Source organism: Rhinopithecus roxellana, chromosome 12, assembly GCF_007565055.1.
Source record: "Rhinopithecus roxellana isolate Shanxi Qingling chromosome 12, ASM756505v1, whole genome shotgun sequence".
Classification (NCBI taxonomy): domain Eukaryota; kingdom Metazoa; phylum Chordata; class Mammalia; order Primates; family Cercopithecidae; genus Rhinopithecus; species Rhinopithecus roxellana.
Window position 1 is genome coordinate 71,807,995 of NC_044560.1, and position 144,179 is coordinate 71,952,173.

A 144,179-nucleotide genomic window follows, 5' to 3' on the forward strand; every position below is an offset into this window, starting at 1 on the left:
ACTTTGTAGTGTAATTCAACCCCCCCCCCCCAACCCCAGCGCCAAGTCTTAATAGCAGAGTTTTAGTCGACGGGACCGACTCCTTCGCCCAGGACGGGTGAAGGTTCCTGAGCTTGCCTCGCAGTTGATTGGCAGCCGCGCCTGCCCGGCACCGAACCCTGCCCAGGTGGGCGCTTGACAAAGCATTACGGCGATGGTGATGTAGGCTGCCGTTCTTCCCCTCCCAAGCACCTGCTTGGCATCGGGCAGTCGCTCGCTGCCAGTCTCCAACCCCGGGCCACCTCCCTCACCACACAGACCCGGTCCGGTCAGGCGCTGCAGGGCGACCGGAGAAAGTGCTCGCAATCACATGGAGGCCCGGGCCCGCCCCATTGGCTGCGGCCGGGCCAGTCGCGGCGCTCGCTGGCTGCGGTTGGTCCCAGAGCTGCAGCGCCTGCACTGGCCCGGAGTCCATGTTACGCTTTGTCTAATTCCCTTCGTTACAGAGTCATGTGCTGCTGCTCCCGTCGCCGCTGCTGCCGCTGCTGCCGCTGCCGCCGCCCGTGGTGCCCCGGCTCCTCCGCCGCGCTTCGAGGTGGCAACCGCGGGCGGGGTCGCGGGAGCAGGGTACAGGGCGCAGCGCGCCTTCGCCGCCCCGGCGCGTCCCGGTGCAGCCGCCGCCCGCCGCGGGTGATGCCGCCACCTCCGGCCTCAGCATAAGCCGTGGCTCGGCGGCCGAGCTGCCCCCCTAAGGTTGGTGCGCACCTCTCCCGGGAGGGGCCGGGGGCTGCGAGGGAAGGCGACGCGCAGGTGGAGCCGCGCCGAGCCGAAGCGCGCAACCCTGGCGCAGGCGCCGCGGCCCGAGCTGAGGTTGCGGCCGGGAACTCATTCGGGGACGTCCGAGGGTCGCGAGGAGGTGGTAGCGAGCGGAGTGGGCTCCCGTTTGCTGCCCCCAGGGCCTGGGAGATTGTTCCGCTTTCTGCAGTCTGAGCGTGGTCGCTTCGGCCCCGGGCTGCTAGCCCTGCGGGAGGGGAGTGCGACTGCCTGGCTTCTGGACCCCTCGCGCGTGTTCCCTTCTCTTGCCTCCCTCCGCCCAATCCGAAAGGCGGGGAGAGGTGGTTTCGGCTCCGCTGGTTCCTCCCGGAGGTGGGTGTTTGGTGTCTGGCCTTGCTGCCCCGGTGTCTATAAGGTGAGTCTTTTAACTTCTCCAGAATCGCCTCCCCTTCGCTTCCTTCCTGTGCCGGGTGGGCTGCGCTTGGAGCCCAGCGGGCGGGGGCAGGGAGGTGAAGGCCGGCGCCCCGCCCCCCGCGCCTGTGGGAGGGAGCTGGGGGCCCGCAGGTGCACCCAGCCGGCCGCGGGCCATCTCCGGGTTGGGTACCGGTATAATCCGCTTCTAGCTTGTTTGGAGGCGTGGGCTCTTGGGAGCGGGACTTCTGCTCGAATCCTGTCCAGGGGCTTGGAAAGGAGGAGAATTGGGGGTGGTTGCCAGGAGGACTAGCACCTCCGGTTACTAGAGGGTTTATAGGGGCCTTCTCCTTTCCGTCCCCCTTTACTAGGGAGTATCCTTTGCAGATAAATGAGATTTTTTGATTTCTTAAAAAGCCAGCTGCAGTGAAGAAGAACTGCTGCAGGTCGAGGGGAAGAGAGGTAGGTCCTTGCTGGAGAGGGAGACGTGGGCTCTGAGGTCCCAGGAGCACGCAGTTGGGGTGAGTGTGGCCGAAAGTGTAGAGGTAGGGTTGTGGGAAAGAAACAGCCGAGGTGAGAGGGAGGGCGCACTCAGGATGTAGTCGGAGAGATGGGGAATAGGTACCGGGGAGTCCTAGCGGAATGTGGGGCCCAGCTGGAGCCACTTGGGCTTATATTTGGCTCCTCTTTGCCTCGCAGATTTCCTGCTCTTGGATCTTGAAAAATACTTTTTGTTGGACAAAGAAAACTATGAGGACATATTTTGGAAGAGAGATAGGACTGAAGAGCTGACTTCTGGAAACTTTCCTTGGCAGCTTTGGTAGTAAAACTCCGTTCAGGCAGCGTTTATTGAGCACCTATTACGTGGTTTGTACTGGACTTTGGAAGAGTCTGGACAGGCAGGGAATTCCCGTTTGCAGTAATGGTGAGGGCTGTCTACCTTATAAACAACCAAGGGGCCCCTCCCAGTGCCAAGAATGAGAGTGATTCAGACCTTCCTCGCCAAAGCATCTGGGACCTCTGCTTCTTACCTGTGGGAAGAACCCTGCACCACATCCCGTAAATGGGGTGTTCAGGCAGCATTTATTTTTACAGTCCAAAAATAGTGACCAAACACCTACTGTCAGCTAGGTCAGAGTTGGGGTTCTTGCTTCACCTGTCTTGACACCAACTAACTAAATCCCTGTTAAGATCCAAGTGCAAGATGGGGAAGAATCTGAGATGAAAATTAGGTGGTTAAAACAGGGGTCACGAAAGTTAATTTGGGGTGTTTGATCTCTGTAGGTTACTTATGGAGCCCCCCATAAAATGATTAGGTAATCTATGGAGCCAGGGAAAAATTCCACAATCTTGAATTGGCACAGTTTATTTACATATTTGAACACTTTGTATTAGATTTGTCTCGTTTTTATTTAGGGTGTATGTGTGCGTGTTGATTAAAACCTAACAGATTAGAAGGTTGGAGAGGAAACTGTCCTTAGATGACCCAGCCTTCCATTACCATGTGGAGTAGCATATGATGCAACAGTTAAGGTATTGAGCCATATTCATATTGTTTTCTCCCTGCTGTGTTTTCCAGCATTTAAAAAACGTGGTAAAAACTTGGCCCCTTTTTTTCTCAAAATCGCTAAAGTTTAATGGAAAAAAAAGAGAAAAGAAAAAAACTAGGCCCCCTTTTCCCTTAATTTTTATATTATGCAGAGTTTTTAAAAAATAATTTTAGAAAATTCTGATGTGTTTGTCATGTCCAAATAGTTAAATTGTTTTGGTAGCTATAGTTTGGAAATTAGACTTGATTCCTTTCTCAGTACTGCAGACAAAATAGCTATTAAAGTCAAAAGTTTGTCAAAACTTTGTAATCATGATTATTATGTTGTTGAAGTGGTAGCTTGTAAAGGATTTCAGTTATTTTTAATTGCAGCTGGTGTTTGACATTCTAAGAAACACCAGTTAATATTTGTTGAGTGCCAGCAGGAAGCAGAGAACTGGAGTGGGTGCTGTGGGATCTTAACAAGGCAGGAGAGGATTCTCGTAGTAATCACAGAGAGCAGATAAGACAGGCACACATGAGGATGCCAGCAGAAGCAGATAGTTATAGTTGTCTAAGAATCCAGGGTGTGTGGAACCAGATGAAAGTGTATGAAGTATGTTGAGGGAGGAGTGGAAATCTGAATTGACTTTTGACAGTGGTCAGGGAGGTGGAACAGAATATATGACTAATAAAGGAGGGTAGAGGGAACCTAGTTAGTGAAAAACTTAACCACAAGTCAGTGGTGTTAATCATTTGCCTCAAGACCAGTGGCTCTCAGAAGTAGGCAGTTTTGCTTCTCAGCAGACCTTGAGGAATGTTGGAGACATTTATGGTTATCATAGCTAGGCGGCAGGTGCTGCTGTCATCTAGTGGCTAGAGGACAGGGATGCTACATAAGCATCCTACTGTGCACAGGACATCAACCCCCTTCCTCCTAAACAAAGAATGATCCTGTCCAAAATGGCGATAGTGCCTGCCCTTAGATCTCAGAATAGGTCTTGAAGGGAGGTGGTTCTTGACATGGGAGGAATAATAACATTGAGCTTAGGGAGCTGATGTGGGAGACTTCTGTGATCAGGTCTGGTGTGAGTAGGGTCTGGGCAATTCCTTATTGAAAGAAAGGGGCAGTTTGGAGGGAGATCATAGCAGATGAACACAGTATGATAGTGGAGTAAGTTGAGAATCATAGAATCAGAATTGGCATTTTAGAGGGGCCCTGTCCAATTTATTGATTTTAATAAATTCTTTCCCTTTCTAGGTAACCTTTGTTTAAATAACCCCAGGAACTGTGGACTTCTTCTCCTGAAGACAGGTTATTACACCTTTGGACTGTTTGTTGTATTATTACTTGAGCTGAAGGCTGTCTCCTTGAATTTTTTTTTCCAATGATTTTATTCTTTTGGAGCTGCCTACTCTCTTTGAATGCACCAAGAGAATATGATGTCCCCTTACCCCCAGTTGGTTTTCCTAATGCAAGCTAGTCCCAATTCTTTTTACAGTCATTTATTGGAATGTGGTTTCTCGGTATCTGCTCAGTTTATCAGCATCTCACATGGAGAATCAGGAATTGAATATGTAATTGAGATGTGATCTGGCCAACAGAGAGTACAGTACGACGGCTGTCTGCTGAGACCTAGGCGTAAATGTCTACTTACTGCACCTTAAGCTTACAACTGCCTTTGATTTTCTTAGGCAGTGCTGAGCACCAACTTCTTTATTAGATAATCATGTTTTGGATAGTCAAAACCCCCAGATATTTGCTCTGTGAGCTGTTGCATCCTGTATTTCTTCAGCAGATTTTTTTTGGAGAAGTTTTTGTTGTTGTTCCTTCTCAATGTTATCCTATTTATTTTGATCCAATCTTCTAGCCTTTGACATTTTTGAATTTATGTCTTCTAATTATATCAGAAAGGAATGGAGGATGACTTTGTTGAAAATGGTAGTCAGTTAGTACTATGTAAAACTCAGTAGTTTGGGGGCACTGTTGGTCTTGTGTGAGAGCTGGGATCACTGAGTGATGGAGGTGAGTTCTAGGGCTAATTAGCCCTTATTTTGGGGGCTTTTGAGAAATAAATGCCAGGCCACATGGCATTTAGCTCTTGAAATGTTTGCACCTGTGGTACCATTTTGAAATTGTTCGAGTCTGTTGCAAGCTTCTGAAATCTGAATTCCTTCCTCTGGGTCTTTGTAGTTCTGTTTATGTATCTGGAAGAGAGTTTCTAATGTTTTGTGCAAATCTGAAGCTTGCGGGGTTAGAGTTGCTTTTGAAAATTGTGAGAAGGTAGGATAACTGGCAAAAATCAACTATGGACTTGGTTCCCACTCAGGCTAAGCTTTGTTTTCTTTTTTGCTAATACGCCTCAAATGTTTAGTGATAGACTTATATTTAGGGAAGGAGAGAGGATTGAGGTTTAGAAACAAACCTTTTTCTCAGAGCTTGGCTTTAACTTGTCATTGATGTAAGTTCATACTTGATCTTACAGTCTTCACTGCAAAGACATTAGGAAATTACCATTCCCAGATGTCTTCTGAAGCTGGCAGGTAAGAAATCCCGGGTAACTTAGTGCCAAGTTCTCCAAATACTCTAGCTCTATCCAATGAACTAGATTTAATAAATTACTTGATTTGGGTGGTAGCTATTTCACAGTGTTGAAGGAGAGCTAGAGGAAGATTTCAAATCTCATGGTCAATGTGTGTGACCTCTTTGTGATGAACATCCATTGTGCCCCAATCCTCTGTTAGTGTGTTGGCTGTCCAGATGGTGCAGTCTACTTGGTTTCCCTTCTCTACCAGTCCAAATGGGAAACCTCTTTATCTCCTCTGGAGATGAAGGATAATCCAATGAAAAGAAGAGATGGCTTCTGAATATTTGAGGTTTTTTTGAGGGGAAAAGTATTGCTGTCCTTTTATATTTTCGAAGGCTGTGTCGAAGTTGAAGTCTTAGAATTAAGGATGCAGTTGTGTCATTTTGAATAGAAAGACTATTATAGCTGGAAGGGATTAACCCTTAAATTTTATAGTTGAGCATATCCAGGCACAGGGAGGTTATGTGATTAGCTTAAGTTTACACATATAGTGACAGAGTAGGCATTAGAATCTGTCTGCCTTAAAGACCAACAATAAAGGCTAAGGATCAGGATTTCTTCTCTGCTTAGAGGTGTGTAAACAGTGGGGTCCCTTGGGTGTTATTTATATAATTGATCTAAAAGAAGGAGCACACAGTGGACTTTCTAAGTTTGCAGATGACAGCTTTTCTGGATTATGAAATGTCTAACCACTGGGGATTTGCTCCAGGGAAATCACACTAGGATGTATTAGTCATCAGAAGATTTGCAGGTGAGTTTCTTGTTGGCTAATAGGTGGTTGGGTATTAAGGGGAAATTATAGAATTTTCATAGAATGGTGTTTTGTTGGATAAACTCAGGGAAGGGCTTTGAAAATACCTTCATGTTGTTGTCCTGACTTGCTGTTGCAGAAAAACAAAAACCATGAAATGCTAGGCTTCATCAAAAAGATTTTGGGGCTGGGCATGGTGGCTCACTCCTGTAATCCCAGCAGTTTGGGAGGCTGAGGTGGGCAGATCACCTAAGGTCAGGAATTTGTGACCAGCCTGGCCAACATGGTGAAACCCCGTCTCTACTAAAAATTAAAAAATTAACCAGATGTGGTGGTGGTGCCTGTAGTCCCAGCTACTCTGGAGGTTGAGGCAGGAGAATCACTTGAACTCAGTGGGCGGAGTTTGCAGTGAGCTGAAATCATGCCATTGCACTCCAGCCTGGGCGACAGAGTGAGACTCTGTCTCAAAAAATAAAAAAAAAAGGTTTTGGAAAAAAAAAACCCAAATCGGAAAATACAGTCTTAATTGAGTTTTCACACTGTGTTTTTTCCCCCAAAGTCTTGGGCACATAACCTTCAGAAAGACACTCGAGCTGGAATGACCATTGTAATGATACCTGGAATATTTGGACATTGCTGTTAGAATGTAAGCTTCATGAGGATGGGGTCCTTGCTCATCTGTTTCTCTGATAGAAATATTAGGATTTCTAGCACCTGGAAAGAGTCATCTGAGAGGAGATGGCACGGAGACCTGTGAAGCCACAAGGATAGGGCCATAGGCAGCCTTGGTAGGTCACTTTATTCTAATAAGTCCGAGTGTGCTATTTTAGTTGCCTCCTTGTCTTCATGCTCCAGCACTCTGTCAGTGTGGTGAGGGTAGGGATTTATCTCTCTTGTTCTCTAGTGATTTTCTAGTGCCTTGCACATGGCAGACCCTCTATTAGTATTTGTCACCCAGAGGAATGAATGAAGAGTTATACCTTAAAGCTTTACAAGATATAAATTCAGGATGAATGCCAAGAAATATGGTTTTTCTCAACCCTGGCTGGCATCAGAATCAGTCTGGGGAGTATTTTTTAAATACATATGTTCAGACCCTTCCCCATGCCTATTGAATCAGAATCTCTGGATATGGAGTTTAGTTTTGAAAAGAGCCCACCCTGCCTCCAAGTAATTCTCATGTGCAGCTCGGCTCAGAACCACCGTCTTAGTAGTTGTGCACGAAGGCTGGGTGCTGACTGAAGACACCTTCAAATGGGTTTGAAACATTTGTGGCCAGCGAGCCCATCATTGGTTATTAAGACAAAAGAGAAGCTTTAAGGATATGTCAGTCTTCTTGGAAGGTGTAGTGACCCCAACAGCACATAGTCCGCCATGGCCCCTTGGTTCCTCTATGAGATAGTGCACCCTGGGCTGGATGGGTGATGGGACCAACTCCCAGTTCATCCTTGAGCAGTCATTTCCAGAGTGGGTCCCTGATGACAGTTTCACCAGCCCATGAAAAAATGAGAAAAGACAATGCAACAAGCTTTTCTGTTTCAACTTTAGTGCTAAGTTTATTCAATTACAAGAGTCTATTTTTTTGTTTTGTTTTGTTTAATCTTGGGTTGTCCTTCCTACTGGAGGGCTGGCTTGTTTTTTCATGTTATGAAAGACTGGTGATGGTTTTTTGGTGTCATTTCTAGGTCCAGTTTTAAGTTGGCAATTTTATGATAGTCTTTCTTTTGACATTTTACTGGGCCATGAAATCAAAAGTCTGGGAACTACCACTCCTCTGAGGTTTTCAAGAGGTCTGTATCTACCCCTTGACACCTGCTATTGGGGAACGCTCATAAATACGGTGTTAGGTTCCATTACAAGCATTTTTTTTTTGAACATTTTTTTCTTTCCTGTTATGCTTGCCGGTAATAGTTAGGAATAATGCCAGAGAAAGCTTCACTTCCCCAGCAACGCATAAATCCCATTGCTACATCTTAGCATCAACAGATAGCCAGCACTGCAACGAGTTCTACAGAACAAGGAGAAGAAAGGATGTACAAGAAGACACCTTTTTCTTTGATGGTCATTGGCCGCCAGAAAGGTGTGTCTCAAAATCTCTTGCGCTGTAGAGACAGGACAGAACTCTTCAGACCGGGTATAAAATGCCATCAGTCAAAATTCTCTTCACTGATTGCTTACAATCAAATTTTAAGAAATATTAGAAAATTAAAATTTTTGGAAAAATGGTCCCCCTGATGCTTGCAGTGGCACTCTATTGAACAGGCTTTTAAAATCAGTGTATTCTCAGATATGGCTACTTTTTTGTTTTAATATTTAACTTATCTGGTTAAGATGTACTTGGACAATGTATAGAACACTTAAAGTTATTAATAATAACAGGCACTTATTGGTTGTCCAAACCTATGCCCTGGAATTTACATGCATTCTCATATATCCTCAAAACAATTCTGAGTGAAAGGTAGACTTATTCCCACTGTACAAATGAGGTCATAAGGCTGGAGAGGTTATGTAATTTACAACAACGTCACATAGAAGTGGCAGAGATGGAATTTGAAACCAGACTCATTTTATACTAGACTTTTATATTTTAAACCAGACCTTTAAATATTTTGTAATATATACCTATTCTCTTTTTTTTTTTTTGAGATGGAGTCTCACTCTGTTGCCCAGGCTAGAGTGCAGTGGCGCAATCTCAGCTCACTGCGAGCTCCGCCTGCCAGGTTCACGCCATTCTCCTGCCTCAACCTCCCAAGTAACTGGGACTACAGGCGCCCGCCACCACACCCAGCTAATTGGTTTTTTTTTTGTATTTTTAGTAGAGATGGGGTTCCACCGTTAGGCAGGATGGTCTCGATCTCCTGACCTCATGATCCATCCGCCTCGGCCTTCCAAAGTGCTGGGATTACAGGCGTGAGCCACTGCACCTGGCCTCAGTATATACCTATTCTCTTATCTACTGTTCCCTTTCTCATTTCTGCACATTTCTTTGTATTTATTTTATAACATCTATGATACCTAGTAATATTTCTGTTACAAGAAAAAGAGAATCAGGTTTTGAGGTGTAAAGGTACCAGATAACTCCCTCTGGTTCGTGCTGCATGTTTGAAGAGTGGAGCTGTAGTGGCATTCCCAGCATTTAGGCTTCCAGGCCAATGCTTTTGTCATCCCAAGTTGGTCTTAGAAGTATCAGCCTATTGATAAAACTACTTGACTGAAATTTTATCCTGGAATTGAGAGGGTAACTTTAAATCACTTAATTGTTCTGGTGTTTTCTCTAGCCCTGTTCTCTTTTGTCACCCATATTGATGATAGAATGCCGCTTGTAAAGTACATCTTAAGCACCCTCTTCCTAGTTAAATCTCACCCACAATAACTACTGTGCATAAACATATCATGTAAAGATATACCTAATATTTGCTAAGGTGTTATGTCTTAGCTGAAAAAACTGCTATAACAAATGTTTGCTGAATAAATGCCGTAAATATATTCAATAAAAAAACTATATCCTCAAAGTAAATGAATGAATAAATAAATATCCATATATCTACATCATATTCATAGGCTGTTTCATTCGTACCTTTATTTTTTAAATACAATAAAATTATGCTTCATTATACTCAAGTATAATCTCTTTACTGGAGCGAATTTATTCTGTTCAAGTTTTACTTTAACAATTGTATTATTTATCTTAACATTTAGCCAGTAATAAAGTACAAAGTGGGAAGTGGGCTGCAGTTTTATATATCTTGCACAAAACACCCCCTTTCTACGAACACGCACTCAGAGAGAGGAGAGATGCACTTGTTCTTCAACTTAGCTCTCTTAAGATATTTTTCTATTCCAAAATAGTTTATCTTTCACCTGTTCTAAATTATTTTCATTATAACTTATTTATACCTGCTAAGTTCTGTACCAAGCAGAAGTTAGATCTGTAATTTCTGTGCTAATCAGAGTTGGATACTAGCAGTAGCCTGGGGGTCTTGAGCAAATAGTATGCCTCAGAGATGATTTATGGCAGCAGGCACTCGCCCTCCAGGTGGGGTCATCAGGAGTGGGAGGCCCATCAGAAGTGCATTGTTGCCGCGTGTGGGCTGGTGTTGCCAGATTTTTTGATTTTTCACTGTAAGCCAGAAATCTGGATTATTGTGTGAAATCTGATTTTAAAGGTTGGCTAATTCAACATTTTAGAACTTCCTATAAACCAAACAAAATAGCTTTGTGAGCTGGAAACAGCCTCTTTAGGCCCTTAGAGATAGCCCTTTCGTGGCCAGATAAATGGAAGCATAGGGTTTGAATAAAAAGCACAATACAGGTTTTTTTTTTGTTTGTTTGTTTGTTTTTTTTTTTTTTTTTTTGTTTTTTGAGATGGAGTCTCACTCTGTAGCCCAGGCTGGAGTGCAGTGCTGTGATCTTGGCTCACTACAACCTCTGCCTCTCGGGTTCAAGTGATTCTCCTACCTCGACCTCCTGAGTAGCTGGGATTACAGGTGTGCACCACCACACCCAGCTAATTTTTGTATTTTTAGGAGAGAGGGGGTTTCGCCGTGTTGGCCAGGCTGGTCTTGAACTCCTGACCTCGTGTGATCTGCCTGCCTCAGCCTCCCAAAGTGCTGGGATTACAGGCATGAGTCACCACACCTGGCCCACAATACACTTTTAAACATTAATTTAAATGGACATAAAGCGAAACTTGATTTCATCCTTTTCTCCCCCAACCCCAAACACAAAGCAGAGCAAAGCAAACCCCAAGCCTCGTACTTTTAGTAAAAATTTCTGACCTTTAAATGTGGCGTATTACATCTGGGGTGATTGCATTTGAACAGTTTTTCTGGCCTGAGGAAGAGTAGGTTTAGGGAGAAATAGGTAGATTATGCATATAAAGGGGGAGAGGACAGGTGGGAACATACAGAGAGAGAAGGAAGGGTAGAGTAAAGAGATCATCTACCCCAGGAGATACGGGAAGATTTGTTCATATATTAAAATTGATTTGGGGTAAATGGGGAAGAAAGAGAAAGAAAGAAACAATGTCAATATTTAGAAATAGTGCAGAATCTATATTGGCAAGGGGCAAAGATTGCTATTATTTTGCAATTCCTAGTGTATCATGTTGATGTATACTGTGGCTTCTCCAAAAGGGGAATTAGAATGAAAAGGAAGGGAAAGAGTTTATGTCAGAAAGAAGACTAGGGAGTGAGATAAAGAAGAGGGGTCCAGAGAACAGCTGATAGCAAAAAGTAAACCAAGAAAGCTGGAAAATGTTTGCATTGTGGAAAGATGGCTATGTTAGAGTACAAAGCATCACTTTTTTCCCCCACCCCAACTATGACTTTGAGGGGGTATGCACAGCAGTCCCTAGGAAAAAGATGGTTTGGAACACCAGCTTGTTTTGCTTTTGAAGGGCCAGCCTCCAGGGTCCCTTTGTGTGAAGCAGTGTCAGCGGGGCTGCGTCTGCCCTGTCAGGGCACACTGCTGGGAGGACATTGTCCACTGGGTTTTAGCCCCTCTCTACCATCTGGGTATCCTGGTGCAGGACAGGACCTCAGACCTTTACTGTGACCCCAATAGTGCTCCTGTCTTTAGTTTTATTTGCTTTTCTGGGGGAAAATCCAACATCGTTTGTGTAATTTGTTGTACATACAGCCTCTTGGAAAGAGAAGAGAGTAATATTTGAATAGATTTCTGCTACTAGCAGAATCCTAGTCTGAGAGGATTTTTAAAAGCATTTTGCTCTTAATCATCCCAAGTATATAGTACTTTGTTCCTGGAATTTCAGCATTTTCTGGTGGTTGGTGGTGGGGGGACATCTTTTGATCCATCTGCAGGTTTTATTCCAGTCCTAGGACTGTCATCCCTGTATGATCTGAGCTGTGTCTTTCTAGACTGGTATAACTTTAAATTTCTGATAGTTTGGTTGCTTTTTAGAATAAATGCATTTTAAAATGTCCTCTTCTATTTGTTACTTTAATGCAGTAAGGATCTTTATGGATTTTTTCCCCCTTATGGAAACCATTTGTAATACTGAGAGAATGGGTTTAGGTTTTCTTGCACTGTTGTTGGGAAAAAGAAAAATTCTTCAGATTCCACTGCTCGGCCTTCTAGGGACTCTACTCTATAGATGGAAATCCTGGAAGATCCTATCAGGAAGTGAAACTTGTAAATAATCTTTGTGCTTGTTTGGGGCATTATGCATTAACAAGTTGTATAAGAAGTCTTCTTTAACCTTTTTATAAAATACACTTAAAAAAGAATCCAGTCCTAGTGACTAATCTGGAAATAAGACTGGGAAACACTTCACCATGTGCCAGGCACTGTTTGCAGCACTTTACATATATTAGCTCATTTGCTTCTGACAACAGCCCCGTTTTGTAGCAGAGGAAACCAAGGCTGGGTTCTCTAGTCTGGCTACTACTCCCAATCACCGTGAGCAGCCAAGGTCATTACAGGAAGTAGCAGAACTGTGATATGAACCCAAGCTGCCGTGGCTTCAGGATCTGTGCTTTTTAGGACTGCTTCGTTGCCCCTTGAACTCCCTTACAACAATGACGAACACAAATTTGCTTTAGAAACGTCTTTTGCCTTCCACATTACCTCAGTCTTAAAGTCAGCATCAGAGTTTGGTTGAAAAAAGAAAGAAAATTATATTCCTTCCCTGATCCTGCCTCCCCAAACCAAATGAACAAATGAAATCATGGAGACAGTCTCCATCTAGGAACAGAAACCTGACTAAAGGATCTTCCTGGAACACCATACTAAAATGCTGGACTGATCATTACAAAGGCTGTAGTTGGAGCCTTGTTGCTGTGACAACCCGCATCCTTGGCACCAGAATTGTTTTTAACAGCACAAAACCCATCTTGTTTTACCTTTACCTTTACAACTGGTGGATTTGGTGAGCCTCTAAGAGCACTTTTTAAATTGCTTTTTCCAACCTATATAGAGGCAGTGGGAAGGACCTAGGATTTGGAGCTTAAAAGACTTGAGTTCTAGTCCCAGCACTCTCTTCTGTGGACTTGTGTGACCTTGGGTTTCATCTCCTGTAAATGGGGGAGGGGACAATCCAATAGGATTGGTTTGGTGAGGATAAGAGGCTATTATATATGACAGTATTTTATTCACAACAATAGCCATGTGTGTCTCGCAGTGAGCTGACCAGCAAGTCCTTTGTGAGTCTTGGAATGCATTTTCCACGGGTGGGTGGTGAGGTAGGTGGTTGGGGAAGGTTTGTGTTGATCTGAACCCCTTTTCTTTCCTGTTCTCTCCTTACCTGTATTCTAGTGTGAATGATATGTGGGTGTCAACTCAGTTTTTGGCCCAAATTCCTTTTCCTTGGTTTTCCCCCCTCCTACTTTGGGCTCTCTTCCAGTTTGCCTACAAAGTGCTATTTGTTGTAAGGGTGAAACAGGCAATTCTCTGGGCAGCGACACTGTGGCTGCAGGCAGTTACTGTAGTTCAAAGCAAGCAGCCAAGCTAGAGTAGGAGGGACACTGACAGGGCTTGTTCATTAGAATTTTGAACATTAATTTTTGAAGGAAAGAAAAGAGAGTACAAATAGAATAGGAATAGAAATATGAAATTTTCTTTATAACAGAACAAAATTGGGTCAGGAGAAAGGACTTTAAGAAATCACTTAACATTTATCATTGCTTTGAAAGCAAATGCTTTTTCTGAGTAAAAGCAAATGCTTTTTGAGCATTTACGTTGTCTGCAATGCACTCTAGTGGGATGGGAAACAAAAGTTAACACTAAATATTAACAACAGCTATCATGTTAGTGCATTTCAGGTGGTCCACAGTGGGCCACTTTTCATGTTTTATATCAGCCATGAAGGTTGGTGTCATTGGTGTTCCATTTCAAAGATTACAAAACTGAGGCTCAGTGTGTTTAAATAACCCACTCAAGATTACAGTGCTAGTAACTAGCAGGGAGAGCTAAACTTTGACCTAGGTCTCTTTCTCATCCACAGTATGAAAGATGAGTAAGATATGCCCCTGCTTTGAAGAGAAGACCTGCATGTAAACAGTTTAGTGTAATTCAGCACAGTTTACAGTATATGTTGTAATTCTTGTGAGAGCTAAATTTTTTGGACATTTGCTCAGAAGAAGAGACTGAAAGATCAGGGTGGTCTCACAAGGAAAAAATACCTTGAGTAGGGCCTTGAAGGATGACAAAGATGGTGACAGGTAGAGAATTGATGGGAGAACTGAGGGAACATTGGAGCAGCAAAGCATGGAGATGTAGAAGTACAGAATGTGTTTGGGGAATGCTGCTGGGATGGACTGAGGGATGGAGGAGGAAAGCAGCTGGATACGTAGTTTGGGACAGATTACAGAGGGGCCTAGAGTGTCCTGCTGAGGAATTTAGACTTCACTTGGTTGCCTTTGAATAAAGGTTATTCCATTGAAGGTTCTTGAGAAGGGAAATAATTTTGCCTTGATCTCTGCCTTCAGCAATTCTGGTGGTAGCATGGAGGAAGAAGTAGAGTGTCTGCAGCGGGCTTTCGCCAACTAGACTGCATCTAAGAATCACTTGGGAGTTTCTTAAATGTGCAGATTCCAGGAGCACCCCTCCACCTCTGTGATTTCAATGGTTCACATCTGGGGAGGGGCCTGGGAAAGTGTGTTTTGAAGGCCCTGCAGGTGGTTCTGTGGGCAGCCTGGTGAGGGAAGGGTTCTAGAGGGCATTGGGGCATTCTAGAGAAAGGTCTAAGCTGAAGCTAATTTTGAGTTTGTCATTGTATGGATGATTTTTTAAACCATGGGAGGGGGCCAGTCATCAAACTTTGTGGAAGATCTGTCTGTGTAGGTTCTACGGTTTGCTTTTTGTCCTGTGTAAGTATTAATCAGTGATCTCTCAGAGCATTGTCATTTGACTGAAGTTTTTCACATATATTTCCTATTCAAATCTACAGTGTGGGATGACTCTAATCCTTATGCCTCTGTGCTAGATTTCTCTGTTTTTGTTGCTGTTTCTTTTAGAAGGCAGAGGAATATATGGGATTTTATTGTGGGCTTTACCTGTCTTCAATGACAATTTCTTGAAGAGCATGAGCTCTGGAGTCTACTGCCTAGGTTTTTACTCTGCCTTTCCAGCCATAGGAACATGGGAAAGTTATTTAACTTTCTATAAAATGAAGATATAGCAATATTTTCCTCCTAGGGTTAGTTGTAAGGATAGTTTATATAAAATGCTTAGAACAGTTCCTGGCACATAGTTAACACTCAGGTGTTAGCTGCTGTTGCTGTTACTATTGTCATTAATTCTGCAGATACCCAAAGGTATTCCTTGCCTGCATTGCTCATATATTGAGGGCTTCACCTTAAAAAATAACTGTACAAATTATGATTGAGAGTAGTAAGGGTGATATATTAGAAAGTTTTAATTATTTAGTGACCCTCTTTCCTTTCAGAGCCTTTTATTTTCTAGAAACATATGCTTTCTTCCCATAAACAAGCCTGCTAGGATATACTTAGAACCCATATCTGGGCAAGAACCTCTTCCTGCACGTTGGCTACAGAGCTAATAGTGCTCAGTTCTTCAGTCTCAGGAGCTGCATGCATGCAATGATGTTCACTTTTACATTTCCTAGGGCCCAGCCTGAATATAGGTCATTTTGTTTTTTTCAAATGTTTCAGATCTCTCTTACTCTCATTTGTTTGTTCTAAATCAACCGCTAACATTTAAAATACATTTTTGCTGGGAGGACAGATAGTTCTACCAAGGGATAAGCTATTTCTCAACATTAAAGAAATTAGAAATTATAATTTATGCTTAAAAAAATAATGTTAGTTCAAGTTTTAGCTTGCTTCTCTCTCCCTTCTGTGCTGTTCTTTGTCTTGCCATGTGTTTGCAAACCATTCTCATGACCTTCTGCCTGTGCAGCATATTTGTAGTGGGGCCAGATTATACATACGCCACTGACTTTTTCATCTGACCTCCTAAACTCAGCCTTTGAGCCCCTGCTTTTCTTTGGGTTTTCCTAGCGAAGTCTTGTTGAAAGGAATATTATTTCCCATGGAACTTTACTGATAGTGTATGGAATAATAGGATCATGCTCTGTGAAGTTCAGACCTGAAGTCTTAACATTTTAAACATGTATCTATTTGCTATTGCTTACTTAGTTCAGTCTTGGCATTTTAGGTCTAGAGGTGGTTACTACCCGTTGGACATCCATAGCCACTCCCTGCAAATTAAAGGGGACACAAAAATGAAACTGAACTCATGTTTTTCTTTACCTCTCTGCTAATTTAACTAAGTCAATTGGCTTGCCCTCATTTGCCCTCTTCAGACCTCCCAAATTAATGTTATGTGCAAATTTGATTAAAACAGCGTGAGTAATTTCTAAGTTACTTTTGAATACGGATTGAATTCCACTCCTTGTGGCTCTTTTCTTCATCATACTGGTAGATGTAGCCAGTGTTTTTCTTTCTAGCCTGCTTAACTTGTGTGGTTCTTGGAACAACATAAGTTTTAGTTGATTTAGGATCCTGATTTTACAGGACACTGTATCAACTGCTTTACCAAGATCAAAGTACATGGGTTCACTGCATTCCTTACAGTTGCTAATTCAGTTGTGCTGTAGCCAGGCAATCCTGGAGCCTTGAAATCCAGGATTCTGGTCAAGGTGAGGAAGCAGCCCTTCCTCTTGGCTTTTTCATTCTGCAAATATCTTTCCTTTCTTCTTAATATTTATTTATTCAGCAATGTGGCCCAGGTTCTGCATCCCTGAATTCCTAAAGCTTTCAGCCTGGTGCCCCTATGACCAGTGGTTACATTCTTGCTACAAACTGGAAAGTCTCTGAGCCCCTCACCCCACTCCTCCCCACTTCTTTTCTTCTGCTGTATTTATGGCACTGTACCTCATGGACTTTCACACTAGGGAAAGCAAACTCAATCCAATTGGGTCTTCTGGGTAAGAAAATGTGTTGGTTAAAAGTAGATTCTGGTCAGCCAGGCTACTGAAGGTTTAGTATTTACTGGCAGTGTGACTTTGGGCAAATTACTTAACATCTCCATGTCTGTTTTCTCATCTGTAATATGGAGGTAATGATAACTCCTACCTCATAGAGTTGTTGTCAGGAATAATTGAGTTAATACATGTAAAGTGCTTGGCATTTATTAAACTACGATTAGTTAAAAGTTCATGAACAAGCTATTAAAAGTTCATAAGAAAGTGTCTGGAGTTTTCAGGTACTCCGTTTCTCTTTCGTGCTATTTGCCTTGGCTATTCCACTACAGGCAAAGGAAAGGAGATGAAATTTAAAGTGTCTAATTTTGTAACCTTAAATTATTCAGGAATTGTTTTTCTTCGTGTAGACTCCACTATAATGTATAATGGAGAATTGTATTCAAGATATGATGTCTGTGACTTACTCCTTATGAACTCTGAAAGTCATTTTTAAGAGCACTTCTTAATAATGAACATTATGTTTATTTGACTTTCTAGGATGCAACCCTTTTACATTGTTGGGCTTTTTAATATGTTATTTAAAAAACAAGATTGCCCAGACCAGGCGTGGTGGCTCACACCTGTAATCCCAGCACTTTGGGAGACCGAGATGGGTGGATCATTTGAGTCCAGGAGTTTGACACCAGCCTGGGCAACATGGTGAAACCCTGTCCCTTAAAAAAAAAAAAAAAAGAGAGAGAGAGAGAAAGAAAGAAAAAGAAAAATTAGCTGGATATGGCGAGCCCCTGTAGTCCCAGCTACTGGGAGGCTAAGGTGGGAGGATTGGTTGAGCCCTGGAAAACAAGGCTGCAGTGAGCTGAGACTGTGCCACTGCACTCCAGCCCGGGCAACAGAGTGAGACTCTGTCTCAAAAATAAAAATAAGATAAATAAAATTGCCCAAAGAGAATTAAAACAATGTTTCAAATAAGGAAACAGATGCTACCACAGAAGATTAACAGACAAAACATGCTTTCCAAAGAAGAATGAATTATAGGACAGTATTTCGTCTACATAATACACATCAAAATCAACAGTCATTAAATAACCCAAGGCCATTCATTCCTGGCAGTCTGTGCTGGGAACATTTTGAACAGTCTTTTATACAGGTATTTGCATTTAGTCAGAATTTTGGGGTATCTTACCCTTCTTTCACAGTATTATGCTTAGTAAATCCCAGCACATCAACCAACATGTCCTACTTTACATGCATTTTTTGCATACTAATTGAAGAATGAGAGAGGAAGCTTGGAAAAATGTGTTAAGATTTTGTTTATCACAGTTTGATCAGTGGATCTGTCTTACTATTTTGTAGAATAATATCCAGCTGCAGCTCAAGTGCATATTTTACCTAATTTATATCTACTTATATTCCTATGGCTTAAAGTCAGTTGGCCTATTGCAGAATTACACGTTTATCCTTTACACTGTACCAAAATCTGGTGAGGTGATGACGGTGTATGATGCACTTGAGAGAGAACATTGCAAGTTATGTTTTTAAGGTGGGAATTTTTTTCTGAGCAAAAGATATGTAGTACAGAATAATGTATCCACAGCCAAAATGCACCCACTCATTTCTATTCAATTAAAAGAAGGAAGAACAGACCCAGGTGAGTTTTCGCTCCATTACTTAAGGCTTTGAGAATATCGCTTAACATCTGTGAGCCCCGCTGCTGCTTCTGTAAAACATTAATAATAATATCTCCCTGCGAAGGCAGTTCTGAGAATTCATTGAGGCAGGGCCTGTGAGGGTTTGTCCTATGTAATGTTAGTAATTTTGTGCAAGGCATGTGGGTTCATTGCGTGTGTTTGGAAGCTGAGGAAATTGGAGCACTGAGCTTAAGAGAGATACCAGCTCAGGCCTGTAGCCTCCCTGGCCCTATGTTTCTGCCTTGTGACTGCATCTTCTAAGTCATGCTGTGGGGTGCTTTAAGTAGTGCTTTCCTTATTGCTGGCTCAAAGCCAGGAAACTGTCTTACAGGCATATTTTTTTTTTTAAGATGATTTGCAACCCCTTGCTGCATTTTGTCATGTGAAATGACACTTACTCTGGTTTCTTAAAGATGGCTAATAACCCTCTATGGGTAAATGCCAATCAGGCCAGCCAGTTGGCTCTGAGAAAGGCTTCCTTGAAAGCCACAGTTCAGGTTTTGCAGAGGCCAGGAGGTGAATGTGAGTGCCAGAGACCTCCTTCCCAGAGAATCCTGTTGCATGTGCTACCCCAGAGGTGAAGACAAGGTAGGGACACTGCTGTGAAGACTGATAGTGCAAAGAGGGCATCTCTTTAGTCACCAGCTTGTCATTTTTTTATTTTCTTGTTTGCAAAATCTGTGTGTAATAATCACCAAGAATCCTGATCTTCACACAGAGAACTGCTTGTGGCAAACATTTTTAACCACCAAACTAAGATCTTTCTTTTTTAAAATGAAGAAAGATAAGCAGCATTGTTTTTTAGAGATGAGTTTATCATCTCCTCCTCCACACCCATTAGTCCTCAGAAAAGCTGTTTCTTGAAACGGAATTTGGAGCTTCTAAAATGGCTTTCACAGTGTTGCTCTCTTCATCTGGGGATTATGGTACTTAGGGAGTGGAGATTTTCAAAGTGAACCTTCCACATTTTTCCAAAATCTTTTGTGGCATCATTTGTGCCTACCTGAGAGTGCATTTTTTCTTTTTATGAGGTTGTGATTTTAATTTATATATACACACATGCACACACACACACACACACAAGCATAACAGCGGCTATGAGAAAGAAACGCTTCTCCATGAAACACAGAAGGAGCGGGCGAATAGCTGACCTGGGGAAAGTATGAGGTGGTGTTCAGGCCTCATGGTAGTTAGGATTAGGAAATGTCAGGGGCTGTGTTGTATTCTCCAAACTGTAAACTTTGGGAGTCCTACAGAGTGAATGTTAATAAATATTTTTGATAAGGAGAAGGGTTTGGGTTTATAGGGAGCCTAAGAAAGAGAAATGTTGCTGCCCTTCCCCCACAGCTGGCCACTGCTCTGGAGGGGAGAGTATTACACATTTGGGCATGGACATAGCAACATAGGTGAATACCATTGTTAGTCTCCCACCAAATGCTCTTCTGTATTTTGTTACCTATTAAACCATACAAACTTTCCTATATATCATTAAATTATCACTCAGTACAGTACTTGGACAAAATAGGAATAGTCTACTGTTGACTGTTTCTAGATTAATGACTTTGAATTTTTCCTAACTAAGAGAGATTTTAAGAAGTTAGATAATCTAATCTCATGAGTCCCAAATATAAAAAACAAAGGCTCTGCAGGTTTAAGTTTTCCTTTGCCTTTTCTTAAGAATTTAAATATTTTTCTTCAGAGGTTTTCCTTTGGGCTCTTAGATAATGAGTAACAGAAATGAAGGAGGGATACCAAAAGTTATTTCAAAACATGATTGTGTCCTTAAAAACATGGTAATAATTGACAGGGTTTTTTTAAATGAGAGAAGTTTCTAGCTAAATGTCCTGCTTCACACCCCCACTCACCACATTGAATTCTTTGTGGGAAGTATGTGGTGGCTCTTTGGGAAGAAGTATTAAGTTTGTGAAAAGAGATGAAGAGTTGCCAGGACCACGGTAAGCAAAGGACTGAGAGAAGGAAAAAGGTGGACAGAGCTAGACCCTAAAAGGATGCTAAGATCCCTCGAGAAGTCTTTTAGTAAGAAGCCCTCATTAGACTGTGAGTGCCTAATGGACAGGAATGCATCTCGCTGGTCCTTGCAGTCTTCTTCCCAGCCCCTGCCTTTGTACTTGAAGGCCATGGTCATCTGAGTGCGCTACAATTCAAGCCTGTGAGGTGGAGAGAAAAGGGTGGGCGAGGTATAGTTCGTCGTCTTAGAGGCCTCAGTATTGTCAAGACTCCCCCCACCCCTTTTTTTTTTTTTTGAGCGCACAAGACTCTTAATCACCTTTTCATTTGTGTTCTGTTTCTTGGCCTGCATCGGGAGCTGATAGCAGCATGCTACTGACAGGTGATTGTGAACTAAGTGGTAAAGCAGAAGGGAACAGAAAATGAGGGAATGTCAACTTGAAGCCGTGTGTATTTTTGTGAACAGCATTTACCACTTTCTTAAAGAGTCCCAGTTAGAGAAAAAATAATGCAGGGAGCAAATTTTAGTCAGCTCGTTAGGTTCTGAACTGGACAGACTTTGTACCTTGGCATATGAGTAGCCATTCTAGAACCTTTTGAACTTTTGCCACCAAGTAATTCTGAAAAGACTGATAGCCAGCAGTAGATAATGGAAAAAGCCAGTGTCCTCTGCCCAAGAAATTAAGGTATTGTTCAGGTGGTTAAAGAAACTGCCTAGCACAACAGCAATAGCTGGTAAGTAGCAGGATCATTCAGAGAGGAAGGGATGGATCACAGGATGGTTGCTGTGCTGAACCTTCCCCCCAGAACTCATGATCGTTGGCCAGGCATGGTGGTTTACGCCTGTAATCCCAGCACTTTGGGAGGCTGAGGCGGGCAGATCATGAGGTCAGGAGATCGAGACCATCCTGGCCAACATTGTGAAACCTCATCTGTACTAAAAGTACAAAAAAGTTATCTGGGCATGGTAGCATGTGCCTGTAGTTTCAGCTTCTCGGGAGGCTGAGGCAGGAGAATCACTTGAACCCGAGAGGCGGAGGTTGCAGTGAGCTGAGATCATGCCACTGAACTCCAACATGGACGTCAGAGCGAGGCTGTGTCTCAGAAAAAAAAAAAAAAAAATTCATGATCATTGTAGGAATTCACAGTGTAGGGGAAATGGTGCAGATTTTATAATCAGGAAAGACTTGTATTCAGTTCTCCATTTGACCACTCTCTAGCAGAGACATGGGAACAGTTACTTAATTTCTCTGACCGTTTCCTTACTTGGGAATAGGGTTTTTGCAGATCTGTTGGAAAATATTAAGGCCAAGAGGGGTTTAAAATGTGAAGTTGTCTAGCACTGAATAGGAGGAGCTTAATATCTATCAGTTCCTTTCTGCTTCAGTCAAAACTGAGCTTTATATGTAGAATAATTATTATTTGTATTCTGTTCTCCATTTTGAGTATGGAACCATGAATGCCAACAACTTGATGATAAAAGGAGCCATTTGTCAGAGATAGTCCTGTAAGCGCTTTGTAACCTGGTAGACTGTGCATGTAAGGGCAGGCAGGTTACAAATGCGAATCACCATAGCCGGCACACTGCATACAGCAGATTCTTAAGCCATCTGTGTAATCTTTTTAACACTATACTCAAGTCCACTTAAGTCAGAGTTCAACAAAATGAATGAATGTAATCCCAGGACTATGGAACTTCTCGGTGATTACATAGCACAGAGAACTACGGAATCATTTTCTGGAAGAATGCACCATGCGATTATGCTCCATTTGGAAGTGGTATATGTAAATGTTGGTAGACTGTGAGGATGAGGTTGAAAGGTTGATCTGAGTAGAGATCCTAGGAGGAAGGGAGGATACTATGTAGTTTTGTTGTTGTTACTGTTGTTCTGCAGTTCCTGGCTGGTCAGTGTTGGCAGCTGTGTGCACGCTTTCTCTTTTGAGCCAGCGAGGCACAAGACAAGTAATTTCCCATCCTGAATCTCTCACAGCTGCTGAGCTGTAGTGGCTATACTGGGATGTGGCTGTTAACTTTGAAAATTTGCATAAATCCAGCCCCCACCCCCCTGCAAAGGCTCAGTCTTGTCTTTACACCTTCCCCGAGGTGATTATTTTCTGGGGGTAGGGGTGGGGGGTAGGGGGGTGAAGAAAGGAGGAAAAAGAAGGCCAACCACTCTGGGCACCGGCGGAGGAAGCGTGGAGTCCCTTGATCTAGGTCCTTGTGGGGAGGGGAGAACCCAAGCAGCAGCTGCAAACGGAAGGACTGTGAGCGAGCGGGCGGGCGGCTGGCAGCGAGGCCACCGGCAGGGGGGGCCCGGGCCGAGGCCGCGCCACCTCGGCACCACGCGGGCAGCCGGTGCGGCGGGGTCGCCGCGGCCAGGGGAGCGCTGGGTGCCTACCATGGCATTTATGCAAGCGGTGGCCCCCTGGTCCTGGCTCCCCGCCGCCCTGCGCTCCTTCCTCCCCGCTGCCGACACTCGGATCTCTTTCGCTCTTTCTCTCTCCTGTGTTTTCAAACAGGAAGTGCACGGCTGTCTATAACGTGCTGCCGGGTCCCAGGATGGAGGAGTGAAGTCTCTCGTCGCCGCGGTTCCAGCCTCCGGAGCTCGCCCAAGCCGAGTCCCCAGAGAGAGCCCTGAGGGAACAGGGTGGCCGCTTGGTCCAGGTGCGCGGGGCCGGGTCTGGGTCCAGGGCGCGGGTGGGGAAGTCCATGGCACGGAGCGCTGCTACTGTCGGCTCTGCATCTCCAGCTCTGTACGGCAGCTTCACTTGCCCGACCCCCACCACTGGCTTCTCACCCAGGGTGTCTGCCAAACTCTGGCTGCTGCCGGCCCTGGGTTCGGGCCGGGGGAAGGCCCTGGGCATGCACTGCGGACCCGCCCGCCAGGACTCTACTAGAGTTCTTTCCAAACTGGGCTGCCCCGGGCTGCGCTGGGGTTGCCAGTGCCCAGGGAGTCTTCCTGGAGCCCCCAGCTGCCCTCTCCACCCTCTCCTCCGACTGCTGCTGCTTGAAGCAGCAGTTCTTTGTTCCTCCCTTGCTGGTCTGAGGTCATGCACATAAATGTCCTGGGAGGCAGGGTAGTGTGAGGGTAAGGGGTTGGGACGTAGGGAAGAGGAAGAGGAGGATGAGTTGTGGGTCAAGTGTAAGGTGGACAGGAGAAAAGAATCTCAGTGTCCGTGCTCAGAAATCAGCTCTTCAGCTACTGAAACAGAGGACCCCGGTTCCTTGGTTTCTGTTTTGGGAAAGCCAGGCCATGCCGAACGGAGGGAATTAGTGATGCAGACACACACCGGAAAGGTAGGGACCAGGAATGAGGCACAGCAGCGAGTTCTGAGGTGTTTAGTCTGCTGTCTGGCTTGTTAACTCCACTGTGGTTTCTTAGCCAGGCTTCCTCGCCGAGACAGAAGGTACTTTAACATATGAGTCAGGCATCTTTATTAATTCCATTTGTCATCAAAGTAAAATTGAGAGTGACTTTTCTCAAATTCACCAGGTAGATTTTAATTTCACATCCACTTCGTGTTCCATCTCAAATGTTCATAGAAGGAGAATAAAATGCTAGGGGTGGTTTTATGCTACAGACGTTTTCCATCTTTATTTCCCTGGCAGCTCCTCTTTCTCCAGACTAACTCAGATTGACCTCTTCCCTCAGTGAAAGCCTAACCTTCTTTTACCGCCTGTTTATCTACCTGTTGAAACTCCAGTCTTGGGGAGGACACTAAGGGGAGTGGGATGGCTGAGAAGAATCAGTTTAACAGGATCATTATATGGCCTCATATTAAATGTTTGAGTCCTATTAAGGCCAGTGGCATCTTCTTTTTATTTCTGAGGAAGCATATGATGTGAGCATATGACTAAAGGAGAGGAAAGTGAGACTCTGACAAAGAAGGTCTCTCCCTGTAGCACAGAGGAAAAGTGTATCTGTGTAGCACAGTATCACATACACTGCATGCTTTCACTTTATTGGGTAGCCAAGCCATCTAAGGAGTCAGGGTTAGGTGTAGAATTTACATTCATGACGTGGCATGCTGACTGTAGCATTCTGATGCTGAAAATTTTATAAAACATATTTACTACATAATTAAGTTTGCTTTGAAAGGAAAATTTACCAGGGTGGTACAAATTTACCAGCTTGAGTACAAAACATGTACTCATTAAGTACATGGCATTACGTAGCCAAAATGCACTATGAAAACTGAACAATTAAACTTATCCTTCCTAGACAGACATGGACTTCTTAAGTTTGAATTTAATTGTGAAATGGCTGTGTTTATGCCTCTTCTTGCCAAATACGTCACGAAAAGTGAGAAAGTAATCGAGAGAGATTCTTTTTATTTTGAGATGGATTTTCATTCTGTCACCCAGGCTGGAGTGCAGTGACGCAGTCTCGGCTCACTGCAATCTCTGCTGCCTGGGTTCAAGCGATTCTCCTGCCTCAGCCTCCCGAGCAGCTGAGATTACAGGTGCACGCCACCACACCCAGCTAATTTTTGTATTTTTAGTAGAGACAGGGTTTTGCCATGTTGGCCAGGCTGGTCTCGAACTCCTGACCTCAAGTGATCTGCCTACCTTGGCCTCCCAGAATACTGGGATTACAGGTGTGAGCCACCACGCTCAGCCAGTCAAGAGAGATTCTTGAAAGACCTGTACAACCATAGTGTTTTGCATCTACTTTATTTATTTTTTATTTTATTTTATTATTATTATTTTTTTGAGACAGAGGAGTTTCACTCTTGTTGCCCTGGCTGGAGTGCAGTGGTGTGATCTTGGCTCACTGCAACCTCCGTCTCCCAGGTTCAAGCGATTCTCCTGCCACAACCTCCCAAGTAGTTGGGATTACAGGCACACGCCACCACGCCCAGCTAATTTTGTATTTTTAGTATTGATGGCGTTTATCTATGTTGGTCAGCCTGGTCTCAAACTCCTCACGCCGTGATCTACCTGCCTGGGCCTCCCAAAGTGCTGGGATTACAGGCATAAACCACTGCACCCAGTCGCTGCCTCTACTTTTATACCTATGTGTGTTCTTTGCACCCCCCCCCCCCACAGTTTATTAATTTATTTGGGGACTTTCTTTAGCATCTGTCACTCTGCTCTAAGATGCAGTAGAACAGCTTTTGTGAGCCTCAAAATCTCTCTCCCGTTTAGGAACAGAGTCTCCTTCCATTCTAGTGATTTTAAACTCGGAAATCATAACTGGCCTTTAGATTGTCGTTTTTCTATTTACACAGTATATATGATGATTTTTTTTTTTACTCCCTTCAACAGAGGTAAACTCTTCTTGCTCCTTTCAGTCATGTGGTGAAGTAGGATTCATTTTCTCCAGTTTATGGAGAGAGGAAACAGGCTGATGAGATGTAACTTGTCAGTGGTCGTATTAGTAAATGGAGTTGTTGGTACCTGAACAAGGGTCCTTTGATGTAATCCATGGCTCTTTTGTAGTCTGGAAAGCTGCTGCCTAAGGAAGAGGTGGCAGTGCTGATTCAGGTGGTCCTTTGCCATTCCAAAAGAAAGCTGGATTGCCTTACCGAATCTCCAGATTTTTCGTTATTCCTCTTCACTCAGGCTCTGCCCAGAGCTCAAGGTTTGTTTTCATTTTTAAAGCAGTTTTTTTTTCATACTTGAAATTTACACTTCCTGTGTGTCTGTGACTAGATTTAGCCGTGTTTGCACCAATGTGATTTGTATTCTGCTGCCAAAATTCTAGTAGTATATTTTAATTTACAGGTATCTTTTGTCAGGTTTTAGTGAGTAAGTATCTTTCCAAGTGATCAGATTACCATATTTTAATTTTTTAGAATTAAACAACCTCTTTTGGCTTACTCCTAGGGCAGTTTATATCCCAGAAAATTAATTAATTAGTAAATGATATATATGACTCTCCACTCCCCACTACTGCCACGGTGCACATCTCCTATGCTTTCATTCCAGCTCACGGTAATCCACCGAGAGGTTCACATTACAGAACAATGTAAGCAAACCCATGTAACTTTATAGATTAAATATTTTTGTAACATTCCTTAGATGCAAGTAAGTTTATTTCCTTACCTTTGTAGCACTTAAAGTTGAGGCTCTCTTTAGTTATGGTTTTAATGTTGCACCGTTAACTAAACTGTAAAATTATGGTTTAATTTGTCGTATTGCAAATTAAAATTTGGAGTACATTTTTCATAAGTGTTGGATAAAATATTTGTTTTCTCTGCAATAATTGGAATATTCATAGTGGCCTATAACTTACCCTCTGTAAAACTGTGGTCAAAACCCTCAGGGAGAGGAGAAGGTAACAGAAAGGCTAAAAATGAAAGAGTAACTAGCTTTGATGTTAAATGCCAAGGAGAAGTTAATGGCCAAGAGGGGACTAGGAGTGGAGATAAATGCAAGTTAAGATTTCATTTTTTCAAAACTGTTTTTCCCTTCATGTATATTATAAAGTAAAAAATACCTTCTTAGTCAAATTGTAAACTATAATGCAGTGGCTCCTGACACTTACAAAAATCAGGAAGCTTTTATTTAATGTTAAAAGATTTCAACGATCTTAACTGGTTCACTGTTTTACTTCGTGTCTCTTGTAATTGCAAATGTTTCGTGAGAGTTATTTAATATCACTCAGCTGAGTATATATTGCAAGTAATGACTTCATCATCTTCCTGTATCTGTAAAATAGCATTGCATATATGTATGATATAGGGATTTAGCCTGCAGACCTCTTGCTATACCCTGAAGTCTACAGGTGGGGAATCGAGGCCAAAGCAAAACAACTGCTCCAGACTGAAAATGCTGAAATGGTGATGAAAAATGCATAATATGTAAGCCATCAGATTATAAAGATTCCCAGGTGGAATTTTTCCTCTTTGTTATACATTAAATGGATGATGTGTTAAGCCCTGATTTTAGATCTGGTGTTTTTTCTGGGCTGATTGTTTTTCATGGTCAGCTTTGAGATCTTTACAGTTAGTCATGAATAACTGGATTCTCTTTAAGAGCATTTTCCCTACCTTACTTCTGTGAATATCCCTTCCCTGTTTTTGTAGAGTCAGGACTCTGAGGCCAGTTTCAGAATCATGACAGTCATAGCCACCACCACCACCAGCCCTATGTTCATTTCCCAGAAGCTAAAAGAGGCTTCCCAATCTTAACCTTTACAATTTGTGGCAAGTTTAAGGAAAGGGAGATAGGATTTGTCCCTGTTCTGCAGTGGGAAAAACTGATGTGTGAATTCATATTGAATTAGTCTCTGATTTCTGTGTGTGTTGTATGACATGAATATAAGTCATTCTGCTTAAGATAGGTTGAGCAGGGTGTGGAAATCTAATAGGGTTATTTCATGAAGTTCCTTTATTTGGTTAAAAGAAATCACTTCCTATCTATTGAACACCATATTTTTCAGGCACTGACAAATAGACATTGATTATCTCTAATCCTCCTGGTATTATGCAGAGTGGGTAATAGCCCCCTTTTTTTTTTCTGAGACAGAATCTCGCTCTTGTCACCCAGGCTGGAGTTCAGTGGCGCAATCTTGGCTCACTGCGAGCTCTGCCTCCTGGGTTCATGCCATTCTCCTGCCTCAGCCTCCCCAGTAGCTGGGACTACAGGTGCCCGCCACCACACCTGGCTAATTTTTTGTACTTGTAGTAGAGATGGGGTTTCACTGTGTTAGCCAGGATGGTCTCGATCTCCTGACCTCGTAATCTGCCCGCCTCGGCCTCCCAACGTACTGGGGTTACAGGCGTGAGCCACCGTACCCGGCCAATAATCTTGTTTTATGTGAACAAACTGAGGCAGGCAGAGACTCCAAGTCACACAGACAAACTAAGGTCTGGACTCAGATCCAGATTTGTGCAGTCTCCAATGCTGAAACATTTCTCTCACTGTATATCCTGCTTTCCTTGTTCTTAAACTAGCCTATGTAAAGAAATGATCATGGTTTGTTTAGTCTTACCTACCCTTTCAGCAAAGGTTAAATTAAAACTATAGACAATATGGAGACAGTACAAATAGGGACATGAAAGGGTCAACATTTTTATGAATATTTTTGGCTTCCATGTAGTATGTATTCATTTTTTTCTAAGGAACCTAGGCATATGGAATTTATTGGCCTTCATGAGAGTTTCTTGAGGCAGTATTGACCACAAACAATATTGCTGGATCATAGGATATATGCATACTAGGAACTGCATAATTTTACTGAGAACTGCATAGATATAGATAGTTGCCAACTTTATATCTCCACCAATACTGCATAATGCCTTTTTTTTTTTTTTTTAACGAATTTCCTGATTGTTGCCAACCTGATAGATGTTGATTATACCTAATGGTTTAATTTTGCCTTTTTCTGATTGCTAGTGAGGCTGAACATGTCTTCATTTACTTAATTTAATTTTCCTTTTCCATGAATTGTCTTTTTATGTCTTTAGCCTGCCCTTTATTTTCTGTTGAGTCTGTTGCCTTTTTCTTGTAAGAACTTCTTGAGAGAATTTTTGTAGTGTCTCTTGTGTATTCTAGGAATTAATTCCTCTTTGTCTTTAGACATTGTGAGTAACTTTCTTCTAGTGTGTCACTTTCCTAATGACTTTGTCTGTGGTGCGTTTCAGTAATAGCAGCAATAAAATCTTTAGTTTTAATGTTGTTATCTCATCGCTTTATACTATTATTATGGTCTGTGCATTTTGAGTCAGTTAAGAAATCATCTCCTGTTCTGGGCTCACAATATTGTCTCTCCTCATTTTCTTTTATTAATTTCAAAGGTTTACTCTTATCATTTGGGTTTTTAAACCATTTGGAATTTGAGATGTGAAGTATTAATCCAACTTTTATTTAAAAAATCTGGTCATATTGTGAGCCACGTTTCCCAGCACTATTTGCCAACTAATACATTCTTTCCCCACAGAGTTTTGGTGCTACCCCCCAGGATGTAAGTGCATATATAGAGAGGTCTCTTTCAGAGATCTCTGTTTGGTTCCAGTTGACATAATTGTATGTTCTTGGGCCTTTGATACACTGTTTTATTTATTTATTTTTTAACTTTTATTTTAAGTTTCGGGGTACAAGTGCAGGTTTGTTACAAAGGTAAACTTGGGTCATGGGGGTTTGTTGTACAGATTATTTTATGACCCAGGTTTTAAACCTAGTACCCATTAGTTATTTTTCCTGATCCTCTTCCTCCTCCACTCTCCGAAAGGCCCCACTGTGTGTTATTTCCTTCTATGTGTCCATGTGTTCTCATCATTTAGCTCCCACTTATAAGTGAGAACATGTGGTATTCAGTTTTCTATTCCTGTGTTAGTTTGCAAAGGATAATGGCCTCCCACTCTATCCAAGTTCCTGCAGAGGACATGATCTTGTTCTTTTTTATGAATTTTTATGTTCTTTTTTATTAAGGTAGTGTATATGTACCTCATTTCCTTTATCCAGCCTGTCATTGATGGACATTTAGGTTGACTCCATTTCTTTGCTATTGGATACACTATTTTAATTGTTGCATGTATCTTTATATAACATGATCTTACTAGCATGACTTCTTGTTACATGTACATTTATATAACTTGACTTTACTGTTATGATTGATACATTAATACAAATTTAAAAGTTCAAGACTTTAAGATTATTTTGAGGCAGATTCCTTGCCCTTATTTGTATGTGTTAACTTTTTGCAGCTACACATTTTCTAAAAACACATTTCTAAAAGACACATTTTTCTAGAAATGTGGGTTTTTTTTTTTCTCTTTTCTTTTCTTTCCTTCTTTTGTTAGCAGTTATGACTCCCTTTCATACTTGGTCATCTGTGTAGGACAGTGGTGTCTCACTGCAAAGGCTTGTCCTCCTCTATTGCTCTGTATGTGCCTATAGAGCTATGATGTACATTCCTGGTATGGCTTTAGAATGAATGTTTTATGAGTGTGATGCTGTACTGACTGCATGGGTGATTACTCTTGAAAGTCTCTTAATTATAGATGTCTCTTTATTATTGGGACAACTTTGTCAGTTTCAGCTTGATTTTCTCCAAGTTTACTTCGCTCTAATCTTCTCAATTTAGTGGGTCTTATACTTCCCCCTGTCTGCAATTTATGTCACACTGAATGCTAGGTCAGTTTATTTGATAAGTGGGTGTTTGTGTGCCTTTGCAGAGTACAATGTATTTTCCTCTTATTTATTTATTTTTTTTTTTTGAGGCGAGAGTCTTGCTGTGTTGCTCAGGCTGGAGTGCAATGGCACTATCTTGGCTCACTGCAACCTCTGCCTCCTGGGTTCAGGTGAGTCTCTTGTCTCAGCCTCCCGAGTAGCTGGGATTACAGGTGCACACCACCGTGTTCAGCTAATTTTTTGTATTTTAGTAGAGACGGGGTTTCACCATGTTGCCCAGGCTGGTCTCGAACTCCTGAGCTCAGGCAGTCTACCTGTCTTGGCCTCCCAAAGTGCTAGGATTACAGGCATGAGCCACCACGACCGGCATCACCTTGGTTTTTAAAATGTGATGAAACCATGTTGTGTACATAGCATGGCATATTACTATAAATAAATTTGAAATCATGATGGGGGCAAATTTAGGTCTCAAAACAGATATTGTGTGACAAGGTTAGGCTAAGACAAAGATGTTAACCTTGGCCAATAGTTACAGGATTACATAGATAATAGCTGTATTTTTTCTTTTTAGTGTCTGTAGTTCTTCAGGTGCTTTATGGACACAGGAGAGAGTTGCAGTCTTTTTAGTTAACTGCTGAGATTTATCAAGCTTGCACAAAGTCTGATAAAATCATAATATAGAATGTCCTAGGGTCCAAAACCTGCTGAGACGGATAAGACCAATATCTGTGGGCTGTTGGAATTGTTCTCCTATTGTTCTTTAAATGGGATGTATTAGGTATTCTCTTGAGTTTGATTATAACAGCCCTAGCTAGTGACCTTACTAAACTTACATGCTCATTAGAGGACTTTATCAGTATGGAAGTTCTCCGTTTCTCATTCAGATTCCTCTGTGCTCCCCTTAGCAGCTGTCTTACCAGCCTTCCCTCTTATTCAATTATTGTAATGTAATTGGCAGCCAAACTACTTCATCCTTTCAACAGGAGACATTTGCTGAGCTCCAAATTATTAAATCTTAGTCCCCGCCCCTCCCTGTCATCCCCCACCTCCTGTGTACCAGTCATTTTGTTAAGTTCTGAGGATGCAATGTGAGTATCAAATGGTGCCTAACCTCTGAAGATAGACTCATAAATCACTAACTGGAACTTAACTTTTTTTTTTTTTTTTTTTTGGGACAGAATCTCACTCTGTCACCCAGGCTGGAGTGCAATGGCGCAATCTCGGCTCACTGCAAGCTCCACCTCCCGGGTTCACACCATTCTCCTTCCTCAGCCTCCCAAGTAGCTGGGACTACAGGTGCCTACCACCATGTCCACTAAATATTTTTGTTTGTTTGTTTTTTGTATTTTTAGTAGAGACAGGGTTTCACTATGTTAGCCAGGATGGTCTCGATCTCCTGACCTGGTGATCCACCCACCTCGGCCTCCCAAAGTCCTAGGATTACAGGTGTGAGCCACTGCACCCAGCCCTGGAACTTAACTTTTTTATAACTTAAGGCACTTTATAGCAATATATTGTGATGGTGATGATAGAGAGTAGGGCACATAGGAGGGAGTGATTTGTTCTTTCTTGTTTGCGAGGAAGGAATTCCTGAAGGAGGTGATTTTGGTGCTGAATATTGAGAGGCTGAGATCATTTACCAGGCTGAGGTGGAGAAAGGACAAACAGAGTAAACAGCCCAGGTTCAGAGCCCCAAAGGGCTCAGTGAGTGCGGAACATGGACTATGAGTGAATGGAGCCAAGCGATGGTGGTGAAGAGGCCGGAGGTGCCTACTAGCTTGGATTCTTGGTCAAACCCATGTCTAGGGTCATGCGTGTCATTTCTGGAAGTGCGAACTTTATCCTGACAGCATTGTGGAGTCATTAAAGGTAAAATAAATGTTCCAATCACTGTCTTCAGATATGTGAAAAGAAAGCAGGGAGCAGTCTAGTGGCTGCTGTAATAATCCAGGCAGACATCATGAGGCCCCAAACTAAGGTGATGAAGGTGAGAGAGGAAAGGAGAGACTGGATTGGAGAAATGCTTAGGAGAAATAACTCGTTACTGATTAGATGGAAAGTAGGAAGGAGTAAGAGGAAGGAAAAAGATGATTCTTGATTCTTCTGGTTTGAATGACTCACTGTCTGAAGTGTCATTAGTAAGGATGGAAAACATAAGAAGTTGGGGGACAATCATGAGTTCAAGTGGAAGTGGAGTTGGGGTGTCTGTGGGGCATTCTTTTGATCTTCAGAGGCCTGAGCCCCAGTAGAGAAGTGAGGGCTGGAGACAGTTACTGAAGAGTGACTAGGATTGATCGTGGTAGCCATGAATGTCATTGAGACTCCACAGGGATGGCCAAAGGATCAAAGACTGAGCAGACAAAAGAAGAGGAAAATCTGAAAACAAAAGTGACAACATTGAGTCCCAGGTGCTTTTGGTTTGTTTTTATATATTATATAATTCTTACAACAATCTCCTGTGAAATAATTATGTTATTGTCTTTTACAGACAGGGTGTCTAAACCTCAGGTGAGCAACTTGCCACGCTGCCCAGAGAGTAAACAGGGAAAAGCCGTCAGGTCCTGTCAGGGCACAAGAAGGTCCGGTAGAGTGAAGATTGAATATAGGAGATTGGATCAGACAGCTAGGTATTCAGTACCCACTGAATCAGAGGAGCTCTAAAGCCCTAACATTGGATTGTCACCAGTGAGGAAAGAGGAGGAGTTGAGAAGTGGGGGCAGCAGATGGAGAGAGAGTGAGAGAGCACAGGCAGGAGAGCGAGCAGACGCACACAGGTGTGTACACGTTTGTCTGCGAGGAATTGTGTGTATGTGTGTGATAGTGACTAGAGCTTAGAAGAGGAAATCATTAATGGAGTAAAGTTCCAGAAAAGATAGGGGGGCCAAGTTCTAGAGTACAAGCATGCTCAAAGGGGTTGTTACAAACGGAAATTGGAATGTTTATTCCATTGGGACAGGAGAAGACAAGGAAGAGGTATATGTGGCTTAGGTGAATATGCAAGTGAATGGGAAAGAAGTTGAGAAAGTTTGTTCCTGATGGCTTGGATATTTTCAGTAAAGGAGGCGATGAAATCTGCTGTGAGTGTGGGGCCTTGAGGAGACAGCTGGAAGTTAGTAACAGTTACCTTTGTAAAAGGAGCCCAGTGCTTTAGGATGAGTGATAACTGTGCATCATTGAAGGCCCAGTTGGGGTTTTGTCATTGGTGGTTAGGTGCTGATGGAGGATTTTTTTTTTTTTTTTGATAGAGTCCTGTAATATGAACAGCATGAATGACCTTTTAAAATAGATTGCACAGGCCTTGCCTGAAACATTAAGTTTGGATGGTGATTTAAAGATTGGATGGGAGGAGAGAAGGAGCAGCAGACTGAACGAACATTAGGGAACCTTAGTTCTAGTCTTAGTTCTTCCATTTAATGGAATATGGGGAGTTCTTCCTCCTCATCTTTCAATGGAGGAAGTTGCATTTAATGTCCTCTCAAGTCTCCTGTAACTCTCAGAACTTCTGTGAGATTAGCACATCATTAGACAAAAATGAGTGGAGAAGAGAGTAAGAGCAACTAGAGTCCTATCACTTACCATTCATGGGTTCTTCTGATAGCAGCACTAATCCCAGAGCCTTTGGGAAGTTGACAGCATGAAAGCAGGACAACTGTCAGATAACCGTACCCAGGTGTCTGCAGTTGTGTCTGTGCATGGCAATGGGAGAGGGGTAGCAAGTCAGAAAAGGGGAACGACAGGAGCATGAAGCTGTGATGGGATTTGTGCATGAGGTAGACTGTGTGGATTTACCCTGTGCCCCTCCTGCTGAGTACCACGGTTCCCTGAGGAATCACTGGTAGCAGATAATTTAGTCATTTCATAAGAGGAGGTGATGCTCTTTGCATTCATCTCTATGTTGTTTCTCTGGTTGCTTTTTCTTTTTTTCTAGGCTGATTTCTCTCTCTCAGTTAAAAGTGTAGTATTGTAGAAGAGAATCGAACAGTTGGAGAAGGCTAAGTATTCATAGGATCTTATCTTAAGAGTCCTTTCTCCTTTCCGCTTCCGTCACTACACCTTGAATGTCTTTGCCTATAGATTTTGAAGGATTTCATCACTCTTCTGAGTTGGCTATATTCTTCCTCTGGAAGGTGTACTTATTCTTCAAAGCCATTTAACTGTCTGAGCCCCCTTTTAAGAACAGGGATAACAACTTAAAGCCCTCAAGGTGTGGTTAGCATTAAAAGGTGAATCCAGTCAGATGAGTGGCTCCAGAGATTATTGTAATAATTTAACAAGCCTAAGCAGGTGATAGGACACTCCTTTGTAAATTAAGCCTCTAATCTTTCTTTATACTCACGGAGATTTGAGAGAAACCTGGGAATTTCCTTTTCCCCCATTAAGCTATTACACAACTTAATGCTTGGAAAATTCTTCACAGGAAGAAACAGGGTGTAACAGTTTTTGTGAGGCATCTTTTAAAAATTCACCCTTTTAGCTGAAGTCTGAGAATACAATTCCCTCTCCACCCCCTTGCTCTAGTTTCTTTCTGAAAGTCTTAATTTCTCCACATAATTAAATACTCTTCAAAGTGAAAATAGTTAAAAAATTAAAACCACTTAAACTGAACGTTAAAACATTGTTCATAAATATGTTCTTCCATTTCCTGAGAAACAACAGGAAAGATTTGCTTTCTCAAAATAAACTAAGTAGCCTGACTATGAAGTCAGACCAATAGAGATCAAAGATTCACACATCATCACACAATGGGAAATTTTTAGTCATTTTTCTAACCACAAAAATAAGTCTAATGCTAGTTTTGGGGGTTTGTTTTGTTTTGTTGCCTGTGGCATCAAGATATGTATGTGTAATTCAGAGTGTACCTTTGGCATGTTTGAAATTGACTTAGCCTAATGTGACTATCTAGTGTGTCTGAAAGAGCCTATATTCAAGATATATTTGATGAGTGTGAACATGCTGCGTATGCAGCAATGGAAAATAACCTTCTTGGGCATTAAATTTAGGAAGAATATAGAAAACCAGCTGATTTTTTGTATCTGTTTAGCATCTAAAATTAAAATTAAACTTGCTAGATCAGTAAATAATTGCATAGCTATGTTAGTAGCAAAAGTTTAGCAGCTCATGTTGAACACTGAACCATATTGAAAAAGGCATCTGCTACAGTAATCTCACACACACACACACACACACACACACTCTCTCAGGTAAGAATAACAGCATTTATTAATATTTCTCTATTTCCAGAAATAAGATATGAGAGGTTATTTCAAAGAAAAAAAGTAAATGCTCTTATGGTTGGCAGATTTTTATTTGTGGGATACAAGCAAGATGAGGGAGCAGTAGATGCATGCAGTATTCATGTATCATTAATTTGTGTCAAATAATGTGATTCTATATTCCTCAAATGGTGTAAAATAGGCCAACATTTTGTCTTTCACAAAAAGATAGAAAATCAGATCTCCAATTTACTGCTATGATCTCAGCTTCCTTTTCAAATCCCTTAGGTATTTTAAACCTAAGTCTTTATATTTAAAATGGGTCTCTTGTAGATAGCATATATTTGGGTCTTGTTTTCTTTATCTGCTCTGACAATCTGTGTCTTTTAATTGGTATGTTTAGGTAATTTACATGTAAAGTGGTTATTGATATAGTTGGGTTAATATCCACCATGCTCGTAACTGTTTTCTATTCATTGCATGTGCTGTGTTTCTACCCCCACTTTACTGCCGACTGTGGTTTTAAGTTAACATTTTATAGAATTCCATTTTATCTCCTCTTTTAGCATATCAATTATACTTTCTTTTTAAAAAGATTTTACCCTAGAGTTTATAATTGATTTTAGGTTCTTAAAACGAAAAAATACCCCAAAACATATGTGTGTGTATGCATAGAAAAAAATTTGAAGGCTTTACAACAAGACATTAAGAGTAATTATCAGGGCCAGGCGCAGTGGCTCACGCCTGTAATCCCAGCATTTTGGGAGGTGAGGCAGGTGGATCACCTGAGGTCAGGAGTTCAAGACCAGCCTGACCAACATGGAGAAACCCCCATCTCTACTAGAAAAATACAAAATTAGCTGGGTGTGGTTGCGCATGCCTGTAATCCCGGTTACTCGGGAGGCTGAGGCAGGAGAATCGCTTGAACCTGGGAGATGGAGGTTGTGGTGAGCTGAGATCACACCATTGCATTCTAGCCTGGGCAACAAGAGCGAAACGCCATCTCAAAAAAATAATAATAATTATCTCTGGGTGGTAGGATTATAGATGATTTTGACTTTTTATAATTTTCTGTATTATCTGATTTTTTAAAAAAATAACAAGCAGATATTTTATAATCAGAAACAACGAAGTTCTTTCCATTTTGGTGAGAAAGAAAGAGGTAAACCACAGCATAATAAGCTGAAAATCTGTGGTTCTAAAATGTGTACTCTCTCTCTGCTTCCATCTTGAGATAAGCACATTATCCCATAATAACTGCACTCCACTGGTGGGAAAAAGGAAAGGGGTTGACTGCTTTTAAACTAGCATTGGAAAGGTTGTCAGCCCCTGTCCTATACCTTCTGTGCCTACACAATGAAAATTGAATCTTCAGAATGGCTTGGAATCAGTCCACTCTGTGGTTTGACAAAGTTTTCTACATATGTAAAGTTAACCAGGCCCCACTATTTCTGCAATTTTTTTTTTTTTTTTTTTTTTTTTTTGGCCTCTTCACTATATTTCAAGAAAACCACTTTAAAGTATAGCCTTTACCAGGCATGGTGGCACACGCCTGTAATCACAACACTTTGAGAGGCTGAGGTGGGTGGATCACCTGAGGTCAGGAGTTCGAGACCAGCCTGGCCAACATGGTGAAACCCTGTCTTTACTAAAAATACAAAAATTAGCCAGGCGTGGTAGCAGGCGCCTGTAGTCCCAGCTACTCAGGAGGCTGAGGCAGGAGAATTGCTTGAACCTGCGAGACAGAGGTTGCCGTGAGTCGAGATCATGCCACTACACTCCAGCCTGAGCGACAAGAGTGAAGCTCCATCTCACAAAAAAGTATAGGTTTTCATGACAACTTTGTAATACATTTTTTGTTTGCTGTTATGATATCTCTCCTTTTGGGTGAGGTGGAGAGGGGATGTCAGGTAGTATCTGCGGTAATAGGTGAAGAGATTATAGCTAATGGGAGGCTGTTGGTCCATCTGGATTTCAGGAAACTCACCCCCCCAGCTTGTGGAATATTAGAGAAAATTACCATTACTGTTCTCATTATGTTAATTATATCTTCTGAAGTTTTAGAGGTTTACATATAAACCAAACCCAAATTAAGGTTTAAGAAAGTGGCATGGCAGCCGGGCGCAGTGGCTCACGCCTGTAATCCCAGCACTTTGGGAGGCTGAGGCAGGCAGATCATGAGGTCAGGAGATCGAGACCATCCTGGCTAACATGGTGAAACCCCGTCTGTACTAAAAATACAAAAAATTAGCCAGGCATGGTGGTGGGCGCCTGTAGTCTGAGCTGCTCGGGAGGCTGAGGCAGGAGAATGGCGTGAATCTAGGAGGCGGAGCTTGCAGTGAGCCGAGATTGTGCCACTGCACTCCAACCTGGACAACAGAGCGAGACCCCATGGCTTAGTGTAAACAGATGAAATGTTAATTTCTTTAAAAATTGTTTTAGTACTAATGGACCTCGCAGGTATTTTCAAGAAAGTGATAAGCTTTGTAAATATAATTTTAGTAGCCTGTAAAATTTGGACTTTTTTTGTTGTTGTTACTTACCTGCTGCTTTAAAGTGAACAAATGACAAGTGAAATTTTTTTGAGTCTTCTGAGAGAAGGAAGTTTATAAAAGCAAACACCCTTTTCTGTACCTCCAGGTGAAAAACTGTAAGCCTCCATTTTAATATGGCTTATTATTAGAACAAGGAAATTTCATTTAAGACAAGAAATGAAGTCAGAGTTATATTCTGTTTAAAACTAATAGAATTAAGTATTTTGACATAAATAAAACAATTAGAAAACTTACAAAATAAGTGTAAAAAGAATTCATTCACAATACACTGATTATTACAGCTATGTTAAAGTCTACAAATATTGAACACAAAATATAAACAATTGTTATTTAAGGGATTATAAGTAAATTTAATAAATTTTCTTTACAATATTTTTGAGGTGAGGTATAAGAAGTAGAGGGGTCAGAAATCAAATTTCTGGAATGCTTATTAAGATAAGCTCGAAGTGTAATTGAATTTTTAAATTTGCATTACAAGTCATAATAGTAGACTATTCGGTAGATGTGAGGAGTAATGGTAGGTAATAGCAAAGCTAGGTAATTTGACTCTTTTTTTTTTTTAACTCATTTTCGAATGAGAGACTACATACACGGAGATAGCAGTGTCGAACAATGATAAAAATTCTAGGAGTTGTTACTATCTTAACACACTTATCTAAGCATTTACTGTTGGCCTTGGGCCTTTGACTTGCTGACATTGGACCCTTCCCTCTGTTTTTAACTTGTCGAAATTGTCATTATAACATCTGTCCGCCTCTTTGTTCCTCAGGTATAGCTGTGAAAATACTTGAGTGAGAAATGGTTTGGGGTTAAGGATTGTGAATGGGAGGAAGAAATAATCCTCTCATTATTTTCAATACAGGCAAAGAGGATATTTGTAACCCTGAGCTTTTACCCCAAAAGAACATAAAGTATAATAGGTGATCTTTGCTTTTATAAATGTGAACCATAATAACTACTCTTGGGAAAGGATTGGTAGGCCCTATTTTCTACTTACCTTTTCATCCATTTATTTCATGATAATTCCTCTATGTTTCCTAATCATTTGCTCTTTGAAAAAAGTGAGAGCTTGTGATCAGTCCTGCACGGAAGCCAGTACACAATCTAGATATTAGAGCAGTGCATTGACGAAGAGGCTGCCTTCCATTTTGTGCTTCCAAGAGGTGGTTGTAAACAGGAAAGTGAAAATTCTTTTTTTTTTTTTTTTTTTTTTTTTGAGACGGAGTCTCGCTCTGTCGCCCAGGCTGGAGTGCAGTGGCCGGATCTCAGCTCACTGCAAGCTCTGTCTCCCGGGTTCACGCCATTCTCCTGCCTCAGCCTCCCGAGTAGCTGGGACTACAGGCGCCCGCCACCACGCCCGGCTAGTTTTTTGTATTTTTTTTAGTAGAGACGGGGTTTCACCGTGTTAGCCAGGATGGTCTCGATCTCCTGACCTCATGATCCGCCTGTCTTGGCCTCCCAAAGTGCTGGGATTACAGGCTTGAGCCACCGCGCCCGGCCGTGAAAATTCTTAAGTGACAAAAATTACTTTGAAGTAAGTTTCTCTGCCTCTTTTAGAATTTAATTCTAGATGAAGAATTAGTATATTTTGGAGGGTGGTAACAATAAGACCAAAAAGCAACGTTTTTACAGCAGTCTCAGAATATCTATTTGCCAAGTGTTATTTCCACTTTATGGATGGGGCCTGAAAGCCAGAGAGTTTGTTTGACTTGAAGGTCACTAGTTAGATGAGCTTATTACTAAGTAAGTTTTCACCAGTGCTGAGCAAGAAAGCTTACAAATCTCCTACTTAAGGCAGGCTTATATCTGAACATTCCAAGATAAAGAAAATGTACAATGTAAGCTTTTCTGGAAGAAAGGAAAACCGCAACACTTTCTGATCTCTCTCAGATCAATAGCATTTCAAACTAAATCTTTTATGCGAAAAGTTAATTAAGGCAACTCTGATTCCTTTCTTAACAGAAATGGTTTTACATCATCCTCCATGAAGGAACTAACCAAAGACAGGCCCACCTTCTTCCTTCTCCTTAGTAAGTTTATTGATCCCAGGGCTCTTTAGTCTTATAAGTCCAATTTAAAAATATACACGCAGCCAGGCACAGTGGCTCACGCCTGTAATCCTAGCACTTTGTGAGGCCAAGGCAGGTGGATCATGAGGTCAAGAGATTGAGACCATCCTGGTCAACATGGTGAAACCCTGTCTCTACTAAAAATGCAAAAATTAGCTGAGCTTGGTGGTGCACGACTGTAATCAAAGCTACTCAGGAGGCTGAGGCAGGAGAATTACTTGAACCCGGGAGGTGGAGGTTGCAGTGAGCCAAGATCGCGCCACTGCACTCCAGCTTGGTGACAGAGCAAGACTCCATCTGAAGAAAACAAACAAAAAACGCATTTTGTACATATTTTTAAGATTTTCTTTGAAATTCTTTTTAATGTTCTCCATTCCCCCTTTTAAAGTTACTTAGAAGGGCTGTTATAGGAAACCTCATTTGCTGCAGATCTGATAATCTTCTGGGATAAAGATAGGTAGAAGTTGCAGGGAGACATACTTTAGGTTAATACAAGGAACAAATCAACTTCAAAGCCATGCAGAGCTGGACTGAATTGCTGGGTGCTGTCCAGGGCCTTAGTATCAAGGGTACTTTTGAGAGTCTGTCCGTGGTTGGCCAAGGAACTAGAGAGATTTGAAACTTCATGGGAGGGTGGGGCAGAGATGCTCTCTAAGGTTACACAGTGTGTACATACCATTTAGTCACAAGCTTTGTGCTAGAAAAGCCCATGCTTAAATACCACCTCTGCCTCCTACTAACTGTGTGACCCTAGGAAAGTAAGCTAAATTCACTAAGCCTCAGTTTCCCCCTCTTTAAAATGAGGTCAAAATGATAAAAGGATTATCGTGTGACTTTAACATATGTAAGGCACTTGGTTTAGTTATTCCTTCCCACTGACTTTGTGATTCTGTAGTTGTTTGTTCTGTGCTTTTTTTTTTGTTTCTTTCTTTCTTCTTTTCCTGCTCTCCAGTTCATTCACTGTAGAGCCATTAATGGTTTTTTCACCTTGTATTGTCCTCTTCTTTATTACTACCTGTGCCTTAGGGCCTTCTGGTGGTGCCCAGGGATTCCCTGAGCTTCTTTGGTAGCATCACTGTCCATGTCGCATATCTGGACAAGTCAGCGAAGAGGTATTGGTCCTCTGTATCCTTTGGATTTGGCATATGAGCATCCCTGAAGACTTTTACAAAGCCAAGATTCATTGCTACTTTAACTTTCCTGTGATGTGTACTATAACACGTTCTGCTCCATGAAAGCCTCAGATAGCAGTTGGATATAGATGGAGAAAAAGAGTTTGTACAGGGACTTACAGATGTAGAAATCTATGCTGGTGACATTTATTTTTTCTTCATTTAAGTTTCTGTTTTTGGAGCCAGGCTTCTAATTACAAATAATTGTGTTTGACAGAGAAGAAGAATATCAGATGCAGAAGGGCCAGAATGATTCATAGTCTTTAAGGGGAACGTTTAACGTAACTTTGGGGAATAGCTATAGATACTAAAGGGGCAACATAAAACATTTATTCATTACAAAGTGTATGAAGACCCTCTTGCTTGGCAGAGTGATGTCATTTAGAAAAGTGGTAGAATCTCATTCATACACACTTCATGACTAAAAGAGCTGGTTATACCATTAGATCGTTAGAGCTAGAAGGAGCCTTTCAGGTCCCTCTATGCAGTGATTTTCTTCTATTAATAATAAAATGGAGATCAGAAAAGTGAAGTGACTTTTTCCTTGAAACATAACTCTTGATCCTAAAAAAGGCAAGTCAAGGAGATGTGGGCCCTAACTTTGTTGTTATTTTCTTACATCTAGTGTACCACCATGACTCCAGCCTCTGGACCTGGGAGTCATTTTGTTGTAGCTCAAAGAAGGCTATATATATACCCTGTTAGCTCATACTGCTTACTAAGGTGTTAATGAAAAAGTTTTTGTTCTTTTTAAGAGATCCGTCTTTTGTCCCTTTTAAATGATGTTATGAAATTTTTGGTTTATTTGATTGCTCTAGGTTAGGAATAGTTGAAGTAGGCAAATCTTTGGACAGTTTAGTTCTCCTGTGTTTAGCACTCTTTGTATTTCTTCTGTGCTGGATGTATTTATGTTTTTCATTCTTCCTGTGAATTAACTCTGGGAGATGGGTATAACTGTATCCATTTTTGTCAGATGATAAAATGAGGCTTGAAGTGCTAAAACAACTTGTTCCAGGTTATACAGCTTATAAACTGGAACTGGATCCCAGGTGAGTTTTCCAGAGCACATGTTCATAATTGCTGTCCTTTTTTTTATGTTTCCTGCTTCCCTTACTACCTGAGTAATGGGGGAACAGGATGTGGAATTGAAGATTTTACTATAACAAATGATCCAAGGAAGATCATCTGGCTTGATCCCTTGGCTTCTAGCAGATAGGGTGTTTTCTCCCATGATTTCATGGATGAGATATTCAAGGCCTTGTTTTTACTTATTTTTTGGTTTTGCTATTTCAAAATAAAAAGGCTTTTAGTTCTTTGTTATTATAAAAGTAATAAATTCTCATGTAAAGAAAATATAGGAAATAAGGAGAATTAAAAATGACCTTTGCAGTTCCCTAGTCAGATGATGAAGAGTGGATTCAGATAGCTGTATCCCTCACTAACTGTTTGACTGTGGGCAAGTTTTAAAGCCTTTTCATGCTTCAGTTCCCTGTATGTAAAACCAGAATAGTAATAGTGCCTGCCTTTTATAGTTGTTATGAGGATTACATGGGCTCTTATTTGCGAAGCATTTAGAACAATGACTGGCACATAGCAAGTGCAGCACAAGCGTTGGTTGGATAAAATAAAGGGCTGCCCATGTAGATAGTCTTCTGCTCCATGGTCCCTGGAGGAAGAGGCAGAGGCAGACCCAAAATGTAGATCCTGCAGTACACAAGTAGGTAATGGGCTGAGCTGTGTGTTGAAGCAGAGGCAGGGGAAGGTGGCCTGGGAACCTCAGTTTCTATTTGCCTCCTTAGTGATCCTGATAACCTGGAATATTAATAAACTTCTGTCCCTCACTTTCAAGATGCTAACAATGATTATGCTTCTTTTTTTTTCCTCCTAGCTTTCAGAGAGCCCCTGGAAACTAAGCATGTTTATTTGAGATTTTTCTGTTACAGGGTAGGCCAGACATGAATTTCCTTTCATGTGATATTTTCTGTGGTCTGTGTTAGTTTAGTTCTTCCTTTGTTTTCTTGTGTTTTGGTGTGAAGAAAGAAGATGCCCTGTTTATAAAGTCTTGGTGTCTTTCATGTATCATGCATTCTTAAACTAATTCCAGTTGCTCTGACCCTTTGAGATTTTAAAATTGCTTTGTTCCGGTTTTTAAGTACTTTTGAAATATTAAAAATGTTCATGAGAGAGTGGGTCATGGGAAAAATTTCCCAGGGTTGTTTGTTCTTAGAAAATTGTGAATTTGCACAGAGAGGTTTTATGCTGCGTTAAATTCTGCCAGGTGCAGTGGTCACTTGAACTTGAGTCTGATTCTTTTGATATTTAAATCCCTGTTTTTATGGCATAAAGTGCAGAGCTGGAACCTCTTAAAACTAAATGCCTGCTATGTTGAGCTCTTACCCCATTGTCCCATCAAAGAAAGGTCTTAAGTAGTACTTGGGTTTGCATTGAGGCACCATGTCAATAGTGAGGATCAAAGGATTCATCTGTTCTGTTTTTTGTCTTTGAACCAAGACTTTCCAAAAAGAACATAGACTTGTTTTGGATATTGCCGCCTCTGGGTGTGAGTGGTTATGCAAGTCAGTAGTATTTTTGTTTTTATTTTTTAAAAACTGTTCATCATAGATGCAGAGGTAAGAAATTGCAAGGAAAACAAAAACTTATTCAAACTTTTACAAAGTAGTCTTGAATGCAGGTGGTCCTCAGTTTACAATGATTTGTAATTCTTCCGTTGTCTTATGAAAGACACCGCTATTCACCAGTTACCATTTGAACATTTTCTAGAATGTATCCTTCTCATTTAACTCCCAGATGCAATGAATTGCCAAGCCCTCTCAATTCTATCTCAATTTTATCTGGTATCTCTTGACTGTCTCCTGTGTGCTGCTGCAGTCCACAGCTCCAGCTGCGGCCCCCATCATGTCTTGCCTGGACTGCTGCAGCTGCCTCTGAACTCCAGTGCTCTCTATACATTGGAACCTTATGTCATTGACCTCCTTAATACCATCCAGTGACTTCTCGTTGTCCTTGGAAGTCTTTAATAAGCAGTTAAAATCCAGAGTCCCTAAGACATTGAGACCTTGTCCCAGGAAACCTCAGCCTCCATCTCTAGTCTAGAGCACTAGCCTTACCTCTCCCCCACCCCTCACCATCTTCCAGACACAAAAAACTTCTTTCTGTACTTCTTATTGGCAAAGTTTTCATGACAACAAGCCTTGACTACAGGGTATGTCTGATGCCTAGCACACTCTTTCCCCTTACGCTCCTTCACTTTTGTTTGGCTATAACTCCTGTGTTTTCTTTTGGTCTTGATGTCCTTCCAGAAGCTCTGTCTAACCCCTAAACTGGATTAGGTCCCCTTGCTGTTTCCATGGAACATTTTACATCTTCAGCATTTCACTTATTACGTTGATTTGCCTTTTCTAATAGATTTCAAGCCCCATAAGGGCATAAATATGTCTATCTTGTTTCCCACTGTATCCCAATACCCAGCACACAGTAGGATCTCAAGTGTTTTTGAATGAATGAATATGGTCCAGATCATTCCCGTATTATTACTTGTAGTAGTGCTTAGCACACAACCTGTGAATGAATTTCATTCCTTTAAAGGGAGTTTTCAAAAGCCATTTTTGTTGACTTTACTTTGCTTAATTGTACTAAATATATATAAACATGAAATAATATATATACTTTCTGTGCTTATAGTCCTTGTAAAATTATTAAAACATTTTAAAATCGCAAATACAAATAACATTTTAAAACCATTAAAATTTAAATTAATAAGATAAATGCTTTTTTGCCAAAGCTAAATCACTTATGTTGATTTCTTTAAAATACAAAGTTGTTTCATTGGGTCCAAATGTGTACTTAATGCATATGAGTCTTTTGACTGATAGTAGTAATGCAGAGAATACTTATTTGCATAAATAAGTTATTGAGAAGCACATTATGAACTTGAAGACCTTGCTTGCTAGCTCAGGACTATCAGAACTTATCAGACCATAAGTCTGCCGGTGAATAGTTCTTTAGTTACAATTTTAATGATTTTAATGACTTACAACTTTTTTGTTAGAGCTGTAAATGTCCTGTTCATTCAAAGTTCATTCAAAGATGATGTTACCATTTCAGAATTACTGACATCAACTCCAAATATATATCTAATTCAACTATTGGCAGAATCAGGAACAGGAATATGTTTGTAAATTTTAGTTCTTATAGATATGGAAAATTTTTAAGGTTTTCAGCATGCAGCCAAGTGTCAGACAGTTGAAGGAAGTCAGTAGATTATAGGAATGACTCATTCAGATTATTCTGAAAACAACTTGAACAGAACTCTTTGTTATCATTGCCTCCTCTTTATAATTTTTGAGCTGCTAAAATAAAACCTTTGCTCTACAATACCTTCATGTGTAGCACGTACCTTCATGTCATTTGACCTTCCCTTGGTGTGTTTCTGTGGATTATGTGTCAAGTCTGCCTCTGTCCTTTCCTCATCAGCCTGAAGCAGTTATTATAGTACATTCCTTCACTGTTTGTCATTTTATGGTGCCATGAAATCAAAGTCTTGCTCAATGACAGTCTTAAATTACATTTTATCGTTGCCGGGTGTGCTTATCAGCACCCCAAGAGTACTAATTGGTGATGAGGAATGCTCGGTGATGTGGCAATTATAAATACACACCTGGGCATGGTATTGCTAAGGGGGTCATTCAGGTGGTCCAGTGTGCATTTATATCAGTTTCCTTTAGATTAACATTGAGATGAAAACACAAATTGAAAGATTATTCTGGAGAAGTCATAAACTTTTGAATGTATCAGTAGTTTTTTAGAGATCGTTAGACCCCTGTTTGAGAACACTTGCTTATAGCACTCATAGCAGACTGTGTACAAAAATACAGCCAGATTATTGTGTTTCTGGAAGTGTTCTGGCTTTTGTAGGCCATTCCTTTAGTTCTCTACTTTTCATTAGCCTTCAAGCCTATCCCTACATCTTACAAAACCCCTTCTTGGTGTGAGGAATGTCAAGCTTTGTTTTCTGGTCTCACGAAGGCCCGATAGGCTCTCTGTTGGGGTCGCTCTCTGGCTATTTCTGGTTACCTAGGTAACCCTGCAACCCTGCCCCTCAGGAGAATGGAGAATACACACCTGTTGAGGAGGGAATGTAGAGAGCAGGACAGCAAGGACAGTGAAGGGCGGCATGAGAATTTCAAATATATCAATCAGATAGATCCTTATACTTAACATTAAAAGGAAAAATTGGTGTGATATGGACCCTAAAGTTCAAGGTATTTTATTAAGCCAAACAACATCATGGTAGCAAGTCACTTAATATTTGCATGTATTTTTTAACTGTTTTATTGAGATATAATTCATATACCATACAATTGGCCCACTTGGAGTATATAATCCAACAGTGTTTATAGTACATTTAGAGTCATGTGACCATTACCACATCAATTTTAGAACATTTTATCACCTGAAAAGAGACTCTAACCCCAGTAAACATCATTCTCCACCCTTTTCAATCCCACCAGCCCCTGACCAACATTAATCGGTAGTTTTGCCTATTAAGGACATTCAGAATAAATGAAATAATACAATATGTACTTTTTCATAAATTATGTAGTCACTTTTTGACTGGCTTCTCTCATATTTTTAAGGTTCAGCTACATTGTAGCATGTGTCAATATTTCATTTCTTTTTATTGCCGGATCATATCCCATTGTATAAATATGCCAGATTTTTAAAGTGTACCATTCTGTAATGTTAAATATATTCACATTGTTTTGAAACAGATCTCTGGGACTTTTTCATCTTACAAAAATGAAACTATATACACCACATTTTGTTTACCCATTCTCATAGGTTGGGTTGTTTTCCACATTTGGGCGGTTGTGTATAATACTGCTGTGAACATTTGTATGCCCGTTTGTAGGTGGAGATATATTTTCATTTTTCTTTTGTGTATTCTGCCTAGAAGTGGAATTGAAGGGCTAGTCATCTGGTTATTCTTTAACATTGTGAGGAACTGCCAAACTGTTTTCCAAAGTGGCTGTACCATTTTGCATTCCCACTGGCAATGTCGTTTTTGACTTGCATTTTTCTAATAACTAAGGATATAGAACATCTTTTCATGTGAAGACATTTAATTAAAATTTTTTCCTTAAAACAATGTTTTACTAGATTCTCAGCATTATAACTTAGGAAGGAAACATCCTTTTGGAATTCTTCAAGGATACAAATTGTAACCCAAATTATGAGGATTGAAAGACGGAGAGTAAATGGCTGCCCTCATTGTAAGGACTGACTGTTGGTTGACAGGTTAGGATTTAAGTAGAAATGGTTTAGCAGTCTCATTTTCAGGAACATACTAAATGGAGTCCTGAACTTGGTTATCTCTGATAAGGAAAGGAGGAAAGAGAAGAAGAGGCAGATGGGCCAATGTAAGCCATTCCCTTTCAAGATGCTCAATTACTAGCACAATCAAGCCAAAGAATGGCCTTCAAATGATGAGAAAATACATAAGTCATCTATACATTTTCTAGTACCTTGTTTGGTGTCTGGCACAAAATATTTATTCTAGATTTTGAAGAGGATAGAACCTTCAGTGCAGCCAACACACCAAGAGTTTTGAATCATAAAATGTAAGGATTAGAAGCTAGCGATTCCCACAGGGAACATTATATTAAGTAAAAACGAACTACACAAACCATCCCTGGGTTAAATTCTTAAAGCTACTGGACCCCGTCAGGTTATGCAAATTTCTTCAAAACTGTGTCTGATCTCTCCCATGACTCCCACAACACATGCATAGAAGGTATATGCGAATTCCATGACACCAATGAGGTTTATTTATGTGAATATACCTCAGCGTATTCCCCCACCCCCGCCAAATAAAGCACATCCATTTTTTACAGTAATGAAGAGCTAATTGTTGAGTTCTAACTATATGCCAGGCACATGCTAAGCAGCGTGCATTGTGTCATTTAATCGACATAGCAACTCAATGAAGTTGATCCTTCTCTCATTCCCATATTACAGAAAAGGAAATTTAGGTTCAGCAAGACCAAGTAATTTGCCCAGTGTCATACCAGCTCTAAAGAGGCTACAGGAGGATTCTGGGCTTCTGGTCAGTGCTCTCAACCACTGAACACAAAAATGTCTTTCTTATTCCTCTTAGTCTGCTGTAGTAATTGGGAGGATATGGAATGAGAACTTTTTAAATATTGACACTGTATTTTTTTCTCTTTTTTTTCTTTTGTTTGTTTTGTTGTTGTTGTTGTTTTGAGACGAGTCTTGCTCTATTGCCCAGATTGGAGTGCAGTGTTGTGATATTTGCTTACTGCAACCTCCGCCTTCTGGGTTCAAGTGATTCTCCTGCATCAGTCTCCCAAGGAGCTGGGAGTACACACACATGCCACCATGCCCGGCTAATTGTTATATTTTTAGTAGAGATGGAGTTTCGCTATGTTGGCCTGGCTGGTCTCGAACTCCTGACCTCAGGTGATCCACCTGCCTCAACCTTCCAAAGTGCTGAGATTACAGGCATGAGCCACCGCACCCAACCAACACTGCATTATTTTGACTGAGATTTTGTGATTGCTACCTTGGCCTGTGCTAACTGGAATAACCAGTTTAGAGAAGAACATAAATGACCTGATGGAGCTGAAAAACACAGCACGAGAACTTCGTGAAGCATACACAAGTATCAATAGCTGAATGGATCAGGATCAACTTAATGAAATAAAGCGAGAAGACAAGATTAGAGAAAAAAGAATAAAAAGGAACAAACAAAGCCTCCAAGAAATATGGGACTATGTGAAAAGACCAAATCTATGTTTGATTGGTGTACGTGAAAGTGACGGGGAGAATGGAACCAAGTTGGAAGACACACTTCAGGATATTATCCGGGAGAACTTCCCCGACCTAGCGAGACAGGCCAACATTAAAATTCAGGAAGTACAGAGAACACCACGAAAAGACTCCTCGAGAAGAGCAACCACAAGACACATAATCGTCAGATTCACCAAGGAGGAAATGAAGGAAAAAATGTTAAGTGCACTCAGAGAGAAAGGTTGGGTTACCCATAAAGGGAAGCCCATCAGACTAACAGCGGATCTCTCAGCAGAAACCCTACAAGCCAGAAGAGAGTGGGGGTCAATATTCAACATTCTTAAAGAAAAGAATTTTCACTGGGCGTGGCGGCTCAAGCCTGTAATCCCAGTACTTTGGGAGGCCGAGTCGGGCAGATCACAAGGTCAGGAGTTTGAGACCAGCCTGACCAGTATGGTGAAACACTGTGTCTACTAAAAATACAAAAATCAGCCGGCCATGATGGCGCGTGCCTGTAGTCCCAGTTACTCAGGAGGCTGAGGCAGGAGAATTGCTTCAGCCCGGGAGGTAGAGGTTGCACTGAGCAAAGATTGCACCACTGCACTCCAGCCTGGGTGACAGAGCAAGACTCGGTCTCAAAAAGAAAAAAAAAAAGGAATCTTCAACCCATAATTTCATATCCAGCCAAGTAAGCTGCCTTTTAGTTTTTCTAAAAAACTGATAGGGATGCTGGGCGTGGTGGCTCATGCCTGTAATCCCAACACTTGGGGGGGCTGAGGTGGGTGGATCACAAGGTCAGGAGATAGAGACCATCCTGGCTAATGTGGTTAAACCCTGTCTCTACTAAAAATACAAAAAAATTAGCCAGGCATGGTGGCACACGCCTATAGTCCCAGCTACTCTGGAGGCTGAGGCGGGAGAATCACTTGAACCCAGGAGGCAGAGGTTGCAGTGAGCTGAGATCGTGCCACTGCACTCCAGCCTGGGCAACAGAGCAAGATTCCATCTCAAAAAAAAAAAAAAATATATATATATATATATATATATATATATATATGTATATGTATGTATATATGTATAGAAACTAAAGTGTCTCCTGGCCTCAGTTTTCTAAGTCAAGAAGAGAGTCTAGTTAAATTTTGTGTACTTTTACTACAGATTTCCTATCTTTTTGCAAAATTTTCTCTTAAGTTGGTGTGTTTAGAAGGGAAACACAATAAATATTTTGTCACTGAAGAGATGAGAGACATTTGACACCCCCTTCCCATCTTCCCTTCAAAATTCAACCTGATAATGCAGAGGCTTTCACAGCCAACTAGTCCCAACATTGTCTATAAGATGCTTCAAGATACAACTTAAAGGAAAACAGACATGTAGGAGACAGTGACCAGGGATACTTGGAAATAGGTACCCTTTCCAATTTAGCTTTGTGAACATGTGTTCAATTTGGTAGTTTTTAAGCTAACAGCATTGTGGGCATTTTATTCTTGGATTTAAATTTAGGTAATTTCTGTAGGACACTGAAATACCTTCTACCTAGGCATAGAATTCAACTTTAAATAATTCTACTTTAAGTCTATTCCTGGGATGAGGTACTTAGTAATACAGTATTGAAGTGGTAGATGATGAAGTTACTTCCTGTAGTGTTGTTTCATTCATGTCTCAGGTTGCAAAGTTATGTAAGTTGTTTACAGCAAAATACTAGTGAGGAAAAGTTTATTTGCCACCGCTAGAAGGTACAGACTCCCCGCACTTAGTGTGATGACTATCTTTGGTCTTTTCTTGCAGCTGTCTTGTTTATAGAGTCAGATTATCTTATGTCTATCTGGGGTTAAATGTCACAGTCTCATGGGTAATGTAACATAACAAAGTTTATATTTTGTGCTTTGTTAAAGAAAGCTAGTAGGTAATTACTTGCGGTTGAATCGGTATTTGGAGACTCATTAATGATTACTTGGGTGAAAACATACCCAAGCCCTTTTTTGGTAACTGCCTGCGCATAGTGGTCTTTTGGGGTTCAGGTATTTAGCAGATACCCCCTTCCCGCTCCTAAAAATATACATTTATTTTATATTCTGTTAGACTTAAAGTATATTTGAACAGAATATGAAGTTTATGATTCTTAAACTATTTGCATTTACATATGGTATAATTACTCAGGTCTCTGATGGTGATAGACATCCATTTTTTTTCATTGATACTCTTGTTTCTTTCTCCTGTTTATAGGAATACTAACAAAATACCTTAACTGTGATCTCAAAAGTTAATGATAAATGTTAATAAACTTTGTTATAGAACTTTTTGGTGATTTACAATTTGAAAATATTGGCAAGCCATAGTACATAGTACCTGGAACATATGGTGAATGGATTAATTTCAATACCTTCAGTGACTCTTTTCTGAAAAAGTCCATTAAAAATCTTATGAAGCCTTTTTTGTACTTTTGCCTTTTTTTTTTTTTTTTTTTTTTTTTTTTTTTTTTTTTTTTTTTTTTGCTTGTTTACTCCTAAATACTCATATTTGTCCACTTTTACTTTTGGGCACTTACAGCTTTTACCTTCATTTGGCATTGGGGCCATTATATTTCTGTTGACCTAGTATTGCTCAGTTTCTTGGATGATCTCTTCCTCATTACCTGACAATCTCTAGCAAAATTTCAAACTTATGTTTTATAAATTGGGATATCACTTTCCTGAGAGTGGATTCGGTCTGCAACTTAAATGCAAGTTCTTTTGGGACAAGTGCCATCATTTAAATATAAATTATTCATTGACAGTAGCAAGCATTGTGCTAACTATGCAGTACTTTCTCAGGAAGTGCTCATTGAGCTGCCCTGTGTGCATGATGGCCAGCTGTGCTATCTGGGTGTGGAACATAGAGAGCGTTCTGCTGGCTGTTTTCAGAAATGTCACATATCTCTTCCAGGGCAGACCACTCATTGCCAAGGCATACGGTCGAAAACTGCCCAGTGGGGTGAAAAGCAAAGGCAGTTGGTTAGCTGTTGGTGCTTTCTTTACTCTCTATGAGGATCTTTCGATGGCAATGACCAGGACTTCACTCTGTTATTTGTTATAGAAGTGGCAAGACATGAACCAACCCAGTCATATTCTGTACCAAACACATTTGTGGTCCATTCTGCTTTCCCCAGCTTTGGTTTCTTCATTTCACATGTCCAAGAGAATTTTCTTAAGGATAACCATCTTGGCCGGGAGCGGTGGCTCACGCCTGTAATCCCAACACTTTGGGAGGCTGAGGCGGGTGGATCACGAGGTCAGGAGTTTGAGACCACCCTGACCAACATTGTGAAATCCCGTCTCTACTAAAAATACAAAAATTAGCCGGCACATGTAATCCCAGCTACTCAGGAGGCTGAGGCAGGAGAATTTCTTGAATCCAGGAGGCGGAGGTTGCAGTGAGCCAAGATTACACCACGGCACTCCAACCTGGGCAACAGAGCAAGACTCTGGAAAAAAAAAAAAAAAAAGATAACCATTTTATTAGAAATATGTCTAAGTGATAATGAAGTGTCTGTATTTAGCTATTTAACTTTCTTCCGGGTTCTCTCTGCTTGCTTAGTGTGACTGCATTTCCCTGAGATGAATGCAGTGGGTTTTTGCAATCTTTCCCCAACTTTGCCCTTCCCCTCTTAGATGAAGGTACATCACTAGAGAACCTGCACCATTGTGTCTCCTACACCGTGTCAGGTAAACAATACGTGATTAGTAATGTGTGTGCAAAGCTTGCATGAATGCTTTTAAGAAGTCGAACTCTTAATATTTTGCTTAATTTCCACAAGTTTAGGATAGGATTAACGTAGAGTTGAAATTAAGATAGCATCTTGGGGATTTTAGATAGGAATAGTTTGTGACCCAAAATGAATAAAAATTGGTATTACAAGCAGACTTTTAAGCCAGAAAATTTACTTGTTCTGTCCAGACTGTGAACAGTTGTCTTGTTCTCACCAAAGACAATTTTGGTGAAATGTTCTTAGAAACAATGTGTACAGGCTTCTGTAATTGTACAGAGGAGAGATCATAGAGATCCAGGGAACATCAGGATACTAACTCAACCTGTCCTCTTTGAAAAATTTGACCCCCTCCCCTGTAACTCAACAACCCCTCAAAGCTGTCAATGCAAAGTTGCAAAATAGCAAAGGCTTCTATATCAATTTCTGTGTTACAGCCTTCTGTTAAGAGAAAGCTGGGAGAAAAAATATTTCTAAATGTATAATTGCATATATACACTTTTTAGATTCTCCTTGTATTTTTAATGCCCTAATACTAGAACGTTTTGGTAAGTTTAGTTCTTAAACAGAACTACCAAACACAAAAGCAAGCTGGAGGCAGCAAATGACTAGGTGGATATTGAAGCTCATGACTTCCTTTCAGTGGCCTCCTCTTTGTACACAGCTCCATGTTTATGTCCAGATTGACTGACTATTGATAGGTTCCAGATACACAAAAATGGACACTTTAGAAGCGGGGTGTTATTATCAAAAACTAACAGCTGGAGAGTTAAAATATGAAATATATCTTTGTCATCATGTAGGATTGAAAACTATCATAATTTATTGAATCAAATTTATGGCATGTTTCTTGTAAACCTAAATTTTATAATCCCGTCTGTTAAGTTGGTTGGCAAAGCCTGAATGTTTTCCCTTACATTCCTGAAACAAATTTATAACGTCAGAGAATCAGCCATATCATAGCAAATTTAGAGTGCCCTTTGATAATGAACGACCTAATAGGTTATTAATCTTTTCTATGGGCAGTGTTTTTTTTTCCTCATCAGCTGCCTAAAGTATTTGGGAAATTGTATCTTGTGGGAGTTGCCGTTCATCAGGAAATGCTTGTTCATAGATGTTAGCCAGACCACATGTAGCAGTAAATGTTATTTGTCACTATGGAAACCAAAAATCACAAATGGGATAGTCTTAAGTGTTAAGCATTCTGCTTCCTATGGCAATAAGTCATACCCAAATTTGGTTCACTTCACTCAAGTATTTATGGAGCACTTACGATGAAAGGGTTTGTAGGTACTTTGTTTAATGAATGCATTTCTCCTACACAAAGCTGAAAACATCATAAATGGAAAAACTAGGAGGAAGAGTTGCCAGTTTATGTGGATTATCAGGCTCATAATTGTAGACCCCTAAATTGGGAGGCAGAAGACTAGAGTTTTAGGTGTGGTGAACTAGTCCTCTAACTTCTTTGGAACTCAGTTTTCTCATCTATAATGAGATAGAGTTGGACTCTGTGACCTCGAAGTGTGAATCTATTTTCCTTTATTATTCCTTGAGAAGTAAGGAACTATTTGTGTGTGTGTGGTAAGTGAGGCATAATATTTGGATTCCATTATGTCAGGAGTAATGAAGATTACTATTACCCTTCAGTGACTTTATCACCTAAAAAAAGAACAAAAACCCATGCTTACTAAGGATAGGGTCCACATGTTGCCATTTATCTATGGATTCTGCCTTCCTCTCCACTCAGTATGTATTGACAAAGGATGTCATTATTATCTAGCAATGATGAAGTATTGCAGTAATCTGAATTGTAGATGTTGGATTGACTTGTAGCCAAAAGGTGGCATTTAAGGAGTATAATTGCTGTTCATAGATAAAGGTAAGAATCATGACTTAAGCAGTAATCCAAAGATGTTAAGAAGCTGGTGGAAGAAGAGGCTGGCTGAATTGATGGGTAAGAATGTTTATTCCTAAATCCATTTAATTCTTAGTTCTACTGAGACTTTACCATGATCGTCATTGCAGTAGTTCCTATACAGTGGGAATATGTTCCTGTAATGGGAATTTGAATCACTTAGTGTTGCTGATCTGGTTGTGTCTGGACAAGGCAACTTCTCCTGCCTGTTGTCTCCTTATTTAGTGGGAGGAATATCTATCCCATCCTTACTTCTCAAGAATAATATGGGGATAAAAAAAAAAACCTATATAAAGTATAAACCAATATTATTTTGTACAGGTTAAGTAACCAGGTAGAATCTTTTGGAATTGATTGAAAACACAAATGCCTTTTTGACAGGCATTGCTGTTGGATTTCTTTTAATATCGGAGAAGTTTACTAGATTTCAAGTTTTAAAATATGCATGTGATTAAAAGTTAGAAGCTCTAAAACATTTAACTATCTGGTCTTTACAAAATATCATAATAGGTGTCCATTAAATGTTCTTCATTCACTCGTTCATTTATTTTATAGTTTTTGATCATTTGCTGAATGCCAAGCACTGTTTTAGAAGCCAGATTATACAGTTGTGAATATAACAAAATCCTTATCTTTATGAAGACCGTATAGTAGATGAGTCTGATAAGCATGCATTTCATGGATATCTATTAGATATCCTTTAATAAGTGCTAATAACAAAATTAAGCAAGATAAAGAGAGCAATGAGAGAAGGGGGTGTTACATGGTCAGAGAAAGACTTTCATATACAACAGTGTAACTTCCATCTCTTTTAAGGTCTTCTTTATTTCTATATGTTGTCATCTGATACTGTACCCAACACATAGAAGGTGCTTATTAAATGTTAAATGAAATTTTTATATATTTAACAAATACTTATAGAGCACTTACTCTGTGACAAGCAGTGTTCTAAGTGCCTTGCAAATATTATTTTATTTGATTTTCACAAGAACCCTTTGTATACTGTTTCATTTTATGAGGAAACTGAGGCACCAGAATGTTAAGGAACTTGCAAAAGGTCACAGCTAATAAAGAATGAATCAATTTGTAAAGGAATTTAAAAAATAAAGACTCTGAAAGGTTATTAGTGCCACTGATGGCTTTCAGGAACACCAGATAGGGTGGGACTCTGTACTTTGGGAGCATGTTGGGTATGGAGCTTGTCAGCCCCTGAGGTCCTTTTGAAAAGCTCCTAATACCGCTGCCTCCCAGGCCAGGCAGATACGACTCTTCTCCAGGCTTCCATCCACTCAGAGCTCTTTCCTGCTGAACCCGTTGGAAGCTTCAGTTGTGCCTTCATCTGCTCTGCTGATGCCTGGACTTCCCTGGGCTGAGGTTAAGTGATAGCTTTTTCTCTGTGGTTGGGGAATTACAGCTACTAGAAAAGAATTTATCCTCTTCATTCCTTCTCCTACCTACTATTTAAATGGCAAGTAGTGTTTTTATACTGTCATCCATACACTCCCAGGATTAAAACCGCCATGGGGCTCATTTACTATACAGATTCCTGGGCTCCACCTCAGACCCATTAAATCAGCCTTTGCAGATGGAGCCCAAAAATCTCTATTTTAAGCTTCTTAAAAACTACATAGTTAGAGGATGTGCACCTCCCGTGTGAAGGGAAAGAGAAGAAATAAGAAAAGAGAGTTACATAAGACAGGTTTCTCTCCACAGAGAGTGCAGAGAGGTTCTGTAATTCTGATGCAATTATTTCCCTGCCTGGTTAGGGCAGAGAGGTGGCAGGGTAGTGGGAGATCAGGTATTAAGGGAAAATCCATGTGAAAACTCCAGAGTCATTTAGAATAAGGGTTAGTTAACCGTGGCCTGCAGGACAGTTGCCTGTTTCTGTAATAAAGTTTCTTTGGAACATAGCCACATTCATTGGTTTATATATTGTCTGTGGATGCTTTGCACTACACTGATGGAGTCCAGTAGTTGTTACGAAGACTATGCTGCCTCCAAAGCCTAAAATAATTAGCATTCAGTCCTTTATAGACAAAGTTGGTTGGATAGCTGACCAAGTAACTTTATATGAAGATTGAAAAGTTTCTATCTGCTCTCCAATATGGTAGCCACTGGCCCTTGAAGTTTGGATAGTGAGCACATGAAGTGCTGAAAATGTGACCAAGTAACTGAAAGTTTCATATTATTTAGTTTTAATCAATTTTAAAAATTAATTTAAACCTCAATAGCCACATTTGACTTGTGGCTACCATGTTGGATAATGCAGAACTAAAGTGAAGCTTTCAGATTAGGATTGGCTGTAAAATGTCACATGTGACAAGGGTCTGCTTTAGGCCTCTGGGAAGAGGGAGTCTAAGGAAAGCAACATCTAGATAGGATGTATTTTAGAAGAAACTTCAAACAGTTCTTTCTCTCTCTCTCTTTGTTGTTATTATTTTTTAAATTTGTGTTCATTAAGAGTTACTTGTGAGGATCCAGTTCTGCCACTTACAGCTTTTTGACCTTGGTCAAGTTACTTAGCTTCTCTCTGCCTCAATTTCCTCATTTGTAAAATAAGGATAACAACAGTACCTTTTAAAATTTTTATGAGCTTTAAGTGTGTATGTGCTTTAAAAATACATTGCATGTAGTAAAAGCTTTGTGAGTGTTTGCTGTTCTTAATTATTGTTATTATTATTTCATGATTTTGTGGTCTAATCTAAGAAGATAATCCTTACATATTTGCCTCACTCCCCCTTTTTTGTTTTAAGGAAAGTGGATTCTGAATTCCAGGGTAATTTGTATATTAACCTGGCTAATGCAGCCTGTTCCTAAAATGTGGCTAATGCAGCATGTTCCTAATTTAGGGACCAGCTGTGGTTCATCTCCTTCCACGCAGGTTCATTACAGTTAACACAGTTGGGTCCAGCATGTGACATACATGGTATGGTATTGTCTGGGTTTTATTGATGGTCACTGTAAACTTTTATAGATAAATGAAACTCTTCAAAAATAAACTAGGCATTTTTATTTAGAAGCAGACTGTTTCTTAGTGTTAGTTCTTGTTCCTAAGCAGAAATCATAGTAATATTTGAAAGGAAGTATGTTTCTATTTTATCTTGAGATGTGTCAGAATCTCCTAACATGAGTATGCTTAGTGGCTTTCCTTTTATAGACGCTGAGCAGGACTGGCAGGAACCGTTTAAGAGGTGTGAGTTCCCGGCCGGGCGCGGTGGCTCAAGCCTGTAATCCCAGCACTTTGGGAGGCCGAGACGGGCGGATCACGAGGTCAGGAGATCGAGACCATCCTGGCTAACCCGGTGAAACCCCGTCTCTACTAAAAAATACAAAAAACTGGCCGGGCGCGGTGGCTCAAGCCTGTAATCCCAGCACTTTGGGAGGCCAAGACGGGCGGATCACGAGGTCAGGAGATCGAGACCATCCTGGCTAACACGGTGAAACCCCGTCTCTACTAAAAAATACAAAAAAATTAGCCGGGCGAGGTGGCGGGCGCCTGTAGTCCCAGCTACTCGGGAGGCTGAGGCAGGAGAATGGCATAAGCCCGGGAGGCGGAGCTTGCAGTGAGCTGAGATCCGGCCACCGCACTCCAGCCTGGGTGACAGAACGAGACTCTGTCTCAAAAAAAAAAAAAAAAAAAATACAAAAAACTAGCCGGGCAAGGTGGCGGGTGCCTATAGTCCCAGCTACTCGGGAGGCTGAGGCAGGAGAATAGCATGAACCCGAAAGGTGGAGCTTGCATTGAGCTGAGATCTGGCCACTGCACTCCAGTTTGGGTGACAGAGCGAGACTCCATCTCAAAAAAAAAAAAAAAAAAAAGAGGTGTGAGTTCCCATTGTTTGTGTAAATGATAGCAGTAATAGAAATTGAAAAGTGAAAAAAATTCAGAATCATGTCACTATGGATTTTTTAAATCCAGTGGCTATTTCTTAACTCTTTCATCTTCAGTATTTTTTTACTAATTATCTAGTTCCGTAGACTTGCAGTGGATAAACAATATCACTTAAAAACTTCCCAGAAGTCAGTGAGTGCAGCTTCTTGAAAATCTGCTTTTAAGTTTTCTGAGACAGCAATGATGTGACAATACTTTTTAGTGCCCAGATCTGTTATCCAAGGCTCAAACAGCAGAGTGTTCAGCCGATATTATGTGCTCAACAGTTGCTCATCAAGCTGCCTTTTTGATCTGTAAGATGGCGTTGCCAACACCTCTTGATTAGCACATAATATAAGAAGAAGGCCTTGGCTAGATGGCAAGAGGTATTTTCTTATGCAAATAGTCCCATTCTTTAGGCCACATTGTTCTGTTGGTTGTCTTTTCTAATTCTAGATTGTGTTTGAATATATCTGAGATGCATTGAACTTGCTTAAAGTTTCCATGGACTCATTATACTTAGAGCAGAAGGAATGAGAACATGGTCATCTATTAATATCCTCTAGCTTGAAACCATTTACAGCCTGAAACTTTAGTCATCTTAGGGAAGGAGGGTATGGAAGTATAGAAGTCTCTGATGAGGGCCAGGCACGGTGTCTCACGCCTGTAATCCCAGCACTTTGGGAGGCTGAGTCAGGTGGATCACCTGAGGTCAGGAGTTGGAGACCAACCTAGCCAACATGGTGAAACCCTGTCTCTACTAAAAATACAAAAAATTAGCCAGACATGGTAGTGGGTGCCTGTAATCCCAGCTACTCGGGAGGCTGAGGCAGGAGAATCACTTGAATCCAGGAGGCAGAGGTTGCAGTGAGCTGAGGTCACACCATTGCACTCTAGCCTGGGCAACAAGAGCGAAAATCCGTCTCATAAAAAAAGAAGTCTCTGATGAGATGTGGCCCATGAGGGACTGGATTGCCCAGTAAGCACAGCTGTTTGGCTGCAGGCCCCATTTTTCTGTGCACATCCGTGCACCCCCCTGCTCTGTATCTCCCTGCTGCATTTGCCTGCTAGACTTTATCTATGCTTTTCTAGCATTCTTATCTACAGCCGTTGACACCCATTTGTATCTCTTCAGCTGAAAAACAGTAAGCAATGGAAGAGTTTGTCCTGCTATAAATTCCGTGTGTGTTCTTCCCCTTTTGTTTGGGGATGCAGCTTGCAGTTTAGAAGGTGGTTCCAGTTATCAATTTCCTGGGGGTATAAGCCTTATTAATATAAATTGCAGAGCTAGAATTAATGAGGAGAGATTTTGAGCAGACCCATGTCAGCTCACTGTAAGGAAACAATTGTTGAGAACTAGAGCTGTCCAATAGTTTGCTATCGAAAGTCCTTGGAAAAGCTCAGATGATTCTGGTAGGGATGTTGAAATGGATAGGAAGTTGGTAAGATGGTTTTGTGTGTTGGGATATTGTATACTTCAAAGATATTATAACAAAAATACTTCCCTGGTCAATCTGTTTTGTTACCTTATGTATGATATTGTGTACAAGAAACAATTTCTTTTTTCCTAAGTCATAGGTGAATGAGACTATCAAATGCGGCACACTAGTAGACACCGTTGTTCTGATGATGCATGTTGTATAATAATTTCTTCCCTACAAATTTATTTTAAGATGAATTAACAATATACTAGTTATAGTATACTTGACTGTATTCGGTAGTTATTTGTTTGGGACCTGCTGTACCCATCACACTGTGCTAGCTTCATGAGGGAAAAAAGTATAAATATGGTGCTGCTTTTGCATTCTAATTGGAAAAAGAGACATGTAAGTTAGCTAGAATATAAATGAAACTATGAAATGTGTTAAAATTGAATTACAAAAAGGTAAGTAGGAGCCATTTAATTCTTCCTGGAGCAATCTAGAGAGGTAGTGTGGACTGAACTTCAAAAGAAGTAAGGTCGAAAGAGGCAAGGATAATAATTATTAACATTTCTTTGGTGTTTAGTATGTGTGAGACATTTATCTGTGTGCTTTGCATGTCTCTACGATGTTTGGTACTGTTACCCTCATTTTACTGATGTGGAAATTGGTCAGGGGCAAGGAGGAAATTTGGTATAGATGTATAAGCAGGGGATGTTGAGTAGTCTACTGTAGCTGACTGTAGAATTTGTGGGGACAGGGAACTGGATAAGAGATGAGAAATGTAGACTAGGGTCAAATTATCTAATCCAAAATAAAAATTTGACTTTCCATATTCATTTCCAGGATCATCTGAGGCAAAGTGTTTAATGCAAAATACATTGGCATTGGAGTTGATGAGCTTTAGATTCCAGGGCTAGACTGTAATAATGTGAAATCTCATTAGGTTGGACATTTGTCATAAATCAGAAAGAAGAGACCTAGGTTTGATTTCTTTTTTTTTTTTTTTTTTGGCCTACCATTTACTTGCTGAGTGTTCTACATTCTGCAGAGATTTAGATTCTTTATCCATAACGTGAAAGATAATAAAACTTCCCCATGAGTATGTGAAAGTTCTATGCTTGGTGTCTTATATGTATATAGGAAGGATGTAATAAATATTAGTGTATCTAAATCAGAAAATAGGATTTAAAACAGCAACTCTCTCCCAACCAGCTAGATACCCTTATATATATTTCCTTTGTATCGCTCTTCCACCTTTCGAATTCAACACCTTATTTCTTTTTGCATGGACTGTTGTACTAGTCTTTGAACTCATCTTTTCATTCTGTTCTAAATATAGAATGTTAGATTAATTTTTTCAAGCACATGTTATTGCTAACATATGTATGTCACTGTATTACATAATGTAATACAGCGTACATATTACATGATATATGTAATACATAATATATTTGTTACATAATACATGTCACTAGCACTGGAATCTAAAGCTCATCACTCCAGTGCCAGTGTATTTTGCATTAAACACTTTGCCTCAGATGATCCTAGAAATTACTCTGGAAAGTCAAATTTTTGATGGCACTCCATTTCCCACAGAATGAAAAGCAAGTTTTTACCTATGCGTTCTAACTATTCCATTATTAATCTCTTCTGTTTACTGGCCTGTCTCATTTCCAGCTCCATTTCTATCCCTAATCCTCCCAGTCCAATGATTTCTCTTTTATGGTTCTTTACATTTTGGACATTTTCATCCAGTCCTCTATTCAGCTGGCAGGAAGGCTGGTAAAAGTGGGAGTATGTGGAAATTCTCCTTCGATTTCATATTCTTTGGAAAATACAAAGTGCAAGGTTTTCCAGCTGAGGCTGGGGAGAAGATTTCTAAAGAGAGGAGAACGTATGAAATAGTCATCTGAAAAAGGGAAGAATGATTACTTGGGAAATATGCTAGGATTGCCAGGCTAAGCTGAGGACCCACCTGAGATTAGTGGTCATAAGTTTAAAACAGTACTTGTCAGTCAGCATAGTGACTGATTTTCTCCAAACATGTTCAGCAGCCCGGGTACCGTTGCAGAGTAGGTGGAGATTTGGACTTAACAAAACTGTGGTTTGTCAGATGAGTAAGATGGAGAAAAGAAGAAGCAAGGGGAGCTATGGTGTAAGGAAGGAAGGAAGTGTTTATAGTAATAAGGCAAGTGGAAGGGAGGACCTAAGGGGGCTCAAGACATGAATGGCATGAAAAGGCATGATTACACCTTTTCTTAGGCATGAATTGTGATATCCATCCATTAACCTGGAACAGCCTCACTGAACTTCATTTTTAGCTTCTGTTTTTCATTTCCAAATTCATAGTTGAGTGATCATTGGCCTGATGACCCTTGGCCCAGAACAGCAAAGCCGTGCTGAGGGTGCCCCTGGCCATGAAGTAAGGGATGGAGTTGGCCCTGTTAACTCTGCGAGCTGTTCATGAGTCTTCATCTGGAAGTGGTTCATTCATATCCACTGCCTTCGTGATGGAGTAATGCACTGGGAGGGGCTGGGACTCCTGAGGCCCTGCCCAGCAGAGCAGCTGCCAGAGAGAGGAAGAGAAGGCCTCATCACCATCAGAGTTAGGACCAGGACCTATGTTTCTTGTTATATACTGCCTATGGAGGTTTTGGATGCACCCTGGGACAGGAGACTAGAAACTTTGGCAGTTGTTTGAGAAACAAGTTCCTGTAGCACAGTAGCTATGGCTATTTAGCATACGTTTGTTAGGTCCTCTTATGCGCTAAGCCCTGTGCCAGGCCCCAGGAACACGAAGGTGAATAAGGTAGAGATATCCCTGCCATCATGGTTATTTATTTCTTGCTTCCTACCATTCATTTGTTTCATTAGCTTTGCTGTTTGGATACTACATGCCATGCACTGGACTGGCTATTGGAAATTTAAAAAATTGATTAATGTGAGTCTACTCAAGGATAAGCAGAGAAATTATAATACCTTTGTATTTACTCTGTGAGATACCCTGCAAGTGCTGAGTCCACAGATGGTAAATGCTGTGGGAGATAATGAATGCAGAAAAGGGCTCATCCCCTGTCCTCAGGGAGGTTATAGTCCAGCTAGGAGAAGAAAACCACCCTACCTCCAGAAGCATATCCCGCTATTTAAATTTTTCACTGTGTCATTATTTGTATGTCAAACTCCAAGTGTTTTTGTATTCCCAGCAGAGTTCTGGTGCCAAAGTGCTAATAAATGTTGATTGATTTAATGGATAAATAACTGTATTGCAAGACAGAAATGGACATGTTGCTATAATAGAGAGTAGTTCTTTTAGAAAGAGTGACATTTGAGCCAGGCCTAGGAAACTAGGTGGCAGTTCCACATGAGAAAAGAAGAGGCATGCCAAACACCAGAAATGGCCACTTGCTAAGCCCAGGAAACAACCTGGGGTTCTTCCTGGTAATGAGCCTAGGGCATGTGGAGAAATGTGGAGAGATTAGGAGAGAAGACGAGGGCAGATAGTGGATGGGGCTTCAACTGCCAGTCAAGGGAGTTTAGACTTTATTTAGCAGGTAGTGGAGTTTTTAAAGAGGAATTCCAGAGCTGGGCGTGGTGATGCCTGCTTGTAGTCCTGGCTACTGAGAAGGCTGAGATGGGAGGATCCCATGAGGCCAGGAGTTTGAGGGTATAGTGCATGATCACACCTGTGAATAGCCACTGCACTTTCACCTGGGCAACTTAGTGAGACCCCCATCCCTTAAAATATGTGTGTATGCGTGAGTGTGTGTGTGTGTGTGTGTGTATGTTAAGGGGGGAGTATTTTCAGAAACTTATTTCAGAGGGTACTTTGAGAAACTACTTTTGATAGCAATGTAGTGGGCAGATTGGAGCAGTTAGATCCAATCTGATCTTAGTTGGACTAAAATAGGATTTTATTTTTGAGAATAGGGGAGATCCAAGCATGACCAGAGGGTAAGGGGAAGGAACCCTTGGGTTTTCTGAGTGCAGGGGCACCCTGAGATGGTAAGGGAGGAGGAGATGAACAGCACACCTCACTGGGGGCCTGGTCAGCACTGGTATTGGAACCTCTCAGTAAAGAACCTGCTGGAGAGAGATGCCCTGGAGGAGCTGGCCTAGGCTGTGGATTCTGGGCCTTTAAGGCCGTTGTTAAAATCACTAACTGGGGGGTTTCAGCTAGGTAGGGAAACAAGAAAGAAAAAACAGGAGGTGCTAATGACAGACCCCTTGCATGCTCCAGAACATCTAACATGTTGTTCAAGTGGTATAATTGACATATTGACGATCAGACAGAAAACGCAGAGCACTGAATGTTCGTCTCTTAGGACCCTAATTACCTCCTTTGTAAAACAACCCGTCAGATTCTGTTCAGCACTAGCAGCCTGTGAATCTGTCAGTGGAGAGACATAGGGACTTTAGAAAAGCTGGGAGCTTTCTGAAAACCCAAACAAATACCCACTACCAGCATCCAACTCAGGAAGGGCATCTGATCCTATCAGTGTGGGTACTTTGATCCATTTATTTTTTATTTATTATTACTGATTATTTGTAGGTAAAGTTTGTAGGAAAGCAAACCAGCTAGATTAGAGTGTGTTTCATGTTAATCTTTTCTTCCTTTCTCATTGCTGAAGAAAGTAGGGCCCGTTGTTTGAGCAGCATCTAGTCATGCTACAGCCTGCACCTAAAATTGCAGATGGGCTTTTCTGCAAGAATCTTTAATGTGTGAACACAGATTCTTCATTTGTTCTTTATATCTTGTTATAAAAGAAAATGATGTCACAGTAAGTATTAGGGTGGGCTGTAGATGAGGTAGACTTTGTGTGTAATGGAGCCCTTTCTATTTCCTGACATTAGTCACTGAAGGAAAACGCCCACATAATAATAAAAATAATACCTAACATCTGTTCAGCACTTTGGAGCTCCCACTTGCCATATATATTCACATCCAGATATCAGAAATCATACGTGCGATGTTACACTCTAACTAATGAAAGCAAAGATACGTATTGAATATTTAGGGGCATGCGTTTATTTAGGTAAGGATTTATGGTGAAGAGCAGGTTCCTTCTGTTTTTTCAGGCTTTGACACTGGGGAAGCGATAGAGTGGATAAGAACCATGGAGTGAAATAGATAAACGTGAGTTCAAACCCCAACTCGAGAAGCAGGGTGACCTTTAGCAAGCTGCTTAATGTCTCGAAGATCCCAGCTTTCTCATTGGAAACTAGAATTATCATTCCTCTCAGACCTAACTTGACAATGGAAAGAAATTAGGTTTATAAAACTCAGATATGCTTGGAACCAGAGAACGGCACAGTAACTGGTAATAACAATTACTTAAATGGTATACTGTTGGATCTTGGCATCAGGAACCTTTCCTTGCCTTTGTGCCTTATACCCAAACTGTTACAGTTCCCACCTACATTTCTTTTAAGATGCTGCGTTTGCACTTTCTACCTCAGTCCCACTGATATCATGCTCAATGTTGCCTCCAGCTAAGTTATGGCAGCAACCTCCCAGACAATTGCTGGTATCTCTTATCCTCCCATCTCCCCACAACCACACCACAGATCTCATATACCATGGTATGACTGTACATTCTTTTTTTTTTTTTTTTTTTTTTTTTTTTTGAGACGGAGTCTTGCTCTGTCCCCCAGGCTGGAGTGCAGTGGCTGGATCTCGGCTCACTGCAAGCTCCGCCTCCCGGGTTTACGCCCTTCTCCTGCCTCAGCCTCCCGAGTAGCTGGGACTACAGGCGCCCGCCACCTCGCCCGGCTAGTTTTTTGTATTTTTTAGTAGAGATGGGGTTTCACCGTGTTAGCCAGGATGATCTCGATCTCCTGACCTCGTGATCCACCCGTCTCGGCCTCCCAAAGTGCTGGGATTACAGGCTTGAGCCACCGTGCCCGGCCTGACTGTACATTCTAAACCTATTTTATGTTATTGTGAATCTGTACCATCTGTCCGCTGCCTATATATTTATTTATTGCCTATTATATTTATTTAATATAAAACTACACTCCCTTTAAATTTTGATGTCCTCTGACGTCTGGCAAAATCTTACCCTTTGACTTTATTTCTTCTGACTACTCAGTACAAATTTTTGGCTTCATTCACACCAGTGATCTTAACCTTAGACATGAACTCAGTTCTCCTCGGTGCCTTTTTTCATGGTGGTCTTTCTACCTAAAATGCTGCATATAGCATTGTTTATAAAGTATGGATGCATGGATACATGTATTATGAGTCATAAAAGAAACATGAGGGCCCAGAGACACATTTTCCTTTTAAAGAATGAGGAGGAAATTCATATCTGGACACATTCCTCTGCTTTCCATTTCATTTCCACCTTGATAATTAATGTCCTGACATGTTAGAATACATTAACAATAATGATGTGAATACATCCTAGTAAGGATAGTACCAGCGCATTTAACAGCTTGAAGGAAGAGATGTTTAAGTTAGGGTGTTTGAAAAGGGCAAAAAGGCAATAGTAAGTTTCCTATATATGTGCACTAAGAAACATCTGTCTGGACCCCTCAGAGAACCCTTATTCTACTGTTGCTGGTATTTACTGTCTTCCTTAACTTTGTTTTCTTTGAGGGAATAAGCACGTTGTACTTGGGCATAAGTGAAGATCTGGTGTACAGAGCGTGGCCCTGCAGTCTTTCTCTTTCATGATCCTCAATTCCTCAAACCATGGCTTCAGGCTGCAGGCTGTGGAGGCAGAATAGGCAAGGAGTCATTTTAAGTTCACTCCCTGGTTTCCTTTACATCAGTTTTCGTAAGATGTAACCTGATGTGCCTTGGACATATAGACAAATGCTATTTTGCTTAGTCTTCGCAATGTAAAAGTATTCTGGTTTGTTGAGATGCTTTACCTCACTTACTTGCATTTTTCCTTCTATTCCTTTCCTCCTTAAAGAAAAGTTAAGGGGTGAGAGAGGGGAGAGGAATAGTAATGGGAGAATCTGTTCCATATCATACCTTATCCATGATGAATCTCATTGCCTTCGAAATTTTTCCTCCCATTTTTAAGTGTGTAGTGCCTCATCCATGTCAGTTAGTGGAAACTTAAATATCCTAAGATTTATCCTTTGCCAATTCATTTAATCTCTGAAGAGTGAGAGACTCTTCTGAAGTCTCAAGACAGGGAGGTGCTCTTCTCAAGAACCCCAGACAGGGGAGTTCGTTTGTAACTTCTTAAGGGATGGAAGTCACATTTAGGATTTTCTTTTTCCTCTAAGTTTCTTCATAGAAGTTTAAGTAGTGGAAGAAGGATCTAGTAACTCTTATACTCTAGCTCACTCAGTAAAATTTTTCCTTATCCAATAAGTGCTTGTTAAATCATAGTAGCAATTAAGAGGCTGCTTCTCTCTTTCTGTTAGCATTCATTTATTGTAAAGACAAGAACATCTTTTTAGAAACCGTAAAGCACTTAATAATAAGCAATTTAAATAAGGTGAGAAGAAAGAAACGTTTTCCTCAACTTTTATCTCAAAACATATGGTGCATTCACAGCCCATAAATTGGCAGTAACGGCAGCCTACTTAATAAAATGGAAATATGCATGTGAGGTTAATCCGGTCAAATACAAATATGCATATGTAGAATCATAACTTCAAAGAAAACTGCAAATTTATTCATAGCAAAAAGTGGAGAGGAATGCCATAAATATTAACAGTGGTCAGAAACTTACCTGATTTTTGATTCTTTTACTTCTATGTATTTATAGTTTCCAAATTTTCGTTATTGAATGTCTTTAACTTTGTAATCAAAAAGTCACTTTTTAAAAAGACATTTTTTAAATGGGGCATATTAATATTTTAAAAAATGTTTTAAAAAGACATTTTTAAAAAGTGGTGCCAAATGATGGATGTGTGCTGGTTTGGTGATTTGTTATTTAAATTTTATTTCTTAGAAGAAAAAAATGGGAGAAAAGTGTAAAATGTGGGAGAATAAATGATTAAATGTGACTTGTTGAATATACTGTTCGTTTACATGGGCATACATCTGGAAACCTCAGATATATTGAAGGGTCACAAAGCGCCGATTTATTTGATTAAGTTAATTAATACACATGAAGTACTTTGAGCAGTGCTTGGATATGATATGCTCTTTTTTATTATTATTTTCATCATTATCACCCTTGGACACTAGCACATATTATAATACCTTATACGAATGGTAGTATTCACTAAATGCTTGTCGAGTGAATTTTTCTAGACTTTTCACAACTCTGGTTCATTTAGTAGTTGTGTCACATTTGGACTTTGATGCCCGGAACTGAACTGAACACAGAGTGACACACATGATCTGACAAGCGCAGACTGTCTCCTCCCCTGTCCTGGTCATTGGCTTAGTAATGGTTTTTTGATGAGCAAGTCCCTTTGTTGCCTCATACCAAGCTTTTAACCTGTGAAAACACTGAAATAGCTCATAGATGCAGTAACTAAACTAGTTCTCTTTCCCTGTACTCTTGAATTTTTGAATCAAATTATTAACTTCCCTGGTAATCTAACCTTTTTTTTGGTTTGGCCCCCCTTCAGCCTATTAAGGTGTTTTTGTTGCTAATTCTTTCTATCCTATATGCTATCCTCTTAAGCTTTATGCAATCAAAATTCCTGCAGCAGTATAATGAACTTAAAATATGGGATAGGACGAGAGCCCTATGGCATGGCATTCTTCTTATTATTTTCTCTATAATGTTACCACCTCAGTTATTTAGTTTCTTGGCTAATGACAGATTAGGGAACCACAGGGAGGGAGGTTTCTTAGAGAGGGGTGGACTGATCATATCCTGAGTTTATTATCTGATGCCACAGGAGAAAACCGAAAAGATGTAAAAAGGCACCAGGGGAGACGTGACACTATGCATTTGTCAAAACCCATAAAACTTTACAGCACATATATGGAACATTAATGTATCCAGATTTTTTAAAGTCATTTAGGAGGTTGGAGGATCCCAGGATGAAATTCAGACTATGACAAAAGAATCCAACTGTATTACAAAGTACAGGATAAACTCACTGAAGAAAGTGAATGAAAAAGGGCACTAACCTAAGTAACTTAAGAACTATATGCAAGCACTATATTCGATAAAGTTGTTTCCCATGAGGATATAAGTTAATGATTCTAAAACTATTATATATGTATACTGGAATTGAATAATAAGTAAATGGATAGTGGATCATGAGGGCCTTGTTTTCTCACTTTGGAATGGAAAGTTATAGATAAGCAAGGAGAGAAATGATCCACGTGGTAATGGATTTGAATTGGAGATAACAGTATGAATTCATGTTTAGCTTGATATAGATACAAAATACAAAGAAATATTTATAGATATGTGTATATACTCGTTAGTACACACACAGTTTCTTTGCTGTGTCAGCTGAGAGAGCCTAAAAGCAACAATGTCCCAGCAGCAACAAGCATACCTTGCATCCAGATCTTGGTTTCTAATGCCATTATCCTGTAAAAGCAACCAGGACTCCTGGCTGAATGACGGATTCCAGAGTCTAGAGCGGGGGCAGGGAATGTGCAAGATGAACTTGGAGTATCTTGTAGTGCTGGAAAGTAAGGAAGAACTTAAAAAACCCACAATGACGAAGTTCTATCAGAGGGACACAGGACACAGGAGATACTGAAATAGCTCACAGTGGCCAAAGATGAAATAATTTGAGCAACAAAATAAAGTAGTAATGAACTGTAACCCAAACTATGAAATATGTACTCATCCTGATATAAATAAATGATTGAATCAATAAATAAATGAGGGAGACAGATAAATCTGCGCAGAGAAATTCCAAATGACTTATGTAGATTTTCCACCCTCAAAGAAGTGGGTCATAATAACTTGTCATTTCCTTAAGTGTGGGCTGTGTGTGGTGACTTCCCTCCAAAGAGCAATGTGGGAAGAGGGAGGAACCTGACAAATACTGCTCTAGTCTGGTGAACAAGGTTAACATCAACAGTGGTAAGTCAGGCTAGTATTTATGCTTGATATGATGTGATGAGAATGGCACTTTACCTCTGGGGTCTTCCTCCCAGAAACGCATAATTTCAGGCTAATCATGAGAAAGACATGAGACTAATTCCAGCTCGATGGTTGGTCATTCTATAAAATACCTGACCAGTACTCCTCAAAACTGTCAAGGTTATCAAAAACAAGGAAAATCTGAGGAACTGTCTCAACCAAAAGGAGCCTAAGGAGATATGAGTAATAAATGTAATATGGTATCCTGGATGGGATCCTGGAACAGGAAAGAACATTAGGTAAAGACCAAGGAAATCTGCAAAAAGTGTGGGTTTTAGTGGATAATATATTTTTATTGGTGTGTGAATTGTGACAAATATATGATATTATTAATGGGTGGAGTACGTTATAACTCCTGGCAGTAACCTCACAAATTTCCTCTAAATCTAAAACTATATTGTTTAAATGTTTAATAAAAAGAAAAAAAAAAAGGCAGGCTGGACACAGTGGCTCATGCCTGTAATCCCAGCACTTTGGGAGGCCAAGGTTGGCGGATCACTTGAAGTCAGGAGTTGGAGACCAGCCTGGCCAACATGGTGAAACCCCATCTCCACTAAAAATGCAGAAATTTAGCCAGCTGTCTTGGTGAGTGCCTGTGGTCCCAGCTACTTGGGAGGCTGAGGTAGGAGGATCACCTGAGCCTGGGTGGTCGAGGCTGCAGTGAGCCGAGATTGTGCCCCTCCACTTCAGCCTGGGTAATAGAGTGAGACCCTGTCTCAAAAAAAAAAAATAGGCCCGGCGCGGTGGCTCACGCCTGTAATCCCAGCACTTTGAGAGGCCGAGGCGGGCAGATCACGAAGCCAGGAGATCGAGACCATCCTGGCTAACATGGTGAAACCCTGTTTCTACTAAAAATACAAAAAATTAGCCGGGCGTGCTGGCGGGCACCTGTAGTCCCAGCTACTTGGGAGGCTGAGGCAGGAGAATGGCGTGGACCTGGGAGGCAGAGCTTTCAGTGAGCCGAGATCATGCCACTGCACTCCAGCCCGGGCGACAGAGTTAGACTCCATCTCATAAATAAAATAAAATAAAATAAAATAGGCCGGGTGTGGTGGCTCATGCCCGTAATCCCGGCAGTTTGGGAGGCGGAGGCGGGTGGATCATGAGGTCAGGAGATCGAGACCAACCTGGCTAACACAGTGAAACTCCGTCTCTGCTAAAAATACAAAAAATTAGCCAAGCGTAGTGGCGGGCACCTGTAGTCCCAGCTACTTGGGAGGCTGAGGCAGGAGAATGACATGAACCTGGGAGGCGGAGCTTGCAGTGAGCCGAGATCACGCCACTGCACTCTAGCCTGGGCGACAGAGTGAGACTCCGTCTCAAAAATTAAATAAAATAAAAGCCTTCAGGATTCCAAAAGCATTGTAGGAGAGGGCAGCATACCACACCCTAGGAGCCTGGGAGCCTCCGTGTTTCAAAAGTGTTGATTGATGCTCTTGATAATGGAGCTGAGTCATCAAGAATAGGTTCAACTTTGTCCTGAGAACTAACTAATTCAGGGATATTCTCACTACATTTTCCTGGTTACAGCCAACTTTTTGGTATTTATAGCCCCAGGCTTTGTATGCTATATCATTCATACAGTCTTTTTCCTGACGTGGTTTAACCTAGGAGTCTCAATATGTAGAATTCATGTCTGAGTCAGCCTCTCCTTATCCCCTTTATCTCCTGGCAGAATCTCTGGTTCCTGGCTCAGGCACATCCATGTTTTTGATTTTTGATTTTGGAATTTTTTTTTTTTACTTAAGAAGTCACAAAAATAATACAGAGTTCTCCAGTACCCTTCACTCACCTTCCCTTATGTTAATGCCTTACATAACGTAGAAGAATTCTAGAAACCAGGAAGTCAGCATTTATACAATACTGTTAATCAATGTAGAAACCTTATTCAAGTTTTGCCAGTTTTCCTACTAATGTCCTTTTTCTAGTCTAGGATCCAATTCAGAATCCCACGTAGTACTTAGTCTCCTCCAAGACATGATGATAGTTCCTCAGTTTTTGTCTTTTTTTTTTTTTTTTTTTTTTTTTGAGACGGAGTCTTGCTCTGTCGCCCGGGGCTGGCGTGGAATGAGGGGATCTCGGCTCACTGCAAGCTCTGCCTCACGGGTTCACGCCACTCTCCTGCCTCAGCCTTCTGAGTAACTGGGACTACAGGTGCCCGCCACCACACCCAGCTAATTTTTGTATTTTTAGTATAAACGGGGTTTCATTGCATTAGCCAGGATGGTCTCGATCTCCTGACCTCATGATCCGCCCGCCTCAGCCTCCCAAAGGGCTGGGATTACAGGCGTGAACCACCGCACCCAGCCTCAGTTTTTGTCTTTCATAACATCAACACTTTGGAAGCATACTGGCTAGTTACTCTGTACATTGTCCATCCATTTGGGTTTTCTGGTATTTTCTCATGATTAGATTGGGGTTATGCATTTTTGGCAAGAATATCACATAAGTTATGTGTTCTTCCAAGTTCATCATATCAAGATGCACATGATGCTGATATGTTTTATTACTGGTGGTGATAACTGTGATCTGTTAGTAAAGATGATATCTGCCACTCCATTATAAAATTACTGTTTTCTCCTTTGTAATAAATATCTTGTGTAGAGATACTTTGAGACTGTGCAGATATCCCGCTTCTCATACTTTTGCCCACTACTTTCAGTGTTTATCGATGTCTTGTGCCTGCAACAGTTATTGCTGCAATGTTTGCCTAACAGTGATTTTTGTCTTTCCATCATTTCCTTTACATATATTATTTGGAATTCTACTTTAAGAAAGACCTGTCAAGGTGCATTCATTTTTCGTAATAATGATAACTACAATAATGTTGATTATAGTAATAGTATGCAACATTATTATTGTGACTTGCTTTGTGCCTGGCATAGTGCTAAGTTCTTGGTTTCACTTTTATAACACCTTCTTAATTAGCTCATCTGTCTGCAAGAGTTATATTTCCTGGAGAACCCTCTCCAGCCTTTGCTTTCCCTTTGTTCCTATAACTTTCATTTGCCCCTCTGCCGTCATCCCCCTGCCCTCTGTGGTAATAACTCTGGGTTCTGTTACTCCACACTAGATTTTGGTCTCTTATCTCTGTGTCTCCGGTTCCATGTATAATGTCCATCACATCATAAGTGCTCAGAAACTGTTATTGAATGAAATAATTTGTTTTGAGCCTGTGTAACCCCGGTTCGTCCTACCTGAGCATGCTACATTGTTCCGTTTCACATTCTGATAATTGTTCTTTAGTAGTCAAGCCATGTGTTTGCACCATATGAAGCTCACAATGATAGAATGCTGGATATTTCACAGTTGTGCTGCTGTTAAGCCAGGTGTCCTGAACGCCCTTTCTTCATGTTTGAGTTTTTAAATTATGCATGAGGCTTTAGTTAAATATCATCTTGTTTGTTTTATCCTGCCTTTTCAACCTATGGAAATATATTTTTGATACCTGATTCTGTTCCCCAGCCCATTTGCTATCCTTTTCAGCATTGTGTGATTTTAAAATTTTCATTTTCCAAATGATTGATAATAGTGTGGGATAAGGCAGGATCAAGTTCCCTGCTTGGCATTATTTAGCGCTCTAGGTGCAGTGGTTTGACTTGTACGGAATCTACAGAACTGTCACTAGATTGATATTTCCGTTTTTTTATTTCTTTTGAGACAGAGTCTCGCTCTGTCACCCAGGCTGGAGTGCAGTGGCGCAATCTTGGCTCACTGCAAGCTCCGCCTCCTGGGTTCATGCCATTCTCCTGCCTCGGCCTCCTGAGTAGCTGGGACTACAGGCGCCCGCCAACATGCCTGGCTAATTTTTTTTGTATTTGTTAGTAGAGACGGAGTTTCACTGTGTTAGCCAGGATGGTCTCGATCTCCTGACTGCATGATCCACCCGCCTTGGCCTCCCGAAGTGCTGGGATTACAGGCATGAGCCACATGCTCGGCTGTAGATTGATATTTCTATCAAATTCACAAGGTTATTGTATGTAACTTTGTTAAAACTTTCTTGAAATCAAGTAAAATTCAATCAGACAAAGTTTATTTGAAATTACATGTCCTCAGCTCTCAGTTGATGTGTGGTTAATTTGTTCTTTCATTCATTCATTTATTAAACAGATCGTCTATAAACATCTATATGACAGGTACTGTCCTAGGTGCTGAGAATAGAGTGTGAACAAAATAGACAAGATCTCAGCTTATGGATCCATAAGCAACCAAAAACATAAACAAGATAATATAAAATAGCTGTAAAAGCTATGAAGACAGTGAAATGAGATGGGGCTAATCAGGAAAGGCCTCAGTGAAGAGGCGCCAGCTGAGCTAGGGCAGGAGTGATGAGAGGAAGGGAACGATGAGAAGATCTGGGGAATGAACAGTCCTGCGGAGGGATGAGCATGTGCAGAGGTCCTGAGATACAGGTGAGCTTGGCATATTCAAAGAACTGAAGGGCAGCCAGTGGGCGAAAACATGGTTATAGCTTTCAGTTACTTGAAAAATACTCGTATCACTTTTTTCCTAGAAAACATCTAATTTCATGCTTAAAATTTGACTTTATTTGCTTATTTAACTAGGAAAAAAAGTAGACCAGAATTACAAGAAAATTAGCATATTTCCCCAGGAACAAAGTATTCTGAAAACAAAACAACAGAAAATACTGGAAATTATGCATTTTCAGGATGGATAAGAATGCTCTTGTTTCCCCAAGCATACATTTTTTTCCCTGAAGTAGATACAATGGAACCCATCTGTATTGTAATGGGACATACATTATTGTTCTGGATGCTTTAATATCTAATATTTTAGAATGTCTTTTATCCTGGATAGTAGTGTAAAATGCCTTGAGACATGCAGTTGGTTTTTAGACTTAAGACCCTTTGATGATTGCAGACTTTTTTTTCAGTAGAGCATAGTGGAAACTAAAGAGTTTGTTAGATATGTATCTGGAGTAATTTAATTACCATTTAAATTGTTCTCTATTTGCTGACAGTTGTTGTTGTGAGTTTTTGACTGACTTGAGATTAAAATGTGCTAAACCCTTACCTGATAACTCTCATTAAAGCAATATATGCTGGAAGCAGAGGGCTCTTGTTATGGTCTGATTGTTTATGTCCCCCACAGAATGTTGAGATCCTAACCCCATTGTAATGGTATTAGGAGGTAGGGCCTTTGGGAAGTAATTAGGGCATGCGGGCTCTGCCCTCATGGATGGGATTCATGCTGTTATAAAAGGGACCCCAGAGAGCTCTCCTGCCCTTGTCTCACCATGTGAGGATAGACAGGAAAGTCAGCTGTCTGCAATCTGGAAGAAGGCCCTCACCAGACCCTGCTGTGTTAGTATCCTGATCTTAGATTTCCAGATTCCAGAACTGTGAGGAATAAATGTTTGTCATGTAAGCCAACCTGTGTAATTTGTAATAGCTGTTCAGACTAAGACAGCCCCATACTACTCACTCTTCATCTTAGAGTGAGCTGAGCACATAGCATTCTTGGCATCAGCAGCTCAAGGGCATGAAGGGAAATGCTTGAAGATGACTGGAATGTAAAGTAGAAATGTGATTCCTGTTTATCTCTGAGTGTTAACTTTCAAAACATAGGAAATTGAGATGCTCCCTTAAACATTCTTTTACATAGCAATTTAGGGAGGCAAGTTGAATTTAAGTCTTTCAAGAAATTGGACAGAGTCGTAGCCCGTTGGGTTTAGAGGTAGTATAAGAAAGGTTGCTGACATTAATTGGCTAAAATGAATGGAGAACAGAGTAAACCAAGAAGACAGTGTTCATGTACATTATCAGCACAATATTGAGTAAGCTGAAATATAGAAAAATAAAGTATGCTTACTATTATTTGAATGTGAGCGACATAAGTAAATTTCATAAAGGGAATATAAGTCACCACTCAAATAGTTGTCTCTTTTCTTTCCTTAAGATACAAGTGTTCCATATCTTATAGGTGAGGACAGTATTGGCTGACGTGATATGGAAAACTGTGTCAAGTTTGGAGACAGCCATAGTGTTGAAAGTTCTTAGTGCTTTCAACACTATGAAATAGTGCTCATGTTCTTTCATTGCCAGCTTCCATGACCCAAATGTGTCTATAGGTGAAGGTCTCCCACCCCCACCCCACTCACCACTCAGTAAGCAAGCAGACTGATATCTAGTGCCTACAGTGAGCAGTGTTAATTGACTCCTGTACTTGCTTGTCTGAGGACAGATAGGTGTGCTAGATAATTAACATTTTTTAGAAACAAAATTATTACATTATCCTAAAAATAAATCAATGTACTGGGAACACATGCAGGACTTTTATATTACTACCCAAGAAAAGATAAGACTACTATATTCATATAATATATTATGAAGTCTGTTAGATGGCTTTAAATTTGTTCATTTTTCTTATTTGACAAGAGTTTTAAATCCCTATGTATTTACAGATTTGGCAGACTTGATATGCTTTCTTCAAGCTATCATAAACAAGCAAATGGCTCAGAAAAATTCACCTAGGTAATTTTATCTCAAATATCTGCTTAATTTCAAAGGCAACTTGAGTTAGCCCTGTGCAAACTCAAAACACTGTGTGTAAATACATGTGCAATAATTTTTTTTTCTGTGTACCAGATGTACCTTCTAAGTAGCATAATGTTGCTTTTAAAGATGTACCTGTTTGTTTTTTTACTTATCTTTTAATTTTCTATGTGAACAAATTTGGCAGGTACTTTTAAAAATTAAATATCTTCAAGTTTCTATTCATATGTAACATTTCATTTTAGGCAAAAATTGAACTTCTGAAAAGTTGTTGAGACCTTGAACTTCTCTAAGCTAAATTATTTTTAGATGTCTTGAAAGAACTCTAAGAAGTTGAATAATCATACCAGTTTTTTCATGATTTTAGTAATCTCTTTATCATGTTTCTTAAAGCAGTTTACATCTATGTATAATTTGTGAGGCCCAGGATAGAATGTCTCTGAGTCTGATACTCCAGAGTAGCATACTCAGCTCTACAGGGAAAACTTTTCCATGGAAACATCAGAAAAGGAAAGGTATGACAGCACATGTTTATTAAACATATTGCATAGTATATATATTATGTCTCCTCCTAACAGGCAAGCATTGGAGCCTTTATTAGACATTGTCGTCTTAATATAATGTAATGTACACAAATACATCACTAATAGACAAAAAATGATACATGAGTTTTAGGTTTCCAGACTAACCACCCAAAATCTATGGCTTAAGTGGCTTTGTATAAATTCATGACCAATAATGGCATATTTCCAGGGCTTGGAGCAGAGTGTGGGGAGAGGATCAGCCTTGACGATTCCTCTGTGGGTGAGTGGGAGGGTAGAGGGGCGGATGAGGATGGTAAAGGATAGATGGGAAGAGGCCAGGAGGTGGGGAAGGGTTGTAAACTTTCAATCTGGAGAAGCCCTTAGAGATGATGTCGTCTGACACCACCATTGCACAGAAGGGTAAGTAAGATACGAAATGTTTATGTGCCTGGCTCGTGGTCACGTCGCTAGTGGCCAGGCAGGACCTACAATGCAGGTTTCTGACTCCCAGCACACTTTACACACTGGCAGTTTGCTAAGAGTAGCTGAGAAATACACACAGTGGCTTGGCAGGGAGAGACAGGCTGTGAAAAATTAACACAGGTGAGGGGTGCTCAGGCCGAGGATAGGGCAAGCTCCTGTATGAAGATCAGGGTTTACCACCCCTGGAGGACAAAGGTGGTGAGAACCCAGCTCAGAGGTCAGGACTCTAGTCAAATAAATTAGCATTCAGGACTGAGTCCAGTCTAAGAGCGGGAAATTGCCATACCACACTAGTGATAATACTATTTACCCTTTCTTTCTCGCTCTCTGTCTTTCTCCCTTTCTCTCTCTCTCCTTCTCTCTTTTCTTGTGAATCATAGTTGTTAATAAACAAGCTCAATCTATATAGTGAGAAATAAACCTAAATAAACATTCACGTATTCTCAAAAAAATTTTACTACTTCTTGGATACTTATTGTGCATTAGACATTAGGCTAGACACTTTATTGCAGCATAATCATTTAATTTTCATAATAATCACTTTGGAAAGGTGTGGTGGTTCAGTTTTTGCAGAGAGGGGTGCTGATTGATATTCAGAGAGTTAAATGATTTACTTGAAGTCAGCGGAGTGTGTTAGAACCTATTCATTACATCGGGACCAGAGGGGCAGAAGGAAATCCAAAGGAAGAGAAGTATGCAGATGTGTTCATATACACATTTTGACGATAACTATTGATGTATGTACGTCTCTCTTGGCTATACTATAGGAATACCTTAAGTAATTCAGTGGCAACATACCTTCTTGCTAGTATTTTAATAGTATAGATCTGTTAATGAATTATCTTAGAAGCATTATACTTGGTGTATTATGTTGCTTTATGGTTTCATTTTAAGTTGAGTATTAAGGGAATACAGTATTTTAATCGGAACTCTGCCAGTGCTTTATCTAGAGGCCTGTTGCCATTTTTGTCTTCTATGAAATTTTTGCCCTAAGAAAGGTGGGATTATGTTTTTTCCTAGCAGATTGAGTTGGTGTAGTATATTATTGGTTATAAAAATACTTACATAGCTTTTTTTTTTTTTTTTTTTTTTTTTTTTGAGGCGGACTCTCACTCTGTCGCCCAGGCTGGAGTGCAGTGGCCGGATCTCAGCTCACTGCAAGCTCCGCCTCCCGGGTTTAGGCCATTCTCCTGCCTCAGCCTCCCGAGTAGCTGGGACTACAGGCGCCTGCCATCTCGCCAGGCTAGTTTTTTTGTATTTTTTAGTAGAGACGGGGTTTCACTGTGTTAGCCAGGATGGTCTCGATCTCCTGACCTCATGATCCGCCCGTCTCGGCCTCCCAAAGTGCTGGGATTACAGGCTTGAGCCACCGTGCCCGGCCACTTACATAGCTTTGAGATTTTGAATTGGTAAATATTCATGAGGTTTTAAAAGCATGATACATACTGCATATGTTAATCCCATTAAATTGGATGCTGTGTCTATACACACACAGGACCTAGGAGGACACGTCAAACTGTAAACTGCTTGTGGTTGTGGATAACTTCGTTCTTTGCTGCTTGTGTTTTTCAGTTTCCTATCAGGCATATATTAACCTTTTGTAAAAAAGGAGGTTATTTTTAATAACCTGAAAAAAAATTATTTGCTGTAAGTTAATAATTTGCTCTGAGAGAGGACACCATGATTTGAACTAGTCTGCCTTAGCCAAATCTCATTTGATTTCTGCAGTGCTATGTTGCCCACCCAGAATCACAGATAAAAGCGGTGGGCAGCAAAAGTGCAGTGGAGGTGGAGGCTGGAACAAGGTGCATCCCGGTGAGTGCCTGGTACAGGGAAGGAGCAGCATGGTTATAGTGTAATAATCGGAGGCCACCTCTCCTAGCACAGCAGATAACAGAAAGAATTCCCACCTAACCCCCATACTCACTCCTGACTGGCTGAACCTCTGTATGTGATTTAGTGCCCACAGGCAGCTGATACTGGGAGGAAAAATCTTGGGTTCCTATAACTTTTAAAACATTGAATATGAGCCAGTAAGCAGTCATTGGTATACTGCAGTTATTGTATCAGAGTTAACTGATGCTGTAGTGAGGCCACCACATTTATCAAATCTAAAAGCAATTCATGGGAGCATGGTGAAAAATGGAAAACCGCAACCTGATGAGGAATTGTGAAATATCTATGTGTGGATGTTTAGACTTGTACTCCACCTCTAAGGGGAAGGGAAGGAAAGCATTATTCATTGAGCATCTCACAGTGTTCCAGATATTAGATGCTTGCCAATCCTCACAAATTCTACAAAGGAAGTACTATTACTTCCTGTGGATCAGGACATTGAAGCTCAGAAAGAGCTCATTTGCTGTGGGTCACATAGCTAGTAAATGGATTCACTCCCAGATATGCCTGAATTCAGAGTCAAGTGGAAGAGGAATTAGGCTTAAATCTGAGTGGCCCCAGCAGCAAGGCTAGGATCAGTGAGTGTAAAGGAGAGATCGGTTAATTTCATAGAATGATCCAAAAGAACTTTCTTGTAATAAGTGCTGTTCCCGAAATCAAGCAAAGTACCTTAACACAGATATACATACACAAACAGCTTTACTAAGATTTAATTTACATACTGTAATATTCACCTGTTCTAAGCATACAACTACAAAGTGCCTGTCATTAGAAATGTTTGTGCAGAAAAGACTGGAAAATCTCCCAGATAGAGTAGAGGAATGTTGTGTTTCCATCTCTATGAAAGCCGATGTTGAGTAACTCAAAAGCAGTGTCCATACTGCGATGTGCTGAGTGGCTGTTTACTTCAGTGTTTTAAATGTCGATGGATGTAAAGGAAAGGAAAGTTCCAAAAGGTGTTCCAGTTGTGCTTTTCATCTTAAATTTGGGTCAACGAGATGAGCTCTTAAGCTTCGGAAACACCTAGGCCTTTAAATCTGGCTGCACACTACAGTTGCAGAGCAACTTTTCAATGATTCAGATGTAGACTCAAGGGCCTACCCTAGGTCCACTAAGTTGGCACCTCCGGGGGTGTGGCCTAGCATTACATTAGTTTTCGAGGCCACCCCGCATTATTCTAGGGTGCAGCTATGCTGAAAACCACTTTCTTTGGCTGAGGAGAGGCTCAAGTGTGCCAGAGGGTCATGGACGGTCAAAGTTCCAAACCAACCCCATCCTGCCGGTGACCCCTCTTTTCTGCCTGGTCAAATCAGCCACATCCAAGTTACTTCTGGTTTGCCAGCCATTGCTGCTGTGCCATGTGTGGCTCTTTGAAGATGTCTGACAGTGTTGGCAGTTAACCAGAGACAGTTTTGTGACCTTATAACCAGATCAACTTTGTATCTAATTCATATCCACCAGACATTTCTGCAGAGCTTTAGGATGGAGAGGACCTTGAGGAAAGAATTAATGTAAGCTCTGTCAACTTAGCTGATCATCGTTCCTGCTTTTAGAATAATTTGAACAATTATAGTCACATTTGAAAATTTTGTCTATCTGTTCTTCATTTGTGCAGGTCACAATGTATAGGCCCACATCAAAGGATCAATGCTTTCAGATTTGTCTTCTATGTGGAACTTGTATGGTTAAATGATTATAATGTAGTAAAGTGAAAATCTATTCTGGGAGCTAGAGGGTGTCAGAACTGATGGCCCCTGGGGATCCTTTGAAACCTCTCTGAGCTTGTTTCTTTGTCTGTATAATGTGACCAAGAATTCCTGCCTTGCAGCATCACTCTAGGAATTCAGCTGAAGGATATGTGTGATAATAATGTCTTACAACTATGTACAAACGTGAATGAATTATGATCCCTGCCCTAGAGAATCTTACAGCTTTAGTGAAGGAGATAGACTCAAAACCAGATAATTGTATGAGAGTATGGAGGGGCAGAAATGCACAGGATACTCTGGGAGCATCAAGGGAGGATTAAAAGGACTGGGTTATTGGTGTAGAGATTTCCAGGAAGGCTTCCCATAGGCACTGGTAGCAGGCAAAGACAGGAAATTAACAAGGTAAAATGGAGAAAGCTGGGTACTTCAGGCAGAGGAAACGCAATGGGCAAGAGCCTGCCGATGAGAACCTGGTAGAGGGATGATGAGTGTTTTATTCAATTCTTGCTTTTCCCTGGGAGAAATGACTTTTGGGTACAGTGCATCAGGGAAGATTCAAAAGGTAAAGGTGGTGAGAGATGGAGGTTAAAAAGTCATCGTCTGTTTTCTTCTTAGTTTGCCTGATTTTGTGTAGGTATTTGGAATATACCTACACAGAATGAAGTGGAATGCAATTGAGTGATTTATGTCCATCATAAAAAAAACTGTGACTAAAAATAAATCTTTGTTCAGGCCAGATGTAGTATATGTTTACCATTTGAGGTGGGCATCGAAGCATAGTGGCACTTACTGGAAGTATCTCTCAGAGAAAGGAGGCTGATTTTATAAAGAAAGTTTGTAGCTCAGGAGGTCTGAAAGCTAAGAGTTGGTCCACAGAGCACTGAAGATAAGCTTGTTGAGCCTCTCAGTAATTTTTGTCTGTTCCAGTTTTTAGGCAGCAAAACCACAGCACCATCTCATCAAGACTATTTTTAATGCAGCTGTCTCTGTTGGTTTATGTGTCTTATCCTCACCCTGTTTCCTTCACAACTGTACCATCTTAGGAATCAGGAATCACAAAGCCAGGTATCCAGTGGTGATTTCAGTTCTTTGTCATGGTGAGTGGAGGCCAGAGGGGTCAGGGAATGTAAGGGGTACATAACTCTTGTGCTGTGGGCTTTCCTGCCATACGTTGTCAGGTGTACTCCACAGCATCCTGATACCAGCCTCTGCCCTGGGAAACAGACTGTGTGTGCCCCATGCATTTCTAGTCCAACAAATCCTATCAGAAGACCAAATGGCTTCATCAGAAACAGAGTGACAGCCTCTTCTCTTTGCCTCTTCTGCTGACTCTGTTAACAGGCAGCATTGGGGCAGGAGAGCCTGCAGGGCCTTTCATGGCTGCTTGAGTTCTCACCTGTTTGCCTGAGCTCTGATTCCTCTGCCCTGTAAACGTAAAGGAGATGTGCTGAGTGGAAAGAGCTCTATATAGGCAGCCAGGAAGCCAGATTTCAGGTCCATCTCTGCCTCTAACTGGCAGCCTTGCCTTGGGTAAATCATCAGTGGGCAATAGTTTTTCTCCTGTAAAAGGAAAGTATTGGGTTTAGATTGTTTCTGAAGTTCTCTCCAGATTTAACCTGGCAGGAATTGAAATTGCTAATCTTACTCTAACTGTGCCATTGCCCAATCCCCAACTGTCCTCACCTCTGCCCCACCCTTTCATTTCCACTGTCTCCTTCACACTTTCCTTTCCATCTGACGTGTCCCTGCCAACTCCATTCTTTCATGCTTGCCTCTCTGTATCTGGAGGGAATCCTTTGGTGCTCAAGCAGGCTAGATTACCAGATATGCAGACTAAACGTGTTTGGGGCACCAGAAAGCAGACACCGTGCTCAAATATGTTTCTTTTTTAAAAATAATTTGATATTTGCTACTTAAAAAAATAAAGCAGTGATCATGAGAAAAAGCATACCTTAGCTGAACTTTCTTATACTTATTTTATGGTTTATTATTTAAAGTTGATTTGTGTTTGGAGGAACACTATATAATCTTTGCAGTACTTCATGCCTCTGAAGGCTTCATCTTCTTCCTCCTCCTAAACTTGTTGAAGTCAGCCTTTTCACCGAAGCCTCACAGAGGTAGGGAGGTGCTTGCTGCTTTGCTCTGCCCTTTTCTCTGTACTGGCCTCATCTGTGCTGCTTTTAGTATAGTTAACACATTTCTCTATAGCACTTTCTAGGTGAGCATCTCCATGTTGGGGGCTAGGCCCTGGGGCAGAAGTAGACCAGGGAGAGAGGCACAAGGTGTGAGACACACTCATCCTCCTCTGGAGTTTATAATTGAAACATATGTTTTCTCCACAACAATTAAATGCCAGAAATGGCCGTACATATTTGAAGGAGTGCAGAGCAGTCTCTGGAAGATGCTCCTGCAGCAGGGACCTTGAAGAGAAGATGGAGGAAAGTTTAACCATAATAGCAAAGTATGCATATCTGAATAGCCTGCTACTTTATTTCTAAGCCCTAAATCCCATGATTGTGGACTGTTGGCTGTTTCCCATTTTCAGAGCTGCCCCAAACCAGTTTCTCCCAGACTCAGGCATTCTCTCTCTGTGTCTTCATATCTCTTCTGAACTGACTTTTGTCCTTTGAGCCTGCCCTCTCTGATAAGCTGCGGTAGCCACTGAGAAGAATGACCAAGTTGAGTCCCTGAGCCCACCTAATAAATGGATGTTTTCTTTTTCTTTTTCTTTTTTTTTTTTTTTTTTGAGACGGAGTCTCGCTCTGTCACCCAGTCTGGAATACAGTGGTGCGATCTCTGCTCACTGCAAGCTCCACCTTCCGGGTTCACGCCGTTCTCCTGCCTCAGCCTCCCGAGAAGCTGGGACTACAGGCGCCCACCACCAAGCCCTGCTAATTTTTTTGTATTTTTAGTAGAGACGGGGTTTCACAGTGTTCGCCAGGATGGTCTTGATCTCCTGACGTGATCCGCCCACCTTGGCCTCCCAAAGTGCTGGGATTACAGGCCTGAGCCACCGCGCCCGGCCCATTTCTTTATTTTTGTAGTCTGGTTAATCCCATGTCATTGCCTTTGAAGTTAAGTAAATTGACTGCTGAATGTGCACTGGGCACTGTGCTAAGTGGGGACATGTATGGGCTCATTAAATCCCCACCACAACCTCTGAGGTGAGTGCTGTTGTTTCTCACTTACTGAGAAAGACAGAGGGAAACAGAGATGTTAGGTAACACACCTGACATCACACAGCTAATAAATGACAGAGCCAGGATTCTTGGCTCCAGTAGTGTGACTCCTGTGCGTCTTCTCTTAATCATTGCACTGTATGTTCTCTGACTGCAAAGGCAGAGATGGTAGAGTTGCGGGTGTGCTGGGGACAGCATGGGGAAAGTAGTAGCACTCTCCACTTGAGTTATTGAACTGATTTTGAGTTTCTTTCTTTCACAATGAAAGTTGTTTGAATTGTTAATAAGAGGAAATTTTAGAAAACGTTTCACCTTGAATATATTAGGCTATATCTCTTCTCTGTAGTGGCATCTTTTCAATTCTCTTCATCACTTCTTTTGTTCGCCTATGTGATCAAAATTAAAGTTGTCTGCTGTGGATGCCTTTTCAATGAGGTACACGGTATCACATTGCCACATGTAATTTCCACTCAGGTGACACTGTTCTCACTGCTGAGAGAAATGGTAGGATTAGCAGAAAGGGTGGTACTAGACATTTTATCTCCCTTAATCTTCAAGCAAACATGGTTACACATATTGGAATAATCTTTTCAGGATTCTGGTGGACTTGGTTGGTTTATTTTAAGGATGAGAGTTCCCTCCAGAAAGTTAAACATTATTACATCTGCTGCTTTACCACACTTACTTTTTGGGGTGTTTGCTGATGTTCGTAACTAGTAATAACTGTGATTCATAAAAAGGAATATCTTATTTTATGAACATTTCAATCTGGTGTCTTGAGTTGAGCCCAGAAACTTTATAACTGGCTCTGAATTGATTTCTCCCTAAACATAAATGTGTTTTTTGAGATCTGTTAATACCTCTGGTATCTGATATTTGCATATCATTTTATTTAATGATTCTAGAAGCTTGGAAGGCTGCTAAAAGTCATTGTTTTCGCCTTTGAGAATAATTATCATCCTGGAATCCCCAGTTAGACTGAGACCACCTAACCTCCCCCTACTCAGGATTCAAGCCAGTTCTGTCCAAGGACAAACCAGAGAGGGCCTAAAGAATTAAAGTGGGCGGGGCAGGATGAAAACACTAATAGTAGAGATAGTTTTCTGAGCTATCTGGAAGGATTGTCCTCACCCTCTCCCAATACTTCTGTCAAAGTTAAAAACATTTCCCCTTACTTTGGCTCCTTCGGGAGTCCCCAGGCTCAGTTGCAGTTTTCATTGCAGCTGTAAGTGACCATCTGACCACTGGTGCATTCAAGAAAGTTGGACCTTCAGGCTCTTTTTGGAGTTAATGGAGCATCCTGTAGTTTAACAGATGTGAAACTGTTTTTAGAGATATCAGCTGCCTGCTGGTCTGGTTCCTGGGCTGTGCCTTTTTGGTTCAGCCCAGGGGAAAGGAAGGAAGGAAATAAAATGAAATTAGTTCATTCACTTTTCTTCCTTAAAAGGACTGCAGGAAGGCCGGGCGCGGTGGCTCAAGCCTGTAATCCCAGCACTTTGGGAGGCCGAGACGGGCGGATCACGAGGTCAGGAGATCGAGACCATCCTGGCTAATACGGTGAAACCCCGTCTCTACTAAAAAATACAAAAAACTAGCCGGGCGACGAGGCGGGCGCCTGTAGTCCCAGCTACTCGGGAGGCTGAGACAGGAGAATGGCGTGAACCTGGGAGGCGGAGCTTGCAGTGAGCTGAGAGCCGGCCACTGCACTCCAGCCTGGGCGGCAGAGCAAGACTCCGTCTCAAAAAAAAAAAAAAAGGACTGCAGGAATACAGGAGAAGGATCAGGGACATCTGAACTCAGTGAATTAACTTGTTCTTCTGTCTGCTCCAGGTTATTTCATCTGGTTCTTGCTGACATGCTTTACCTGGAGCTCTATTGGCCACTCCTGCACTGCACGGGTATTAGGACCAGACACTGTAAAGCTGCAGGGAGGGATGTGAACACCTTATCATCCAGAGACATGACTTAGTAGACAACACGTCAGTTTTATTATGAGACCTAAGTTTGAGTCCCAGTACCACTACTATTAGCTGGGTAATATTGGGCAGTCTTGGAATTGAACTTTTTGAACAGTTTTCCCCCTAACCTGAAGTTGCTAATAACACTTACTTTACAGGATTGTTGTATGGTTGTGAGGATGAATTAAAATGATGACCATGGCCGGGCGCGGTGGCTCAAGCCTGTAATCCCAGCACTTTGGGAGGCCAAGACGGGCGGATCACGAGGTCAGGAGATCGAGACCATCCTGGCTAAAACGGTGAAACCCCGTCTCTACTAAAAATACAAAAAACTAGCCGGGCGAGGTGGTGGTGCCTGTAGTCCCAGCTACTCGGGAGGCTGAGGCAGGAGAATGGCGTAAACCCGGGAGGCGGAGCTTGCAGTGAGCTGAGATCTGGCCACTGCACTCTAGCCTGGGTGACAGAGCGAGACTCCGTCTCAAAAAAAAAAAAAAAAAAAAAAATAATGACCATGTTAAAGTCACTTTGTAAGCCATCCAGTATCCTTGCTGTTATAGTTCTATGCACAGCTGATTATTTTAGTTGCAGGCAAACAAATTTTTACATGGAAATACTTGATTTTGGAGATTTTAAATAACCCTTTCATAAAGGATTGATAGTTTAAAATAGTCGGTCAGAAAAATGAAAAGGAACTTGGGAAGAAATGTCATGGTGCCCTTCAGATTTATTTCAGCACACATAAAAGAAGCTTGCTGGCCAGGCGCGTTGGCTCAAGCCTGTAATCCCAGCACTTTGGGAGGCCGAGACAGGCGGATCACGAGGTCAGGAGATCGAGACCATCCTGGCTAACACGGTGAAACCCCGTCTCTACTAAAAAAATACAAAAAACTAGCCGGGCAAGGTGGCGAGTGCCTGTAGTCCCAGCTACTCGGGAGGCTGAGGCAGGAGAATGGCTTAAACCCGGGAGGCGGAGCTTGCAGTGAGCTGAGATCCGGCCACTGCACTTCAGCCTGGGCAACACAGCGAGACTCCGTCTCAAAAAAAAAAAAAAAAAAAAAGAAGCCTCCTAAGAGTTAAGTTTTCACCTGTGTCATTTGGCTTAGAAAATAGTTTGAAGAAACTTTCCATGGGGTTAATGCTCTACAAGGGTCAAAAACCTATTTCCATGTGCTAATACATCAATAATATTTTTAATATGGCTGTTTCTCTTTTGAATATATGTTAATTGTTTCCCTCTAAGAATTCACACGGAAATTGGATATCATATTTTGGACTACCTCCCAAGACTTTTGTGGGATGGAATATGGTCAAATACTCACTCATGAACAAATAAAACCAAACAGATTTGTTTCCCTCTCACCACATTTTTGCACATATATCTTTGATAAATATTCACTGAAAGCTGTAAGCTACACAAAGCAAGGAAAACTACTCACTATTGAAGTTTGAGGGAGCCAAGTGAATAACCCCTCTTCCATGCCCAGATTCCACACCAGTTAGAAAGATAAAGGAGTCAGGCTGGTAAACAGCAAAATATCATCTTTATTATTGATGATGCATTTTGGAGAATATGGCTTTGGGTCTGCAGCCAAGTGGGCCTCCAGAAATTTTATCCCTGAATTAGATAAAACTACCCACCTTTTCTTGGCATGCCAGGATAATGGAAGCTGGTACCCTGCAGGGGAAAGCTGGCTACCCCCAGCAGGAGAGGAGTCCAGCATCCATGACCTCTGCAGACAGGCAAATCTCAAAGAGAATGAAGAGGAGGAATTAGTGAGGGGGCAGCAAGAAAGGCCAGGTGTATTGTGAGGAATTCTCTCTTGGCGATGTAACATGAAGAAAATGAGTAAGTGTCCTCTCACCTTAACACCTGCAGTAGGGTCTTCAAAGGTAGCTGAGACCTGGCCCCTGCTTACCAGGGACATTGAATGGGGAAGGAAGAGAAGACACCTCTACAATTGTATTTGAACAGTTGTCCTCCTCCACAGCTTTAGGTAAGGCTCTAAATGCAAATGGGAGCACATTTTTACGGGGCAGCCACCTTGTTCCCTGGTGTTTTAACTGCCCCTCAACTGCTGTTTACTTCCCACATCTGAATCTTCTTTCAAGCATCACTTTTAGGCTTAAAAAAATCCCTATTTGACTAAAAAAATGAGAGGAACGATTCCTTATAAAATGCTAAACAGAACTAGACATCTGGTACTGTACACACTGTAGCCCAAAGGTGAATTTTACCCTCGATATAAGCAGAGTATGCTGTATGGCATCAGCTCAAACAGAAGCTCGAGTATCGCTGCTACTGAAGAACGGAGAAAAGTAGAGCCGCTATCATCACTGAAGGGAATTCATCATTATCCCTGTTAGTAATTTCATAGCTTTGGAAATCGGTTTATAGTACTTAACTGACACAGCCCCAAAATCCCACCCCTGACTCTGCCTTTTCTACTTTCCCCAACCTCTGTCCCCTTTCTAAAGAACAAGCTTTTGTGGAATTTAAAGTAGACTGTGACTGACCAGGTCGCTGCTTGCTCACAATGTCTGTCCTTTGTGTTGGCTTTCTCAGCCAAACTTTTGGGAGCCAGTTGTCACCCAGGACCAGGGGCTGGCATTCTTTGGAAAAACCTGCCTGTGTGTTGTGCCAAGTTGTGTTAGCCACTCCATGTTATTCTTAGATGGGCTCTGGAGTGAGACCAGCCTGTGTGCGTGCATTTGTGGTAGGCACTGGATAAGAACTGGAGTAATGACTCCAGAAGTGAAGGGTCACAGCTCGAACCTGCTGAGTCATCTCAGCTCAGCCTTGCTGGCAAGGCCTTCCAGGCTGCATATAGTTTGCTTTTCCTGTTCATTGCATTGCAACCTGTCAATGGCTATTTTCTGAAGGTCTATGGGGGCTCATGTAGAAAAGGAATAGGTCTAGGTGGAGGCCAGGAATCTGAATGTGTATCATGTACCCTATTTCATCTTAATTCAAGTGTTAGTTTATAAGAAGCATGTAAGAATGGGTAACTCAAGCTCCGCCAAACAAATCTGTCAGCATTTACTCATGCAGGAAGGCTATTGTCATGTATCATGTTTGAACACAAAGGGTCCTAAAGGGCTTCCCATCCATCTTTCAGGTGCTGGGCTTCCTGTCTTCCACAGTGTCTTTTTTTTTTTTTTTTTTTTTGAGACTGAGTCTTGCTCAGTTGCCCAGGCTGGAATGCAGTGGTGTGATCTTAGCTCACTGCATCCTCCGCCTCCCGGGTTCAGGTGATTCTCCTGCCTAGCCCCCTGAGTAGCTGGGATTACAAGGCACAGACCACCACACCTAGCTAATTTTTGTATATTTAGTAGAAATGGGGTTTTACCACATTGACCACGCTGGTCTTGAACTCCTGACCTCAGGTAATCCACCCACCTTGGCCTCGCAAAGTGCTGGGATTACAAGTGCAAGCCACTGTGCCCGGCCACTCTGTTATTTTAAATCATGTATTGGCTATGAGCAGATGAGGAAGAGGAATCACACTGTGTGTTGAGCTTACTGACAACCTTTCTAAGCCTCGTTTTTTCAGAGTTTTAGCCTGAAAAGGGACATTGATCCATTTGTAGTCTGATTTCCTTCTTTTCTCAGTTTACAAAGAAATGAGAGGAATCCTTTCATGAGTCCCCCTACATTAGTCATTTCCTGCTTTGTGATCACACAGCACTTTGTTCATACCCATATTTTAAGTAAACACTGTTTTGTAATTAATGTGTTTATATGTCACTTCTTTCCACCATCACCACCAGCCCCCTTGCGCCAACTGATTTCTTCAAGAGATGGAACCAGGTCTAATTTATGTTTGTCTCCCCCCAACCCCGTGACAGATAGATGAATCATGTTGCCTGGAGAGGTTAAGGGATTTGCCTAGAGTAGCAGCCCTGAAATGTGAGTGACTTTCATAACTCCCAGCCATGTACTTAATCACACGCATGTTGCCAGAAATGTTGTTAAATGATGTGAATTTGTGCGAAGGAGTTAGGACACAATTTTCCCCTTATGTTCCTCTACACTAGCTCATTTATAAAACATTCATAATATGATGATGATAATGATGATGTCATCACCACCCACCCAATTGTATCATTTTAAGGATCAACCTAAATAATATTTGTGAAAGCTTTGCAACTGGCAAAGCCACCTTATGCCGGTATATAGATTGCTGTTGCTCTAGTCTGTTATTATTTCTGTGTAATTTACAAAGTATTTCATATTCATCATCTCACTTCTCATTACACCTCTGTGAAATAGATGGTCTCATCATTTCACAGACACAAGAACCGAGGCTGAGCGAGACTTAAGTATTTCAACTGTAATCATAAATGGATGAAAGAAGACTAGAACCCAGCCAGCCTTCTTGCTTTCTTCCAGCACAGCCACCAGAACAAGGCTGCAGAGTCCCTCAGGGGTGTTGTCATCATCATCTTCTGTTGAATCTGTTGCATCTTCTGTTGTGTGTTTAGGTCCTGAGGTCCCTAAAGCCCTCCTGGGTGAGCCCAGGAAAGAGACATCTCCATGAGAAATGAGAGTGAGACCCTTCTAAGACCAGTTATGTATGTGTGTTTAAGTGCTAGTCAGGTTTTTCATTTTATCAACACGCAGGGCTTGGACACAGAATGCTTTATAAGACAAAGCAAGTTTGATTTTGAAGTAGCCGACCATTGTCCATGTTGGACCAGCAGCAGCAGCATGTGGATATGTGGGTCCAGGCAGGAGGGGCTAACCTCTCCATGGCTTTTGTCTCAACGGGGAGTTCCCTACCGTGACTCTCAGAGGAAATGAAGGATGATAAATCCAGCTGCTGCTTCCTGTTTCTATAATTTGGGGATTTATTTTTTTAAAGGGTAGAATGCTTTATTTTTAAACCAGTGGAAAATACCCTCAACGTGTTCCTTGTTAGTATTTCCTTGAAATCTAGATGCACTCATTTGAGCTTTAAAGGAGTGTGTGTGTGTGTGTGTGTGTGTGTGTGTGTGTGTGTGTGTGTGTCTGAAATTCCCATGATGCTGCCTGAGATGGCTGTCTTTCAGTTTTTCAACAACAACAACAACAGAATGAAAACCAAGGCCGGGCGCGGTGGCTCAAGCCTGTAATCCCAGCACTTTGGGAGGCCGAGACGGGCGGATCACGAGGTCAGGAGATCGAGACCATCCTGGCTAACACGGTGAAACCCCGTGTCTACTAAAAATACAAAAAACTAGCCGGGCGAGGTGGCGGGCACCTGTAGTCCCAGCTACTCGGGAGGCTGAGGCAGGAGAATGGCGTAAACCCGGGAGGCGGAGCTTGCAGTGAGCTGAGATCCCGCCACTGCACTCCAGCCTGGGCGACAGAGCAAGACTCTGTCTCAAAAAAAAAAAAAAAAAAAAAAAAAAAAAAGAAGGCAGATTTTACTGGGCAGGAAGCTCTATGTGAGATTGATGACAGTATGTGATTTAGAAGAGGCCTGTAATTTATATCTGTGGTATTACTATCTCTCAGGCTATGCTTGTGCAATTCAGGTCTGGTTTTTCTTCTGCTTGTGATTGTGTCATTAGTAATGAAGACCTGAGTCATTTAGGAAACACACTGCCTCCTCACATATCATTGTTTACAGACAGTAGCTGTTTGGTATAGATGATTAGGATGCAACTTTTGGAGTTTGATTATGTAGCCCCTGACTCCATAACTAAAACCAATAGGTAGAAATATATTTTTCCAGTGCCATTTTTTTTTCATTTCCTAATGTAAGAGACAGAGAATGTATATGGGGTTCCAGTGGTACATCATTCAGGAGCGGCATAGAAAATTTATTATCTGGCAAAGTAGAATTATAAGAATTTAGCAAATATACCAAATCCCCTCATTGAGTAAGAATCTTCACTCTAATTTAAGTCCCTTAGCCCCTTCTTTCATATTCTTAAAATCATAGCTAAGGTACTATTCTGCTTATAGTGGGTGATTAGTACATATTTTGTATTTATGAACCAGTAGGCCTAAGTGAGTTGTTTATTCTTTTTTTTTTTTTTTTTGAGACGGAGTCTCGCTCTGTCTCCCAGGCTGGAGTGCTGTGGCCGGATCTCAGCTCACTGCAAGCTCCGCCTCCCGGGTTTACGCCATTCTCCTGCCTCAGCCTCCCGAGTAGCTGGGACTACAGGTGCCCGCCACCTCGCCCGGCTAATTTTTTATATTTTTTAGTAGAGACGGCGTTTCACCGTGTTAGCCAGGATGGTCTCCATCTCCTGACCTCGTGATCCACCCGTCTCGGCCTCCCAAAGTGCTGGGATTACAGGCTTGAGCCACCGTGCCCGGCCTGAGTTGTTTATTCTTTTAAGAATTACGGTTACACTTTAATTAATTCAGAATAAAAAAATAAATCTTCACAGCCTAAATTTAGTGAAGAGATTATACTGAATATTTGGTCTGACTTTGTTAATAACTTAAAGTTGGTATTATTTCTTTGTCTCATAGTAGTTTGTAAGGATCAGATTAGTTGGAATTCATGGACTTGTCTTTTAAAAAGTGAGATAATGATAAAGACCTTAGGTAATATTGTTATTAAATGACAATTGGATTGTTGTTTTGTTTTTTGGGGCTTTACTCCTTGTGCCCTTAGGCAGCCTTTGACTACCAGCATTTTGTCACCTTCACTTTAGGGGTTCCTTCTAGTGATTTTTTTTATTTGTAGAAGCAACTTTAATTTAATTTGAGTTAATCTCTAGTTTAAAATAAGCTAAGGGGGCAGGTAGGGGCTTCGTGTCAGTCAGATCTGGGTTTAAATCCTGGTCCACCTTGTATTAGCTGTGTGATCTTGGTCAAATTACTCAAACTTTCAAAACCTGTTTTCTCTCAGTAAAACTGAAACAGTAAGGGCCGGGCGCGGTGGCTCAAGCCTGTAATCCCAGCACTTTGGGAGGCCGAGACGGGTGGATCACGAGGTCAGGAGATCGAGACCATCCTGGCTAATACGGTGAAACCCCGTCTCTACTAAAAAAAAAATACAAAAAACTAGCCGGGCGAGGTGGCGGGCGCCTGTAGTCCCAGCTACTCGGGAGGCTGAGGCAGGAGAATGGTGTGAACCCGGGAGGCGGAGCTTGGAGTGAGCTGAGATCCGGCCACTGCACTCCAGCCTGGGCGGCAGAGTGAGACTCCGTCTCAAAAAAAAAAAAAAAACTGAAACAGTAATACCACTGCTTAGGATGGATAGGACAATTTAATAAGCTCAAGTATGTAAGTGGTTGGTTATTCAGGAGGGGCAGGGGTAGTTTTCTTCCTGTCTTCCCCTTGCCTATTAGCAGTAGCCTCAGTGTTAAATGGCAAGATACAGCCCAAGATTTCCACGTAAAGACATCAGCAGTGCACAGCTCCTCCCCTCATCTTTGTCCCTGTATACCATGGTCAAGGAAATGAGAAGTAAACTAGCTGCTGTAGGCCACTGACACTCTCCTTAGAAATACTAAATATTTCTTTTCCCACCTTCTTCTTTTCAGTGTAATCTAACTTGAATTCTCTGAATGCTTGACCTTCCCAGGACATTTCAGCGGGTGAGAAAGCCTGACGCTGCTTGGATTACTTGAATGTATACAGAGCTACTCACTTATATGTCCATGCGTTTTGGGTTTTTTGTTTGTTTGTTTTTTGTTTTTTATTTTAGTTATATAGTTTGTGGAATTATTTTGCAAGTTACCTTTTTGCCTTCAGACTTTTCAAAAAAGAACTTTTTAAAATTTTGTGACAGGATAAGCAGTATGGTGGTTAGCAATGTTAGTGTTTACCAGTTTGCTGAAGGGAAAATCAAACAACGTATGTCCAAACTCTGTTTAAGAATTTCCATGGGATTCTGAATTCCTTAATCTCTGTAGTTTTGTGAAGTCATAGCAACATGCCGCATACTTGAGTTATAGCTCCTTGTAGAAATATGTTTGTATAATTTGACTTTATGCTCAAAATAAGAAACAAGTAGCCATTAAAAAAAAAAACATCTTGGTACTTTCTCACCTCTCTACTCCTTTCCCATCCTGAAAAATACACCCTCCTATCATGCCTGCCTCCCCTTCTCACTGTTGTAACCAGCCTTTTGTTTCGTCCGCAGCTGAGGTTTGAGAGGTGAATATTCACTTTCCCACATACCCTTGCACATTGTGACCCAGACTTCTTCACCGAAAGTGCTGAGGCCCAAGTGTCAAGTGACTCTCAGCTGCCAGATCCAGCAGTCACTTTTGCCCCTTAACATGCATGACTTGCTTTTGACACCTGCAAAGCTGCTTACCACTCTCTTCCTGAAGGGGTTGCCTCCTTTGGCTTCTAGGCCAACATTCTCTTCATAGTTCTTCTTGTCCTCTGGCCCACCCTTCTTCCTCTCTGCAGAATCCTTTTCTTCTCCCAGTTCCCTAAATGCTAGTGATCCACTGGATTCAGCCTTTGGCCTTTTTTCTCTGTGTATGCTCTTCTTGGATTATCTCATGTTGCATATATAGATGAGTCATAAATCTGTAAATCCCAGATCTTTCTCTTAGGATTCAGGACAACCAACTACTAGATACCTTGACTTAAATTTATTATACCAGTACCAGCTATTCCAACTGAAAAATTGAATTGACTGGAAATCATGTTGATTATAGAGTAGTTTTCTCCATCTCCCTGCCTCCAGTCTTTCCTCCCTTCAGTCTTGCTTCTACATTCCTGGTAGAATTCTTTTTAAAACGGAATTGTGACCTCATTGCCTCACTTGTTAAAACCCTTCAGGGGTTTCCTTACTGTCCCTTTCTAATTAGGATCTTACAATATTGAACTTTTCCTGAGTTGCACTCTGGAAAATCGTCCCCATCCTTCAATTTTCCAACCCTCACCCCCTACCCCGACCCTTTGGTGTTCTGGGAAACCACAAAGGACTATCTTGCTCTCCAGTATTCTGCGATTAGACCCATCTCTGTCCTTCCTCCTGACTCCCAGATGATCCTTGTTTACCTGCCTCTATAAAACTCCAGACCCCTTCCTTTTCTTTGAGACAGCCCTCATTAATGTTTTATTGCAATAGCTTGAAGAAAATCACCTCCCTAATTGTCTGGCGCATTTTGTCTCTCACAAGTCTTTCCTTGTTAATTTATTATAGTTATTATTATATCATGTTACGTTCGTTTGTAATATCTCTACATTATATTATTTATAATAAATTACAATATATTGTTTATAAATTATTAGTATAAAATACTATTTTATGTTTATACTTTCACTTTAAGTCCTTAGTGTTTATAAAATACTTGTATTTATAAACAAAGATCAACTATAAAATAAGTCTGTCCCAATATTTCTATTTCTAGATGCTTTTAAGAGGTGTTTTTTAGTAGTTGGAGGTTTTATTAATTATGTTACCAACTAAACTGCTGAGACACCCAAATAGAATGACTTAAATAACATAGATGTTTATTTTCTCCTCACAGAACAGTCCAGATATGAGCAGCCAGCAACTGGCAAGATAGCACTGCTGTGCTACACACATGATTTCTAAGGTTGTCCTGCTGTCCCCATTTCTAGCCCGCAGGAAAAAAGGAAAAGGACGGCCAAGTCAAGTAGCCTTGTCTTTATGAAGGTTACCAGGAAGTTAGTTGAACTGCTTCTTACGTTCTATTGGTCCCTCTTTATTAGGCGGCCACACCTGGCTGCAAACGAGGCTGGGAAATGTTCTCTCTAGATGGGCACCTTTGCACCCAAATAAACTGGGTGGTGATGGTGGCAGGTGTCTGTTACCAAATAATGGTTTTGGGGGCACACTTAGTAGTTATCATAGGAATGGAAGACTATTTTGATTAAAAAGTCAACTTGGGAGGAAATGAGTGATTAAAAATAAAAAACATCTGGACCTACCCTAAAAGCTTCAGTACTTGCCATATATAAGTAACAAGACCCAATATTTCTTTTTTCCTTCTAGAAAAGTACGCCATGCAGAGTTAAGAGTATGTAAATTTGAAAGACAGTTTGTAGCTCTCATCCTCAACCAGTGCATTTGTGGTGAAAATGGGTGGCATAGGATGCCTGAGCATATTACGGACAAATGCTTGCAACGTGGAATCCTCTCTACACTTTTTAGTCTCATTACTTACATTTTCAAATTCAGTACAACTTGTGATATCAGTTTATCACCATCTTCAAAATATTTTCTGAAAGATAATATTGATATATTTTCTAAGTGGAAGAATTATTCCTTTCCTGCTCTCTTGTATTCCTCACTCTCAAATGTGTTACATAATTTGGGTCAATTTCCTGGCTGATGTTCTCTGGCATACTAGTAACAGAATGAATGTATGCTTGCCGACATGCAAATCCTCTCAGCCCATGGTACAGGGCAGCCTCTAACCATGAGCAGCTTCAGCTGTTTCCTGCTTTATGCAGTACAGATACTGTCATGTTGTACATATAGTCTGATATGGAAAAGTGTGGGAAATGCTATTTTCATGGTTCGTGTCAATTGCCTCTCTTTTTGTACTCCAAAGTTTTTACTAGAAAATAATTGTAATATGTAACATCCTACCATAGTAAAAGGTCAATCCCCTTCTTAAAGAAGTAAAAATTGTCTTGCTATGTTATCCACTTTGGATGGACTATAACTGTAAAATATCTAAGATATGATGTGACTACAGATTATTTGCCTAAAAATATCTAGACTTGTGTTTATATATCAGCCTTAAATAATGGCATCAGACCTTTCTAGCCCATGTGGCCTATAATTAGGGTGATAGTAACAACTGGTTTTTCTGGAAAAGTCCCTGGTTTTTGTTTACTATTATTGCTTATTGCTGGTCTCAGTTATCACAGTTCTTTTTGCATTTATACACTTTATTGCCTTTTAAACAATTTTTACATATAGTGAAGACAGGGTCTTACTATGTTCCCAGGCTGGTCTCAAACTCCTGGGCTCAAGCAATCCTCCCAAAGTGCTTTACTGCACCTGGCTGTGTCATTTTAGATATTAGCACTGCTTACCCTAAATAATTCTGGCCAGAATGGTGGTAGTAATCCATGCTCCATCTTTTCCAAACTAATCTAAGCATGGGTGGATCTTTAAGCTCTTGGAGGGCAAGGACTGTATCTATCTTGCTCTACTTTGTGTGTGTGTGTGTGTGTGTGTGTGTGTGTGTGTGTGTGCGCGCGCGCGCGCGTGTGGTGTCTTCAGCACCTAGCACATTACCTAAGCTAAACATTTGTTGAAAATGTAAATGATTGTGAGCTTGAGGGCTTCATGACAACACAGTTGGTAAAGTCTATGATGGGCAAGATACGTTGTTGCCAACTACAAATCTTAAATACCTGACACAGTGTGTAGTGTTTAGGAATGAATAGATTAATGAATGGTCACCTCAGTCTTACATATTTCTTAGCATTTGCAGCCTCTGTCTAAAGATATTGAGGTCCATCAACACATTAGACAATCCTACAATTACAGTTGTAACATGTTGTATATAAAGTCACACAAGCAACTGTTTCTTGGTTATAATGATCTGTGTTTACTGTTTTTTGATTTTATGAGGAAAAAAGATGGCATTTACTCCAACAATGATCACATCGTAGATAGATAAATTCTATCACTTGTAAGATTTAGACCTTAATTTATAACCAATGTATGATATTTTAGGCAGGAATTCCCAGTGAATGTGCCAGGAATGACTACCGGATGGCTGAAATATCCACTCCTTTGGGCAGGGCCAGAGACCCTTTCCCTGATTTTATTCGCCCTCCTCAGTTTACCCCAGGGCATATATAAATGTCCTTTCCTCTGTGGGCCATGAAGTGAAACAGATTGGGAAACACTGTTAATGACCTCTACAACTAAAATAGCAGGTGCTTAAATAAATGCATTGGCACCCTTGACATTTGAGTATGCAAAAATAATTTTTCAAAAATGTTGGGCCATTTTTTGAGAGTTAAATAGATGTGCTTTATCAGAAAGTAAATATCCAAGATTATCCAAGTCAAAAACTATAATCTTCAAAGAAGCAATTCATCTAAAATAAGTAACAACATACTGAATTAGAAAGCATGTTCTCACATGAAGTTCACAAAAAAGTCTCACAAAAAAAGAAGGATAGTATGTTTATTTATATTTTGGACCTTCCCACCACAGGAAGGCTTCAGTGTGTTTACGAACTGCAGGCTGCTCAATTGCGATTCAGTCCTACATCTCTAATAATGGTTTATTGCAGAGGGAAGTGTTAGAAATTATAGCATCATAACAGTGGCTCTCTACTAAAATTCTGCTAGTTAAGATAATTTGGGGAAAGGGAAGAGACCATTAATTCCAAGCACACCTTAGTTTGTGAAGGGCTTCCAGTTGAATATCCTATCAGATCTGTTTTTCTAAAGATCATTTGTTATTTTCACAAGAGCTGCACAAGTAGATGCTAAGTACTTAGAAACAGAATTAAATAAATTGAATATGAATAAAACACTTGTTTGCTTTATCAAATCCTTTGAAATAGAACAAAAGTTGTATTTAGCCAAGTTTACCAATTTATCGCTAAGTCGAAAATAAGGACTTGTTTGTATTACTTCAAAAGGCCAACCCTTTAGGGGGATTTTTATTTAGCTCTCAAATGTTTTCTCATGTCAATAATGAATTCCACTGCAATAGCAATTATATTGTCATAGGTCATTAATGATTTTTAAGTCTTCATTACGCTTCAATGAGATTGAGATTAAGATCTCTGTAATATTTGACTGATGTATACTTTAACTCTCTGTCTCCTCATCTAGTGGTTTTCTTGCTTTTCTGCTCTCTCTTTTCTTCATTGATTTTTTTTTCTTCTCAAAGCCTTCATGATTCTTTATTTTTCCCCCATCACCACCACATTTCAAATCCTGGGTTTTCCTCAGGGGCCCCACGTTCTCCAAATTTTTCTGGACATTTAAATCCAATTTTGGGGAGTTGTTAGGGTAGGAACATTCAGTGAGCGGGCCTACCATGTGTTCAACATTACACTGAGTGGTGTATGTAATGGTCTCTACTAAAAAATACAAAAAGCTAGCCGGGCGAGGTGGCGGGCGCCTGTAGTCCCAGCTACTCGGGAGGCTGAGGCAGGAGAATGGCATAAACCCGGTAGGCGGATCTTGCAGTGAGCTGAGATCCGGCCACCGCACTCCAGCCTGGGCGACAGAGCGAGACTCCATCTCAAAAAAAAAAAAAAAAAAGAATTGAATTTCTAGTTTAAATTAGCTCCATAATAGAAATTCTAGGCTATTTGTGTATAAATTATTCCATGTTAGATATCTTTATACAGGTGTAAACTATTTGCCCTAATTAGCCCATAAATCTATCCATTTTACTCAATACCTTTTCTACCACTCACAACCTAGTTTTAAATACGTACATATATCCTTTGCCTGGAGTCAAGCAATAGCTGCTTTCCTGATCTTACATCTTCCCTCAGTAACCTGTATGCTAAGCCCAGAGTAATCTTTTAAAAGGCACAAATTTAATTTTCATCAACTTCCAATCTGCAGCTAGAAACACACCAGTGACTTAAAACTGCCCTTAGTTTGATAACATCAAACTACGCTTCTAAGCATCATCTCACACTGCATGTTCCTGTGACTCTTCAAGCTTTGGGCACTAGCCTTCTTTCAGTTCTTTGTTCCCTCTCTCCACAGGGCCTTTGCACATTCTGGGCCACCATACCCCTATACTGTTTCTTCACACCTCTCTTCCATCATGATTTCCTCAGAAAATTCCTCCCTGATCTTGCCAACTGGAGGAAACACCCCATTATGCACTTTCGTAGTACCATGCAACCAGGAGAAGGTCCAAACTTCCTGGGATCTGAAATTTATGCAATTTGAGGGGCTGTCTTTAAGAAAAATACTTAACATTAGAGATACAAATATGAGTACAGGGCCTTGGATGCGGACAGTGTGAGGATAGGGTCCTGAGCTTTAACCTTCTTTCACTGCATGGCAAATCTGCCTCAGCCTGTACCTCTTGTTGGTAGCTCTTCACATTGATGATTTAATTTATAGACACAACTAGATGAATATTTCTTTCCACTACACTATGCACTGTGTGAGAGAGGAAATATGTCTGAATTTACTCCCCACGCTTTCTCCAGGAATTTGCATAGTGTTAACACTTGAGTATACAGTATATATTTCTTAGGTAAAGGAATAAATGAGCAAATGAATAATTAAAAGAAGACTTAGAGTTAATGCTCATAATGCCTTATAAAATTGGCTGAATTTTTTGGAACCCAAAGCCAAGTGGAGAACATCTGGGTTCCATGGCTCATACCATTTCATCATGAAAGACAAACTTCTCAGTACCAGGTGGTAAAGATGAATGCTGATAGGGTTATTTATATAAAGCACCTTATTCCACATAATGAATAATAACCAGCAGTTGTTACTCAGTGCTTACCATGTGCCAGGTACTTGCTCAACACTTGCACATGGTATTCTGCCTTAACACATATGGCATTCACCACTAACTCCGGGGTTACTCTCAGTCAGAATTTCTGCCTCCACTGAGGGCAGAAAACCCCATGCAGGACAAGGAGAAGGAGGCCTGAGGTGCTGGCACCTTCAGTGTCTCAAGGGTCCTCCCTCTCTGGAGCTCCTTCCTCTCTGCCATGTTATATCACCTGTTACGTGCTAAAATGGTGTTTACTTGCCACTGCCCCAGAGATCATACTGGCTTATCACCTGCCCTCTGCTAGGAATTAGTTCTTGGTGTTATCTCCTAGTGAGGGTATGCCCAAGCTTACCTTTGTCTTTGTTTTCCTGTAGAGTGCTTAATTACGAGCCAGACTACATACAGGTGGTCTATCAGAATGACTTAGCATCAGAATGACCTGTTAAAAAGAGTTCTAATACGTTGCCCAGCTGGACATTGAAAAATGCCTGTCAAAGTTGATCATTTTGACTTTGGTATAATTAATAGTGACCTTTTCTCACTGCCAGTATTTGGTTCAGGTTGGGTGCCTTCTGAGCACCCTTCTGGAATGCTGTACAGTTGTGAGTGATTCATTCTGTTAACAAACCTTTATTAAGTGTCTAATCTATGCTGTGCCCTGAGGATATACAGATAAAAGAAACTGTCCTCCCATTAGGTGGAGGCATGGAAACCCAAGAGGAGGAAGAAAGGGAGACAGACAGAACTGACAGTTCTGCAAGTGTCATGAGCAGCCATTGTCTGACTTTGCATTCATTTCTGGTCCTACTGGCTAGAATCTCCTAATAAACTACCAAGTAATCCTTTTAACTCAGTAAGCTACCTATCCAAGGATTAGAATTTGTATCTGAGTATTTTTCTCTCATACTGACTTTGAGAACTTTTTGAGGGTTAGTGAGGTCAGTAATCTGTACCAAACCAGGAATGAGGACTGACAGGCTCCCAGCTGTCTATCACCAGAGCACATATTTATGGATTTATGATCAGAGAGTCTTTTGGTCCCAAAAAATAACTGGAAAAGAATGTGGCAACTTCCTGGGACCATGGAAATCTGCTTGGTTGTCAGGGATATGCTATGCCAGGTATATGCTAGAAGAAATACTATTAAATGTCAGTAAACTTAAAAGGAAAATGGTCAAGTTTAATCTAAGATGTCCATTTTGCAGATGGAAAGAAGCAGGAAATTTAAAAATGCAAGCAAAGCTCCCAATAGAAATCCTACTAACTGTCTCATAAACTGGATGAAGTTAGGCGATAAAGTTGAACCAAATTCTTCACTCAGTTTGGGATGACTTTCTCTGGAGCCTTTATTAAGGTCTCTTAGCTGCCAGACTCTGTTTTAGGGACTAATGAAACTATTGTCATTATCCCTTGCTCTTTTTATGTTTCCTCTAAGTTGCTTTCTCAGTAAGGACAGCTTTTGATTTTTTAAAAAATTATTTCCCTTTTTAATCCCCAGAACCCTATAGCAAAAACTCCGTAATTATTTGTTAAAGTTTCTAGTAGAGAGTACACTAAGCGGGGTCTATAGATACTAAAGCTCTTGTGAAATTCTGCTGGCCTGAGTTCATGATTTAAGTGAATGCTGGTGATAGCTTATAGAAGAAACTGAGATTGTGTGGAATAAAATGTGGAAGCCATTGATTTTAGAGCCTGTTTTTTATTGTTCTGTGACTAACATCTCATTTGTAAGCCCTCAAACGTGGGCCTTGACTTTTAGAATTGAGAGCTAGAAGTAAAATCAAATTCACAACAGTGTACTAACACATTTTTGTTAATTCCTAAGATACTTTGCTTTAGACCTATTAACATATTTAGAGTTCTGTTCCTTAGCTCTGAAGCAAATTTGCTCTGTGAATAGCACTACACTAGGGAGAAATCCTAAAAGAGACACTAAAATGTAATTTGTGTAAAGTTCTTTTTATATTTCATAAGTTATGAATTTTCTATAGTCTTGTTCTTTTAGGTGTTAAATGGATTTATAAAAAGCTTTTGGTGGTTAGAAAAATGAATGGTTTTTGCCCAATGCGAAATCTGAGATCAGTTTTATGTAAGGAGTGTTTCTTAAAACCTTGAGATTTTTTCCGTAAAAAAAATTATTTCGGTTATTTTTGAGGTATCTAAACCAAAATAGCATTAGAAAGGAACTATTTTTAAAAGTTTAATTTCTTATCATAATCTTTTGAGAGGGAGTGACACTAGTGACTTACTTTTCATTTCTGTATAGAGTTATATCAGCTATAGAGTATTTTGTATGCTTGTAATACCCATAACTATGAACACTTAAATAATACAGTAATACAGAGGCCTATTGGAAAAAAACTAAATCATTCCTTTTTCCCCTATTGCTTCTGAAGCATTTGTTATTTTCTTTAACCATATAAATTTTTGATATCTGATTTGGGTGTGGTGTGTGAGTATCTGTGTGTACATACACATATGTGCTTACGCGTTTGTTGAGTGTTGAGGAAGCCTTATTGTAGAGAGGTTGTAGCTCGTTATAAACTGTAATTTGTTCTCATTTGATTTATTTCAATGAAAGATTTGAGAATTTGATCCTCATAAGTCTCTTACATGTTCTCCCATTTGCCCAGGTTGACCAAGAGGGCTGACTTTTTTCCCTGCAGAAAGAAAGTGAAAGTTGGTATTTGATTAGGTAGTTAATTCGTGCCTACATGGAAAATTACAGACCAGATGTGGTGGCCCATGTCTGTAATCCCAACACTTTGGGAGGCCAAGGTGGGTGAATCACTTGAGTCCAGGAGTTCAAGACCAGCCTGGGCAATATGGTGAAACCCTGTCCCTACTAAAAATACAAAAAATTAGCTGAGCTACTCCAGAGGCTGAGGTGGGAGAATCACCTGAGCCCAGGAGGTTAAGCTGCAGTGAGCCAAGATCACGCCACTGCACTCTAGCGGGGACAACTGGAGTGAGATCCTATTTCAAAAAAAAAAAAAAGCAAACTAAAAAAGAATAAGTATAATTGAGTATTATATTGATTATATTAATCAAGCCATTTGCTGCTTTATACATTAAACTCTTATTTAAATAATATTTGAATAATAATATTTCAAAGCCATTTGGCTTCCTTCTTTTAATAGGGGTACTAAGACCTCCTAGTGCAGATAAACTTTTAAAGTTATTTTTATTTTTATTTTTATTTTGAGAGAGAGTCTTGCGCTGTTGCCCAGGTTGGAGTGCAATGGCGCAATCTCAGCTCACTGCAACCTGTGCCTCCCAGGTTCAAGCGATTCTCCTTCCTCAGCCTCCTGAGTAGCTGGGATTCCAGGCACCTGCCACCCAGCTAATTTTTATATTTGTAGTAGAGTCAGGGTTTCACCATGTTGGTCAGGCTGGTCTCGAACTCATGACCTCAGGTGATCTGTCCGCCTCAGCCTTCCACAGTGCTGGGATTTCACAGGTGTGAGCCGCTGCACCCGGCCAACTTTTAAAGTTTTAATTTAGGTGATTATATTCTGTTTTAATGCTAGGATTTTCTTGTATTGCTCATAACAATCTCATAAATATATGTTTTCCAGCAGTCACCAAGCTACCCACATTTACCCTGGCTAAGAAATGTGAACAAAGAGCAGGATTTGAATCCAGGTCTCTTGGGCATCGGAGTTGTGCTCTTTATAGTACCATTTGCCACCTCTTCCTGTAACTAATTTTTTTGTTGTTTTTGGAGATGGAGTTTTGCTCTTGTTGCCCAGGCTGGAGTGCAGTGGGGCAATCTCGGCTCACTGAAACCTCTGCCTCCCGGGTACAAGCTATTCTCATACTTCAGCCTCCCAATAGCTGGGATTACAGGAACTTGCACGCCTGGCTAATTTTTTGTATTTTTAGTAGAGACGGGATTTCATCATATTGGCCAGGCTGGTCTCGGGTTCCTGACCTCAGGTGATCCACCTGCCTTGGCCTCCCAAAGTGCTAGGATTACAAGCATGAGCCACTGCGTCTGGCCAATAATTTTAATTTAAACACATCTAAAAGAATAAATAAAATTGAATGCCAAATGTTTATCATCAGTCATTTATTCTAGGATTACTCTATGTATATGGTGCTACATGCTAGTTCAAAAATTCAATGAATTACCCTAGTCATCTTCAGTTAAAGATTAAGACAGACTTTTCTCCTCAATGATTCTTTTTTTTTTCTTTTTTAAATTCAGATTCCGCAAACATCTTTGGGGACTTACTTTGTGCCAGACCTAAACCAGGTGTTCCTAATACATTACACTATGAGGTGGTTTTTATTATTAAGATTTTACAGAGGAGGCATGAATGTTAGGTAATAACATAAGCAATCTTTTAAAAACATACTTGAACTTAGAATGAAGTCTAGCATGAATAGCTACAATAGGCCACAACCATATCTACCTTCACTATCCTAGTTCTGTTGAAAGGCAGTTTAGGCAGTAAAAATAAACAAAGGTTGAGATCTGGTTTATTTATTTAACAGCTTTATGGAGATAAAATTTACATACCATACAATTTACCCATTTGAAGTATATAATTCAGTGTTTTTTAGTGTAACCACAGGATTGCCCAACAACTGTGTCTTCTGATTTTTAAACTGTTATTGATTTTTTTCATTACTACTAACCATACATTTGAATAAGAAAACAGGATCATAATTCTAAAATGATTTAGATTCAACCCTGTTATTTTCCGATTTAGTTTTTTTCAACCAAAGTCCAATAACTTTGCCTTTTCAGTTCTAGTACAAAAAACTTTCTTGACTTCTACGAGAAATGTTTGCTTGCAGGAATGTTAAACTGATTTTCATGTGTGCCATTGACCAAGAAAAGCTTTGGAATGTGAAATCTGCTTCCACATAATGTAATTATTTAAGTCTGTTGCAATAGTCATACTATAAAGGAGAAATCAAAGAATATATGCAATTAATACTTAATAAATATGCCGTTCTCAAGTTAAAAAACAAAAATCCCTTGATAACCATTTATAGCCATTCTGAGTTCTGATTCACTAAGGAGATCAAACCTCAAGATATGGATAGGATGCAGAGAAACCAGGTGCTGATCTCTTCTCTCATTGGCTTAACTTCACATTAGAAAGAATCATATTGTTATGATGGTCATACTTCCCAAAGCAATATTTAGATCCGGTGCTATTCCTATCAAACTACCAGTGTCATTTTTCACAGAATTAGAAAAAACTATTCTAAAATTCACATGGAACCCAAAAAAAAAGCCAAATCGCCAGAGCAATCCTAAACAAAAAGAACAAAGCTGGAGACATCACATTACGTGACTTCAAACTATACTACAAGACTACAGTAACCAAAACAGCATGGTACTGATACAAAAGCAGACACACATACCACTGGAACAGGACAGAGAGTCCACAAAACTACACACATACAGCCACCTGATATTTGTGACAAAGTCGACAATAACAATGGGAAATGGACTCCCTATTCAATAAATGGTGCTGGGATAACTGGCTAGCCATATGAAGAAGATTGAAACTGGACCCCTTGCTTTCACCATATACAAAAACTAACTCAAGATGGATTAAAGGCTTAAATGTAAGACCTAAAACAATAAAAACTGTAGAAGAAAACCTAAAAAATACTACTCTGGATGTTGGTCTTGGCAAAGAATTTATGACTATGTCCCCAAAGGCAATTGCAACAAAAACAAAAATTGACAAGTGGGACCTAATTAAACTGAAGAGCTTCTTCACAGCAAATTAAACTATCAACAGTTAACAGACAGCGTACAGAATGGGAGAAAATACTTGCAAACTATGCATCTGACAAAGGTCTAATATCCAGACTCTATAAGGAACTTAAATCCACAAGCAAAAAACAATCCCATTAAAAAATGGGCAAAGGACATGAACAAACACTTCTCAAAAGAAAACATACATGCAGCCAACAAATATATTAAAAAATGCTCATCATCACTAATCATTAGAGAAATGCAAATCAAAAAGACAGTGAGATACCCTCTCACACCAGAATGGCTATTATTAAAAAGTCAAAAAATGCCAGATGCTGGCAAGGTTGCAGAGAAAAGAGAACACTTACGCACTGCTTGTAGGGATGTAAATTAGTTCAGCCACTGTGGAAAGCAATGTGGAGATTTCTCAAAAGAGTTAAAACAGAACTGTAATTCAACCCAGCAATCTCTATTGTGTATATACCCAAAGGAAAACAAATCATTCTACAAAAAAGACATGTACTTGTATGTTCATTGCAGCACTGCTCACAGTAGCAAAGACATGGAATCAACCAAGATGTCCGTCGACAGTGGACTGGATTTTTGTATGGTACATATACACCATGGAATACTATGCAACCATAAAAAAAAGAATGAATCATGTTTTTTGCAGCATCATGGATGCAGCTGCAGGCCATTATCCTAGGCAAAGTAAGGCAGGAACATAAAACCAAATACCACATGTTCTTACTTATAAGTGGGAGCTAAACACTGAATACACATGGATACAAAGAAGGGAACAATAGACACAGGGGCCTGCTTAATGGGGGAGGGAAAGGAGGAGGGTTGGGTTGGAAGGCTCCCTGTTAGGTGCTATGCTCATTACCTTGATCAGGAGTCCCCAACCCCTGGGCCACAGGCTGCTACTGATCCATAGCCTGTTAGGAACCTAGCTGCACAGCATGAGGTGAGCAGCAGGAGAGTGAGCGGAGCTACATCTGTATTTACAGCCATTCCCCATTGCTCACATTACTGCCTGAGCTCTGCCTCATGTCAGATCAGCAGCAGCATTAGATTCTCATAGGAGCATGAACCCTATTGTGAACTGTGAATTCAAGGGATCTAGATTCTGCTATCCTTGTGATAACCTAATGCCCGATGATCTGTCACTGTCTCCCATCACTCTCAGATGGGACCGTCTAATTGCAGGAAAAGCTCAGGGATTGCACTGATTCTACATTATGGTGAGTTGTATTATTATTTCATTATATATTACAGTGTAATAATAGAAATAAAGTGCATAACAAATGTGATGCACTTGAGTTAGCCCGAAACCATCCCCCTCCCCCATCCGTGGAAAAATTGTCTTCCATGAAACCAGTCCTTGGTGCCAAAAAGGTTGGGGACTGCTGACCTTGGTGATGGGATCATTCATACACCAAGCCTCAGCAACTAGTTTACCCATGTTACAAACCTGAACCTAAAGTAAGTCACTTGAGGATCATAATGTACTTAATATACTATATTATATAAATATGTGTTCAATATACTTTATACACATACACACTCAGTATATATGAAAACCTACTTTTGTTTTCAAATTGCTTGTTCATCGTTAATTCAGTTGATGGTTGAAATACCCCCCTGGTAGGAAGAGCATATGTCATTATCCCCATTTTTGGTGGGTAAAATGGTATAACAGATGCATTAATTCAAGTCCTGTGGCTGACATTGCTGGAAAGTACTGGTTTTCTGCCTTATGGCCTGGGCACTTTCTTAAGCCTGTAGTTAACATCCATGCTTTGATTTCCATACTTTGGCTTACCCATGAGATGTGATATCTGTACAGGCATATACTAGACCAATAACTGGGATAGCATTAAAATTATTTGTAGTTTCTCTAGCACATCATTTATCTCATGCTATGCCTTTGCCCTTGCTATTTCTTCAGTCAAAATTGTTTTCCCTCCTCTCCCCACCACCTCATGTCTCACCCTTCCTTCATCTCTCAGCTCAAAACCACACCTCTGTGAAGTTCTCCCAGTAACTACATGCAGACTTGGGCTTGCCCCATCCTGTGCATCTGCTATACTTTGTATTAACTTCATATTACTTTGTATTAAGGTCAGAGCAATGCCCTCACTATTAGGTTGGTGCAACTGTTGCCATTAAAAGTAGTGGCAAAAACCACAATCACTTTCACACCAACCTAGTATGTTGTAATTGTACCCTTATTTCTTGTCATCCTGCATTAGACTGGGATCTCCTTGAGGGCAAGGATCTATATTAGATCATCTCTGCATTCCCCTCCATGGTGCTAGGCACAGGGCTGGTGGCTTTCTTGAATTCCTAGTGAATGTCAGGAAAGGATGGTGGTGATTACATAATTTCATTGCTTTGTCACCTTTAAGCCAAGGACAACAGTGAGGAGTTTCCTCCTTCAATAGCCAACCCTTAGCCAATAACACAGCCATTGGATGATTCGTGGTAGAGAAAAATATTTAGAGATGAAAGATTCTTTTAGCTCTCTCACTTAATTAGCTCAGAGAGGTCATTTAAGCTTTCTGAGCCTCAGGTTTCCTCATACTGTTGGGCAGTAGTAATGCCTAGACCACTGGGTTATTATGAAAATAAATAGAGATCTTATATAGGAAAGTAGCTTGCAAACCGAAAAGCACTGCAAACATGAGAAATAAAGAAGAAAAGGTAATCTGGTAGGAAGAACCTGTGCTTTGGCCTTAGGTGGGATTTTCAATCCAGACTCTGCTACTGATTATTTAATGTCCACAACTTCTGTGAGTCTATTTCTTCCCCTCTCAAGGGTAAATAACAACACTTTGGCTGCTTAGAGTAATGTTGTGAAGGTTAAATAGGATTCAGGCAGTGTTCCACTGTGTTCCACCTGTGTACGCTCAACTTTTTCCACCCAGAACTTTCAGATATTGTATGTTCCTTCCTCTGCACCTTCTTTTCTATGGCAGAATCAGTCCTTTGTACTCCAGGGAAAGCAGGCACCTACTCTCAGGCTGGGGAAATAAATAGTGAGGAGAGATCACCAGAGGAAGAGACAGGCTTCCCTGGCATGTAATCCCAGCCAGCAGGGATGTGCCTTGGGACAGGGCGGAGGCACAGCCTCAGTGTCATGTCACGGCGCATTCCTAGGACAGCTGGTTCTGCAGCAACTTCTTTTACCATTTCCTTTGAAACTTTTTATTGAAGTGAAAATGTACATACCAAAAACATTTTATTGAAGTGGAAGCCTGAGTGTACAGATCACATTTTATAAATTGAACACACCCGTGTAACCAGATCATTCATTCTTGCCTAGTGTTCTATTTTATAAATATACCACATCTTTTTTTTTTATTCTACAGTTGATAGGCATTTGGATAGCTTACAATTTAGAGCTAATACAAATGGTGCTGCTATGAGCATTCTCATACATGTTTTTGGATGCATATATACCCGTGTTTCTTACAGGTATATACCTAGCAGTGGAATTGCAGGATCATAGAGTGTGCTTATGCTCAATTTTAGTAGATAATACTAAAACATTTCCCAGAGTTTCCCAACATTGACACACTCACCAGCAGTATTTGCGTTCCAGTTGCTCCAGCATCCCCACCAGCACTTAGTATTATCTGTCATTTTAATTTTAGGAATTCTGGTGGATTTTATAATTTCATACAACATTTGGAAATAGAGCCACTCTCTTAGTCCCCCAAAGCTTAAACTTTTGTACATTTATTTTCCGGAATGTGCGCTGTATAAAACTGGGAAGTTGTATCAGATGTAAAGCTCCTAGTACAGTGCTTGCCACGTGGAAGGAAAATGACAAGTGATAGCCACTATTACTGTCACCATTATCATCATCACTAAATGCCATCTATGTTCTTCAAGGGTGAGAGTAGGGCATGGTGGATTACAAAGGTGAATAAGACATATTCTCTGCCTACAAGGAGCTCAAGATCTAGTGGAAGAGATGGAGATTAGAAACAGATTTTGTTTTTGTTTTTGTTTTTGAGGCGGAGTTTTGCTCTGTTGCCCAGGCTGGAGTGCTGTGGCACGATCTCAACTCACTGCAACCTCTGCCACCTGGGTTCAAGTTCTTCCTGCCTCAGCTTCCTGAGTAGCTGGGATTATAGGCGCCTGGCACCAAGCCTCACTAATTTTTGTATTTTTAGTAGAGACGGGGTTTTGCCATGTTGGCCAGGCTGGTCTCAAACTCCTGACCTCAGGTGATCTGCTCACCTCGGCCTCCCAAAGTGCTGGGATTACAGATGTGAGCCACCATGTCCGGCCTACAAACAGATTATTATTAAACAATTTGATAGCAATTTGAAGGAAAAGGTAGTGCTTGAGCTAGCACTTATTAAGGAAAAGTTCAATAGAAAGAAAAAAGAGAAATGGGCTGGAGAAAACAGCAAGGGCACAAAACTTCTGGTGGGGGGTGGCAGAGTAGACAATGTGCTGGAAGAGAGGAGCTCATCTGAGGTTGGAGTGGTCGTGCGCTATCTGTTATTCAGTATTACCTTTCTTGCAGGGAGTCTGGGGCCAGAGCTGGTGACAGCGTGTGAAGTTACAGTACTCTGTATTCTGTTGCTGTGCCCACTGCCACTACTTTTGAACTTTTCTTTTCCCACTGGGAAGGTGGACCGCCTCTTCTGTTTCGTGGAATCAAAGCCTGTCCTGAGTACAAGGTGCTTGAAAACTACCATTGACACTTCAACAGCTGCAAAATAACACTGGTTGCAAGGATCCAACAATGTCTCTGCTGTATGGTCCTTTAACTATTTATTTTTATGCTGAGACCTGGCTTAGAGTATTCATTCTTGCATAGATCAAGGTTGCTTTGTGGTAGCAATTCAGTTTAATAACATGCTCCTCTGCCCAATACCATCTGTAGATGTTAATAAATGTTCTCAAGGAATTTTTAGGATGTTGAAGATGATGATCAAGATCTCAAAATCATTTCATTGATTGAGCACCTACTATGTGTCAGGCATTGGCTACATAGGACAAAGAAGGAAGCTGGACATAGTGTATGTCTTCATTGAATTGGTAATCCAGTGGGCGATCAGACAAGTAAATACAGTGTGATAAGAGCTGTGATGGGCGGGGGTACAGAGTTCTGTGAGAACACATCAAAGAAGCACCTCATCCATACTAGGGGATCAGGGAAAGCTTTCTGGAAAAGGCTGCAGAAACCTGATAGCCTGGTGAAGAGGAGTAGGGAGGAAGTAATCAAGGCAGAGGAAACAAAGTGTTGGAGAGGCTGAACACAAGGGAGAGAATGGCTTGTTAGAGAAACTGGCAGAAGTTACTGGCCTAGAACAGAGAGAACCTGGAGAGTTTTTACCAAGGGACCCATGGCAAGATGGAAAAGGGATTAAAGGAGGTAAAGACTGGCAGCAGAAAGACCAGTTGTGATAATCATGGTGTAAAAGACAAATAACCAATGTCCTCAGTACACTGACTTTCAAAATTCACTTCTCTCTCAATCCGCCAACGCAGACATCCTGGTCTCCCTAGAACCAAATACAACTACAGTCATATGTCACTTAATAGGGATACCTTCTGAAAAATGTGGTGTTAGGCAATTTCATTGTTAAGTGAATATCAGAGTGTGCTTACACAAAGCTAGATGATGTGTGTGTGTGTATATGCATGTATGTATGTATTCATATGGAAGACCAAATTCCCAACATCATTACTGAATATCAGTCCTTTCCCCTACTTCAGGAGTCTCCAGTCCCCAGGCTGCAGACTGGTACCTGTCAATGGCTGTTAGGAACTGGGCTGCACGGCAGTAGGTGAGCAGCAGGAGAGTGAGCATTACTGCCTGAGCTCCACTTTGTGTCAAATCAGCAGCAGCATTAGATTCTCATAGTAGCGTGAACCCTATTGTGAGCTCTGCATGTGAGGGAATCTAGGTTGTGCACACCGTATGAGAATCTAATGCCTGATGATCCAACCAAGATGAAACAATTTCATCCCAAAACCATCTCTCCCCACGACGCCCATTTGTGGAAAAATTGCCTTCTACAAAACTTGTCTGTGGTGCCAAAAAGGTTGAGGACCACTGCCCTACTTGATCTGTAATGCCAATGTTTAGTGCTCTGTATCAGGTTTCTGTGTACTTCATTATAAAATGGAGTCTTGCTCTGTCACCCAGGCTGGAGTGCAGTGGCGTGATCTTGTCTCACTGCAACCTCCTTCCTCCTCCCGGGTTCAAGCAGTTCTTCTGCCTCAGCCTCCCAAGTAGCTGGGATTACAAGTGTGCACCACTATGCCTGCTAAATTTTTGTATTTTTAATAGAGATGGGGTTTCACCATATTGGCCAGGCTGGTCTCAAACTCCTGCCTCAAATGATCCACCTACCTCGGCCTCCCAAAGTGCTGGGATTATAGGCATGAGCCACCATCTTGTATCTTATGGGGCCACCATCATATATGCAGTCCATTGTTGACCAAAACACCATGATGCAGTTCATGACTCTATTTAAAAAGTAAAGAAAAATCCTATTTGAAGGAAATATTACATGCAAAAAAAAAAAAATCTATTGTTCCTATTACTCATGCAGATGGCCCTTTAAAGCCATGGTCCCCAGGTATGATTGTTACATTGTTTGCCAGAAATAAACCTGTGCAAGGTGTACTCTTTAGTCTCTGTACATGAAGTAAGAGTCATTCTGTATAACCTGCAGCTTGATGCTGTGTTTTGTGCATTCTAGATAGGAACTGAAGAGCTCAAAATGACATGAGGTTGAGCTGTTTCTCATTTAGTTTAGCTTGCTATGATTCCAGTAGCCTTTCTTCCTGCTTACCCAAGCCATTCATGAAAGCAAAACCCACACAAGATACAGGAGCTCAGAATAAAAGGGGTTCAAGTGGGTGTGTTATCTCCCACTTCCCCAACTAAGGTACAAATGGTTATTTTGCTTTTTTTCACTTCCTTGGTAATATTTTTTTTTTTTTTTTTACAAACACTGGATACCAGGCATTTCATACGTAAGCCCTGAAGTCTGGGAATGTGATTTCTAACAATTTTATGTTTGGAGTTCTTAGGCCTATGTTTACCTGCTTACATAAGAGGTATTTCGCTTACAAAACTAACTACAGATGTGATCATTGCTGTAGTATTCATCATATTTTATTAAGAAATATTATGTACCTGCTCTGTGCAGTACTAGGTATGTGGAATGTTTTTAGACAAAAATAAACAAATAAATAAGACCTGGTCCCTGCTTTCAGAAACTTAATTTAAAACAGAGCAGAATCAAAGTACTAATGCCTTTTTCGTTGTGTCATCCAAGGAAGACACGAACAATCAGTCACAGCACTGTTACCTACTGAAACCAGAATCGGCCTCAGAATCCTCCTCAACACAGCATTCCAGACAACCCATGAATAGATAATTCATCATCCTGGCCGGGCGCGGTGGCTCACGCCTGTAATCCCAGCACTTTGGGAGGCTGAGGTGGGCAGATCACAAGATCAGGAGTTCGAAACCAGCCTGGCCAATATGGTGAAACCCTGTCTCTACTGAAAATACAAAAATTAGCCAGGCGTGGTAGATGCCTGTAGTCCTAGCTACGCGGGAGGCTAAGGCAGGAGAATCGCTTGAACCAAAGAGGTAGAGGTTGCATTAAGCTGAGATCACACCACTGCACTCTAGCCTGGGTGACATAAATAAATAAAAATAAAACATTAAAAATTCATCTTCCATCCTTAATTTATTTATTTATTTATTTATTTATTTTTTTTTTTTTTTTTTTGAGACGGAGTCTCGCTCTGTCGCCCGGGCTGGAGTGTAGTGGCCGGATCTCAGCTCACTGCAAGCTCCGCCTCCCGGGTTTACGCCATTCTCCTGCCTCAGCCTCCCGAGTAGCTGGGACTACAGGCGCCCGCCACCTCACCCGGCTAGTTTTTTGTATTTTTTAGTAGAGACGGGGTTTCACCATGTTAGCCAGGATGGTCTCGATCTTCTGACCTCGTGATCCGCCCGTCTCGGCCTCCCAAAGCGCTGGGATTACAGGCTTGAGCCACCGCGCCCGGCCAATCCTTAATTTAAAAAAATGGATGCATTCCCAAAAATCTTGGGTACTTGCCTTGGTTTTTATTGCTTTGTCTTTTGCTAGTTTTTAAAGAAATAACATGATAAAGCAATATGAATATGGAAACCCAAGAACCTCCCAAGAAAACAACATATGGGGCCGGGCGCGGTGGCTCAAGCCTGTAATCCCAGCACTTTGGGAGGCCGAGACGGGCGGATCATGAGGTCAGGAGATCGAGACCATCCTGGCTAATACGGTGAAACCCCGTCTCTACTAAAAAATACAAAAAACTAGCCGGGCAACGAGGCGGGCGCCTGTAGTCCCAGCTACTCGGGAGGCTGAGACAGGAGACTGGCGTGAACCCGGGAGGCGGAGCTTGCAGTGAGCTGAGAGCCGACCACTGCACTCCAGCCTGGGCAGCAGAGCAAGACTCCGTCTCAAAAAAAAAAAAAAAAAAAGAAAACAACATATGGTCATGTGGTTTTTCAAGAAGTTGAAACTTGAAACATTCAGTTCATGTACATAATTAGCGAAGCCATTCCCATTACTTGCCAATATAAATACTGTTTTTCTTGGTTACTTCTAGGATGATTGCCCTCATACTTTATTATTTGTATAAACTAGTTTCAGTGCTATAAAGCTACCAGCTGATAGTGAATAATAACCACATTTTCAAGTTTCCTGGCACCGGGGCTTCATTCATGGCTGCTCGGGTCACCTGCTTTGGTAGAGATCATGTGTCTTCCTAGTGCTGACTTATTCAGCATCACCGTCATTGATTATTTCATGGCCACCTGAGTCTTGAGCTGTCTTCTCAATCCACAGGCTTTCCATAGGACTGCATCAAAGGCCAGAGTTTCAGCTATATATATTGATAAATCCCAAGTGTGTATAGTAAGACTCCTCCTAAATGCTAGACTCTTAATTTCAACTGTTTATGGACACTTCCACCAGAGTGATTGGGCTAACATAAACAGCTAACAAACAGTTGTGGCCAGAGGGTGTGCTAAGAGTGTCACAATCATTACTTAATTTAACCTTTCCAACAACCCTTAGAAGTTTTCATCCCTCTTATACAGATGGGAAATACAAGGCTTAAGGAATCACACCATTAGTAAGTGTTAGAACTAAGTCTGGAACATAAGACTATCCAGAGTTTAATGGTATTTAATGGTATACACAGACCCTTCAATTTTGGCTTGTACAAAATAAGAGTCATCCCACTCCTCGACCTCCAAATTTCAGTCTTTTTTTTTTTTTTTTTTTTGAGACAGAGTCTCGCTCTGTCGCCCGGGCAGGAGTGCAGTGGCCGGATCTCATCTCACTGCAAGCTCTGCCTCCCGGGTTTACGCCATTCTCCTGCCTCAGCCTCCCGAGTAGCTGGGACTACAGGCGCCCGCCACCTCGCCCGGCTAGTTTTTGTATTTTTAGTAGAGACGGGGTTTCACCGTGTTAGCCAGGATGGTCTCGATCTCCTGACCTCGTGATCTGCCCGTCTCGGCCTCCCAAAGTGCTGGGATTACAGGCTTGAGCCACCGCGCCCAGCCTCAAATTTCAGTCTTAACCTTAAATGAGTCCACAACAAATGCCATCCTGCTGTCATATCCTCCTTCAAGGTCCACTAAGTAACCACTATGGACTTGGTGCAGTCTGTCATTATTTCTTACCTAGAATGCAATTCTTACTTATTCTTTCCCTCTTCCTTGCACTAGGAGAGAAAAGCTATATATTCCCCTTTTAGTTTATTTTCTACTACATTTATATTGGATAAAAATGTAGGACCTGAATGAGAAAACTTTAGTTTGGAGCAGGCATTTTTTCTCATTTACTCTTTTCACTTGCATCTCTAGAATAATGTATTTTGTCTTCTTGTTTTCTAGGAATGTTTACCCTTGCGGAAGTTGCATCACTTAATGACATTCAGCCAACTTACCGAATCCTGAAACCATGGTGGGATGTGTTTATGGATTACCTGGCTGTTGTTATGTTAATGGTAGCCATCTTTGCAGGAACCATGCAACTTACCAAAGATCAGGTGGTCTGTTTGCCAGTATTGCCATCTCCTGTAAATTCAAAGGCACATACATCACCAGGAAATGCCGAGGTCACCACCAACATCCCGAAGATGGAAGCAGCCACCAACCAAGACCAAGATGGGCGGACAACAAATGACATTTCCTTTGGGACTTCTGCTGTGACACCTGACATACCTCTCAGAGCCACATATCCTCGCACAGATTTCGCACTTCCAAGTCAGGAGGCAAAGAAAGAAAAGAGAGATCCAACAGGTCGAAAAACAAACTTGGATTTTCAGCAATATGTATTTATTAATCAGATGTGTTACCATCTGGCCCTTCCGTGGTATTCTAAGTACTTTCCATACCTTGCTCTTATACATACTATTATTCTCATGGTCAGTAGCAACTTTTGGTTCAAATATCCCAAAACATGCTCAAAAGTAGAACATTTTGTTTCAATACTAGGAAAGTGCTTTGAATCCCCTTGGACTACAAAAGCGTTGTCTGAGACAGCATGCGAAGACTCAGAGGAAAACAAGCAGAGAATAACAGGTGCCCAGACTCTACCAAAGCATGTGTCTACCAGCAGTGATGAAGGGAGCCCCAGTGCCAGTACACCAATGATCAGTAAAACCGGCTTTAAATTTTCAGCTGAGAAACCTGTGATTGAAGTTCCCAGCATGACCATCCTAGATAAAAAGGATGGAGAGCAGGCCAAAGCCCTGTTTGAGAAAGTGAGGAAGTTCCGTGCTCATGTGGAAGATAGTGACTTGATCTATAAACTCTATGTCGTCCAAACAGTTATCAAAACAGCCAAGTTCATTTTTATTCTCTGCTATACAGCGAACTTTGTCAACGCAATCAGCTTTGAACATGTCTGCAAGCCCAAAGTTGAGCATCTGACTGGTTATGAGGTATTTGAGTGCACCCACAATATGGCTTACATGTTGAAAAAGCTTCTCATCAGTTACATATCCATTATTTGTGTTTATGGCTTTATCTGCCTCTACACTCTCTTCTGGTTATTCAGGATACCTTTGAAGGAATATTCTTTCGAAAAAGTCAGAGAAGAGAGCAGTTTTAGTGACATTCCAGATGTCAAAAACGATTTTGCGTTCCTTCTCCACATGGTGGACCAGTATGACCAGCTATATTCCAAGCGTTTTGGTGTGTTCTTGTCAGAAGTTAGTGAAAATAAACTTAGGGAAATTAGTTTGAACCATGAGTGGACATTTGAAAAACTCAGGCAGCACGTTTCACGCAATGCCCAGGACAAGCAGGAGTTGCATCTGTTCATGCTGTCGGGGGTGCCCGATGCTGTCTTTGACCTCACAGACCTGGATGTGCTAAAGCTTGAACTAATTCCAGAAGCTAAAATTCCTGCTAAGATTTCTCAAATGACTAACCTCCAAGAGCTCCACCTCTGCCACTGCCCTGCAAAAGTTGAACAGACTGCTTTTAGCTTTCTTCGCGATCACTTGAGATGCCTTCACGTGAAGTTCACCGATGTGGCTGAAATTCCTGCCTGGGTGTATTTGCTCAAAAACCTTCGAGAGTTGTACTTAATAGGCAATTTGAACTCTGAAAACAACAAGATGATAGGACTTGAATCTCTCCGAGAGTTGCGGCACCTTAAGATTCTCCACGTGAAGAGCAATTTGACCAAAGTTCCCTCCAACATTACAGATGTGGCTCCACATCTTACAAAGTTAGTCATTCATAATGACGGCACTAAACTCTTGGTACTGAACAGCCTTAAGAAAATGATGAATGTCGCTGAGCTGGAACTCCAGAACTGTGAACTAGAGAGAATTCCACATGCTATTTTCAGCCTCTCTAATTTACAGGAACTGGATTTAAAGTCAAATAACATTCGCACAATTGAGGAAATCATCAGTTTCCAGCATTTAAAACGACTGACTTGTTTAAAATTATGGCATAACAAGATTGTTACTATTCCTCCCTCTATTACCCATGTCAAAAACTTGGAATCACTTTATTTCTCTAACAACAAGCTCGAATCCTTACCAGTGGCAGTATTTAGTTTACAGAAACTCAGATGCTTAGATGTAAGCTACAACAACATTTCAATGATTCCAATAGAAATAGGATTGCTTCAGAACCTGCAGCATTTGCATATCACTGGGAACAAAGTGGACAGTCTGCCAAAACAATTGTTTAAATGCGTAAAGTTGAGGACTTTGAATCTGGGACAAAACTGCATCACCTCACTCCCAGAGAAAGTTGGTCAGCTCTCCCAGCTTACTCAGCTGGAGCTTAAGGGGAACTGCTTGGACCGCCTGCCAGCCCAGCTGGGCCAGTGTCGGATGCTCAAGAAAAGCGGGCTTGTTGTGGAAGATCACCTTTTTGACACCCTGCCACTCGAAGTCAAAGAGGCATTGAATCAAGACATAAATATTCCCTTTGCAAATGGGATTTAAACTAAGAGAATACGTGCACAGCGATGTGCAGGAACAACTTCCTAGATTGCAAGTGCTCACGTACAAGTTATTACAAAATAATGCATTTTAGGAGTAGATACATCTTTTAAAATAAAACACAGAGAGGATGCATAGAAGGCTGATAGAAGACATAACTGAATGTTCAACATTTGTAGGGTTTTAAGTCATTCATTTCCAAATCTTTTTTTTTTTTTTTCTTCTTCTGGGGAAAGGGAAGGAAAAATTATAATCACTAATCTTGGTTATTTTTAAATTGTTTGTAACTTGGATGCTGCCGCTACTGAATGTTTACAAATTGCTTGCCTGCTAAAGTAAATGATTAAATTGACATTTTCTTACTATATCACCTTTTTTGAGGGGTCTTAATTTACTTTGCTTAATTGGTGCAATATTGCTTTAACTCAGATCACTAAAGACAGATACATCAAGTTCAAACTTATAAATTTAGATTTGCTAAAATACTGATTGATTTCCTGTTTTAATTTAAAGTGCCTCAAGTAAGCACCCCTCACAATAGTTGACTGGTACTGCTGCTCCTGAGCACCTCGTGTCATAGATTTTATACTCTTACAGGCTTGGAATGCAGTAGAGGTATGTGGATTGTTAGGGGTTTTGTTTTTTAAGAATAAGTAACAAAAAATAACACATTTCTTAATAATAGCTTTTTTGACATAGTTTGGACTTCTGATTATATGGTACATTTTTCTGCCAATAACATAGGGTTGCCAATAAATAGAAAATGTTTTCTAAAAATAAATTTTATTACAACAAAATAAAAATTTTAATGACTTATTAACAAAACCTCCAGTATCACCACCATTTGGAAGATAACACAGAATCACAAGTATCATTTAATTTCTTGCCCTTTTCAGTGTTCTGGTGTTGGTGGGAAAATAATAGGAAATGTAGTTCATTGGGTAGGGAAACTCTTTATCTGTCCCTGTCTTAGTGACAAGCTGTATTTTCTGTGTTTGCGTGCAGCTAGGAGGAGTCATAGCCAGACAAATGCTAGGAGAATACACTTTTGAGATCCTTCTTTAACTGACCAGTATCTAATCAATCTCAGAAAAATCAAAAAAATTCCCTGCCAGCTGTTTCATAGGCCTCCTACAGGACTCTTTTCAAGAGAATAGAACAGTTTGGCACTCTGACAAAGCAGTGTCCTCTCGCTACAAAACTGGACTCACTTAAACACTGGACTTTCGTCACTTCTAAGCACAACTTGAAGGATTTTGCAGAGAATGGACAAAGATGGACTCATATCTTTGCTTTCCTCCCCAGAACTGAACTCTAGGAGTGCTGGTCTGTGGCCAGTGGAGGTGAATCTTTGCCTGCAGTAGAGCCTGTGAATGCTCTGAGAAGTATTCTCACAAACAGAAAAGGCTGCAGCCCCTGTAGCTGAGTTAGGAATTGATGCTGGCTCTGGCACCCTGGCCATTCCTTCTCCTCAAAGGCTTGAGGTAGGGGGCTAGCTTATTAAACATTTTTTTTTTTTTTTTTTTTTTTTTTTTTGAGGCGGAGTCTCGCTCTGTCGCCCGGACTGGAGTGCAGTGGCGGGATCTCAGCTCACTGCAAGCTCCGCCTCCCGGGTTTGCGCCATTCTCCCGCCTCAGCCTCCCGAGTAGCTGGGACTACAGGCGCCCGCCACCTCGCCCGGCTAGTTTTTGTATTTTTAGTAGAGACGGGGTTTCACTGTGTTAGCCAGGATGGTCTCGATCTCCTGACCTCGTGATCCGCCCGTCTCGGCCTCCCAAAGTGCTGGGATTACAGGCTTGAGCCACCGCGCCCGGCCTAAACATTTTTTTAAGCTTAAGTTTGAATAATCAGACAAAAAGCAGTGGCATATTTTCAGTACAGCAAATTCTCTTCTATGCATCTTCCAATTGTCTCAGCATTCATTAATGTATTCACTGGTATTAATGATGTACCCTGGTGCCTTTCTAATACAAGGAACAAGGGATTCAGTGTTGGAATAAGTTCTGGCCACATGGAGGTTTATGTAGTAAAGTAGAGAGATAAATATTAATTATGTAAATAATAGAAGTGTTGAATTACAATTATAGAAGGTGTGGGTCAGGTGCAGTGGCTCACACCTATAATCCCAGCACTTTGAGAGGCTGACACGGGAGGATGGCTTGAGCCCGGGAGTTTGAGACCAGCCTGGGCAACATAGCAATACCCCATCTCTACAAAAAAGTTTAAAAATTAGCTGGGCATGGTAGCATGCACTTGTAGTCCCAGCTACTTGGGAGGCTGAGGTGGGAGGATCACTTGGGCCCAGGAGTTCGAGGCTGCAGTGAGTTATGATCATGCCATTGTACTCCAACCTGGTGACAGAGCAAGACCTTGCCTCAAACAAACCAAAAAAAGTGTACAAAATCTGTGTAAATGAATAATGGCGGGGGTGGAGTGAACTTAAAGAAGAGCTTCAGGGAAGTTTTGTACTTGTAAACGGTCCTGAACATTTCCCTTCCACCAGCCATGTGGGGCACTGTTCTCCCTGCTTGGTAATGCCACCACCTGAAATTAGCACGGTCTTTTTAGAAGGATGCCACTCCATCATAGTTGTGAGATAAGGAATCCAGATCTTAGGATCTTTGCTTTTAGGACTGGAAAACTTGTCTTCCCTTTTTTAAAACAAAAAACACCTTATTGAAGTATAACTGGCATATAAAAGGCCCTACATATGTAACGCCTTTACATATATACCTTAAATGTGGTAGCAAACTACATCTCAATGAGCTGCCTTTCTTAAAACAAGTGTATGTTGTTTTTGAAGGGCAGGTGTGGCAGGACGCCACAGTTCACTTTGCTTTTCAGAGAAGAGCCATTCTGTAGGAACCACGATCTATGAGATAATCCCTAAATTTGGCCACTGGCAGCTCTGCCCATAGGCTCCTGTTTCCTAAACACTACTTGGGGTTCAGTCACTTAGAACTGGTTGGTGTTAGATGCCTTCAAACAATAGCAAGGGGTACCTCTTCTCTTACCCAAATTGCTGTTGACTATCAGCCCTTACTGATTTCCTTGAACTCTGAAAAGTTTAGGGTCAGTTGATTTAAATGCCACATTCCATGCCACTGTTTGCAAATAAGAATCCTCTAAAAGAGAGTTCCTGAGAAATGCCGACTCATTTAACAGACTTTAAATATACTGAGTTTTGATGCCTCAGCAACAGAAAAAGAGTTGTGGGCCCAAATAGACTGTCAACCTATGTGTCCTCTTGAATTTATGTTGGCGTCGCTTGGACCAGACATGGGAGAAAAACAAGTTAGTATGTATAAGATTTGGCTTAATATTTTCCTATCTTTCCATGAAGTCCCTTGAGCACCAATCTGAAAAAGAGTATTTCAAGTCTGTTTTTAAATATGCCATATCTGGGTGAGTCTCAAAGTCTGAAAGAACTTGGTTTACTTGTGGCTGTTTAATTTTTTCTCACTAGCAGTCAGTTGGCTTGACAGAGAGGACTGACTTTTTTAAGGGTTCAGAAAGATGAGCCGAAATTGTCACAGGGACCTCATTCTTAGTAGTACAGATTTAGTAATTTAATAGTAGGCAGGAAGAGTTCATTCTATAATTCATGGCTGGCAAAGTCCTGACTGTTTGACTTTTTTTAATATAAAGAAAGAAGTCATATTCTTTCTTAATATCTGTAATACTTTCTCTGTCTCCCCTGGTCTCTACTTCAACCAGTAACCAAACTCTCTAAGTTGCTGATGGCAGCAAACTCCAAAGTGCCCTTGAGGCCAACGCCCAATAGTTATTTCCATTCACCTTGTTGAATAAAAGCCAGAGTACTGTCCTCTTGCTAAGATTTCTGGCAGCACTTGCGTCAGTAATTCATTCCAATAAAATGGTCCCTTTATCAACTGAATCCCCGAACAAAGGCTGTACTAACAAAAAGCTCCTTTCATGAAAAAAGGGGGGAAAAAAGAGCAAGCCCCTGGAAACCAGTTTTCAAAAGTCCTCTAACTTGTGACTGCAACACGAAGAAGTGGCCCCATCTGATCCTGGCCAGCTGTGGCTCTCTTAAAGCAAGGGCTCCGGGTATTCAAGGTGGTATAGGGCACAGGGAAGGCTGAAGCCAAGGGGGCAGAAGAGCAGCAGTCCAGGAACCATCTGCCTCTCAAGCCTGGCCTAGCCTAGCCTGGGGTGACAGTCACAGCTGAAATCATGGAAATAAGTCCCTTCACTCACAAACCCAATGTCCATTCTTCATCCTTGTGTCTCTGGACATTAAAAGTATAAACTGTTCCAGGTAAGCATCGCCTTTCTTGTGGAAATTCATGGGATTATTTGCTGAGAGTTAATCCTGAAAAGTTTCATTCCATAGTCTCATCCACCCCCCTCCCACTGCTGCGGGACCCCTGATGGTAGAAAGTTGCCCAGCCCCACCTGCTGTCACTGTCAGCTGTCCTTCCTTCACTCCTAAGATTCCAGGCTCTGGAGTGAGAGTGCCTGGATTTGAATCCTGCCTTGGCCCTAGCTGTGTGACTGTGCAGAAGCTACTTACCTAAGCCTCAGTTTTTTTTACTGTAAATGGGAATAGTCATAGTACCTACCAAATGGGTTTTATTGTGTGGGACAATTGAATGAGGTGATTCATTTGAGGCACTGTGCCTGGCAGTAAGTACTCAATAATACTGTTACTACTTTTATCTCCAGAGACTGTTGGCCGTCCCTAATATGCATTCTCTCCTTCCTTGGTAATGGAATTTTCAGTGGACACCTGGAACACAATAAAATGTGTATTTTTAAAAGCCAGGCAGTGGTCCTTGCCTGTAGTCCCAGCAACTGTGAAGACTGAAGCAGGAAGATCACTTGGGTCCAGGTGTTCCAGTCCAGCTTGGGCAACACAGCAAGACCCTGATTCTTTTTAGAAAACAAAACAGGCCAGGCATGGTAGCTCACACCTGTAATCCCAGCACTTCGCGGGGCCAAGGCGGGTGGATGGCTTGAGGCCAGGAATCCGAGACCAGCCTAGCCAACATGGCAAAACCCTGTCTCTACCAAAAATAACAAAAATTAGCTGGCACAGTGGCGCATGCCTGTAGTCCCAGCTACTCAGGAGGCTGAGGCAGGGGGATCACTTGAGCCCAGGAGGCAGAGGTTTCCGTGAGTGGAGATCGGGCCACTGCACTCCAGCCTGGGTGACAGAGCGAGACCTTGTCTCAAAACAAAATGAAAACTATTTTCCAGGCTTCCTTGGGGCTAGATGTGCCATGGGGCTAGGATTTAGTTAAATTCTAGCCAAAGGAGTGGGAATGGAAGTGGAATGTGGAATTTCTGGATTAGGACCTTAGAGGAAGGGCATATCCTTCCCCGTTCCTGCTGCTTAAATTGCACATATAGAAATAAGCCCAATTTAGACTGTGCAGATCAGGGCAACAAATCAGATGTGGCACAGCAGCACAATAAAAGTCTGGGCCCCTGGCAACTTCAAGAAACAGGGTCATACAAAGGAGAAATAAATCTGTGTCCGGTTTAAGCCACAATTCGGGGACTCTGATACATGCAACAAATCCTAAAAACCTTGCTACTCAAACCTGTGGCTGGATAGCCATAGCAGCACTGAGGGCTTGTTAGAAATGCAGAATCTCAGTTTCCTCCCCAGACATTGATTGAACCAAATCTGTGTTTTAACAGGATGGTGTCCAGGTGATGTATAGGCAAATTAAAGTCTGAGAAGCATTGTCCTAAATAACACACCTACGAAGAACAAATCAGTCATCAGAAAGTGTTTCTTCCCCCACTGGGTTATGCCTCTCCCATCAGCCTTCTGCTGGGCTCTAGTGGGAGAGGGAGGAATTGGGGATTTTGTTGGTGCTTGTGGCTTAGACCAACTTCCCCATCCTCATTTGCTCCTGCTGGCAGTCATGCTTTTCATGTCACCATAGCAACTACAGAGCAGAAAAAACAGTGACAGTCACTGTGGGCTGCTTGAAGAGGTGGTGGCAATATAGGTCATCTTCCCAGTAGTGTGAGGTTTTGGAGGTCTATGGCTGCCCCCATGGCATATGCACTTGTACTAAGTTAGCCCTTCACTCATTGACACCCTTCACGTGCCCAGGTAGCTAAACTGCCCCATTCTGTTAACCTTCAGGCTGAGTCTGGCTTAGTTGCTTAAAGTTCAGTCAACCATGGAATAGCCTGCCCATTTTGAGCCTTTTCAGAATGCTTCTGGGAAACTGCCAAATAGCCCAGCATGAAAATTAGCTAGAGTAGTTTTAGGGGAAAGACCTACTCAAAGGAATCACACAGGTATTACATCAAGCTGCACAGATAAAGAAATATATTTTTTCAATTTGCCATTGAAAAACTGTAAGTAATAGCCACATATTTCAGTACTTTAAAATGAGTTTCTCCACTTTGGGAGGCCGAGGCGGGTGGATCACTTGAGGTCAGGAGTTCAAGACCAGCCTGGCCAACGTGGCCAACTCCATCTCTACTAAAAATACAAAATTTAGCCAGGCATGGTGGTGTGTGCCTATAATCCCAGCTATTTGGGAGGCTGAGGCAGGAGAATCACTTGAACCCAGGAGGCAGAGGTTATAGTGAGCCAAAACTGTGCCATTGTACTCCAGCCTGGGTGACAGAGCCAGACTCTGACTCAAAAATAAATACATACATAAAAATTTAAAAAATGAAATGAAGTTCTGCCTGAATGAAAACTTCAAGATGTATCTCCAAGGGTTTAACCCAACTATTCCCTGCAGCTTAGGCCTGTTACCTATTCAGCGTTGGTTATGATGGAAACATCTGGTTACTCTCCTGATGATAACCCTTCATCTTCCTGAAGATGGTGTTTAAATCACTCATCATCTCCACTTCCCAGAATGTTGTGAAGATTATGTCAGCATGGTGCCTAGCGCTCCCTGGAGATAAATGTGCATAATCAGAGTTTCCTATTAATTTATCATCATGGTAGGAAATTCAGTTAAGAGAACATTTTCATCTCTGCCTTAGAAGTAGCTGACACATGAATTCAAGTCTACACCTTCCACGTGTCAATCCTAAGTAACTGCTGTTCTTTAGGGGATTGATTATATGTTTTCCAGTTTCCATTTCTGAAGATAGAAGATGGTATTAGAAGTGAATTGGGCTGGGTGCGGTAACTCAGACCTGTAATACCAGCATTTTGGGAGGCCAAGACAGGCAGATCACCTGGGGTCAGGAGTTTGAGACCAGCCTGGCCATCATGGCAAAACCCCATCTCTAGTAAAAGTCCAAAAATTAGCCAGGCATGGTGGTGCATGCCTGTAGTCCCAGCTACTCAGGAGCCTGAGGCAGGAGAATTGCCTGAACCCAAGTGGCAGAGATTCCAGTGAGCCAAGATCGCACCACTGCACTCCAGCCTAGGCGACTGAGCAAGACTACATCTCAAAAAAAAAACAGTGAATTGGACAATATAAGTCACAACAGTAATGGCTCCGACTCTATGCCAGATGGGCATTTGACCTGTATCACAGACAGACAAGGAAGTGTGAGTTACTTCCATTTTATAGATAAAGAAACTGTGAAGTTACACAATCTGTCCAAGGTCACCCAGCCGGCAGGAGACAGGGGCACTGCTAAATCAGGCAATGTGCATATCTTATCTCATTGAATCCTCACAAGATCACTAACAGAAAGGCATTATCCTCATCTAAGAGATGAACAAACCTAGAGAATTTGTCCTGTCTCATTGACCTGTCTCATTTTCACATTGAAAATGAGAAATTGACCTGTCTCATTTTCACATTGTAAATAGCAGTTACTAGTCTCTGATGCAGGCACCCCTACAACCAGAGAGGTGTTGCTTATGCTCTTCCACTCAAATACCCAGCAGATGACTGGTGCTCTGTCAGCAATTCAAAAAGATGTTTTGAAATCTGTGTTGACATCCGGTTACATAAATATGCCCCAAGCTAGGATTCTTCTTCATTCTTTAGCCTTAGAGAGAAGTTTTGATGTGTCTCAGCATCTGTCCTTAGCATTACAACTTGTTTCCACTGTTAGGCTGTTGACAGTCATGAAAGGGCAATCCACCCAAGGTAATGTAATTATTTTCCCTCACTAAATGTTAAAAGCATGACCGTCTTTACTCATGGTCATTTACTCAGAAATGAGAAGGCTCTGTCTCAGCTGTTTGATGCAGAGTCAGTGTGGTAGAGAGTGACATTCAACAGATCCAGAAAGGTGGGTGCAGGAAAACACTGTAACATTTGCTAGGCCCTCTGGGCAGATGTGACTTTTCTTTCCAGCATGGCATTTCAAACACGGATTCTTCGGCTATTACCAACCCATGCAGCAGCAGGCGCCTGCATCGCCCTGACCTTTATTTTTACTGGATATTTTCCTTTTTCTGTTGATGGTCACCGTACTCCACCATCTGGGCTGGAACAAGAAATCAAATATTTGTGGTCCGCGGGGAGGAAGGACCCAGCTTCACACGGAAGAAACTGCTTAGAATAGAGGAAGAATGAAGAAAGTTGAGGAAACTAATATTCCCACCCCTGCTGGTACATATGTACCCTTTCCAGATTTGCATTTCAAAACGTCCAGGAGGTTTCAATTCTTTTTTTTTTTTTTTTTTTTTTTTTGGCCTACCTTCTTCCCTTATCCATTGTAATCTATTCTAATTCCTCACCCCAAAAGAGCTCAGTTTGGCAGAGTGAATTTTAAACAAAACATGAATTGTTAGATGAAAAGCATTTGTGTGTGTTTTATATCTTTGACCCCTTGTAAAGGTGAGCAGAGCTTTTACAGGATAACACAGTTTATATACAATCAATACAAGCAGGAGAATCTTACCGTTCACCAGGACTAAAATTACAGTCAGTAGTGACCAAGAAAAGTCTGCCGAAGGAGCAATAAAGAGCTCAGAGGAGGCCAGGAAAGATGTTTTAAAATATTGTAAACAGTTATTCCATTATTTACAGAATAAAATTAGCCCAATGACACATTTTAAGTATGGCCTCAGTTCTTCTGCCAGCCAGAGTTAAAGCCATAGCAAATAACACGTGTGCTCAATTGCAATGAATTGAGACCTATTGCAGTTGCTTTTGAGAAGATTACAAGAGGTTCTAAGTTGGTTCTACTCATACTGAGTTTTTAGTTGCTAAAATCCTCCTCATTGTATGAAACTAAGTTAATTTTCTTAGCCTAAGACTTAACTCTCTGTATAAAAAGCCTCCTGCCAGCAGCGTGACCACCTACTCTTTGTCGTTAGACTGTGAAGCTGCAGAATATGGTGGTTAGAGTTTAAGCTACTGGAACTGCCTCCTTAAAGGCAAGTTACTTAACAGGGGTGTGTTTTTGCTTTCTCATCTGTGAAAAGGGGTTAATGATAATATTTACCTTGTAGCATAGCTGTGTATATTAAATGAGTTAACACATGAATTGCTTAGGACAATGCCTGGCATGTTGAATGCTTAATACATTTAAGTGGTTTTTATTAATAATATTTCTATAATATTTGAGAGATGTATCCATCATTTAAGCCTGGAAAATAAAGCTATTCAAATGGAAGATTATATAAGAGATAAGGAAATGGACACTGCCCAAGTAAGAACTAATTTTGCCTTTCTCTCAAAAGACAGCAAAGACAAGTCACTGGTGATTTAATGTCTCACAGACATCTTTTCATACATGTATTACTTTGTGTATTTTGCTTAGCAAATCAGGGTATTCAGACATTGTAATACCAAGAACCCTCTTGGGTTGGTTGTGATTCTTTGTCAGTTAGTTCTCTAAACTTGGGTCAGACCCAGTGACCTACTGGCAAAAGACCTGAAGACAGATTTTCAAAGAATAGCTTCAACGAACTCTGACTTGGGGTTATTTATTGAGTCTTTGTCTTAGCCTTCTTGGTGTTGCTATAACAGAACACTAAAGACTGGGTAATTTATGAAGAAATTTATTTTTCACAGTTCTGGAGGCTGGTAAGTCCAATAACAAAGTGCCTGCAGCGAGGACCTTCGTGCTGCGTCATCCCATGGCAGGAGACAGAAGCGCAGGAGAGCAGGAGAGCCAGGGCAAGAGAAAGAGGGCTAACCTCATCCTTTTATCAGGAACCCACTCCTGCAACAACAGCATTCATCTGTTCATGAGGGCAGAGCTCCCATGAGCCAACCACATCTTAAAGTTTCCACTTCTCAACAATATTGCATTGGGGATTAAGTTTCTGATACATAAACTTTGGGGAACACATTCAAACCACGGCAGTCCTCAATAAGGAATGTTGACTGTTTTTGCTGGGCAGGGGATAAGGAATTTGCTTCTGGGCTGACCAGTAATTTTTATCTCTTTTTTGGTTAACCTGAAACTTAGACTGGTCATTGGGACTAAAAGTGTTCTACCTTTTTAGTCTATTTAAAAAGATGAAAATTCATCTCTATGACCACAGATATTAATAGTTGGTCATTTGCTTTCTTCAAAGAATTCATTTGAAATATATTTATGTTCATAGTTTTAAAATAAACGATCCATAAAAGCCCATGTTTACAGAACAGATGACTAAGGGTATGATTTGCAAAACGAAAATAATGTTTTCTTCTATTCATCAGGGTTAGCTCCTCTAGAACTCAGAAAAAAAAAAATGGTTATATATGATGTTTAGGAAATGAAACCATTGGTTACAGCAAAGCATACTTGCAGCACTTTTAGAATGAGCGCTTTAGACAGAATGCTCATTTTAAAAGTACTATCCAGTCAGGTGTAGTGACTCACGCCTGTAATCCTAATGCTTTGGGAGGCCGAGGCGGATGAGTCATTTGAGCCCAGGAGTTTGAGACCAATCTGGGCAACATGGTGAGACCCCATCTTGACAAAAAAATAATTTAAGAAACACTAACTGAGCGCAGTGGTGTGCGCCTGTTGTCCCAGCTACTCAGGAGGCTGAGGTTGGAGGGTTACTTGAGCCCAGGAGGTTGAGGCTGCAATGAGCCAAGATCGCACCACTGCATTCTAGCCTGGGTAGCAAAGAGAGACACTGTAAGTAAGTCTATGGCATTTTGTGATGGCAGCCTGGGTCTACTAATACAGAAGACATACTGAAGCTTATCTGAAGTTGCAAAGGCAAGCTGGAATGCTGTGATACTGGAGCACAGTAAATGAGGACAGAATTAAAGGACTTGGGGTCAGAGAGATAAAGGGGTAAGTAAACTTAAAAACAGATAAAAAGGCTGGGCGCGGTGGCTCAAGCCTGTAATCCCAGCACTTTGGGAGGCCGAGACGGGCGGATCACGAGGTCAGGAGATCGAGACCACCCTGGCTAACACGGTGAAACCCCGTCTCTACTAAAAAATACAAAAAAAAAAAACCCCAACAAACTAGCCGGGTGAGGTGGCGGGCGCCTGTAGTCCCAGCTATTTGGGAGGCTGAGGCAGAAGAACGGCGTAAACCTGGGAGGCGGAGCTTGCAGTGAGCTGAGATCCGGCCACTGCACTCCAGCCTGGGCGACAGAGTGAGACTCCGTCTCAAAAAAAAAAAAAAAAAAAAAAAAAAAAAAACCAGACAAAAAAAACAAAAAGAAACAATCCACCCAGGCTTGCATTGAGCATCTTTAATCATTCCTCCATCTCTTTGCCTACTAAGGAAGGTTGAAAAAAAGTGTTTAATCACCTGCTCTTTGTCATTGGAACTGAGAAGCTGCAGAATATAGTGGCTGCTGGAACTGCCTCCTCAAAGGCATGTTACCTAACATGAGCCTTAGCGTCTGCTTCCTCATCTGTGAAATGGGGTTAATGATGGTATTTTCCTTGTAGCATAGCTGTGTAGATTAAATGAGTAAACACATATAAAGTTAGCTTTTACAAGATAACACAACTCAAATAACCCTCCCATTGCAATTTTAACACTGCCAGTTCTAATCCACAGTTAGATGTAAATGATGATGAGATATAAAGGGTTATCTGAGAAACACTGAGATCTCAACTTTACTTGAAGATTCAGTTCAATCTGTTGCATTTTTAAACCTAGAAACAGACCATGAGGCATGCAGGACTTAAATAGAGCAGACTTTTGCTGTTTTATTATATTAAATATCAACCCTCCACTCCACTAACTCTTTGTTTTAAAATTAAAAAAAAAAAAAAAGCTTTTTAGAATTCAGTTGAGTCAACAACAAAAAAAGGCCAGGGTGGGGGGTGAGATGGAAATGGGGAGACTGGGAAAGCAGAATAAGGAGAATGGTCAAGCCAGTCATTTCTTCAAGAAATATTAATCGAGCTCTTCATATAAGCCAGGCAACATACTAGGTTCTGGGGTAAATCAGATGTATTTGATCCCTAGCAAAACATGATTCAATCCATGCTTTGTTTTCTGTTCTTGCCCCTACCCCTTACTCCCTTCCCCTCAGGTGCCATTCTGCAGAGGTGCAATTAAGAGTGGGAGTAAGCCTGGCTAATATGGTGAAATCCCATCTCTACTAAAAATATAAAAATTATCTGGGCATGGTGGCACTCACCTGTAATCACAGCTACTTGGGAGGCCAAGGCAGAATTGCTTGAGCCCAGGAGAGGAGGCTGCAGTGAGCTGAGATTGCGCCACTGCTCTCTAGCCTGGGTGACAGAATGAGACCCTGTCTCAAATAAATAAATAAATAAATAAATAAATAAATAAATAAATAAATAAATAAAGGGAGTGCATTGCAAAGAATACAACAAGTATCTAGGTTCTCAAGTAATTCAAGGATGGCCTTCGGGGACTTGTACTTCTAGTCAGCTACAATCTCTTCTTCCCACCCTTTTATTTTTTTCTCCCTCTTCTCCCTTTCCTTTTTATCCCACAAGTTAACATTAAAGGCCCCAGCTTATACTTGTTTGCTCATTCTTACGTAGCCTTCTAAGTGTTCTGATTTCTTTTCTCCCGATTACAAAAGTAACACATGTTCATTGTTACACAAAAATAAAATATTGCAGAAATGCATATCCTTTGAAAATATGTCCCTCCGCCCCTCAAAACTCCGCATTGACTTTTAACTCAAAGAGTAAAAGGCAGAATTTTTCAATGGCCTGCGGATTTGCACCCCACCTTACTTCTCTGACCGCATGTCCTCCAATTCTGTCGTTATTTACTGTGCTCCAGTATCACAGCCTTCCAGCTGGCCTTTGCAACTTCAGGTAAACCTCGGCACAGCTTCTGTATTAGTAGCCCCTGGCTGCCATTACAAAATACCATAGACTGGATGGCTTAAACAACAGTAATTTATTTTATCACAGTTTTAGAGGCTGGAAGTCCAAGATTAAGGTTCTGATCAATTTGGTTTCTGGTGAAATCTCCCTTCCTGGCTTGCAATCAGCTGCCTACTTGCTATGTCCCCAACATGGCCTTTTTCCATGAGTGCATTGGGAAGACTGGGGACTTGGGAGAGCTCTGTGGTGTCTCTTCTCATAAGAACACTAACCCTATAAGGTAAGACCCTCTCCTTATGACCTCATTTAATCTTTATTATTTCCTTATAGGCCCCACCTCCAAATAGAGCCACACAGGGTATTAGGGCTTCAAAATAAAAATTTGGGGAGAACACATTCAATCTACAACTGCTTCCTTCTTCAAGTTGTATCTTCTAAGTATCACCTTCCCAAAGAGGCTTTCTCTGGCCTTCTCTTAAAAACACTGATTTATTATTTCTAACAATTCTGTGGGCCAGCTGGGTTCCTGGGGTCATCGAGGGAGGCTGCAGTCATCTGACAGCTGGATTGGGACCCAAGGGTGTAAGATTACCTCACTTGCATGGCTGGAGCCTTGGTGCTGATGTTGGCAGGGCCTTTCTTTTCATGGGTATCCCGTTCTTCTATAGTCTAGTCTGGGATTCCTTAAACAAGGGCAACAATTTTCAAAAGTGGAAGCTTCAGTTTATGACCAGACTGGTCAACATAGCCAGACCCAGTCTCTACAAAAAATAAAAATTAGCCAGTCGTGGTGGTGCATGCCTGTAGTCCTAGCCACTTGAGAGGCTGAGGCAGGAGGCTCTCTTGAGCCCAGGAGTTTGAGGCTGCAATGAGCTTTTATCATGCCATTGCACTCCAGCCTGGGCAACACAGAGAGACCCTATATCTATTTTTTTTTTTTTTTTTTTTTTTTTTTGGAGATGGAGTCTCACTCTTTGACCCAGGCTGCAGTGCAGTGGCATGATCTCGGCTCACTACAACCTCTGCCTCCTGAGTTCAAGCGATTCTCCTGCCTCAGGCTCCCTAGTAGCTGGGACTACAGGCATGCACCACCACGCCTGACTAATTTTTGTATTTTTTAGTAGAGACGGGGTTTCACCATATTGGCCAGGCTCGTCTGAACTCCTGACCTCAAGTGATCCACCCTCCTTGGCCTCCCAAAGTGCTGGTGTTACAGGCATAAGCCACTGTGCCCAGCTGACCCTGTACCTTAAAAAAAAAAAAAAAAAGGTGGAAGCTTCAAGATCTCTCAGGGCCTAGGCTCCTGACTGGCAAGTTAGGAACAGCAGAGTCCATTTCGAGGGTGTGCGGATATAAGAAGGCATGATTTACGAGGGACCACTATTGTAACAATCTGCCCTACCATCCTATTTAAAATTGCAACCTCACTCTTACTTTTTTCTCATAATTTTTTTCCTTGGCTAACTACAAACTCTATACGAAGAGAGAGATTTATTTATTTTTGTTCTCAGATTTACCTCCAACACCTAGAATAGAACCTGGCCTGTTGTAGGTGCTTAATAAATATCTGTTAAATAACTGAATACATTAATTTGAAAATGCTTTCCAGAATGCATCATTTTAGATCTTATACCTTTCTGCATGCTTTTACTGTTAAAAAGCACTTTCTCATAAAAGATCTTGTCTTAATTTTTACAACAACCTTACTAGACAGGCAGGGCAAATATCATTGATCCCACTTTATAAATGAAAAAAACTGAAGCCTAGACAGGGGAATCATTTGCTTAAGGTCATAGAGCTGATATGAAGTGAGCTTGTGACTTCACATCCCAGGCTTTCTACTAGCCATCATGCAACCCCAGGAGAAATGCCTTCCCACTCCATTCTGTTTCCCTCCTCAGGGCTTTGTGCTTGGAAAGCTCTGTTAATGGTTTTCATTGGCCGGCTAACTTTGTGCCATGGGGCCAAGAGGAAAAGAAAGCATTTTTCATTTTTCTGATATCTCTTCATGGAGGCCAAAACCTAAAGGTCTCAATGATCCAGAGTCATCAAGACACAACAAGGTGTCAGGACTATTCTTTATGGACCTTGTCCCGGGATTGTGTTGCACTGTTTGCATAAAGTTAAACTTTAAATTTGTGTATCTAACCTATGGTTACCAAGCTGTTCTGGTCTGGATAAACCTTGATCTCAGCCTGGAGCAAGCAGAAAACAATCTCCTTTCAAACTTTGTGCTGCTGATCCACCTTGAAAAGGTTTGGTTAACAAGTCAATCTTAATATTAAAGAAAAGTGATACCAGACTGGAGAAAATACTCAACACAGTACATTCCAAATGTACTTTGATAATTTTGGTGGTGGTTAGAAGCTCTGGTCCCTTTAAAGAAAGCCCCTTGAGACAGCTTGCAGACTATAGCTAGAAGCAAGTTAGAAGTTTGAGAAGTCATTTTCTTTCTTTTAAAAAAAAAGTTTTTTTAGAGACAAGGTGTTGCTGTGTTGCCCAGGCTGGAGTGCAGTAGTGCAATCATAGCTCATTGCTGCGTCAAACTCTTACTCTCAAGGGATCCTCCCACCTCAGCTTTCCCAATAGCTAGAACTATGGGCATGCAACAGCATGTCGAGGGGCTAATTTTTTTTTTTTTTTTTTGTAGAGACAGGTCTTGCTATGTTGCTCAGGCTGGTCTCAAACTGCTGGCCTCAAGCGATCCTTCTGCCTCTGCCTCCCAAAGCTCTGGGATTATAGGTGTGGGTTACCGCATCAAGCCAAATAAGTCATTTTCTAAACTAAAAAGTTTTATCCTTTCTCCCTCATTCTTTCTCTTGTCACAGTGTTTTTAATTGGTTATCAAATATCATTCTAAGTAAAGAAAAAATTTTAAATTATTACATACATTTTACCACTTATCTGTATATTGTACAATGTTCTTTTAAAGTGCAAATATGGCCAGGCACAGTGGCTCACACGTGTAATCCCAGCACTTTGGGAGGCCGAGGCGGGTGGATTGCAAGGTCGGGAGTTTGAGACCAGCCTGGCCAACATGGTGAAACCCCATCTCTACTAAAAATACAAAAAAAATTAGCCGTGCGTGATGGTGGGCGCCTGTAATCCCAGCTACTCAGGAGGCTGAGGCAGGAGAATCGCTTGAACCCGGGAGGTTCAAGTGAAGGTGAGAAAGAGAAATCAAGAATGTCAACTAGATTTATGTTTTCATCAACACATACCAGGTGACACCATTTCCTGAGAAGCAAAACAACAACAAAAATAACAACTTGTATTCAGACAAATGGAAAAGGAAAAATTATGAAGAATAACTTAACTTCTAAACCATACATTTGTACGTATGCTGTTACAAATTTCATTTAGAATCTGACGTTAAAATGAAGAGAGAAGGGCAAATGCATCTAAGACTTTAGAATATTTTTGGTAACAATGTGTTAGGTAAAAAAAGGATATCTGGATAAGCGATGTAACTACTCTAGTAAATGATGTTTTACATTATAATGCAAGTTAAATAGACTATTTTGCCTATGCCTGGAATTTTCCAGTGGAGGTAGATGATTCCTTAGAACTGGGATGAGTGGAAAGTTAGGGTATTTCTGAAGACCCACTAGTAACATAGCAGTGTTTCTCCCTCAGAGATTGGTCCCTTTTTGATTCCTATGAATAATTCTGTCATTTGCAGGAGTTTAAGAAAAAGTTACATTTTTTTTTTCCAGCTATGCCTCTAACACATTTTTCTGGCACCGTTTATAAGCTCAAATTTCCAGTTGAAAGGATGGTTAAGATTGAATTACTCTTCAAATTCCTTTTTCCTTTCAGAGTTGTTTTTCCTTGAAGAAATCTCTTTGTCACTATCAAGGTTAAGTGAAGTCACAATTGAAGGAAAGAACAGAAGGAATTTGGAATGTTTTTCTATTAACTTCTGAACCACAATGACCTATTCCTTGAGAATCTACAGTAGGGCTTAGGGTCTTTCGGATAAGTCATTTTGGAGAAATGTTTTCTTCTTTTGCTGTTAGGTTGACATGGCAAAAGAAATAATATTATTTGTGTTAACCTTTGTTCTAGTATGTTCTTGCTCAAAGCAAGGTTGTAGAAACCATGAGAATTTTGCCTAAATGATACAAAATTACATTTTCACCACCCTGTACTGCACATGGCAGATATTTAGTAGGCATTAGTTGAATTACAAATTCCAAGAATCTGCTAGAAATCGTAGATTGGTTCCTTTCATCTTGCAGGTAGTGAGATGCAAGAAGAGGATTTGAAAGCTTTTAGCTCCTAGGCAAAAAGTCACATGTTGTTTAGAAATCTCACGGTTTCCTCTGAAACTGATGACATCAGTTTTTTAAGGATACTTGATAAAGCAAGGCCCTGAATCTGAAACCACCTTTGCAGAGATTATGACAGTGAGGCTCGTCTAGCACGGTTGACTCCATCTTGCTTCTAGCCTCACAGCCTGGCTGTCTTTCCTCATTGCTGGGCATAGAACAAGCTAACCATGGGAGGAAATTAGTCATAGTTTAACTTTTTTTTTTTTTTTTTTCAATTAAATAGGGATGAAGTCTTGCTATGTTGCCCAGGCTGGTCTCGAGCTCCTGGCCTCAAGCCATACTCCCATCTTGGCCTCCCAAAGTGCTGGGATTACAGGCAGGAGCCACCACTCCCAACCTGTAGTTTAACTTTAAAGCAAGATGATAACAGTCCTTTTCCAAAAGTAATCTCCTCTTTGTTAAGGGACTGAAACCACCTTTGTAAAACTGAGAGACCACAAGATTAAGATTATGGGAGGGGCCTGAATTCTGCTAAACTACAGGCATATTTTATAAAATCCTTACTGATCAGCAGTCATGTGGTCAGAGTTCACAAGATTTGTGACTTCCTCAATTGCTCCTGTAGCTAACATCACTAATGTGGAACCTAAAATTGGTCTTTTGAGATACTTTTCAGATTTTTGCATTCTAGCAACTGATCGACCCCACCCAGACCTGAGGCTCAGGATTCAGCCAGTCCTGTGGCCCCACCCGGAGGCTGACTCAGTGCACAGAATTGTTTTCCACACCCCTGTGATTTCGTTCCTAACCTATCAACAGCAACCCTTCCCTTGCTCACTGCCCACCAAATTATCCATAAAAACCCTGGCCTCTGAGTTGCTGGGGAGACTGATTTGAGTAATAACTTCAGTTCTGCCTGGCTGATCTTGTGTTAATTAAACTCTTTACTGCAATAATACTGTCTCAGTGAATTGCATTTACCTGTGCAGTGGGTAAGAACCTGTTAGGCAATTACAAATCCATAAACATAGCCTTTATAATTATCTTGCTAATTCTATATGCAAACTTCTTTAAAATTTTTTAAAATTATTTATTGTTTTTATTTTACTTTATTTTATTTTTATTTTAGAGAAAGACAGGATCTTGTTCTGTCATCCAAGCTGGAGTACAGTGGCATGATCATAGCTCAAGTGTAACCTTGAATTCCTGGACTCAAGTGATCCTCCTGCCTCAGCCTCCTGAGGAGCTGGGACTGCCACCACACCTAGCTAATTTCTTTCTTTCTGTGTTTTTTAGAAAAAACAGGGTCTTGCTATGTTGCATAGGCTGGTTTTGAACTCCTGGCTTCAAGCAATCCTTTTACTTCAGCCTCCCAAAGTGCTGGATTTACAGGCCTGTGAGCCACCCTACTCCAGTTACATGTAAACTTTCAAGTTTCTATTTAGTTTGCTTGGCAGGATAAAGGAGATCTTCCCCACCCCCACTCCATCTAGGGAGAGTTTTTAGGATCAAGAAACTCTGTGGTAGGAAGTAAACAAACATTCTCAACTGAGAGACTTTTGTACTGAAAAGGTCCAGGAAGACAACAAAAACTCCTTTACCACAATAATATAATAGGGTGAAGTGAAAAACATATTAATAAGCTGGAAAAAAAAAAAAAAAACCCAGACATGGGGCTGGAGTACATGCCTGTCATCCCAGCTACTCAGGAGGCTGAGGCAGGAGAATCACTTGAGCCCACTAGTTGGAGGCCAATCTGGGCAAAATAATGAGATTTCGGGTCCAAAAATTTAAAAAGCCTGAAAAATACTTTGCTTCTGTGCTACTGACCTCCATTGTCTTTGGAAGGTGAGCAATACTGATTATGGGAAAATATTTGTCCTTAGGTATTTCAGGAGGAAATTGGCCCCAGTCATCAGCCCTCACTGCCCAAGGGGGAAAGGCATTTCAAGAAGTTCCACTACAAGGCTAGCCACATTCCTCCCATTTTAGAGCTGGCAGAAGGATAAGCCAAGGGAATCTGCCTTTAACACTCAGCAGAAGCCCAAGGCATTAATCTTTGCATTTAATAAGAAGAGACAGCAGCAACTGGGACCACTTTCTCTTGTGGAGAATGGGACAGAATGGGACAGATTTCTGGGGCAAAGGGATGGGATCATTAGAAAAGCAATCTCAGGCCGGGCGCGGTGGCTCAAGCCTGTAATCCCAGCACTTTGGGAAGCCGAGACGGGCGGATCACGAGGTCAGGAGATCGAGACCATCCTGGCTAATACGGTGAAACCCCGTCTCTACTAAAAAATACAAAAAACTAGCCGGGCAAGGTGGCGGGCACCTGTAGTCCCAGCTACTCGGGAGGCTGAGGCAGGAGAATGGCGTGAACCCCGGAGGCGGAGCTTGCAGTGAGCTGAGATCCGGCCACTGCACTCCAGCCTGGGCGACAGAGCGAGACTCCGTCTCAAAAAAAAGAAAAAAAAAGAAAGAAAAAAAAGAAAAGAAAAGGAATCTCAGAGGGAAGATCGAAGTGTAGGACAGCAGAAACCTGGGGAGGCAGAGAGCAAGGTAACAGCCATTTGGGATATCTTGTAAAGGTCTAAATTGTGAGTCCTTGTCCTGTCTGCTCACCTCCTTTCTTCCTATGGTAGTAGGGAGCAGGTTACTCAGAGAGGGCTATAACTGTTGGTCCTCCTCTTCTGAGTGGTTTTGCAATGCGTATCTACATTTTTTTGGAAAAAAAATAGTGTCCAGAGGGTGTTTGAGCTTGGGGAAATGGATGTGTATGTGTGTGAGAAACAAATAACCTGATCACTTGGTGGTCCCTGGCAGAGATGGGTCCCAGAGGGATACAGGCCCGACTCTCCCCCATAACTAAGATAAGGAGGAGTTACTGGTTTGGGGGCTCAAAACAATGCCCTAAAGTATGATGCTTTGGCATGCCGAGTACTTTGAACTGAAGGAGATTACAAGGGCCTCAGAAGCACCATATTTCTGACCTTCTCCCACCCTCCTATCTCCAGACTCTCTTTCTCCCTTGAAGCAGCTCATAAAACTAGAATATGTCTTCCTCAAGATGGATCATAGAAATTCTAACTCCTCTCCCCTGAAGCAGGCCATAAAACCTAGAAATGTCACTCTCTGACATTCTCCCCTCTTCCCTGAAGACTTTCATGTGACAAGTGTCTTGTCCGATACCCAGAGAAAGAAATGCTACATAGGGGGCCAAGAAGCAGCAGAACAGACAGGCCTTGCTGCATTCCCCTCAGTTGATTTCTATTATGACAGCATATCCTTGTTGTCCAATCTTATTTCTACATGACTGTCCATTTTGTCAGCAAACCTAAGCATAAGAATACCCAGCTTTTCCTGGGTCTTTGGGTCTTCATTTCTGAAGTCTCCCATGTCATTGAAAACTTTGTTAAATAAATTTATCACGCTTTTCTCTTGCTAACTTGTCTTTTGTTACAGAAGTGTCTGCCATGACCATTGTGATGAGTGACGAAGGAGTATCATACCTGTTTGCCCCTCCACAGGCTAGCAGATGAACCACTAATCATAGGAGACAAGCTATCTGCTTTGCCTTGATTAAACCTGGAAAACTAGCAAAACTTGTCCACGTAGCAGAATAGGAAGGCATTTCTGACACACCTGGGTCACATGACATTTAATTGTTTTTATTAGAAGGCCTTTTGTGAGGACTTGCAAGCAGTGGGGAAATTATGTACCCAACTACTATTTCTTTCACAAATGCTAATTAAATGCCTTTAGGTGGCAGACTTCTTTTTTTTTTTTTTTTTTTTTTTTTTCTTGAGACGGAGTCTCCCTCTGTTGCCCAGGCTGAAGTGCAGTGGCGAGATCTCTGCTCACTGCCAACTCTGCCTGCTGGGTTCAAGTGATTCTCCTGCCTCAGCTTCCTGAGTAGCTGGGATTACAGGCAGGTGTCACCACACCTGGCTAAGTTTTGTATTTTTAGTAGAGACGGGGTTTCACCATGTTGGTCAGGCTGGTAGGTGGCAGGCTCTGTGTCAGGTTCTAGGCAAATTAATTGTTTTTGGTCTCTAACCTTAAAGATCTCATAATCTATTGAGGAAGACAACCATGAAGAGATAATTCAATTTAATTCAATTGGATTGAAGACAGACTAAGAAACAAAGACTGGTCAACATAGTGAGACCCCGTCTCTACAAAAACTAAAAAAAAAAATGAGCCAGGCACAACAGTATGCACCTGTAGCCCCAGCTATTTGGTAAGCAGAGGCAGGAGGATTGCTTGAGCCCAGGAGTTTGAGACTAGCCTTAGCAACATAGTGAGACCCTGTCTCTACAAAAAATTTGGCCAGCTATGGCAACATGCATCTTTAGTCCCAGCTACTCAGGAGACTGAGGCAGGAGGATTGCTTGGGCCCAGGAGGTTGAGGCTGTAATCTGCATGATCAGGCCACTACACTCCAGCCTGGGTGACAGGGTGAGAGCTGTCTAAAGAAAAAAAAGAAATGAGATGAGTTAGTCCACCTAAGAGATGATAGAGATCTGAACTGATGCAGTGGCAGGAAAGATTCAATGGGACAGGCAGGCTGAGAGATATTTCTGAAGTAGATGCAAATGGATTTCATAGGTAATTGGACACTGTAGAATGAGGGGGTGCCTGTGGGGTAAGAAGTTCTTGGACTCCTGTTGGGTAATTCTGACCTCACTTATTTAAAATAATAATAATAAACTTGAAGTTTAAACATCGATATTGCCAAAGTGAAAAGAAACATCTAAGAAGGCAGTCTAACTTGCTTTTGTTGTCTACTGCTGCACGTGGTCATGTTTGATTCAACTGACAGTTAAAGGATTTTGAACCTGGGCCCTTCTTGTGGGTTCCAAGGCAAGCCACAGCATGGCACTTACATCCGAGGAGTGTCAAAGCTGTCCCTGGATGTCACACCCTAGGCTATCACAACCAAAGAGAAGACTCAGCACAGTTTGGGTGAGCCAAGGGTCAGGGAGAGACTGCAGCCATGACACCAGGGCTTTGAGTATTCTGTGTCATGAATGAGGGTGTTGTTTTGCCTTTTTGGATGAGTACATGTGTGTTTTGGACAGTTTGTAGATTCTGGCAATCCTAGAAAGGGTGGGGCAGGGGACTCACCTCAGAAAAGGGAAGAGAACAAAGAGTAGGCAGAATTACTTGTTCAACACTAACAGCAAATACACCATTTTCCTCCTGCAAAAATGAAACTAATGTCAAGATGAGGAAGACCCTGATCAGTAGCACAGTGAAGCGGTTGAAGAGTATGGGCTGCAGAGTGAGATTAGCTGAATTCGTCCTTAGCCTTGAGATCCTGGACTGATTACCCAAGCTGTCTGAACCCTAACAAGAGCCTCAGACATAGTAAGTGGTTGGCAAATATTAGCTTATACTATTCTAAGTAATTTTGGGCAGGAAAGAGAAATCAGACAATTTTTCTAACCCTGAACGGGAAGCTGGGAAAAAATAGCTTTCAAAACAACACTGGAATAAAATTCCAAAAGCATAAGCAACTAAAGAAAAAAAAAGTAGCTAAATTGGATATCTTCAAAATTAAAAACTTTGTGCTTTAAAGGATATCATTAAGAAAGTGAAAAGACAACCCATAAAATGACAGAAAATTTGTGCAAATCATTATATCTAACAAGAGGCTTGTGTCTAAAACATATAAAGAACTCTGGCCCAGCGCAGTGACTCACACCTGTAATCCCAGCACTTTGGGAGGCTGAGGCCGGCGAATTGCTTGAGCCCAGGACTTTGAGAACAGACTATATTTGTATACTGTATCCTGTAATTGTATTGCATTGTATTGTATTCACATGGTGAGACCTCATCTCTATAAAAATTACAAAAACTAGCCAGGCATGGTAATGTACACCAGTACTCCCAGCTACTCAGGAGGGTGAGGTAGGAGGATTTATTGAGCCTGGGAGGTCAAGGCTGCGGCATTCCAGCTTGAGTAACAGCGAGAGACCCTGTCCCAAAACAACAACAATAAAAAACAAAACAAAACCCCAAAGATAAAAAATAAAGAACTCTTATGATTCTATTATAAAAATGCACATAACCCAATTTTAAAATAGGCAAAGGACCTGAACAAACATTTCTCTAAAGAAGATACATAAACAACCAATAAACACAGGAAAAGATGATCAACATCTTTAGTCACCACAGAAATGCAAATCAAAATCTTCACACACACTAGGATAACTATGATCAAAATAACAAATGATAAAAAGTGTTGGTGCCGGGCGCAGTGGCTCACGCCTGTAATCCCAGCACTTTGGGAGGCTGAGGTGGGTGGATCACGAGGTCAAGAGATCAAGACCAGCCTAGCCAACGGTGAAACCCCATCTCTACTGAAAATACAAAAATTAGCTGGGTGTGGTGGCACACGCCTGTAATCCCAGCTACTCAGGAGGCTGAGGCAGGAGAATCGCTTGAACCCGGGAGGCAGAGTTTGCGGTGAGCCAAGATCGCACCACTGCACTCCAGCCTGGCAACAGAGTGAGACTCTGTTAAAAAAAAAAAAAAAAAAAAGTGTTGGTAAGGATGTGGAGAAGAAATTGGAACCTTTACACTCTGCTGATAGGAATGTGAAATGGTGCAGCCAAAAACAGTCTGGCAGTTCCTGAAAGGTTTAAAATAAATTTACCATATGACCCAGAAATTCTACTTCTATGTATATACCTAAGAGAAAGGAAAGCATATGTTCACATAAACATTGTACTTGAATTTCATAGCTGCATTACACATAACAGCCAACAAGAAGAAACAACCCAAATGTTCATCAACTGATGAACAGATCAACAAATTGTGGGATAGCCATACAGTGAAATATCATTTGGCGGTAAAAATAAATGAAGCACTGATACGTGCTGCAACATGGGTGAACCTCAAACACTTTATACTTAGTGAAAGAAGCTGATAGAGACAGGAAAAAACAAAGTGTTTTTCCTACTTTCACACACTACTCGACAGGAACTTCTGACACCAGATATGTAGGGGGGATTCTCCACACACCACACAGTTCTTTTGCAGATACTAACTGGGTGTCCTACAATTTCACTCCATCCTGACACTATCTACCTGGACTTAGCATCAGATCCCACAGGTTGAGGGCTCATTCCCACAAGACTGCCCCCCACTTCTGATACCAATTGCAATTTCTGACTGGCTATAAATCAGGGTTCCCATTTGCTAGACTGGTTCACAGAACTCAGGGAAACACCTGAAACATTTACCCATTTATTATAAAAGTTATTACAAAAGATTCAGATTGACAGAAAGATGGAAGAGATACATAGGGCAAGGTATGGGTGAGGGGACACAGATCTTCCATCCCCTTTTTCGGCGTGCCATCCCCCAG

The 144,179-nt window shown here is 41.1% G+C and overlaps 1 protein-coding gene across 9 annotated transcripts; it reads left to right on the forward strand.

The window, feature by feature from the left end:
* The first annotated feature begins 418 nt into the window (after nt 1–418).
* On the forward strand, nt 419–119,758 carry LRRC8D (leucine rich repeat containing 8 VRAC subunit D). Of its 9 annotated transcripts, none has more exons than XM_030942959.1 (5): nt 762–1,168; nt 1,536–2,697; nt 3,954–4,007; nt 23,114–23,258; nt 116,816–119,758. In XM_030942959.1, exon 5 carries the CDS (start codon nt 116,818–116,820, stop codon nt 119,392–119,394), a length of 2,577 nt encoding a protein of 858 aa, XP_030798819.1. In that variant the 5' UTR covers nt 762–1,168; nt 1,536–2,697; nt 3,954–4,007; nt 23,114–23,258; nt 116,816–116,817; the 3' UTR covers nt 119,395–119,758. The 9 variants fall into 9 exon arrangements, with proteins under 9 accessions (XP_010361989.1, XP_030798819.1, XP_030798820.1 ...); XM_030942960.1 differs by having other exon boundaries at nt 1,536–1,984; XM_030942958.1 differs by having other exon boundaries at nt 1,536–4,007.
* Nucleotides 119,759–144,179: the final 24,421 nt, after the last annotated feature.

What these genes read in the sequence shown, in the direction of transcription:
- LRRC8D (XM_010363687.2), top strand. Translation starts at nt 116,818, where the DNA reads ATGTTTACCCTTGCGGAAGTTGCATCACTTAATGACATTCAGCCAACT.